Source organism: Pithys albifrons, chromosome 28, assembly GCF_047495875.1.
Source record: "Pithys albifrons albifrons isolate INPA30051 chromosome 28, PitAlb_v1, whole genome shotgun sequence".
Lineage (NCBI taxonomy): Eukaryota > Metazoa > Chordata > Aves > Passeriformes > Thamnophilidae > Pithys > Pithys albifrons.
The window spans coordinates 3,554,199-3,691,939 of NC_092485.1; the positions used below are offsets into that span (position 1 = coordinate 3,554,199).

The following is a 137,741-nucleotide window of genomic DNA, read 5'->3' on the forward strand; positions in this document are numbered from 1 at the left end:
CCAAGAGGCTGCAAAAAGCAGCTCTGACGAGCCCAATTTCTATTTATGAAGACAAAGTTATTTCAAAAAAGCTGTGTCAGAACTGCCAGCAGGGCAAAGGCACCTTTCAAACTTCAGTGTCTCTCTCCCAAAGGATGTTTTTACAGCCTTTAAGAAAGCAAATAAATAATAATTAAAAACTAACACTGTGACTCTCTTTGCCCTAATTCATGCACACTTAATTTATTTCCAAATAGTGGTGGCTGCTGAGGTGCCACAGGCGTGTTGCTCACCCTTGTAAAAACATCCCTGGTGCTGGGAGGCAGCACAGCCTCTCTGCTGAGTGTGGGGGAGGATTTTTTAGGATCACTAAGGTTGGAAAAGACCTCCGAGACCAGCGAGTCCAACACGTGACCCATCCCCACCTTGTCCCCCAGCACAGAGCACCAAGTGCCACATCCAGGCATTGCTTGGACACCTCCAGGGGTGGGGACTCCAAACCTCCTTGGGCAGCCCCTTCCACTGCTTGAAAAACATCTTCCACCAGCCCAGGTTGCTCCAAGTCCCATCCAACCTGGCCTTGGGCACTCCAGGGATGGGGCAGCCACAGACTCCCTGGGCAACCCGTGCCAGTGAATCCTCACGGGGAACAAATTCTTCCTAATCTCCAAGTTTCTCCTCTGCCATTTCACTGCCATTCCCCCGGTCCTGTCCGTGCCTGCCCGTGGAAACCGTCCCTGTCCCTGTCCTTTGGGAGCCCTTGGGACACTCATTGAGGTCCCCCTCCGTGTCCGGCCGGGCCCGCAGCGCCCCCTGCCGGCCCCACCGGGAATCCCGGGAATCCCAAACCAATGGAAAACGGGATGTGCGCTCAGGAACGGGCAAAGGGCAGCGACATCCCCCTGGGCACCCCCGGGGGCAAAGAAATGACACCAGACTCGCTCCCAGATTTCCAAAGGCCCCTTTTCCATGGATCCGCTGTCCCTGCTACGTGTCCGCATCCCGAACATCAGCAGGTTCCCTGAAATACAGGAGAGTTAAGGTTGGTGTGTTTGAGGGACTTTCTAAAGTTCTGAAGGTGTTTTCCTCTAGAGAAAAAGAACAGAAAGAAGATAAAGGGAAGGGAAGGAAGGGAAAGAGAAGGAAGGAAGAAAAAGAGAGAGAGAGAGAGAGAAAGAAGGAAAGAAAGGAAGGAAGAAAAAGAGAGAGAGAGAGAGAAAGAAGGAAAGAAATGAAGGAAAGAAGGAAAGAAAAGACAGAAGGAAAGACAGAAGGAAGGAAAGAAGGAAAGAAAGAAAGAAGGAAAGAAAGGAAAAGAAAGAAAAAAGAGAGAATGAAGGAGAAGGAAAAGGAAAAGAGAGAGAAAGAGAAAAAAGGAGGGAAGGAAGGAAGGAAGGAAGGAAGGAAGGAAGGAAGGAAGGAAGGAAGGAAGGAAGGAAGGAAGGAAGGAAGGAAGGAAGGAAGGAAGGAAGGAAGGAAGGAAGGAAGGAAGGAAGGAAGGAAGGAAGGAAGGAAGGAAGGAAGGAAGGAAGGAAGGAAGGAAGGAAGGAAGGAAGGAAGGAAGGAAGGAAGGAAGGAAGGAAGGAAGGAAGGAAGGAAGGAAGGAAGGAAGGAAGGAAGGAAGGAAGGAAGGAAGGAAGGAAGGAAGGAAGGAAGGAAGGAAGGAAGGAAGGAAGGAAGGAAGGAATGCATCTTCCAGACTGTTTTAGGATGTGATGCCTCCTTGGCTCCTGTTCCCTCTTCCCATCAGCCTCCTTCACCAACAGCCTCATCTCCAGCTTTCTAACCTTATTATTCCACCTTGAATCCTGCCCAGCTTCAGAGGCATCAAGCAGATGGTAGCCCAGAAAAATCACATGGCATTTGCCTTTTCCAAGCCATCTTGTTTCCAAATTTAGACCAGAAAGAAATCCAATCAGCCAAATCCAATTCTAGCTGGGCTGTAAGTCTGGAAAATGGCTTATGCAAAATACCTGACATCAACAGCTTGATGTAAATGTTGAGTTGAGTTTGGGAAGAGATCAGAGCCTTTATAACTATGGATTTAAAAATAGAACTCAGACTAAAGCACCCTGTGATTTCTTGACAAAAGATTACACAATTGGTAAGAGGAACAATTTTCCAGTGGGTTATGCCAGCTCTGACACAACTATATCCACTGTGTGCAGCACTTCCATCCCAGATCTGCCCAGGCCAGAGGAGATGGAAGCCTAAATTCCTCAAGGAATTTTGACCCTGGCAGGGTCAAAACAGGGACAATCTGCAGCACTGTCAGCTTTATTTTAAGCACCAATTTCAAATTCCATTGGGAAGTATTATTTTTTTAATCATGCTCTTACACTTTTTGCTGTCATCACATGAAAGTTAAACAGAAGAGACTCATTCCCTACTCTGCCCCTGCAAGAGCGTCGTCATCTCTGCCTTATCTCTGTCTTACCCAGCTCTTACACCAACCCCTCCCCTAAATTCAATACAGCAGCCTCACAGGCTGCAGTTTCAGTCAGATGCTCAGGTGCTCACACAGGTCTTCCCTTTTATGCTGAGTTAAAAAGAAATACCACAAACCAAAGAATTTTAATAAATATTTCTTTATTCAAGTCACGTGTTACAAAATTTCTACCAACAACTGTACAAGTGCTCAGTGCTGGGTGCCCTCTGCCCCCCCCCAGGAGAGGGGGCTGGTGGGAGACCACCAAAGAGCCCCTTCAGTGCCTGGGCTGAGCAGAATTTGCCAATTTAAAGCAGTTCATTAAACCAGCAAGATGCAACTCGAGTCACTAAACAGCCACTTAGAAGTTGTGCAAGAAGCAGAGTGTGTTACGTTGGTTGAGATGCTGAAATTCAAGGAATTTGAGGTTTGTATCCTCTAGTGAACACTTTTGTCCACAAGCTGGAAAATCAGTAAAAGCCAAGGTTGTCATCCAGGCTCTCAAGTCAGAAGTGAGATTTTTCTTTCAGATCTTTGGCTGATAAAATTATTGACTGGGAAAAGCTTTAACCAGCTGCCTTAGGGCAGCATAAACCAGGAGTCTAATCAGCTCTGATAGGTAAACACAGCACAAACTAGAGAGTATTTACAGAGAACTCTTAGAAAGGCTGTTGTCTTATCCTGAACACTTCCTCATGTTCCTGAATTTAAACACTGGTTGAACTGACAAGACCACAAACCAGCACACTAATCAACTAATGACAGATAGTACAGTCCTAATTAAAGGCCACAAGAAAGGGATTGTAAAGCTTTTCATATGACCTGGCCCACTGATCCCATGGGAAAATTAAAATAAAACAGGCAAACTCAGGTTATTTTCCTGGTGATTTTTTTCGTGTAAATGAACCAATAAATGCAATAAAGGCGACACAAAACATTAGCTCAACCCAAAATCTTTTTCCACATAAATATATGTAGAAATATAGGTTAGAACAGCAGAGCTCAGCCTGCAACCTGTGTAAATTCTGTAGTCTGTGGCTAACTTGAGTCCAGTGTAAAACCACTGTACTGCTTCAGTAACTCAGATTTTTTTTTTTGTTGCTTTTTCCATTCTTTTCAAGGCCAGGCTGGACAGGGCTTGGAGAAACCTGATCTAGTGAGTGGCATTCCTGCCCCTGGCAGGGGGGTTGGAACTGGATGAGTTTAAGATCCCTTCCAACCCAAATCATTCCATGATTTATGATTGTGTGGTCCTGCCAATAAAGCAGCACAAATTCTCTGATTGCAGAGACACTGCCAAGCAAAGCTCTGCTCTTCCCTTATCTGCTTCCACACAAAACTTTTCCCAGTGCAGAGAGTCCTGGAGCTCCTTGAGCTCATCCACCCTTCACAGGGCAGGAGAAGCTGTTCCAGAGTAATGATTCAGGAAGAACCAGGGGCTCAAAGGAGCCCAGTCACACTTGTGCCCTTCTATCCTCTAAATGGGTCTCTGAAGAGGAAAATTCCTGCTCTGCTCAGTGTTTAAAACTGCATTTATCCATCCCCTCAGAGACCCAGCTCTCTGAACAGGTAGAAGGAGCAGCCTCTGGTCCCCAGGAGGGAGATGAAGGAGTTACTGCTCCACCTGTCCAGCCCATACATTGTTTTCCCCAGCTCTGTGGGTTGTCTTGGCCACTGCTCAAATCCACTGCTCATTTTTGATAGTGATGTTTGGGTCTTTGGTAATTTGACATTATAGGCTACAAAATGCACAGAGACATCCTGGATGTCTCACTCCTGCCAGAGCCCCTCTGTCGGTGCCACTTGTGGTTTGATGAGTTGTATCTCTGAGTGATGCAAACACCAGGACCACTGCCTGGATTTCTTACCTGTCACCAGACCAAAACCCTGCTCAGGATCTGCCACAGGAAGCCACAAAAAGTTTGTTCCTTGGGGTGTAACCAAAAACCAGAGCTGGCAAACACAGTAATGTGTACACAGAAAGAGTTATTCATGGGCCAAAAATAGTCTCTGGGTACCAGCAGCACGTGGGTTTTAGATCAAGATATGGCTTCTTAAACCATTCAAGTTTTCATCTGGATGCTGAGATTGTATTATGAAGGAAAGTCCCTACCACCCTAGGGGAAAAGTCACACTTGGAGTCAGCATCGCACTGTCAGCCGCATCAGAACCGAACTTTCTCAAAACAAAGCACTCTTCCTCCTCTGCTCACTGATCCATCCCCCAGGGTTCACATCCATTTGCAACATCTTCATCACCCACTTGTCTTTCCTGGCTCCATCAATGAACTCGTCAAGAGACAACTGCCCTGTGGACATGAGGAGGAGACAAGATGGGGAGTCAAAACAGGAGAGATAAGACAAGAAGAAGGCAGGAAGCAAATACCATCTGTGCTTCAGATAATATGCTAATCAGAGCAGAACTGACTTCATTTCCCCACCTTTTCAGGCCAGGGAGCTGAAAGAGGAGCCCCCAGGCTGGGATCCCATGCACTCACCTGCCCCATCAGAACTCGAGACATGAAATGCCTTCGTAGCTCACTCAGGGTCCTCCAGGATTGCAAGTCTGACCCTGCAAGCCCCAGTTTGGAACCACTGTCTTTGTTCAGCCTATTTGTGCTGGGACTGGGACCTGCCCTGTGGCTACTGGGGGCTTTCAGAGGTTGAGATTTATGTGGCATCAAAATTCGGAGAGAATAGTGACTCTTCTGTATTTTATGTTAAAATAACAACGAAAATTATGTCACTCTGCTCCACCAAGTTACTTTTGATTCTATCAAACAGACCAGAACCAAACCCAGTGTGTCTATTATGAATAACACAGCAGTCCCCAGGGATTTCTGGATACCCACAATCAAAACCAGCCTGCCCAGCACAGGGAACCCTCATCAGACAGGAGTGCAACCTGTGCCACTGATCACTTACCATCCCCATTCTCATCCACTAACTGAAATATCCTGTCCACAACCTCCTCTGGTGTGAGCAGTGGAGTCCTGTCCTCCACATCCGACCAACACACCTTCTTCAGCTTGTAGATAGACTGAAAAGATGTTCACAAATTAAGAAAAGAACTGGAAAATGAAAAGCAGTGAACTCCATTATCATCCCAACCCTGTGAAGGTCTTTTTCAAAGGCTGTGGGTTTCACCTTTCTAGAGGGATCTGCCACTCAACAGCCTCAGATCTGGAGTGAAACCTCTGACCTTATGTCTACACACAGTGCAGATTTACCTCATTTCCTCTTTGAAGCTGCTGCCCTCCTATTTTCCTCACACATATTGGTCAGACCTCAGGGTTCCTTTGCAGAGAACAAAGCAAGAGTTTCACAGATGGGAAAATCATCTGACTTGACTAGGATTTTTTCCTAACATCCAAAGCCAGGCACAGCTGGACTTACCCAGCCCTCTCTCCCAGGGAACTTGTGTCCAAGCTGCAACATCAAGCCTGTATTAGCTCATATTTTGACCCACAGTTTCTGTTCCACTTTGCCAAGGGAGAGGGGCAGATTTTACCTACTCCTCCCATGACAACCACCTGTCCATTGTTAACTTTACTCCTTAGGCTGAAGGGGTTTGTCTAAAGTCTTCCCAGACAGGGGATTAGCAGTGGCCTAGCACAGTTCTGGGCAGTTCTTGGCTGACCTCAAAACTAAAATGGAATGTGCCCCAGACAGGCTGTCCTGATTCCCCCACACCTGGTGCTGCAGGTGTAACCTGCTCACACTTCCCAGCCAAAATATGCTTTCAATTCCTCATGTTTGCTTGATATTCCATTTCCCCTGAGATCCTAAAAAGTGTGGCAACCACTGACTGAGCCTCCCAAGTGCTGCTGTGCAAGGGGAGCAGCACCTGAGGTGCTCCAGCACAATCACCAAGGTATTCCCATCGAGTAATAGCACAGGTAGCCTGTGTCTGCCTGTCTGCTGAGCCCCAGGGGATGGTTCAGGGTGGACAAGACCTTTAAGATCATCCAGTCCAACTGCTAACCCAACACTGCCATGTTCACCACTAAACCCTGTCTCCAAGTGCCACATCTACGTGGCTTTTAACCAGGGATGGTGACTCTACCATTGCTCTGGGCAGCCTGTGCCAGGGCTGGAAAACACTGTCAGAGAATAACTTTTTTCTAATAACCAATCTAAACCTGTCCTGGTGCAACTTGAGGTGAATTCCTCCTGTTCTATCACTTTTTATTTGGGAGAAGAGACCAATTCCCACCTTGCTGATCAAATCAAGGAATCATTTAAATGCTTTTTCTCACACTGCCATACAATCACTAATTAAATCTAAGTGCAGACCACAATAGAAAGCCAGAAAGGAACCACTAAAAAAGGGATTGCTGCACTAATTTGTGCCTCTTGGTTTATTCTCACCAACTAAGACAGGAATCAGCCCCTGGAATGGGCATGGGTGAAACTCTCTTCCACTGGCCAGTGCAATGAATGTTGGTGTAAAGAGCTTGAAAGGAAAAGCAGAGCAGAGATACAGAATCTCCACAACAGCACCCAGAGGCTGCATTTTTGGACAGCAGCAGGGGCCAGGCTGCCCACAGTGGGTACACCAGAGCCCTCAGACACCCCATCAGGCTCCAAACCACTGAGCACAGAACCCTTTCACCAAGGTCAGGCACATTCCCTTCATCACCATCCCTGAAACCTGGTTATCACAAAGCCCATACACATCATTACATTGCCAAAGCACAGGGATTGCTGAAATAAGTGATTAAGCAATGCCTACTTACCTCAACAATTTCCAGCAGCTCAGGTTTATCTATGCAGCCATTCCCATCCTTGTCATATACTTTGAATGTCCACCTCAGCTTGTGCTCCAGTTTTCCTCTCAAAACAAGATTTAAGGCAGCTACATATTCCAGAAAATCAATGGTATTATCCTGTGGAAACAGAAAAGCAGCAGCTGGATAACACTTAACCCAGTGCAACTGATAGAAAACTGCTTTAAGAGTTCTAGAACACCTGGACTAAAGCTGGCAAAAAGGTAGGCCATGGGACAGCTCTTTATTTGGCTCTTTGAAGAAGGTTGGTGCCAGTTCAGGACCATCAGGAAGCACAGCCCTGCCCCTCTGCAGCAAGGCTGAGCTCCTGAGCAGTGGGACAGTGAGGAGCAAAGCAATCCTCCTGCAGTGCAATAGAGGGGGACACCTGCCAAAGTCCAGAAATGAGAGATTTAAATACCCCACAAACCCACAGATTATCTGGAATCATAGAATAGTTTGGGTTGGAAGGGATGTTAAAGCTCATTCTGTTCCACCCCCTGCCTTGGACAGGGACACCTTCCACTAGCCCAGGTTGCTCCAAGCCCTGTCCAACGTGGCCCTGAAGATGAGGATCAGTGCAGGAGACATTGGCTTTTTTGGGAAGGGGCTGCCACTCTCAATGACCTCACTCCTTCACCAACACCCAACCATTTCCCCTTCCTCCCACCTCCCCTTCTGGTTTCATCTTGGTTCAGCTGAGGAAGGCAATGACAATGCACATGTCACCCTTCTGGAGGAGGCAGCAAGAACACCCACGAGAAAGGATTTATAACAGGTGTTCATCCTCCTAAAACTTCACTCTGAATATGGCCCTCATGCAGATCAACACCCTCCCCAGGGCTCAGCCAGGCCCCCTTGGCACCTCACAGACCCCCCCCACCTTCAGCAAACCCCTGGGAGATCTGGGCTGTGTGACTCCCTCCCCACAGGGACCAAAATGCTCCACAGCCCCTGGGAGCAACAACTGCCTGTGCTGCCCTTCCAAGGCCAGAGAGCATGAAAAGACAACAGAGAAGTTCTTTCCATCTTCTTATTCTATTACTAATAATCCTTTAGGTTCTCAGATCCTGCCCAACTGATTATACACCATCAATATCTTCAAGCAAAAACATGAACCCAGGCCTGATTTAATGCTCTTAACACATGCAAATTGCAGCATCACTTAAAAACAGATTTTCAGTGTTGTTAGAAAAACTCCTATAAAGCAGGAATGGGACTTCATCCTTTGTGCACTGATTGTTCTGCACAGCTTTCAGAACAGAATTTGGGACCTGCATCTTTCTTTTCTTTTTTTTTTTTTTGCAGGAATGTGGGTTTTTCCAGCATCAAATTCTGAGACAAGTCTGACCTCCCCACATCTTCCATATTTTGTTTATCCTTTCTCACAAATTGACTTTTGTTGCCACCTCAGTGTGATTTTACCACTGGTTTGAAAAGGAGCTTAAAGGAAATCAGTTTATCAGAGATGACTGACTCCCCTTTCCCAGTATTGATACATGACAACAAACAGCCCCACACTTGGAATATGATCAAAAGATTCAGGAAAAGAGAACTGAACCATTTGGCAAACATTTCTTACCCATGTCTAGATGAGAAAAGCAACTTTATTCCATTATTTTAAGCACCTCAAATCTCCCAGGCCAGTACTATGAACATGAAGTATGCCTGAACTGTGACTGAACCAGAAAACCCACTTTCCCCACGTGCCTGGTGACAAATATGGCCAAGGGAATCCAACCCAGAATGCCCGAATTGTTCAGAATTCCTTTGCTTTTGGAAAGCAAAGCTAAAATCAATACTTTGTTATGTACCACCTGTATATATTAGACACACTTCCTCCAACATACAGCAAGCCTGAGTAGGACTTTCCTCCACTGTAATTCCCCATCTATCACAACAGGTAAATAATTTTTCCATGTAGGCACTTTGGATATTTGAGAATCTTTCAACAGTGCTGTCTCAAAATGTGACTGCCTAAAATTCAACCTTTTAATCCAGCCTTAGTCCCTTAAGGGGACATTCTGACCTTAATTTGGGTAGAGGTTTAAGGGAAGATAAATCCATCCCAGCCCATACACAGCAGTGCAGCCTGTGCTCCTCCTCCTGCATTAGTTTGTGAAGGGTGGGCACTGCACTGCAACACCTCCAAATTACAGAAAAATATATTTAAACTATTACAGAAATAACTGGAAAAACTCCTCACCACTTACCCCATTCTTATCAAAAGCTCTGAACATGTTTTCAACATACTCTGCTGCCTCCTGGTTATTCTGGACCCCGAAGAACCGCTTGAACTCGTGCATGAAGAGGGTCCCACTGGGACATTCAACCACAAATTTCTTGTACCATTCCTGCAGTTCAGCAACATCAATCTCTCCTTGCTCCCCTTCAGCATTGGCAAACTGCTGTCCCATCTTGCAGATTCAAAGACAGAAGGAAAGGGAGGAAAACTTTCCCAAAGTGCTTTGCTTGTAATGTCCTTTTGCTGCTGGTTCTTCGTTCTTTGTCTTCTCGCTGTCTTGTGCCTTTATTTGATGTCAAGTCTTGCCTTGTGATTTCACCTTGTTCTCTTGTGTTTGATTTTCTTCTTCCCCCTTCTCTCCTGAGTTCTCTCTGCCCCAGTTCCTGGTGCTCACTGGGTGATCTCAGAGTTGCTCCTCTGCACTAGAGCACCGTGGGATCAGGCACGTATAAAAATAACTAAGATCATTAGGAGATTCCCTCCTGTGAGCCCCAGAGACCTTCAGATGTTCTGAGCTCTGCCCTATTTATAAACAAACTCCAGGGGGTCAGAGCCTTTCTATACATTAATGCCTCCATGTCAAAGAATTTGGAGCTGAGGTTCCCTTTACACACAACACACTGTGCTGGAGATTTGCTCAGGGAAATAGAAGGGATTTTAAGGAAAGTAGTGATAGTTTTTTCAATTCTGGCTGGTGGAGGTGGCTCAAATGCTTTAGTGAGATGGGGCACAGGAACAAACAATAATTACAGACAGAAAAATCTTGAAAAAATAAGTACTTCCATGAAAAAACCTGCTAATGCATTAACTGAATTCCTGATATAGGCTGTACTCTATAATAAATGGTTGAAAGAACCACTAAAGACACAGAGATACAAACACACACATATTCCTATTCACAAGTCAGACTTCAAACTTTAAGTTGAAAATAACAAGAACAGTTTTTGCCCCTATTTTTAAAGAGTTTTCCTTATCCCTTTTCCTTCTCTATGCCTTTATCCATGGAAACACTCCTGTTCCCCCTTCCCTCTGAACGTTGCTGACTGCTTTGGATACAGATACAACACATGGCTCTACCCTCACCTCTGCCTGTTCAAACCCTCCTCTCTCTTTACACAACTCATTCCTTTCCTCACAGGAGCCACCAGCTTTCATCCACATCAGACCACTTGTTCTGAGTCCAACCATTATCTGTGTCAGCCTGAAAGGATGACCTGTAGCTATAAATGTGTCCAAGCCAGGCTGTTATCTTTATTAAGAGGATTGGAGCAGTATTAATAGGAAACAATAGACTCTCTTATTCTAATGCTAAGGCCCAGAAAGCTGCTCACTTTTTTTGATAGTTTCTTTTTTTTGGTTGTTTTTGTAAGAAAAGTCTCTCACAAGGAAGAATACTGGCTAAGAACCAGGCTAAAATTTGATATTGCAGAACAGTAGAGCAATTCATGCTGCACTGTAAGAGTGGGGTTTGCTCTGAGTCCACTCAGTCCTCTAAGGAATCCAGCAGTGGTATTGCAGATATATGTGTATACAGAATAGAATAGAATAGAATAGAATAGAATAGAATAGAATAGAATAGAATAGAATAGAATAGAATAATAAATAAATCAATCAATAAATAAACAAACAAACAAGCAAACAAACAAACAAACAAACAAATAAATAAAACATATATACACAAAGAGAAATTTGCAGGAGTATAGCACAACTTTACACTTTGACATTTTTACATTTAAGGGAACCCAGGCAGTGCATGGTTTCACCTAAGAGGAAAGCAAGAAGAGGATAGAGACAACACAGCAGCATGGAGAGGGATGGGAAGGGTCAGAGAAGTTGCCAGAGAAGTTAAGACTGTTCTGTTTTAATTAGAATATTTTATCTAATATCCTGTTTGTCTATCCTTGTGCCTAGAGGAGTGTAACACATTAATGAACTCAGTCCTTCCTTTTGAAAATTCTTCAGCCAAACTTCAGCCCCTGACTGAGATTTCTTTTCCACAGCAAAGCAGTTTGAGGTCTGGCTCATCCAAAAGATTATAGTAAATCCATCCCCCAGTGTTTGCCTCTTAACTAGACCTACTGGCAAGAAGTCTTTGGCAGCACCACCACAGTGCTGTTTATAAATTATTTGATATAATTTTTTGAGTCAGCCTGGCTCATCTCTGGTGAGGACATGGGTTGTCTCCGGGTCACAACCAGCTCCCAGGCCACAGAGGTGCTCCCAGGACAGGGATGGGGAGGGCTCCTCTCCCTTTTCCCAGCACACCTGGGCAGTTTGGGATGTGCTGCTGTGAAGCCTCTCACCATTTTGTGCTGCTCTCCTGCACAGAAGCTGCTGCTGGAATGTGAGTGCTGAGAGCACACAACAAGACTCCACATGCCCAGGACATTGTCTTGACTCATTGCATAGTTTTGTTTTGCCTTATGGGAACTTGGTGATCTGTTCCCAGGAGAGAAAATGGTTCCTCTTTGTTTTGATGACTGCAATCTTTTCCAGTGAGGAACAAAGGGCTGCGAGAGGCCTGGGTTACAAAGCCTAACTGCTATCGCATGTATCATGACATACAATCGTGTTGATAAAGGCAGTGATACTAATTTGGCACTAAAATAAAGGAAATCCTATAGCTCCTGGTATGAAAATTCCTCTGTGTGTGCTCTCATGGTGTGTGCTCTGCAGACTGCACTGAAAGAGCTGCTCTCTGAGCCAGCAGAATGTCACTTTGTGAGGGAGTTTATCAGCCAATGGATTTCTTAATTTGATTCGAAAAAAATTGTGCAGATAGAGGTAACTACAACAGAGAGAATTAAAAATAAAAATAATTATTTCCCAAAAACGCTGCAATGAAGAGGTTGGTGCTGTTTGGCTGCCTGAAGGGGTAGGATCAATGCTCTGTGTGTTGTGTCAGAATCAACACTTCGGATGATTAGTTACAAACAGGTAACATCTGATTACATGTCCTGCCTAATGAGTTATCCCAAGATTATCACCTCTACAGCTCCAAAGCTGTGGAGTTTCCCAACCAAGAGCATGGAAAAAGACAGCTGATTTCCCGACAGCTCCCTGCCCCAACGTGCTGCCACACGCTCCGGCAGAGGCTGGTAGAAACTCAGGAGGGAGAAAAAACCACCAAAGCCTGCAGAGGGCTGGGAAGACTCATTTGTTTGGCATCTGCTGCTGCTTGGGAAGGCAGTGGAGGCTGGAGCAGAGGCAGCAGGATGCTGGCAGGCACAGCTCCTGGCACGAGGGGACCAACTTTGATCAAACTGGAGGCAAAACGAGCCCCTTTTCCCAAGCTCATCTCCTGGTTTTTTGGCCACGTTGCTCCTTTATTTTAAATACTCCAGCCCCGAACTGTCTCAAGACCCCTCCTGTGGGTTGGGCATCTCAGGGGGGCCCAGAAAGAGCAGAACTCAGCCCAGGGCAGCTCCCACCACCGTCACAGACAGTCAGGGCACACAGGACGGGGAGCAGCATCACTGCTGGTGTCTATTCCCAAAGCTCCCCGAGCACAAACAAAGCAAACCCGAAGCATCCTTGAATGTGCCCGTTATTGCCAGGCAGGATGGAGGCGTGGACAGGAGGAATGCAGGGAGGATGAACGGCAGTTTTTGTGCTGACCCATCTGAGGAGAGATCAAAGATCCTTCATAGTTTGGCTGGGAGTTCAACCCACCATCTCCGTGTGTCTCTTCCCAGTTGCTCTCAAGATTGTCGGTGCCTTTGCAGGTTTTTATACAGCAGGAATAACAACAGGGTGGATGTATTATTACATTACATTCCAGGAGCAACTGTCCCTTAGTTTACATATTAAAGTTAAATACAACAATCCCTCACCCCTCAGTGCAGTGACACCCAACACAGAGAGTGCCTTGGAGTGCCACCCATTGTCTCCTATTTATTGGCAGAAAGATTGAATTATGTGCTGACAAACTCCTGGTAATGTTACCTCTGAGTGGCACTCTGTGTTGAATGAAGCCCGAGATATTTACCTTGCACTTGGCATCTTGCAAGGCAAACTTTCCAAGAAAAACGTTTTCTCTGTGTGTGAAGATTTCCAAAATCTTTGCACAGGTCCAAATTCTTGGCTCGGGCCTGAGCTGTGGATCTAAGTCAGACTTTCCAAAGTCAGGACTCAGCACTGTCTATAGTGATCATGATGGGAAGGAGAAGGGAAATTCCCAATTTTTTTCTGGTTCATTGAAACTGAATGGTAAAGCATTGTGTGATCCTTGAAACCAAGATTCACCACTGAGTCACAGTCCTCCACCTACAGGAGGAAAATAAATAAGATGTGAGGCTGGAGGGCGAGACACTGCAGAGGGACCAGGGGAGATGCTGCTGAGCCCCTTCCCAGGGATAGGTGTGATCCCAAGAACGGGGAGGCAGGTGGGAAAGAGGGATATTTTAATGCTTTTCAGAGAAAAAAAAACCCTGTGTGCTCGTGGCTTTGTATTAATCAGAGCTGGCTTTAGGTTTTGCCCAGTGCTATCAACTCTATATGGATCTATGTGGATCCACAGAGGACAAGAGGAAATGGCCCCAAGTTGTGCCAGGGGAGGTTTGGATTGGATAACAGGGAAAATTTCTTCACTGAAAGGATGGTCAAGCAAAGGAATGGGAAGCCGGAGAAGTGGTGGGGTCACAGTCCCTGAAGTGTTGAAGAAACACGTGGATGTGGTGCCAAGGGACATAGTTTAGTGGTGGACCTGGCAGTGCTGGGTTAATGGTTGGACTGGAGGGATCTTGGAGGGCTTTTTCAGCCTTAATGATTCAGTGATTCTATAACTTGGCAGAATATACTTTGAATAATAGCACTCCCCCCAACCCCCACCAGGAATGTTCTGTTTTCTTTCCAAATATTCAATTTAAAAGGGAAAAAATATCCAGTTTAAAAGGAAATTTTCTTTCCAAGATATCCCATCTAAATAAGAAATTTTCTTTCCTAGGTATCCAGTTTAAAAGGAAAAAATATACATCCCAGTTAAAAAGTAATTTTCTTTCCTAAATATTCAACTTAAAAGAAAATGCCCCATTTAAAAGATAATTTTCTTTCCTAAATATTCAATTCAAAAGGGAAAAAAGCTAACCAGTTTAAAAGGGAATTTTCTCTTCTAAATATTCAATTCAAAAGGAAAAAACCCACCCAATTTAAAAGGGGCTTTTCTTTCCTAAATATCCAACTTAAAAAAAATATTCCCCATTTAAAAGGAAATTTTACTTCCTAGATATTCCACTTAAAAAAACAAAAAAAAATCCCGTTTACAAGGAAATTTTTTCCCCCTGAACATCCCGTTTTGAGGGAAAGGCTACGCGCTGGAAGGCGGGGGGTGCGGATGCTGCGCTGGTGGCTCCGGGCGGGGTTCGGGGGGTCCTTGGCTGCGCTCCCCGGGGGCGGAGCGGGGCGGGGCGGGCGATGCGGCTGCGCCGGGCGCACCTGGGCAGGTGAGGCGGGGCGGGGCGGGCGCTGAGTGTGCGCGGCCGCCGCGCTCCCCGAGCCCACGCGCGGGCCCCGCGGGGCGGCCCCAGAGCCCCCGCGGGCGCGGAGCCGCTCCCCGACCGACTCACCGACCGACAGACGGACGGACGGACCGATCGGGTGAGCTGCGCTGAGCGGTGGCCGCGGGGATGCGACGGGACGGGACGGGACGGGACGGGCCGAGGGGATCCGCCCTTCGCGCAGCTCCGCGGACTGGCCCCGAGGGAACTTTGGGTGGGAAAAGCCACCGGGACGCGCGGGGGCTCCGTGGGAAAAGGATTCGCGGCTCGGGAGCGCCCCGATGCCGGCGGGACGGGCGGCGGTGCGGGGTGGGTTGCGGGGTTTGTGCGGGTCCGCGGGCAGCCGGCGGGGCAGAACCCGCGGAAAATGGCCATTTATTGCTCCTCGTCCATCTGCTCCGCGGGTTGGGCTGTACTAGCCCCGGGCTACGCCTTTCATGTCGGAGTAAAGCGAGGCCTAAACTTAGGGCAAGGGTGGTGTTTGCCCCCCACCCACTTCAACCCCAGCGGTTTTCGGAGCGCAACTTTTATCACCCTAACGGCCGACACTGTAACAACTCGTGCCCCTTCCAACATCATGGGCTTCCTGGCCGTGGCAGGGGGCTGCGGTTTCCAAATTGATGTGCAAGAACTGGGAATTTTAAGAGTTAATCATGTTTCAGTTGTGTTGGGGCGGGAGCACCGGTGGGTGGGAGAAGGAAGATATCCAGATCTCTGAAAAGTCGGAGCTCTGGGTTCCCGGTGTAGGGAGGTGATGAAGTGTCAGATGGAAATAACAGCTTATCTGGAGGAGTGCTTGGCTTTGGGAAAATGGATACAGATCCATGAAGTACAGGGTGATGTAATCAAACAGAGGTGATGAGCAAGGAATGGGGTCTGTGGTGCTGAACCCGGAGAAGACCCTTCCTTCTTCAGAGCCTGAATGGACGCGGTGGAGCAGGAACACTGAATATATTCGGGTGTGCAGGTGGACAGTGAAAACCTCTGTGCAGTAAAGCTGGGCCAGGCTTCGGGCCGCGTTTTTCTGGTGCCCTGTGTGTTTTTGGGCTGGCTGGCACCACTGCAGAGCCCCGAGAATCACCACGGCTGGCCGGGGCTGTCCCTGCCCTTGGTCACTCCTCTGCAGCCCTGGGGAAGTGGCTGCGGGATGTTTGCCCCTTCCTGAGGCTGCTTGAGTTGTTCTTGTTGGGGTGAATGTCTCCTATCCAAGGAGAAGTGTCAGACCTATTAAATAATATTTAGGGTACAGGGAATAATTACATCACTGACCCTGCATTAGCAGCACAGGGGTGTAATAATTATCCCCACACACCACCCAAACTGAGTGGGAATAAGGAGAACTGGACAGTCCCTGGGTATGTGCGCTGAGGAATCTTGGGTGAGGGCCAAGCCTCTCTTTGCAAATCCCGTGAATTGTGTGAAGGCATTCCCCAAGTCCCTGACGTTGTTGGACCCCACTGGATCGAAGTTGAAGGTTGTAGGAGGCTGACTCATCGTCTGAGCCGAGCAATGGGATTCAAGTTGATTTGCTCTCGGTTATTGTGTCAACAAGTCATTGGTGATAAAAGGTCATAAAGCTTTGTAATGTTGGGTATTGACAGACGCTGTCTGCGAGCCCGGGGGACAATCCAAGCCCAGCCCATGTGACCCGACTCATTTGGTGGGAGAAGGGCACTAATTTTCCTTCTTCTTCTGTGGGTTTGGATTTACTGCTGGCCTTGCAAATGTGTGTGTGTACACAGTGATTGTCATTAGAATCAGAAGGGACTGCTTGTAAAGTGAGGTGTAAAAACGATTGTGGAAACGAGTCTTAGGAAGGACTTTTTATTAAAATGTCACCTTTTTATTTTCCTTTCCAAGAGAAATCCATACCTGGTTTTGGTCTCAATTCCCAGGCCAGGATTAACCTGGACTTTGTGTCTTTTTTGTGTCTTTGCAAACACGCTGCTGCAAGTTTAATTCTGACGGCACCTCTGACATGGAGAACTAACACAGCAGAGTTTCAGGAGCACAGAATAATTTTGATGATTGCTTCCTGCACCTTTGCAGCTCCTGGGAAACACGCTGCTAATGTGCCCACACACTTTCAAACTATTATTTAAAGATGATTTGCAATTGAAGCTGAGTATTTTCTTTGTTTAACAGATAAACCGAGTTGTGTTTGGATTAATTTTGTGTGAGGGCTTGCATCTGAATGGCATCTACAGGTATTTGAACAAATAAAACCTGTTCCTGGACTAGTTCTTGGATAGGATTTTTTTAATCTTCTCCATCTCTGCTGCTAGACACATTTTGCAACTCCTGCAGCAATATTCAGGGTTTATGGCAAAGGTTTTATTTAACCTGTCACTGCTTTATTAATGGGAATATTTGCAGCTTCTCACTTCTATTTCAAGATGTACAAATTAATATGGGGGATGCACCTTCTAAGCACACGTGTGGTGTAGAAGTCCCCTCCTAAATTTCAAAGAAACTGAATGTTGCCTCGCCTTGCAGAGGGACAGGTTTTAATTTTGTTTGTTTGGCTTTGTTCTACACATGGAAAATATGTTGGTTGGCTCCAACTCTGGGCAGTGCAGGGCTACTTAAAGGAAAACATTAAGTAAACAGCACTCGATTTTTAGCAGGAGTGCAGGCAGACTTGCAGTTCATGTCCTTCTGGATAAACATCCTGGTTATTACAGGTCAGTGGTGTTTGCCAGTGATTATGCTGCATTCAGAGTGTTCATGAAAAAGTCATTTTATGACTTTCAGAGGAACGTCTGTGTGTGTGATAAAACAGCCCCTTCCTTCACCTCAGCTGGGCTAAAGCCTCTCCTTGAGCACGTGTGAGTTTTTCTCCTGCTCTGTGCAAGTCTGACAGGACTGAAGGAGCACGAGATCAGATCGGCCCCTTTGCTGAGGCTTTTGAAATTCTGCTGCCTGTTCTTGCTGTGGCTTGTTCGTGGCTTTATCTGCAGCTCAGGTTTGCTCAGGGCTCCCCCTCCACGCTCAGTGAACACAAATAACGCGCTCTGGAATATCGAACAGCGAGTTGTTGTCCTTGTAACACTTGTGGTCCCTGCTCAGTGATGTGTGTGTAACTCCTCCTGGCAGAGGAGTCATGCGGCTCAATCTGAATTAGGGGTGAAAAATAACAGCAATAATACAGCATTGTTTCATTAATATTTGAGGGTTTTTAAAAGCATTTGGGTGTTGCCTAACGTGTAGCAGTGGCATCCCTCGCAGAGCATGGCGCTGCACCCGCGGCGAGTGCGCCTGAAGCCCTGGCTGGTGGCCCAGGTGGACAGTGGGATGTACCCCGGGCTCATCTGGCTCAACCGGGAGGCGAAGCGCTTCCAGATCCCCTGGAAACACGCGACTCGGCACAGCCCCCAGCACGAGGAGGAGAACACCATCTTCAAGGTGAGGCAGGGCAGAGCTCTGAAACAGAGACACAGGGCTGGGTTGGTGGCCCAGGAGCTGCTTCCAGGCACATTTTGCCCTATTTATCTGACCTGAGAAAAGCCACTTTGTGCACCTGGATCCCACTTCGTGCACCTGGATGCCAAGCTTGGCACTGCCTGACGTGGTGTTGAGTTCCTTAACCCTTTCCAGCCACCAAAGGCCAGATGGTGTCTGAGCCATGGAATCTGGAAGATTCCTGCTCTTCATTTCATCTGCTCTGTTTGGGATGTGGCAGCTGCCTCGTTCTTGGCACCAAACCATTAAATGCTGTTACGTAAATCTTAAGAGGTCCACCACAAGCTCATCACAAGCACTCATTGCTGCTGCCCCTAATATTGTTATCTCAAAGGATTCATTATAATTCCCTGCACTCCTTTGAGGAATTTCTGGCCTCTGTCTTGGAGGGATCTTGGACTGATAGTCTGATTTTGGGGTGAGAGAGGAAGAGGACCAGCTGTTTGCCTGGGGCTGCTCTACCAATCCATTCTAACCAAGTCCATTCCTCCTGCCCAGGGTATGGCTCCCTGTCAAAAATGACTTCTGGGATTGATTCTGAGAGACAATGAAAAACTCTGTGCAATGTCCTGTACAATTTGTACTTTGCATGTTCAGAATTGCTAATGTTTTTTGAAATTTGGATTTACATTTTTTTCCCTCCCTTCTTTTAATGGGAAAAAACTCTTAAAGTGGGAATATCCATCCCGAGAGCTCTAGTTAAGGCTTCTGCAAGAGAAGGATTTTACAGGGAATTTGTTTGGAAGCTTGATTTGTGATAAAAGCTGCTCTGTGCAGAGGGCTGCACTGAGCTCAGTGTACTTTGTCCCCAGGCATGGGCCGTGGAAACAGGAAAGTACCAGGAAGGAGTGGATGAGCCAGACCCTGCAAAGTGGAAAGCCCAGCTCCGATGTGCCCTCAACAAAAGCCGGGAGTTTAATTTGATGTACGATGGCACCAAGGAGGTGCCCATGAATCCGATTAAAATTTATGAGGTGTGCGACATCCCGCAGTCCCAGGGATCAATCATTAATCCAGGTGAGGGCCCTGCTGACACAGGGCTGCTGACTGAGCAGGCATTTGGCCAACAATTCCTTTCCCTCTGTGCATTAACTCTCCAGCTGCCTCGGTGTGCAGCGAGGAGCAGCTGCCATGTGTAAGCCTGTACTTAAACCACGAGGACCTTGAGCCACACTTTAGTACCAGTACTAAAATTAATAAAGCTGCACATAGTTATGTGTTCTCTGCTAAACAGCCTGATACTGGCAATACTATATCTTACTTTATCCATATTTTATCCTTAGCTTTCTAGAATTATTTATTAAACTGAAAAAATAGCATGTTGTGCAGATCGTGTTGATTGGGATTTTAAACTTACATTTGAAAAATACACCAATAATTAGCCAATATTGTGCACAACCAATATGAAGATGATATTATTTTTTCAAGAAATGCATCACAGTGTTTGATGGTGATCATCCACCCACAAGAATGGGCTTGTTTTCAGGTTCCACTGGCTCAGCTCCGTGGGATGAAAAGGATAATGATCTTGATGATGAAGAGGAGGAAGAACTGAATCAATCTCAGCACGTCCCTATTCAAGAGACATTTCCATATCTTAATATCAATGGTTGGTAGGACAGACTAATGTATTACTGAAGTTATTTATTTGTAAATTACTGCATGCTTGAAACAAAATCTTGGTTTATTCAAGAACTGTTGCCTCTTTTTAGAGCCTCCAATGGCTCCAGGCAATGCAGAAAACTGCAGCCCTGAAGCTGTGTGGCCAAAGAATGAACCTCTGGATATGGAAATGCCCCCAACAGCTCTGCAGCACGACTTCTTCAGCAGCCCTGAGCTCTGGATCAGCTCTCTGCCAAGTATGTTTATGGGTTTGTAATAGTGCTTTTGCTGTTGTACTTTAAAAAACACCCAAATCCCAGAATTTTGACTTTTTTTCCTATGGCTGTTTGCTTGTTAGAAAGAAGTGTGTATAGTTTAAATATTCCTATGACTAGCATGGATTGCTACAGTGCAGAAACCCAACTAGGGGAGGGGGGGATTCTCCCCCTCTGGCCCCACAGGTGAGACCCCACCTGCAGAGCTGCTCCAGCTCTGGGTCCAACAGCACAGGAAGGACGTGGAGCTGTTGGAGAGAGTCCAGAGGAGGCACCAAGATGATCAGAGGATGGAGCAGCTCTGCTGGGAGGAAAGGCTGAGAGAATGTTTAGGCTGGTGAAGAGAAGGGTTTGGGCTGACCTAATTGCAGCCTTTCAGTACCTGAATTGAGCCTGCAAGAAACTTGGAGAGGGACTTTTAACAAGGACATGTAGTGACAAGACAAAGGGGAATGGCTTCAAACTCAGAGAGAGCAGGTTTAGATTAGATATTAGAAAGAAATTGTTCCCTGTGAGGGTGATGAGGCCCTGGCACAGGTTTTCCAGAGAAGCTGTGGCTGCCCCATCCGTGGAAGTGTCCCAGGCCAGGTTGGACAGGGCTTGGAGCGACCTGGGATATAGTGGAAGGTGTCCCTGCCCATGGCAGGGGGTGGGATGAGATGAGCTTTAAGGTCTCTTTCAACCCAAACCAGATGAGGATTTCTCTGATTCCCTGGTGTGTCTCTGATGCTGTACAGGCAGCAGTCCAAAAAGCCACGCTGACAGCTTCTCTCTCAGTGACAGATCTAGAAATCAAGTTTGAATATCGAGGGAAGGAGACTGGCCCGACAACGACTGTAAGCAACCCCCAGGGATGCAGACTTTTCTATGGAGAGCTGGGCCCTATGCCAGACCAGGAGGAGCTCTTTGGGCCCATCAGTTTGGAACAAGTGAAGTTTCCAGGAACAGAGCAAATCACCAATGAAAAGCAGAAGATCTTCACAAGTCGGCTGCTGGACGTTATGGACAGGGGACTGATCCTGGAGGTCAGTGGCCACGCCATCTACGCTGTCCGGCTCTGCCAGTGCAAGGTGTACTGGTCTGGGCCCTGTGCTCCCTCCTCCACCACACCAAACCTGATTGAGAGGCAGAAGAAAGTCAAACTCTTCTGTCTGGAAACATTCCTAAGTGGTAGGTAACTCTTGCTTTTGGAAAATTGCTTTGGATACTGGTCTGGGCATGTGGTGAAAAGGGTGGTCTGCATGGGGGGTTGGTTGGGGACACCATTTCCCTGACCTCACTGGACCATGGAGCAGATGTGTGGCAGAAGAAAGGGAATGTACACTCATTTAATGCTCTGAAAGACATTGGAGGGCCTTGCTTTTAGGAAAAGCTCTTTGGGTGCAAGAAATGATACGTAATTGTGTATGTGTAAGGGGTGGCAAGGACAGCGTGGTAGGTAAGACCTGGGATGATACAATGAGGTTGGCTGTGGTGTTTGTAACTGAAAGAGGACATTCCTGCAGTATTCTGCTTTTCTTCCTAGAGCTGATTGCCCATCAGAAAGGACAAATTGAGAAACAGCCACCATATGAGATCTACTTCTGTTTTGGAGAAGAATGGCCTGATGGAAAACCCAGGGAGAGGAAGCTGATTGTGGTGCAGGTAGGGGCTGAGGCTCCAACGTGACATGTACAAGGTGGTGTGAGGTGACAGGTTGGATTCAGTGATCTCAGAGGTCTTTTCCAGCCTAGTTGATTCTCTGATTCTGTGCCAGCGTTTTTGGGTTTGATGTGTTGTCTCTGGATCAATGCCTGTGGATACCAGAGACTGTTCTTTTCTGTTGTGGCTTCTGACACTCAGAAAACTCCTTTAAGGCTGGTGAGTTTTGGGAGAGCAGATACAAGTGTTACATATGCTGAATAGCATCAATGCTGAGTAGAATCAGTCTGAGTGCTCTTTAGGTTATTGTGGAAACCATCCCCTACATCCAGAGTCCTGCAAAATAACAGGGATATTCCATGTGCCTTTGGGATATCACAAAATAATAGGGGTATATTCTACATGCCATTGGGATATAACAAAATAACAGGGGTGTTCTGTGTGCCATTGGGATATAACAAAATAACAGGGGTATATTCTACATGCCATTGGGATATAACAAAATAACAGGGATATTCCATGTGCCATTGGGATATAACAAAATAACAGGGGTATATTCTACATGCCATTGGGCTATCAGAAAATAACAGGGGTGTTCTGTGTGCCATTGGGATATACCAAAATAACAGGGGTGTTCTGTGTGCCATTGGGATATACCAAAATAACAGGGGTGTTCTGTGTGCCATTGGGATACAACAAAATAACAGGGGTATATTTTACATGCCACTGGGTTATCAGAAAATAACAGGGGTGTTCTGTGTGCCATTGGGATATAACAACAGGGGTGTTCTGTGTGCCACTGGGCTACAACAAATGCCTTCTTATCAAACAGGTCATCCCAGTGGTGGCCCGGATGATCTATGAGATGTTTTCGGGTGACTTCACGCGCTCCTTCGACAGTGGCAGTGTGAGGCTGCAGATCTCCACCCCTGACATCAAGGACAACATCGTGGCCCACCTGAAGCAGCTGTACAGGCTCCTGCAGAACCACCAGGAGGGGTGGCCCATGCAGGGCCCTCCCCTGCACATGGCACAGCCGCTCCCGGCGCAGTGACAGGCGCTTGGCGTTGCCCCCGGGGTTGCCTTAGGTTGTACATATAGAAAAGTATTTCTTAACCAGTGCCTTTCCTCAATCTGAATAAATAAAATCTGTAAATCTGGTAATCCGATTCCATAATTTCAGCAGTCTGTGGTGCTTTTGTTTTGGAAGCCCTCAAACCAGAGGGGATTACAGGAATACTTCTGACTCCTTCATCCTTTTCAGTTATTTGCTTAAGCAACCCCTATGTATAAATCAGATTTTCAATTCTGTAATATTTTTTAATCTGCTATTGATACATTGTATATAAACACTTGATCATTAGAGGGAGAAAAAGAAAATAATCTGCTCTATTAAAACTGCCTGGAGAATAACACCTTGTCTAGTTTTTTTCTCTTTAACTGGGCTGTAAGAGTGAGCTTGAGAGGCTGATGCTTCATCCACTGTGGGGTTTTGTAGGGATCTATATAAATACCACAGAATTGTTAGGGTTGGAATGGACCTGTGGAGATCATATAGTCCGACTTCCCTGCCAAGCAGGATCACCTACTGCAGGTGACACAGGAATTTGTATTTTAAAAGAACATTTCTGCACACTTTAAGAAGCTACCAGGAGAAGAGAAGGCTCTTGGAAGTCCTTAAAATGCCTTTCAGTAGGTAAAGGGGGCTACAACAGAACTGCAGAGGGATTTTTTTTACCAGGGTATGGAGTGATAGGACAAGAAGGGGTGGTTTTAAACCGAAAGAGGGGAGCTTTAGATTGGGTATTAGGCAGAAATTCTTCCCTCAGCATAGTGGCACAGGTTGCCCAGAGATGCTGTGGCTGCTCCATCCCTGGAACTGCTCAAGGCCAGGTTGGACGGGGCTTGGAGCAACCTGGGATAGTGGGAGATGCGGGCACGGGAGTGGATGATGATTAAAGTCTCTTCCAACCCAAACTATTGTGTGAAGCTTTAAGCACACTCATACCACAGCTCAGCCGGGCCGTGTCCCCATCCTTTAGCTCCCCAAACTGAGGTTCTGCCGTCTCCGCCCGCTCCCAAACATCCTTTCCCTCGTCCACGGCGGACGCGGCTCCTCCCAGCGCCGGTGCTGCCCGGGAAGGTCGCACCTCCCGAGGATGTGCTTAGTTAGACCCGCCCCGGGAGCGGGGTCGTGCTTAGTTAGACCCTCCCCAATAGCGAGACCGTGCTTAGTTAGACCCTCCCCGATGGCGGGCCGTGCTAAGTTAGACCCGCCCCGGGAGCGGGGCTGTGCTTAGTTAGACCCTCCCCGATGGCGGGGCCGTGCTAAGTTATAGACTAGCCCAGACGGCGGGGCCGTGCTTAATTATAGACCCGCCCCGATGGCGGGCCGTGCTAAATTAGACTCGTCCCGGGAGCGGGGCTGTGCTTAGTTATAGACCCGCCCCGATGGCGGGGCCGTGCTAAGTTAGACCCGCCCCGGGAGCGGGGCTGTGCTTAGTTAGACCCGCCCCGGAACGGCGGGGGCTGGCGGTGGCTTTGCGGCCATGGCACCGGGGGTCACCCCTTTGTCGCCCCCGCTGCTGGTGGCGGCGGCTCGGGATGCGCTGGTCCCCGGGACCGGGATGAGGAGCAGGGCCGGGCGGCGGCGAGTCCCGGCGGCCCGAGCGCTGCATCTGGCCGGGGAGGTGCTGGCGGTGGCGGCGGGGCTGAAGCCGGCGCTGCTCTGCGAGTGCGGGGCGGCGGGGCCGGCCGAGCTGCGGCGGTACCTGCGCGCCCTGAGGGATGCGGGGCTGGCCCCGCGCCGCCTCCACGTGCTGGGCATGGAGGGCTCGGCGCTGCTCCTGCACCCGCGGCTGGCCCGGCAGAGGGTGGAGGGAATGCTCCGTGCCCACCCTGCGCCCTTCGTGGATGTGTCGGCGGGGCGGCGATGCCCGGCGCTCTGCGGGCCAGCGGAGGTTGAGGCTGTCAGGAGCCATCTCGCCTCCCTCCTGGACCACCTGCGGGATGCTGAGGCCACCGGCGCCGAGCCGGTGTCGTGCAGCGAGGTTGTCCTCAAAGACTGGAATCTGTGCACCGTGGTCGGGGTGCTGCTGGGGTACCCCGCGGTGTACACCTTCTGCGGGGAGGAGGGCGCCGAGAACTGCCTGGCACTGACGCCGCTGAGGGTGTTCACGGTCCACGCCTCCTGCCCCAGGATAAAGGACGGTCTCAGGGTGCAGATCTACTCCTTCAGCATCCCGGAGAGCCTCTGCACGGAGCTGAGGGCGGTGCTGGAGGCCTGGGATGAGGAGCTGAAGGAGGCGTTCAGCGCACAGAGTGACTTTGTGGATCTCTGCATTTCGAGCGAGGTCGTGTCTCTTCCAGCGGTTGCCTTGTAAAACACAACCAAACTCAGACTTTCTGGCCTTCCTCACTTGCATCAGGGACCGAGGCAAAAGATCCAGTTCCCTGTGTGCAATGCCCTCTCAGCCCTTGAGCACCACAGGTGCCACGTGAAGCATCTGTGAGTTTGCTTGTCTCCATGTGAACTGGTGCTCTAGGACACTGTGAGCTCATTTCTAGGCTGGTAATACCCACCACAAGCAGCACCTCAGACAGTAACAGCAACACATTGCTGTGTTTGATGGGTCTGGCAAAGATGCAAAGTCCTCATCAAAGCTGAGAGCTCAGCTTTGATTTATTTTTTTTTTCCCTTCAGGTCTCCCAAGCCATCCTTTCTTCTAGGAAAGTCACTTGACTTCTCTCAAGTCCTTTAATCTAGTTGGAAATGGCTTTAGGAGCCCTTTGGAAATCACAAGCTGAGGTGTGCAGCACATTGAAAGCGAGCGAGTCTGTTGTGTGCACACTTTAAGGACCAGAATTTTAAGACTGTTTTCCTTATATCCTCTTTTTTTTTTTTTTGAGAACAGGCTCAGCTCTATTTCCCTGCACACTGTACCTTCCATGGCACTGATGTGCTCAGCCTTGAGGTCGTTGTCCTGTCTCAGGGCATTGGCTTGTTGGTGGAGTGCAGCGTGTTCGCCCTGCAGGCTCTGCAGTGCCTGGCGCAGCTGCTCGGTCTGTGCATCTGCTCTCTGGGGACAGGAGACAACCATGGAATGGTTTAGGTTGGAAGGACCTTAAAGCTCATCTTGTTCCACCCCCTCCCACTTTTAATCCCCATCCAACCTGGCCTTGAACACTTCCAGGGATGGGGCAGCCACAGCATCTCTGCGTGACCCAGCGAAAAAGTGGATTCCTGTGTGGAGGCTGTTCCTGCAGGGAACCAACATTCCTGCAGGGAACCAACATACCTGCAGCTCACTTTGTAAGCTGTGGAAGCTGTCTTTGAGCTCTGTGTGGGCCATGGTCACCTTGGTCAGTTCAGCTTTCAGTGCAGTGTCGTGCTCTTTCCAGAAGGCAAGATCCTCTCTCATCGCTGCCAGGCTTCTCTAGGGAAGAAAGCAGGGACCCATGGGTGAACTGGGACCCACAGCCTGGTGGGATCATGCCAGGCTGCACTGGATGCCATCAGCTGGGACCCACAGTCTGGTGGGATCATGCCAGGCTGCCCTGGATGCCATCAGCTGGGCTGTGCTGAGGCTGGGACATCACTCCTCCAGCACCAGGAATATATATATATATATATATATATATATACATATACATATATATATACACACAATAACCTGTGTGGGGCTGATGCCATCTGATGGCCAGAGGGTCCCCTGTGGAACACAAATTCCCATGCTCCCAGCAGCATTGAGAACCTGCTAGTACTTGGGATAAGATTTACTTGTTCTTCTGCAAATACCAGTTATCCCATCAGCAAAGTGCTGCCTCTTGGGGAAAAATCTATTTTCATATAAAAGAACAACTCAGAAGAAGCATCTCTGGAGCCCTTGTGCCCTGGATGTCTGTGTGTGTGGCTTGTTGCTCCCTGTGTGGGCTGAGCAGGGAATGGGACAAAGGGATGGTGGTGAAGGAGAAGGGATTACAATTTAAGCTGACAAAGAGCTGTACATTTGCCCAGCTGTGAGCTGGTTTCAATAACTTGGTGTGCAGCTCATGCTGTGAGCACAGGTTGCATTAAGCTGCTTTGGGCTTTACTCAGTGGCTAAAAGACCACATTTTTCTCTCTTTGTTGCTAATGCTAAGCCTGCCATCACCTTTCCCCTGACATGTGTTTTCTTTGTGGCAGTTGGACTAAATTATAGCCAAGCCAGGTATCTCCTCACCTGAGAGTTTTGCAGCTGCTGCTCTGCTTGGAGTTTGTCCTCCAGCATCTTCTGAAGAGCCTCTTTTGCCTTCTGCTCATAAGTCTGCTTTTGGTCCTCCATCTCTATCAGGATCTTCTTCACACACTCCTTTGAGTAACTCTTTAAAGGAAGAAATAAATTGCTTGAAGGGTCTGACCTGACAGATTTCTAACCTTGTTAAACCTGAGCAATAGCAAAGGCAGAGTGTGTCAGTGCTGCTGCTAATTTGCTGTGAAGCATTGCTTCAACAAAGAGGAAAAACCCTTTCTGGGTATGTATCTAATCCAATTGATCTGGAAACTGAGACCTGACCCAATTACATGGTTTGGTATTTTGTTTTCATGCCTTTCTTCACCCCTGTGTGTTTCTCAGGGAATTAGACATTACCTGGGTGCAAGCCTGCAGCTGATTTTCAAGGGCCCTTAGTTTACACTTCAGTTTATCTTCATTCAGCTGACCCTGGGGAAAAACAATTGAACTGACATGTGAAATCAGGAAGTACACAATATGCCCCCAATGTTTCATTAGTTTGTGTTTTGATTCACTTAATCTGCAATATTGTGGCTAAATTGAGTCAAAGTCTCTTCAGCACTGAAGTTCAAGTCAGGCTTAATGATTTCCAAATAATGGGATAAGGGGAAATTAAAAGTTTTATGGATTGAAAAACTATGCTGAGGCAGTTTCACTGGTTACTGAGTGCAGTGAAAAGAGAAGAGTGAGAGGATTTGGAACCTGGATGGGTCCCTGAGCACAGCCCTGTTCCCTGGCTCGTGGTCCCTCCCTGCCTGAAGCTCCAGCTGGTGACAGTCCTGACTTGCTGGTTTCCTTAAAAAATAGGTTGGGTCTGCATTGCAACATCTTGCAGTTGGGCAGGGGGATAGAGGGCAATGGTGATGATTCATTTTCCTTGTAATCACCATCTCCTCTCAGTGTTAGTCAGACTGCTTGGCTTTGTGAAACCTGCATGCAAATGCAGATAACATTTCTAGCAAAGAGTTCACGTAGGCTGGTTTTCCACCACCAGTATCCTCTCCGCTTTCTGCTGTTTGAAGTCACATCTCTGAAAAGAAACTCCTTGATGTTGCAGGAAGAGCTGTTAGACCCAAGCAAAACCAGATTCCCTGGAGTCTTAGCACTGTTAAATTCACTCAGAAGTACATTTACAGTCCCAAAGACTAAATCTCTCCAGTTCAGTAGTTGGTACAAAGAACTAAAGGCTCTTAGAAAGTAGGTGGAATTTTGAAAAGCAATTTTAGATGTGAAATATTAGGCCTAGTTTTCCTCAGTGGTGAATCTTACTCTGGTGTCTGCAGAGGTTCACGTTGGAGGGTGCAGATGTTCCAGCTGTTGTGCCCAGATGTGACTGTGCTGTGTGCAAGGCTAATGGGCCCTTCCTGCACTTTGGAGAAGAAATGGAATCCCAGAATGGTTTGGGTTGAAGGGACATTAAAGATCATCTCATTCACCCCGCCCGTCATGGGCAGGGACACCTTCCACTATCCCAGGTTGCTCCAAGCCCTGTCCAACCTGGCCTGGGACACTCCCAGGGATGGGGCAGCCACAACTTCTCTGGGCAACCTGTGCCAGGGCCTGCCCACCCTCCCAGGGAGGAATTTCTGCCTAATATCCAATCTAACCCTTCACTCTGTCAGTGTGAGGCCATTCCCCCTTGTCCTGTCACTCCAGGCCCTTGTAAATAGTCTCTCTCCATCTTTCCTGTTGGCTTCTTCAGGTGCTGGAAGGCCACAAAGAGGTCACCCTGAAGCTTCTCTTCTCCAGACTGAACAATCCCAATTCTCTCAGCCTTTCCTCCCATCAGAGCTGCTCCATCCCTCTGATCAACTTGGTGACCTCCTCTGGACTCCCTCCAACAGGTCACTGTCCTTGTGCTGCCAAACTCCTGGGATGGAGCTGCAGCTTATAAATTGACAAAAGAATATTTGATAGGAAGATTTCCCTAAATGGAATAAGCACTCACCAGAAAAGTGATGTGAGCAAACCTTGGTCAAGCCCTTGTGTTGAAAATTAACTACATGAAAAGGGCTGGTTTAAAAAAAAAACAAACAAAAAACCAACCCCAAAACCAAACCCAAAACAACCCCTCAAATCCAACCAAACAAAACCACACACACAAATACAGCAGCAAAAAAACCCCAAGCCTACAGCCACCATGACCAAGAGAGCCCCAAGTCCCCTCCTGGAAGTCAGGCAGGGGAAAAAATTAGGGTTAATGTGCCCAAAATACACCCAGTCTTGCAAATTCTGTATTTTCTAGACCTCTGCAGCCCTATTCTTTCAGAGTCTCAGGTTACCTGAACAAACACCTCCAAATCCCAAACTCTTCTGCCTTTCTCTACTGCTGCCATTTAAGTGCCATGGAAGTATTTTAATCTGGTTTTGGCTGTATGTTTTGGTTGTCCTGTGGTTGGTGGATTCTCTGACACTGCTTCCCTTAGTAATTTTAGATGGCTGTTGGAAAGTTATAACAACAAATGCAGTTTCTGGAAAGCTTCCAGTTTGTTCAAGCACAACACTTGGGCTAGAAAAATAAGTCCATATAGTAACAGTGATGTGCTAGAAATGGCAAAGGGCTTAAACTCTGCAGAGCTGTGAGGTATTGCCAAAAATCAGGCTTAACTTCAGATGACAGAAAGGGGAAAAAATACATTAAAGTAGCAATTTTCTTCAAGAAGAGAATGGCTTAAAATTAATTACTCGTGTTAATCATAACTAAGACTCACTTCAGCTGGCAGAGTTTTTGAATCAACTGAGTTTTACAACAGATGGGGGATATAAGGCACAGACCTGGGGTGGGAAGATCTCTCTAACCTAGAAGTGGAATTGTGGGAGGGGGGAAGAACCAAATGCTTTATCCCTTCACTTTGACACCCTTCTACAGAGCATTCACTTATTCCATCAAGCCAGAAGCACCTCAGAAACCACTCTGTGGCCATTCCAAGAGTTACTTCCATATCATTCATGTGTAGTCATGCCTTCAAACCCCAGGATATTAAAAAAGATTAAAAAGCTGCTGCAACAAGCATTTGGGGTCTCACCTGGGCCTGGAAAAAGGCAGCCAACTATCAGTTCCCACAGCACAGTGTTGTGGTGTGGGACCTGTTCATCCCTCCCTTTGCCAGCACCTCCTGGAGAAGCCCCTCACCCTCCTGTGGCTCCTGGGAATGCCCTCCAAGCAGCAGCATCTGCTTCATTCCGCACCTCCTGGAGAAGCCCCTCACCCTCCTGTGGCTCCTGGAGAAGCCCCTCACCACCATGTGGCTCCTGGGAATGCCCTCCAAGCAGCAGCATCTGCTTCATTCCGCACCTCCTGGAGAAGCCCCTCACCCTCCTGTGGCTCCTGGAGAAGCCCCTCACCACCATGTGGCTCCTGGGAATGCCCTCCAAGCAGCAGCATCTACTTCATTTAGCACCTCCTGGAGAAGCCCCTCACCCTCCTGTGGCTCCTGGAGAAGCCCCTCACCCTCCTGTGGCTCCTGGGAATGCCCTCCAGGCAGCAGCATCTACTTCATTCAGCACCTCCTGGAGAAGCCCCTCACCCTCCTGTGGCTCCTGGAGAAGCCCCTCACCCTCCTGTGGCTCCTGGAGAAGCCCCTCACCCTCCTGTGGTTCCTGGAGAAGCCCCTCACCCTCATGTGGCTCCTGGGAATGCCCTCCAAGCAGCAGCATCTGCCCCCTTCACCCCCTGGCTCCAGGATCAAGTTGATTTTTAGGCTGATGAAAGGCTGGGTGGAAGAGGCAGCAGCAGCAGCAGCAAAGTCTCTTTGGCAGCAGAGACAACAGGCACAAAGAGCACCCACCTGTTTGAGGTTTCAAGGCTACTTCCTGCAGAGTGTGGCAGGGTGTTTTTTCCTGCTCATATTATATTTGAAGAAGCAAACGAAGGGGAAGTTTCTAACCACAGGATGTCTAACACGAGGGGTTTGTACCATCTCACCCAATCACTGGGTTTTCTGCCCCAACAGAACTTTCAACCACTTTTTTTTTTTTATGGCACAATGAACTATAAATTAATATTAATAATCCTATAGGAAAGTTTAATATATTATAGAAGATGCATCACCCTAATTTTGTGTCCTGATAGCAAAAAAAGGGCCCTGTTTCAATAGTGCCCTGAGGATTTTCTCTGAGCTGTGGGGAGATAGTTTGATGCAGGACCATGATTGAGCACCAACAGCCTTGGTGTTGGGGCTCTGACCTGTGTTTGGAGCCCAGAACACATCCCTGAAAAGAAAAAGGGTTGTGGTGTGTTGGGAGGATATCCCTGTTGTGTTTCCAGATTAAAAAACAGCCTGTCTTTCCCTCATCCAGCTCTTGGGTGCATCTAAAATTTTGTGAAAAAAAGAATCAAATTCAAAATATTTGAAACTTGTTTTGACTAGAAGAGAAAACTAAGTGGAAGGTGGTTGTTTGGGTTTCTTCCAGTTTTTTTCCCCACTTACACATGGCTGTTTGCTTTTATTTAAGAAAAAATGGGAAAGATAAACATAAAAAAAATCAAACCCTTCGAGAAGGAAAGATTTTTAGACTTCCTGTTGATCTGAAAGCAAAGCACAGTTTTGTAACAAGCTTTTGGAGCACTCTGGTACCTGCCAGGATTTTTCTGATGCTTCCAGCAGCGTGGAGAAAAGCTCCTGCAAAATCACCATCTTCTGCTTGAGCAGCAGCTCCCGGTGCAGGGCCTCCTGTGGGGAAGGGAGAGAGGGTCAGTGGGACCCCTGAGAGGGTGGGGACAGCCCAGAACCCCCTCCCAGCCCAGGGCTGGGCTTCCCCCACTCAGGGAGCTTCAGCTCTTTGAGTTCAATGCTTTATCTGTAGGCTTTATTTGCCATGTTAAAATTGGGTATGTGACACCCTTTCATACAACATTATTATTCTTGTTATTTGTTTATTTTTATTATTATTTTAAAATTATTGTTCTTGAGGAAAACCAGCTTTCCCAGTGGGTGCTGAGCACTGGTAGGTACTGACCTTCAGGTAGTTGGACAGCTGCACCATTTCCTGCAAGAGAAAAGGCAAATGGGCTCAGTTCATAAACTTTTTCTGAACTGGCTACAAAGTCCAAATATTTTTAAAATAGAGTTAACAGCCTGTGTTGGGTGAGGGAGAGCCTGCTGGAGTTAATTTGGTTGTTTTTTTCCCAGAGAAATGAAAATATTTTTACAGCAACTGACAGCATTGGAGTTGGGGCATTTTTGCTACAGAGTGGGTGACCTCAGGGCAGGTACTGAGTGGGAACAGCAGAAATCCATGGGATAGCAGTGCCTTTCCTATAGCAGGAGTGCTATAACTTTTGAAATTGGAGAGATTTAGTATCATTCAGTGTCCCAGTCAGAAATTCATGGAATTGTTTGGGTTAGAAGGAACCTTAAAGCTCATCCCATCCCACCCCCTGCCATGGGCAGGGACACCTTCCACCAGCCCAGGGTGCTCCAAGCCCTGTCCAACCTGGCCTTGGACACTCCCAGGGATGGGGCAGCCACAGCTTCTCTGGGCAACCTGTGCCAGGTCCTCACCATCCTTATAGTAAAGAATTTCTTCCCAATATCCCATCTAAATCTGCCCTCCTTTGGCTTAAAGCCACTTTAGAAACTGATTCCATTTACAGGAGTTCCAGGCTGGTCATTACCTGTGTTTTGCTCACCTTATTGAAAACTGCTATTCCACAGCTGAAATAAAAAAGACAGTGTGTCACTGAGGTGTGATGGGGGGTCTGCAGCCACCTGTGGTGCTGGACACCCACTGCCACCCCCACCCAAGCAGAGTTGTGTTTGTAGGGGAAAAGCTGAGGGGAAACATTTTGGGCTGGGGAAGCTGCTGCCCTGTGGGATCTGAATTCACAGCCCAGGGAGGGAGGACAGGACCCACTTACTCTGTCTGCTGGCTCGAGTCTTTCACTCCTTCTCTTGGATTTACAAAGGTCTGGGTTCCTGAGAAGGCAAAGTGAAAAGATGTGAGTGATCCTCCTGTCTGGAGGGCTGTGAACTTCTTTTAGGGTGTCCATCTCCACTCCCAGATGGCTCCCATTGCTCCTGAGATGAGCAGCAGTTTAAGCAGTGTCCAGTAACAACCCAACAGGGACAAGAGGCAAAGGAATGTCCTTATCTGATGGACAGAGAAGAAACCTGAACATCCCTCACCTACCTTGGGTGTTCACAGAGTCACCTTGCCCAGGAATGGCATCTGCTGGACTGCCAAGGGGGATGCTGAGGTGGGACTGTGCAGGGGGGAACGTGGGGCAGCTCCAGGAGTTCTGGAATGAGAGGGCAGCTTGAGTCAGTGTCTCTCCAAAACAGGCTGAGCAAAAGGTACTTGTGGTGACTGGGTGAAGAGCATCAAGGAGATGACAAATGCACAAGGATGTGCTGCTTTGGCTGCAGCAGCTCCAGAGCTTTGTGGAAAAGTGGGAGAAAACTTGCTGATTGCTGGGATGGGTGGAATGACAACACCACTACAGGTCAAGAAATCCCCTCAAAGTGTCTTGAGACCCTTTGGGGAAAGATGAGGACTTTGAGTGGCAGGGAAATGGGTCCTGGTTTGGGTCTCTGCTACCATTTGGCTGCCTTGGATCAGAGGTGCCAGTTCTGCCCTGGCTTTCCCCAGGGCTGGAGCCTTGCTATCTCTGTTCAGGCAAATAGGGAAGGCCCTGTACCTGGGCTGTGAGCATGTAAATGCTTGTTCCAGATTCCTGTGACTAAAACTGGTGAACCAAATGGCAGCAGGAGGTTGGTAATTGCTCTGCACAGTCTTGTGCTGTAAAGGGAGAGTTGGAGGGTGTGCCTGTGTAAGTCACCTCGTGTTTGACTGTCTGTGCTCACACAAGTCTGTGAAGCCCCAGGGATGAACTCAGCCTACCAGGGAATGGTTCACTTTACATGGATATGAGTTTGGAAGGAAATCTGTTGGGCTCAGACTGGGGTGCTGTGCAACTTTCCATAGATGCTGTTCATCTCAGCAAGCCCTCTGGGTTACTCTCAGCTGTGCAGCACAGGGGAGGCAACGAGTGCCAGAGAATCTCCTACTTCCTCCACCCTTCCTGCTAACAGCAAAGGTGAATGGAGGGAACCCAGGTGGTTTGAGCTCACTTATCAAGGGTAAAATCATTTGTATAAGTGGCAGCTGGGATGTGGGATTGGAGGAATGGCACAAAAACCTACGTGTGGTTCAGGGCTTGGAAAACAGGAGAGGAGCACTCAGGGAGGGAGGTGACATTGTACCTGACTGCTCTTTGTACAGAAGTACACAGTTTTGTGCACACAGTCTCACTTGGATTTGGCTCTTGATGTTTTAGTGGGTGTTGTGTGTGCATTGGTGGGTGCTAACCTGGAGCAGGCTGAGCTGTGCCCCAAGGGCAGGTGTTACCTGGAGCAGGACTGTTGGTCTCGGCTCCACCCGTGAGGAGGAGTCCGGAGGGATTTGCTCTTCGGGCTCCTGTCTCCAGAGTGTCCTTCCAGCATCACTTGCCAGGTTTCTCCTCCTCAGGAACTCCCTTTGCCGGGGGTTGTGGAGTGGCTGCTCTGCTCCCCTCGGGGGGCAGCGGCAGGTGGTCACGTTGTTCCTGCGCCGCAGCTTCTCCCTCGTCTCGTGCCGCCGCTCGCACTTCTCGTCGTAGCTCTCGCCCAAGCGCCGGCGCTGTGGCCGAGCCCACCTGGGCTGGCTGGTCATGCTGGGCTGTCTCTTCTCTGGGGTTCTCTCTCCTGCTGAAACTGAGGGGAAAGACACCATTTTGCTTGTTTTTTTGATTGTTTCTCAGGTTTAGTCAATGTGAGGTGTCAGTTCTGGAGTCCTCAACCAGTGGACTCCAGTTGTATGTGCTACAACTCCCTGTCAGGATGATGTAGCTGGGTGGCCTTGATCTCTTATCCCAGGCAACCAGCAGTAGGAGGAGAGGTCAATCTTAAGCTGTGCCAGGGGAGGTTTAGGTTGGGCATTAGAAAGAAGTTCTTTACCAAGAGAGTGATCAGACATTGGAATGGGCTGACCAGGAGGTGGTGGAGTCCGGAGGTGTTGAAGAAGAGACTGAATGTGGCACTCAGTGCCATGGTCTAGTAAACAAGGTGCTATTAGGTCAGAGGTTGATCTTGATCATCTCAGAGGTCTTTCCCAACCTAACTGATTCTGTAATTCCATGCCCATGAAGTCTAAAACACACCATGCTGGTTTTGCTCTGTCGGGTGGGTCCTGACCTGGATTTAGCCAAGCTTGGGCTTTCTTTCATTGCACATACAAGTGTAGTGACCCTTGGTTACTCTTTGGCAATAATTCATTGTTAAGCTGTGCTCAAGAGCTGGGGGTGCAGGCTTTTCCTTTGCCTTGGGCATGAACTTTGCCCCATTTCTGGGGAGTTTGTGGCCCAAACCAGGCAGTGGCATGCCCAAAGGAGGAGAGCCTCCATTCCAGTACTGTTGCACCATCTACTTTTGTGCACAGGGTGCAGGTATAGAACCTCCTCCCTCCTCATGCCTTCTCTGCACAGCTGCAGGTCACAGCTGTGTTGTTCCTTACTGGACTTTGGTGGTATTGAGTGTATTTGAGCCTTTGCCTCTGCATCACTTAACGAGAAAGCTGAGCAAGAACTACCCAAACTGCTCTTCCTTCCTCCACAGCAAAAGCTGTGTCCCCACTCTTGGCCCCCATCAAGAGTGACAGAGCTCATCATCCCTGTGCACATCCCATGAATGCTGCTCAGAGAGTCTCAGCCAGGGAGCTGCTGTGGCCATGCCTGGTATGAGGCTTTTTTCATATCTAGTAAATTTTGTTAATACCGGAAGGAGGAAATGTAGAGGGGGAAGAAATTTTAGTCTGAAAATCCAGGATAAATGTTCTTCAGTGTGAAACAAAAGCCACCAAACAAAACTTCCTTGGTCTCATTCTGACTCAAGCAATTAGGAAGTTATCGAGTCCAATGGAAAATAAAAATGGGAACAAGTAAGTCCCATTTACATGTGTAATAATTCCATGCTTCTGAGTCTGCATTAAAATCTGCCCCTAATTCCTTTTATTGGCCTTGTGTTAGCTGTGGAGTGCTCAAAGCTCATTCCTAGTGTCATCTTTCACTGTAGGGGCTTCCTTTGGAAGGAGCGTGGTGGTTTTGGGGTGGTTAACTCTTGCTCTGGACAGGGAAGGTTCCCACAAGCCCCAGCCAGGACACTGCTCCAGATGCTGAGCATTTTTAACTAATTTTGCTGAGTTTTAGACAAGACCCAACTGCATGTCCTGCTCAGTCTGCCCTCATTCATCTCTTCCCATCAGGAATAGCTCAGCCCCTCTCCCACCTGTTCTGCCTCTGGGTTGTCCAGCCCATCCTAGACCTGGAATAGCCTCAGTTAACCAAATATGCACTTTAAAACAAGGTAAAGCTTAAAGAAATACACTCCATTACTCACCTCGAGCTGAGTAAACTGTTGAGGCCTTCTTGACAAGCTAACACTCTATTTCCTCCTTCTGTCACCCCAAATTACCCTTTCTAATTAAACATGCCCTTCATCTGCGCTTTCCAAGCTGTTACACTTCTTGCTTCAAGGGAAACCAGAAAAAAAAAAGTGCTTCTTGCTGGTTCATGTTACAGCTTCCCAGTGCAAATTTTGTAGGGTGAAAAAAGAGGAAAAAAAGGTGCATGTTGCTGCCTTTCCCCTCCACTCCCCTCCGGTGCCCACCAGCCCTGGTGCTGTGGGCACTCTGGCACTTACCTGGTCTGAGGGGTCCCATCCTACCCCTCGACTGCTGTGCAGGGGCAGGGTGTTATCAGGCAGGAACACGCTCCAACTGCCATCTTCGTGCCAACCACCTCGTTTTCTGCTCTCACTCTCTTTTTCACTCTGTAAAACAGGAAACGTTGCAGCTGCAGCCGAGCCCCGGTTCCTGTCTCTGCTGTGGGACGCAGGGGCCCGGCTCCTGGGGCACTTGGGTTATCTTGGGAGCCCAAACTCTGCAGCTTCTCCCTGAGGAGAGTTTGCAGTTCTCTTCTGAGCCGTGTCCCTTTGCTGGTCTCCAGCATGCAGAGGTTGAGTGCTGGCTCATGGAACTGCTCGTGGCACTCGGTGACTGGGTTTCCCCAAGCTGCTTTGGGTAGAGAAATCCAGACTTAGGGAAGTACAGTAATGGTATTATTTTAAGGGCTTTTTGCAGGTTGGAAAGAGGTGGGGGGGGGGGAAAGTGTGTTTTGGCTGCTGAGGAGAGCTCAGGAATGGCAGAAATTCATTAAGGTCTTTAGAGAAGTGAAAGCTTCGTTAATGCAAATCGGGAGGAGGTCTGTTTAGCCAGCTGGGTGCTGATAAGGGCTCTGGGCCCTGATAAGGGCTCTGTGCTTGTGCATGTGGAAAAGGAACACAAGGAAACGTAGAGATCTCATAGTAACAGGTTTTATTTTTACAAATACCAACCTAGGAGGGATATATGGCAAAGAATTTCCTGGTTCAAAGACCCTCTTGTGGCTTTGGGTGGGTTGTGCTGCTTGGCCCAAGTCCCAGTTCTGGGCTGGGGCTCAACTCATGTCCTGTGGAACTGAGCACCTCTGCCTTGGTGGCTTTCCATGGGGGAACAGTTTCTGGAGGTTGAGCAGGACACTGGCAGAAGATCTTGCTGCAGGACTTTTCTGAAGTGCCTCTTGGTTAGAAAAAGCCAGTTATGAGAGTTCATTACTAAAAAAGACACTTGTGCTGTGTTACAGACTTCTGGAGTGTCCTGTCTTGGGCTGCTGAGATGTGCCCTGGAGGTGTGGAAAAGGACACCCGAGCAGCTGGATCAACACCCAAATCCCTCATGCCTGGCTGAAGGTGTCCTGGCACACTCTCTGTCCCAGGGACTACGTTCTTCTGAGGTTTTCCACGTTGTACCAGCTCCTGGTCATGGAGTCGAGGAATTCGGGGGCAATGTCCCGGAGGAGGACCACGGCGCTCACCACCCAGGGTGGGTAGTGCAGCTCCCGCTGGCGCAGCGCTCCAGCCTTGATGATCTCCAGGGCACACTCCTCCTTTGGCGCTGGTGTGCCCTGGATAACGTGGGAGACGGCTCGCACGGCACTCTCTGGAAAGGTGGGAGCACAGGGAGGAAAGGAGGGGTGTCAGATGGAGGGACTGCCACAGGCACCGTCAGCTCGGTCAGGGTGCCTGGAGCATTCTCAAACTCTGGGGATCAGACCTACTTGACAAGGCTTAGAACAGTTAAAATAACAATTTTAGCTACGTTCTTCCCATGCCTTTCCACCCCTTGAATGACGACAAGGGGGAATCTCCACCTCCCCTGCAAGGATAACAGAGTCAGAGGCCTCAGGCCATACTTTTTAAACAGTTGGAGTTTTGTTTCCACCGTTGCACAGACACCACAGCAGTGGTGGCAAAGCAGCCTGGATCCAGAAGGTGGGCCCAGCTTGGAAATGGTGCTGAGCTTACCTGTGTTGATGTAGCCCAGGATGCAGAGTGTGATGGAAACGTTGACCTTGTCCACGATGAATTCATGTCTCAAGGAGCTGAAAAATCCATCTAAGGCAAACTTGGTTGCAGAATAGGAAGCAGCAAATGGGGAGCCAGCTTTACCTGGGGCCGAGACAGAACTTGGGTTCGTGTCCTGGGCAGACATGAGGCTGCACAGCTCTGCCTTCCTCTTTCCCTTCAAGGAGCTACACTATTGTGATTCAGGCTGATGAAATAAGTTGTCATGAATGCTTGAGGGAAATAAACAAATGCAGGAATGTTTAAAATGTAACATATGCTGCGAAGTACCTTCTGTTGTGGGTGATACTGTTCTTATTTTCCTGCAGAGATACCCACACAGAGCAAATCATGTTTAATATGTGGCCGTGCATGTAAAATAACTTGTTGTACAACGTGTGAAGGTCATTATTGGGTGCAAAGTGACTAACAGGACAAAATATAAGCTATAAATCTCCTGGAGGACTTGAATTGTGCTTACAGGATCTAAGTCATGTGCTGACCCTCACTCCCAGCGCATGGCTCTCTGCCTTGTGGTCCTTATTCTGTCTTTTGGTGAAGAGTCACAGCAGGGATCCCTTTCAGGCAGAGGAAGGGATGTGGGCAGGGGGAGGCCTCTGGTGTGCTCACCTGCCATGGATGAAACCACTACAATGCTGCCATCGCTCTCCTTCAGCATGGGCAGGGCTGACGTGGTCATGGCCACATAGCTGATGAAATTGGTCTCCATGAGCTTTCGGACTTGCCCAACGTTCCCATTGAAGAAGTTGAAGCCAGAGTAGCCAATGTGATTTAGGATGAGCATATCGAGGCCACCTGCAAAGCAGAGCGTGTCTGCCACTGGCAACAGGCACCTCCAAAGAGAGCAGCTCCTTGGTGGCTGGGATGGTCCCAAAGTGTGGCATGGGATGTGCTGGGGAGTGAGGAGGGGCATTTCCACGTCACCTACCCCAGGAGGTCTCAGCCTCCTTCACCACCACCTCAGGGAAGGAGGGGTTCTCCATGGAGCCGCTGATGTAGCGGGCAGAGGCAGCACCCAGCTCCAGGCATCGCTCCACAACCTGTGGGAACAGTGACAATGGTGTTGGCATGGACTCACCTTCACGGAGTGCCCCATCCCAGGCTGTTGTCTTGGGGTGGATAAGTAGCACATCTCCCTGTCTTGCTGGAAACCCTCCTCCCTTTATGGGATGAGATGTTACTTGGAAAAATGTTTCTGTCTGCAGATTTGAGTGACAGCACATCTGAACCAAACATTTAGTATTTATAGATAGGAATATGATTGCTTAATGTTCGTATTTTGATTCTGTTTTATATAGGATGCAAAACCAGTTCAGAATTGGAGAAAGGGCAAGGGCTGATCAGACAAGGACTTGGGCAGACCTTGTCTGTGCTGTTGGAGGTCAGAATTCACAGCTGGAGGGTGTGGAGAAGGAAACATCATGCTGTCAGCATTGGAAATGCAATATTTGTAGTGGGGGGTCTGTGTTAGAACAGGCTCATGCTGGGGGTACACTGGGATGGATCTGTAGAGTATCTGGTATTCCTGTGTGGATATCTGCATCCAGCCCAGCACTCCCTGCTTGCCATTTACTTTCTGCAGCTTGGCCTCTGTCCGTGCCGTGAGCAGTAGGTGGGTCTCCATGCGTGCCAGGTGATAGGCCATCTGCTCCCCGATGCCACTGCTGGCTCCTGTCACGATCACCCGTTTCCCCCGGAGCATCTCTGGAGAGGACAGCGCTGAACTCAGAGCACGCACATCCCACCGTGTCCCTCCACACGTGGGCACTGTGGCTCTGCTCTGTCCCTGCCACCCCTCACGTTTGGGGGCAGGAGCTGCAGGCAGCAGCACATTCCCACTGCAGTGTGCACCCCTCGTCAGACCCCCACTGGAGACTGGTCCTTAATACTGGTTTGGGGGAGCACGTGTGAGGCTCGAGCTCAGCACCCAGCCTGGCCTGGGAACACCAATTGCTGACTAGTAAAAGGATTAAAGTGGAAAACTGCACATTTCCCAAATAAGTCACATACAGAGGTCAGACACTGTGTGTCCCAACAGAGTCAGTGAAATCCTGTGAGATTTTCCTGTGCTTTGACCCCTTGTATGGAAGTCTGCCTGCCCTCCCCTCCCAGCGCTCAGCCCTCCCATGCTTCATTTTCTCCAGCTGTGCTCCAAGAGGCCCTTCAAGTGCCCTGTGCTCCTCTGCATGGCACACACTGCCACTCTGGCAGCAGCCTGGCTGTGGGTGTAAAGCATTTTTCTGATGACTTACCTTCATTGAAACTCTGAGGTGCCGAATAAAAATAAAAGGCCAGTAGCCCTCCCAGCAAGGGGATGAAAATCTTCAGGAACAATCCCATCCCTCTGCAAAAGTACAGGGAGGAGTGAGACAAATCCTGTGGCTCTGAGCACGGGGAGTTGGAGGCGTCGGTAGGTTGCAAATGGAGCTGGGAAGTTTTAAGGTGGTTCTTATCTTACGCAAGTTTGCTGGTATCTCTTGGACCTTTTCATTACACTGCCAGTGATTTAGCAAACATTAACCTAATAAAAAGTGTGGCTTTGGACTTTAGGCTGTCCCTTTGCACCCTTGGCCTGCCAGGAGTTTCAGGTGTGCTTTTTGAGAGTGTTCAGCTTCTCCCTCCGTGGAGTGGTGGGTGTGTTGTTTGGTGACTGCCTTTGGGGATGGGACACCTGGGAATGGGGAGTGAATGGATTTAAATTGAAGGAGTGCAGATTTATATTGGGTATTAGAAAGAAATTTTTCCCTGTCAGGGTATTGAGGCCCTGGCACAGGTTGCCCAGAGAAGCTGTGGCTGCTCCATCCCTGGAAATGTTCCAGGTCAGGTTGGACAGGGCTTGGAGCAACCTGGTCTAGTGGAAGGTGTCCCTGCCCATGACAGGGGGATGGAACTACACTGTCTTCCAATGCAAACCATTCTGTGATTCTAAAATTCTATTAATTTAGCCATTCAGCTAACAAATAGGCTAAAGGACGTTTTATTCCCAAAATGAAATAATGGAAGATTATTGCCACGATTCAACCTCCCGGCAATAGCGAGGTCAGTGGAGCTGTGCCTGTTTATAGCACAGAGAAGTGATAAAACCCTCACGGCACACACAAAAACCTGCCCGGTTAGTACAATTTATTTAATAATTACTTTAATAATTAGGTTTTCCGCGGCCAGGGCCAGGGCCAGGCAGAGCTGCCACACCTCCCTCGCCCCTCCGGGTGCCGCCAGCGCATCACAAACCGAACCGTGGCGATCCCTGCCGGCAGCTCCGGTCGCCCGGCACAGGGAGGTGTTGCCCGGTCCGACCCACCCCGGTTCCCCGCGGCTCAGTGGGGCGGGCGGGGAGTCCCGGGGGTCGCGGGCAGGTGGTACCGGCTGCGCACCAGGTAGTCGAGGAGGTCGGCGGCGCAGTCCCGCAGCAGCAGCGGCAGCCGCGTGGAGCTGTATCGGTAGTAGAGCTCCCGCCGGCGGAGCGCGGCCCCTTTCAGGATCTCCAGCGCGCACTCGTCCCGCGGCGCAGGGCGCTCCCGCAGCACCTCCGCGGCAGCGCGGACTGCGCTCTCTGCGGGGCGAGGGTCAGAGTGCGCACACCCGCGGGGGGATGCGGGGACTGAGGGGGACACGGGAGGATGAAGGGAAAGTAGAAACCCCGAGGGGGACACGGGGGGATGAGGGCAGAGAGGGGACCACTAGTGGGACACTAAGGGATGAGGGGGGAGTAGGAACCCCGAGGGGGACAGAGAGGGGATGAGGGGAGAGCAGGGACAGAGAGGGGACACTGAGGGGAGAGAGGGGACAAAGAGGGGGACACTGAGGGAAGAGAGGGGACAAAGAGGGGGACATGGAGGGATGAGGGGCAAGTGGGGACCTCGAGGGGCACACAGAGGGATGAGGGAGAGTGGGGGAGCACATAGAGGGGATGAGGGGTACACAGAGGGGTAAGTGGGATGGCTGCAGAAGGCCATCTTGTTAACATGAAAAAAAATGGGCTTGCAAAATGTTTCCTAATATTGGACATCTCAGTGTGCATGTCAAAGTGTAAATAAATTGACAAGACTCAAATCTGCTGCCCTGCAGAACGTGCTGGGGTACATGAGCTTTGTGTCTTGGATGAGTCTGACACCAGCGTGTGGGATTTAATGGCACAGCTGGTCAAAAAGCAAACTGGGGTAATGGAGTTGTATCAGTACAAATTCCATTGAGGAAATGCAAAATACATACGTTGCATTCCCATTCCTCACTCCTGCATCAATAGGTGGGATTGATGAGAGGGAGGTGGCCAGCATTTGTATTAACTGGATGTTTGGCTGTGCCAGCCTGTAAATGGTGGCTGGTTTTATGTGGCATGGGGAAATAAGTTAGTTTTGAGACTGGTGGCAGAGAGGTGCTGGAGGAGGAGCAGCAGCAGAGGCGAAAGGGTGACTCGGTGGCAGAGGGGGCTGAGGGGCAGGATGAGAAGCTGGGAGGGTGATGCGCAGCCCCCGAGCAGTGGATCAAACAGCACAGCTCTTACCAGTGTCGATGAAGCCAAGGATGCAGAGTGTGATGGAAACATTAATGCTCTGGATGCTGAATTCCTGCCTTAGGGAGCTGAAAAATCCATCCAGGGCGAACTTGGTCGCAGAGTAGGGGACAGTAAATGGAAACCCGACTTTACCTGGACACAGAGTGAAGTTCTGTTATAGAACAGGAAGCTGCTCTGCCTGAACCTCTTTTTTGCCCTTCATCAGAGAGAATATTTTCCCCAAAGAGAGTTTACTGTTAGTGAAATGTCATCCTGACACCTGAATAGCAGTGTTACAAATATTCCTGTTGGCTTCAACTCTTTTAAGGTCTTAAGGCCAACAGCATGGCTCATGTTCCTGCTAAGGGTATAAGCAATGCACAGTAACCACAAAACCCTCAGTTGGGAGAGACAGTGCAAAGTTGAAACTCCTGTCCCTGGATCCTGAGCTAAGCTGATCACCAGAACACTGATCAGCACACCAGCTGTGGGGTTTAGTTGCAGAGCAACTAAAAGCAAGCTGGGGCAGTTGGGTTGTATCAGAGAATGAATTCCATCAAGAAAATTAAAAAATTATCTGGATTTGGGTGTTGGGGTTGGTTTTGGTGGGGGATTTTTTGAGTGTTAAGCAGTTATGGGTCCTTTAGGATGCCTGGTGTCTGTGTGCTACTTCTGGAAATCAGTCCATGGTGTTTCTTGGATGAATTCCATGTCGCCTACTTCACTCCCCACTCACCTGCCATGGATGAAACCACTACAATGCTGCCCTCACTCTCCTTCAGCATGGGCAGGGCTGATGTGGTCATGGCTACATAGCTGAGAAAGTTGATTTCCAGGAGCTTTCGTACGTGCTCAACATCTCCATCAAAAAAACCAAAGTATGATGCACCGACATGGTTAAGAATCAGCATGTCCAGGCCTCCTGCAGGGAGAAGAAAGGATGTTAGTGCTGGGTGTGGGGAGGGGGCTACAGCCAGCAAAACAGCCTTTCCTGGAAGCAGAATAAGTGTAATCAAAAGTAATCAGGTTTTTGGGTCAGAGCTGTGGCCTGTTATTTCTGGAGTAGGGATATATCCTGGATGGTGCTGCCAGTAAAAAATTTTTTGTGATTATTTTTTTTGTTCAAAACAGAAATACCACGGCACAAGGGAGATCACCCACATTTGCCTGTGGCCCTGGGAGGCAGAGGAAATGCTCCCCACGGGGCTGAAATAGTGCATTTCTGCAGCCCTGACCTGTGACCGCGATATTGGGGCTGCTGTGGGGCCACCGGACACTTCAGAGTGTGGGTGATGAAATGCAGGATTATGACACTGCAACAGGATGTCACGAGGGCACAGAGAGGGCAGTTCGGTTGGAGATGCCATGCTGCAGCCAGGCAGGGGGGCAGCGGGCAGAACCAGGCAGAAATTTCTCCCATCTCGCAGCATCTCTCTTACTTTTTTTGTGTGTGGCAAAGAGCCTGAGATGCTGCCGCTTGTGGAGAGCGGGTTGCAGACGTACCCAGCGAGGTGTGGGCCTCCCTCACCACGTGCTGGGCGAAGGCCATGTCCTCCATGGTGCCGCTGACGTACCGCGCCGAGGCTGCTCCCAGCTCCAGGCACCGCTCCACCACCTGCCACCAACACAGCCCGTCAGCAACGCCTCTCCCTGCCCCGCAAGCCTGGTGTGGTCACAAAAGTGGGTGTCTGTGCTCCCTGTGATGTGTCCCCACCTTAAAACAGCGGTTTGGGAGTGTGTTTGGAGCCTTCTAAGCTTCAAAGTGAACTTGGAAAATTATTCCTATACCCGAGGCGGTCTGGCTCTCTATTTGTGCTGGAATTGCCTGTGTGTGGGGAGAGCAGGAGCTTGGATATCACTGCAGTGGAATGAGGGTGTGTGTGTGCTGAGGCAGCCCATGTGTGTGTGGGGATGCATGTACAGGAGTTCAAATATTATAATATGTTCTGCAGGAGGTGTGGGTCTGCAAGAGAGGGATTTCTGTGCATGCAGGAGCTCCAGACAGCACAGGTGTGTCTACCTGTGAGTGTCAACATTCCCAGATGGGTTCTGTGCTGTGGAAATAATGAGTGTGGATATTCATGCATCGTGGATGGAGCTGTGATGTGAGAGTGTGCCCTGCTGTGAACATGCATGTGAGAGTGCCCATCTTGCCATTTACTTTTTGCAGCTTGGCCTCTGTCCGTGCTGTGATGAGGATGTGGGATCCCATCCGTGCCAGGTGATAAGCAATCTGCTCCCCAATTCCAGTGCTGGCTCCAGTGACAATCACCCGCTTCCCTTTCAGCATCTCTGGGGACCGAGGCACAGGCATTTAATTTATGTGAGTGCTGTTAGAAAAAAAAACCCTAAAACTGAAAAAAATCCTGTAATGCCTTTCAGAATAAGCAGTTAATTGGAAGGTAAATGAAGCTGTGAGTGCAAAGCCTCCAGCACCAGGACATCTCCTCCATCTCATGGAAAAAGCCGTGGAGACGCTGAAGCTCCTCATGGAGCAGCAACGCAGGGACAGCATTTGACTCTTTCAGCAGCTTTTTCCATGAATCAGAACACAATTTATCAACACCCCAACTATTCTGTAGTCAAAATAATCTCCTAAGTGAACACCCCAAACTTAAAAATTAACACTTAAAAGTCAGGTTTATAAACTCTGTTGCTAAACACTGGAAAATGGAGCGTTCAATGCCCTCTCCTCCTCAGCCCCTGCCTCACCTGCTCCCTCAGGAAGGATTTCTGCATATTCCTTGCTCAATTTGATTTCAAATCTTTGCTAAAACAGCTTTCTGATATCAGCAACCACACAAAGGCTCGGGCTTGGCTTGGTCAAAGCTCTGCATGGTTTCTATGCAAAACATCCAAATGTGGCTTTTCATAATTTTTCCTTAAAGACAGAGTCACTTTGGATACTTACCCGGTTTGAAATTCTCCCTCGCAGAATAAAACCAGAAGGCCAAAACCAATCCCAGCAAGGGAATGAGAATCTTTTGCAACCGACCCATCCCACTGTGGAGTGAGGAAATAAAGCATAAGAGAGAAAGAAGGAACAACCAAAAAAAAGCCAAAACAAAACACCCCTTTGCAGAGGGAATCCTTAAAAACCTGTTAGCGGCGGAGCTGCGACTTCCAAGGCTCTGGAAAATCCCGGGTGGCTGGATGAGCGAAGCAGAGCCCTTGGGTTGCTCCCTGCGGCTGGGCCTGGCCAGCAGAGCTGTTTGGGTCCTGCCCGGCTCTTTTCATATTTCCTGTCCTACGTTAAAATGCAGAATTTTGCACAACACCCTGGAAGAGGTGTGTCTTTGCTGAGCAGCATCAAGTTTCACTCGGAGAACATCAGAGGGAGCCCAGTGCAGGTGGTGAAACGTCGTCCCCGAGTCCTGCTGGCATTGTACATGGATGTGACCTGGGTCTGGCACCAGGACAGTGCCCAGGGACTGCTGTGCCATGGGGGGATACAGAGAGAGTGCCCCTGTGCTCCTCAGGGCATCACTGCTCTGTGCAGTGCTCTGTGCAGTGCTCTTCACTGCTCTGTGCAGTGATGATGTGCAGCAAGGGCCCAGCAGCACATCACACCCCAGAACAACCCCAAAAATGCTTTGCTGAGCCAGGGTTTAGTTTTTCATCTCAGTTTTTTACATCTAGGAGCAGATGAGGGAGCAGGGGCTGAACTGAACCCATCACCAGGGTGCAGCCAGCCCAGGTCCAAGAACATGTCCAGGCACAGGGACATTTGCAGTGAAATTCTAAATATATTTTCTGCACAGAAATAAAGGGCCTTGCTGCCATGGTTCCTGCTTTGAGTTTTGTAAAAGCTCAATTCTGGCTTGAAGTGAATATAACATTGAGGAAAACCCACTTAACACCCACTAACTCCCTGAGCCTCAGCAGCAGCAAAGTCAATGCCACGGGTCTTGTGCAATAAAGATAAAGCTTGTTCCAGCTTTGGTCTGGGACTGGGATCTTCACTGCAGAGTCCCAGCACCTGCTGTGGGACGAGGACACACTGTGGGAGCTCCATGTGCCCCTGGAACTGCCCTGCTGGGACAAGAACCTCATCTAATTTTTGCTGACAAGGTGGAAATCAGTCAAAGGCTGTGCTTGATGGTGATAGAGATCTTTTCCAACATAAATGATTCCATACTTTCTGTGATCTACAGGACAAGGGCTGTTCCATAGTATGATTTCCTGGGCACAGCTCTGTGGTTTTTCCTTTCAGATCAATCTAATGTCAGAAGGAATTATTTAATTCAATTCCTCTGCTCTTGCATCTTTAAAATAAAAATGCTTTAATTCAGTGGTGTACCTGGCAGGGCAGTGGAGCTCTCTGGCCTTGCTACTGCTTTACAGATGATTTTTTTTTCTTTTCTGTCCTTTTACTTCAGTCTCAACTTTCCCTCTGATAAAAAGCACTCAGCCCACACTTGGTCAGATAACACCAGTGAACTCACTCCGCCTTTTCCTTCCTCCTTTTGCTTTGAACTTGGGTCACAATCATGGGACAATCATTGCATTCCTTGCCTTGGAAAAAAAACAATGAAGTAATTAACCATATCTCAGCTGATCCTGTCTGTGCTGCCGGCAGAGAGAGAGGCTCTTTTTAGTTTATTACCAGCATCAGGATACTGCAGTAAAGCAATAACCAGCAACCTTTGTGCCTGACTGAGAAGGTATCATGCTCTTTGCTCTGCATCAGCACGAGGAGATGTGGGGATGGAGGCAGGGGGTGATCCTGGGACCAACACTCTGCTTGCCTTGGAGTGGTAGTGAGAGTTGTTGGGTTGGGTTTTAACAAAACAGCTGATAATAAAAGACTGAAATACTGAATATTTTGCACAAAACTTACACCAATGTTCTTTCATAATCAGTTTATGTGCAGTTTAGTGCATGGGAATGAAGCAGGGGGTGCCAGTGTGGTGCCCAGGAGGGCTGGGGACTGCAGCAGGAGCTGCAGGATCTGACCACACTTTGCTGCCCGTGTGGGTTTGCTCTTGGCTGCCCGTCCCCTTCCAGGGTGCTGCTGCTCCTCACTCCCACTCGCAGCTTTTTCTGGCCTTGTTTTCCTCTGTGCAACTTAAGAACTTGTTTTTAACTTTTTCCTGGGGGCGGGGAGTGAGGGAAGGGAGAGGAGGGCAGGGAAAGGCGATGACGGAGAAGGGTTTTCTGATCTCAGCTGGTCCAGACCTCGGCAGAGGAGAGCCCAGAGCTGTGCCTGGCCCTGATCCGGTGAGAGGGAGTCCTGCTGCTGCTGAACCAGCTTCACCCAAACATCCTGGATGTATTCCCCTGCTGCAGGTCCCGTCTGTGTCCATGTCTGTCTGGAGCTGGGGTTTTCAAGGGGTGATGCTCAGCGTGGTGCTGCCCTCTCTGAGCAGGGGAGTTTCTTCATTTAGTGCTCTGGGACCTCCGTGGAGGAAACAAATCTGTGAAGGAAACTTGTTCTGACAACAAACTGGGAGAGGGGAGCTTGGGGAGCCCCTGGAGGGAGCACGTTCCAGGGCAAGGCTGAGGCTCAGGCAGGTTTGTGCAGGCAGCTGAAAAACTCAAACACATTTGGCAGGAATTTGGATACTATTTCTTTTTTCCCTCTTTTGAGTGATATTTGGCTTTTTCAACCGATGGTCAAGTCTTGGTTAAATGCAGAGGATTTTTCTTTTTCTTTTTTTTTTCTTTCCCCTTTTGCTTTACTTTATCTCATAGACATTAAAACTGTATTTTTCACACCCAGGTCTCCCAGTGTCATTTACCACAGACACAGCTCTAAGCATGATCTTTACAGACAGGGCTATCATGTTATAAAGGGTTGTTATCAATATACTTACACTAAAGTGCATGTCACCATGATGCCATTGGGCCATGACAGATGCCTGTGGGCTTTGGCACAGCTCCATGTCACCTCACTGTGGCTCCTGGGCACATCCTGCAAACCCCATTGCTGTCACAGCTGCACCACTCCAGAAAAACGCACTCTCAGATCCCAAAGGAGACTTGGAGATGATTGTAGGATGGGTTTGGTTTGGTTTGACATCATATTTCTACACACTGTTGGTTTATAGAAAATACTGTGATGTTTAAGCCATTTCTAAGTGCTCAATTAATAGTTTTTTCCCTGTGTGACCAAATCAGGAATTGCTGCCTTGCTGTTTCATTGTTGGAACTGTGGCTGCTTTGAGTTTTGGCCGCTTTCCATGTTCCCAGTGCCCTTGGTGTTGGGTGGCTGAGGTTGATATGCTTATCTGCACCCCTAAATTTAGTCTGGCAGCTCCTGAAATATCCACCATCCAAACTACAAATAGGGATGAGGACTCTGTAAAGACATTCAACTCATGCCTTTGAAGTGGTTGACCTGTGAGAGGGGGTTGCTGGGTCTGAGTGGCCCACAGCTCCATATGATGGAGGTCTGGACAACAGCTCCAAGCTGAAATAAGATCTTTGAAGAAATGCTGCAGGATGGGTACAAACACACAAACATTCACCAGATCTCGTGCCAGCTCCAGTTTTCCTGAGAACTTCATGTACCAGGAAAATGTCACGTTTACAGGTTAGAGTAAACTACATTCAGACAAGTCTCAAAGAGAACAGCAGAAATCAACCTCTTGAAAACACAGCAATGTAATTCAGCCCCTGGGCAACGTGTGACTCTCCTCAAGAGTTTATCCCTCAGGATTTGGGTTTAACTTAGCCTTAAATGCTCTGTCTGCTTCTACACAGTAGAAGCCTGAGGTGTCCTCACTAGTTCTGTCTGTACATCTTATTCCCTCTGGTTACTCTCTGATATATCCCAGCTCTTATAATTAAAATATGTTTTTGCAATTCACCTGTGGGCTCTGGGAATGATTCTGTGTGCTCCACTGCTGGTGTGTGTGGATGCTGTTTGCTGTATTTGTGGCCCTTGTGTTGGCCAGGCTGTGCTGCCCTTTCTCTGGTGTAGGAATACAGACATGGTGGGGCTGGGAGACAGGCTGGGTTGGAGGGTTGTGCTGTGGTTTAAGGGTGGGGAAGTTTGCTGAAACTTTTTCATCTGCTGCATCTGGCAAGTCTCTCATTCATCATCATTACAGTGATGCTAAAGGGGTTACAAAACCTCCATGCACACTGAATTCATTGTGTGGCTTAAATAAGATGTTTTATGGCCATTGTGGTAAAGTCAGCTATTAATGACTGTCCAATTCAGTGCTCTGCAGAGAGCCAGTCCTGTCTAATGTCAGTGCAGTCCTCTGGGGAAGTGGTAACACCCAGGGATGACCTCCCAGGCTGCCCTTTCAGGGTCATGTGTGTCCAGTAACCACCTCTGAGCTTGCAGTACGTCAAGGGACAGGAGATTGCCATGGCAGGACATGCTTTGCCCGAGGTGGGTCCCGAGCTGCCGGCACAGGGGGCTGGTTTAGCTGTCTAATCCCGTTAGCTGCCTTAGGAGGAGCTATTTTGACTGCTCCACAAACCTCTTTGCTTTAAGCTCCTAAACCCTGTGACTGGATAACTGTGAAGAGGAGCTGTGGGCAGCAGGGCAGGGCACAGTGTGGTGAGGCCATGTCTGTGGTGTGAAGACAAACCCAGGTCCAAACCCCGAGCAGGTGGGAGTCAGCCTGGGTGGGCTCACCTCGTCACCTCTGGACTCACAAGCTGGGCTGCTTGAGACCAGCTCCACCTCATTTTAAAATTCCCCTTCTCAAAAGACCAGGATGAGACTCCCATACCTTGTAGTGTGGCACTAATCTTGGGAATTGATGTGGGATTAACAGTTTCCTTGGACAGAGATGTGATTGTCGTCTTGGTTTAATCTGAGTGTTTGACTCTGACAGTAACGCTGGAGAGATCAGACCTGGGAACCCTTTCATGCCTGATACAGCCACAGGCATCCAGGTCCCTGCTTTATCCATGCACCAAGTGTGCCACAGGGAATTCCAGGTCAGCCTTCCCTGTCCCTGAGACTGGGCTGCAGCCATAGAACCTCCTCAAAGCTGGAATTGGCAGGTAGAGGGAGGACGATGGACCCTCCTCAGGCCTCAGTTCTCATGTTCTCCCATGAAACTTCCATTGGTACCAGTGAGGGGTTGGATTGTTTAACCTTGCCAGAGACCAAAGGGTTGGCTGTGGACTAAACAAAGTACTTCTCAAAGGCCATTTTAGAGTGAACTTTAATTCTAATTGAGGAAAAGGTGTTTTAACCTTGATTGAAAACTTGAGCAGAGTTTTTGTGCAGAGACTGGGTAAAGACTCCTCTTCTGCAATGTGGTGCTGTTTTATTGTTTGGTTTTTTAAACAGAAATGTCAGCAAAATGAATTGTGGGTTATGCATTAGGAAATTATAAGAGTGAGTTTCAGCTGTGCTCTGCTGTCTTCAGATTCTGATCTTGTGCAGCTCTGGAAGGAGCCACACATTTGGCACTGGTGTCAGGCAGCATTTTTTCATTTTCTGTGATCCCCTGTTTGGATCAATTGTTTGGGGTTTTGCTAGAGAATGGCATATTCCTGATGTGCATATTCCATATTCTGTGCAAGGTGTGCAGCCTGCTCCTACCTCTGCCTTGCTGGTGTGTCTTAGAGCAGATAAAGAGGGATTTTCTGCCCCAGTCATGACTGACATGGACTGTTTCCCTGCCCTCCCTTCCAAAGTATGGTCAGGATCATTCAGCTCTGGCTGGCTGGAGGCTTTATTTGATTAACATGACATAGTCCTGAAAGCAACAGAGTCTTGCTAAGCCCCAGAAAGATTTTTAAATAGGTGAAAGTCCTCTGATTCTGGCAGTGCCCTGGGTAGAGCCTGAAGCTTGAAACTTTATTTCCACACCCTCCAGCCTGACTGTGCCACCTCCATGCTTCAGTTTTTCCATCTCTGACACCCCTGTAATACTGGAAGCTAATATTAATCTGCACAATTCCATGTCTGTGATGGGTTTGTGAAGGATCCCAGGAGAGGTAGAAGAGATTTTTAAAGTTTTTTTGCTGTGCAGCAGCTGTAGCCAGTTAGAGGACTGCCAAGGCAAGGATAAGGGTTTTATTTATTAATTTTTAAACAGTTCTGTGCACACATGGCCATGGCAGAGACATGAATCTGTGCCATCCAACCCAAATAACCCCCTGAAGTACAACCCCACCTCCAGCTTGGGGCGTGTTTGTCACCCATGTGACACAAATGCCACCTCCTCCCCAGTTGGCTCATTTTGGAAGGGAGAAACTGCCAGAAGTACAGACACACTGATCTCCTAGACCCTAGAACAGCCCCACTGGGGGAGCTTTATTGAGAGGCTGCAGGAAAATGTCACCCACACTTCTCTGGGTCCCCCCCAGCTGCCCCCTGAAAGGAGCTCCAGGAAAACCTATCTGCACATCAATAACAGAAAGCTTGGAAAATAAACGCAGCAAGAGAGCACTGGGGTACCATATAAAACATTTATTGATCTTGCAAAATGGTGTAAAACGCATCTGTAATAAAAATAAGAAACCATGCTGTGCATCTTGCACAGGTTTATACCAACAAAAGGTATTTTTTTCCCCCACTGCTGCACAGCAGCAAATAAAACTCTTCGCTTCTTCCAAGTGTCTCTCTCGCAGTCTCCTCCAGCCAAGGCTTCTCTCTCCGTGCTGGAACCACCACCAGGGAGGCAGGGGCAGCAGAGTCTGTGCTCGAGTGCTCAGCAGGGCAGCTCGGCGGGGCCCTACGACGCGTGTTGTCTGGTCACCAGGGCTCTCTGCACCGCCCCGGGCTTCTTGCTCTTTTCCAAGATCAAATCCTCCTGTTTCTGGGGGAGCCTTTGCTCTGGTGTCACAGCAGGTTTCTTCTCCTCCTCCTCCTCCTCTAGCCTCCCCTCGGAGCTGAAGGGGCTGCACACGGTCTCCACCAGCCCGATAACCACCCCAAAGAAAGCCAGCACGCTGCCCAGCATGTACAGCTTGACCATCTTCCTGTTGGGCTTCTGGCTGAGCATTTCTTTGGCGAAGGGGATCAGCTCATGCATGGTTTCCATTTCTATATTTTTTTTGCAGCAGGTTTAGATGTCAGTGCTACAAGAGAAGAGAGAAGGACATTAGTTAAACGCAGCTGCTGTAGCGCCGGAGCCCTCCGGGCAGCCCGAGCTCCCTGCAGACCCTCCCCAGCGCTGCTTTAAGAGGGGATTTTGGAGTTTTACTGAAGGTTCGCAGCTGGAAAACGCACCCACCGCGTGGCCGCAGGGCTGGGGGAGCTGCCCCCAGCGCAGAGCCTGAGTGGGGGGATCCAGGTGGGTCCCCCGCGTTTTGCACAGCAACCCCTCCATCCCACCCCATGGCAGTCCTGCATCCCACACCTCCATCCCACCCTATGGCAGTCCTGCATCCCACCCCTCTATCTCACCCCATGGCAGTCCCCCATTGCACTCCATTGCAGTCCTGCATCTCCATCGCAGTCCCCCATCCCACCTCATCGCAGTCCTGCATTGCAGTCCCCCATCCCACTCCATCCCACCCCATGGCACCCCCCCATGCCATCGCACCCCCTTACCCAGCGGCGGTGCTGCTGCAGGGCCAGGACGGGCCGGTGAGCGCTGCGGTGTTGGCTGCGGGGACGAGGCTGTTCGGGCTCCCCTCGGCAGCTGCTGCCGCACTCGCCGCCGCCGCCGCTTATATTGCCCGTGGGGCGGGCGGGGCCGGCCGGGGCGGGCACGGTGCCCCGAGCACGGGCCAGCACGGGCCGCCCCCCCGTCGCTTGGCAGCTCCTGCCCTTAATCCGGACAGACGGGGGGAAAAACCCCTCTTTCTCTCCCTTTCTTTCTTTTAGTTATTTTCCTTTTATTTTTTCCTCCTTTTTGCTTTTTTTTAATTCTATTTTTTCTTTTCTTTTTAATTTTACCTTCTTCTATTTCTCCTTCTATATCTCCTTCTCTTTCTCCTTCTATGTTTCCCTCTATATCATCTTCCTTTATATCATATCCCTCTATAGCACCTCCCTCTATAATTCCTTCTATATCTTCCTCTATATCATCTCCCTCTATAACTCGTTCTGTATGTCCTCCCTATATATCATCTCCCTCTATTCCTCCTTCCATTTCTCCTTCCACTTATTCTTTTTTTTTCTTTTACAAAACTTGGTGATATTCCCCCCACCCCATCCCCCCAAAAACCCCACAACAAATTACCCCAAGATATAATTCCAGCACCAGCTACTTATTGTCTGACTTGCTGTGCAGCTGTCTAACTACTTCTGCAATAAATATTTAATATGATAATAGATGTTTTATTGAGCTGGTGCTTGGGAGTGAGGGCAAAGGTCTGTATCCACAGCTCCTGAAATATGGCAGTGTTTGGATCTGGGGCTTGGGGCTGTGCACAGTCAATTCAGCAAAATGAATGTCCCTTGCTCTTTTTTCTTGCAGTGAAATGGGTTAAAATGCCATGGTAAAGGACAGCGAAGGTGTTACCCAGGCCAAGGTGTGAAGGTGTTTGTTAAAGGTTTCTATAGGTGGTTCATGCCAAAGGCCACCATTAGCAGGTGGCAGCTGCAGTGTGTGACAGCGCCTTAGTTCTTGGAAATAACAACTGGCATTTCCTAAGCTAGTGCAGGTCACATCAACCCGTTAAAACCCTGTTTGTCACTTTTCCTGCCCTTGATGCTGCAGCTCTGTAACACCCCGTTGTGTCACTCCTTGTGATTCAGCTGGAGGACGGTGCTGTTCCCATTTTGGGGAGAAGCAGGAGGCCCTGCTGTCACACTGGTTCCCTGGACTGCAGCCAGGGAGTGTTGCATCAAGAACTCACAGCTCGTTGCATCACCACCATCATCATCTGCTCCCACTGCAGGCTCCATCCGTGCTCATGCACTGCTCTGGCTGGAGAAATCATATATACTCCATACACATCTCAGCAGCTGCTGACCTTAGGGAGTTGCTAAAGCCATGAGAAGTTGTGGGGATTTACAGCTTCTGATTTCACAGGGCAGGTGATGGACACTGGACAGATTTCTGGCTGAGATGATGGGAATTGATCTGCCAGGGCAGTGTATAGAAATTAAAATGTGTGTGAGTTGATGTGAGAGCAGCAATTTTAGGGAGAAGTTGGTGTATGTGGAAAGAGGTGAAGCTCAGAGGGAGCTTTCAAAGGATGCTCTAAAGGAGGCTGAATCTCCTGGGGGGGCACCCAGGATTGTTTGTAAACCCTGGTGAGGTGCAGACCAAAGAGTGGGCAAGCACCCCCCAAAGCAAGCTGGAGCCAAAGGGGGCTTGTCCCCAAACCAGGGAGGGAAGGAGGGGAGTTCCTTTCCTCCCTGCCCCCAGTGCATGGAAAAGAGGGCCTGTGGCCTGTGGAATGTGGGTTTGATAACTCTGAGCTGGGTTTTATCTCAGCCCACGCAGGGGAAACCTCTCTGTGACGTGAATAACTTGTGATGTGAGTGGCTGGTGCCGTGTTTCCCCTTCCTGCTCCTGCAGCATCACTGGTGTCACGGCCCAGGCTGAGCACTGGATTGTCTCTTGAGTGTGAGAAAGGAGCAGAACAGAGCTCTGAGAAACATGGGAGCTGCTGGAGTGTGTGTTAGTCAGATCCTTTTTGTTGAAGGATTTAACACCTTCCTTTCTGCAAAACTGCCCTGTGAGGTGATACCACCCAAATTCGGCCCTAAACCCACAGAACTGGCTTATAAAGATTGGACTTGGTGATCTTCAGGTTCCCTTCCAGCCCAAACTGTTCTCTGATTCTACAGTTAAAACCAGCCTAAAGTCTTGCTTGTGCTGGGGTCACACTTCCAAACTAATTTGCAATCCTCCAGGTGAGGATCAAGCTGCTTTCCCTCCCCTTTTCCCCAGGTGCTGATGCCCCACACAACACTTGGTTCCCTGCCCGACCTGCCTCAAAAAGGGACACGCTCCTTGAATTTGGTGGTTTTCCCTTCCCCATCCCTGCTGAGCTGTGCCGTGGGGATGTTGGAGCAGTGAGTCAGCCCTCGCTCCTCACATCCCGCACGTCCCACGGAGGTTGGAGGCTTTCCCCCGCCCCTGCAGTGAGCTGGGGAAATGCTGCCCGTGAAAACTTGGGGGGTTTTTTGCAAGTTTTGAATGTGCTTAGGAAATTGAATTGCAAGACTGGCTGTAAAAGTTGCTAAAGACTTGTCTTTCCCTCCTCAGCGTCTGGGTTTTTTTTGCTTTAAATAAAAGGTCTTTATCTTCTCTGCCAACTTGGCAGCCAAGGTTGCAGCTGATTCCTGCATTCGGGCTGTGTTTTTTCTCTTCTGCAATGCTTAGGAAAATGATCATTGCAGAAAAGATAGCTGGAGGAGACAGCAATTAGACAGGGAAAGTTCAAGGTTAGCGTTCCTCAGTTGGCTTTTTAGGGGGTGAGTTGTGCTGTCTCCTCCCAGCCCCCAGCAATGAGAGGTGGGACCTGCCCTGGCCCTGCTCACCCCGAGAAGCAGCGACTGTGCTGCCCCAGTCCCCGAAACAAAGGTCAGTGTGAAGTGTTGGAACTGTGACATTTCACCTAAAAAAGTGTTTGGTGTTTGCTTTTTTTTTTCAAGGCAGGGTTTTATTTGCCTCCTGAACCTTGTGTTTGAAGGTCTCTTTTCCAGCCTGAGGACTAGAAAGGGTATTTTGATTCATTGAATACCAATGGAGATGTCCACGCAATCCCAAAGTGCTGGAGCTGTCAGGAGAGCACAGAGCTTGAGATAATTTTGATTATTAACCAAGCAGCTGATAATCATCTGTGGTAAACCCCTCTTACAGCAGCACTCAGATTGTATTGATCTAATTAAAAATATTTAATTCAATTCTGTTTCAAATTTCAGTAACTAAGTCTGTGCAAGCTCGTTGTGTGGACATTTAAATTGGATTAAGTGTGGATAAAAGGATTAATGATTAACACTAAATTAGACTAATTTTAGCTGTTCCGAATCTCATTGAGGAGAGTCTACACAAGGAGGTTGTCAGGTTTAATCACAACTTCGATTAAACCAGGCTTTGTGGCTGGGAGAGCTGCAGGAGTTTAACGTCATCTGGAGGAAGAGCTGTGCCTGAATTTCCAAGGCAGCGTAAGCACCCAAGGCTTAACCTAAATATTGCTGGGCAGGGGAGACGTGTGAGGGCTCAGAGGGGCTCAGGGAGATGATGCTCCACAGCCTGGCTCTGCTCACTGGCTTTGCACCTCTGAGCCCACCTGGAGCCACCAGCCTGGGAAAAGCTGCCTTGGGATTGCTCTGGAGGGTGCAGGTGATGCTGTGCTGCAGCTTTGGGGTGCCTCTGCCTCCAGCTGCCCAAATTTAACTCTCCTTCTGGCACAGCTCATTTTGCACGGGGATAACCTCGGTGATGCTCGTGGGGAATGGGAGCACCGGGAGCTCTGCCCTGGCTGTGGGTGGACATGCAGAGGAAAGGAGCAGTGAGCATTCCCAGCTCTGGAGAGGTTTCAGGTGGCTCAGCTCCTGTTTCAGCCGTGTCCCTTGGCTGTCACACAGCTCTGTGCTGGCACTGTGGCCACGTGCAGTTGCCCGTGCAGGGCAGGAGCACGGCAGGCACTGGTCACGCCGTGGGTACGTGCTGGGGACTCAGGGGGGAGGAGATGTGCCATGAAAGGGCCTGGGAGGTGCTGGAAGGGAAAGGCACCAGCCCCTGCTGCCAGAACATCCCCATATGAAGCTGCAAGAAATCTGCAGGATGGTTGATATGCTCAGGCACAAATGTACTGTAGGCGTTGCCACCCTGAAACACTTGAATGAAATAAGAGTATGAAAAGAAAAGGAAGCCCCAAAGCCCAGCAAGCCTGATTAAGGGTCTGTGCCTATTAAAAATGAATAAAATAATAAAATTTTGTGTTCATTTCCCACTGTATTGAAGCACTGTGTGTCTGCTTGGTGTGGGCAGAGAGGAGCCTTCCCAGGGGCTGTGACAGGCACAGAGGGAAGGTTGGTGTGGAGTCAGAGATGGCCACGTGGCTTGGCTGTGGTGACCTGGGAGATGTGGTGACCTGCTCTGCTGTGGTGTCTGGAGGAGTGAGAGCTGCCCTGGACAGGTCACAGAGGAACAGCCACAGGGGTTTGGGTGCTTGGTGCCTGACACTGCTGTGTGTTTTTGCACCAAGGTGCTCTTAGAGCCAGCCTGGCCATGTTATTTTGTCTCAACCCAAATTCTGAATCCCAATTTTATTTTTCTTCACTTAATATTATTCACCTTGGAGGAAGACATTCAAACACAATTAGTACAATGCTTTTGTGCAAGAATTGTGAGTCTGGGGGTCCACCTTGACCTAGTCCACACCAAGTGACACCTTGGCCTCAGTGGCCACTGGAAGTCCCTTCCCACCAGCCTGGGCCACTCTGGATTTTGCATTCGTGGAGGGGAACTCGAGACAAAATACCGAGCTGACCTTTGCCTCTTGGTGACATCTCCCAAAATGTGGCATAACATCATCTCAGTGGTCTTGGCTGCGGTGGAAAGGTGTGTTGCTTCATCTTCCACATGTCTGTGTGTGGGCAAGGGTCAGGCATTGCTGGACTTTGGCTGTGACGAGCCTGAGCTCCACAGGGTGGTCTGGGACGTGGGGCTGATGCACCAGCCAGGGAGGGCAGCAAAGATGGGACAGAATACTGTGTTTTACCTGAGCAGATCAAACCCTGTGCACAGCAAGGCCCTTGTTTGAATTCCAGCAAGTCAAACCCTGTGCACAGCAAGGCCCTTGTTTGAATTCCAGCAGCTGGGAGGAGGAACAAGCTGACAACCAGGAGCAGAAAATAGATGTCCTTTATTTCAGTCACACGTGCAGTGTCAAGGAGGATCCACAGCTCAATGAGGGCTCCTAAATAACCCATCAGTTCTATCTTCTGACCTTGATGTTGCAGGTGGAGGCAGGGTTGGTGTGCTGAGGGACTTGCTGGCTGTCAGCAGGGATACAGAGACCCCTTCAGTCCACTCTTTGCTCCAAATTCCTCCAGAGGGGAGCTGGGTGCTTTCCTAATGGGATATTTTCCCTTTTGGAAAACGGGAACATGACAAAAATAACAATATTCTTCCCCTGCAAGGACAATTTTATCAAGCTTCTGGTGGAAAGCAGGCGGGCAGCCTATCTCTGCCCCAGCTCTGCCAGGGGAGGGCTGTGCCAGGGGCTGGCAGCCACACACCCTCCAGCTCCATCTGGGGTCCTGTGCTGACCCAGCGTGGGGCAGGGCATGTGGAACTCCAATGGATGGGGAAAGGAGCTGTTGGGGAAAAAAGGGAAATCCAGTTTGAGGGCAAATACTGAGGTTTTGTGTGAGCTTTGATGTACAGCTGGTGCACAGCTCCTGAAGGAGCCTCTCCTGGCATTTAGGGGGACTGCTGTGCCCACCTCCCCTCCAGCATTTGGCTGGATGCAGGCAGCATGAGGCAGGTCCTGTGCTGCTGTGCCAGGGAGAACTGACCACATCTGGGATTCTAAGTCAGTGTCTTTCTTAGTTTTCACACTTGTACATTTACACTTAATTTGCTCCCATATTTACAAAGGGACAGTGAAAAGGATTAATTGTAATAGAACGTTGAAGAGTTTGTGACATGGTTGGTGTGAGGATCTTCACTTGGTAATAATGACTCTCTGGATTCATTCTGGAGAGAAAGCTGAGGTCAAATCTCACCAGGGGCTGCAGCTTCCTCATGAGGAACAGCTCCAATCTCTGCTCTGTGTGAGCAGGGACAGGACCCAGGGAATGGCTGGAGCCCTGTCAGGGCAGGATCAGGTTGGTTCTCAGGAAAAGGTCCTTCCCCCAGAGGGTGGTGGGCACTGAACAGGCTCCCCAGGGGAGTGGGCACGGCCCCAAGGCTGCCAGAGCTCCAGGAGTGTTTGGACAATGATTTTGGGGACAGGGTGGGATTGTTGGGGTGTCTGTGCAGGGCCAGGAGCTGGACTGGATGATTCTTGTGGGTCCCTTCCAGCTCAGGACATTCTGATTCCATGGCAGGACACAGCCCATGCCCCAGGGCTGCCAAGGGAGGCAGCAGCAGGATGGGTTGAAGGGTCGTTGCACTTTGGAACCAGCTCCCAGGGTCATATGAATTTAAACCAAAGTAGGTCAGCTGCATTTCGGTTCAAAGTCTTATTTGCCTTCAGAGCAGGTGCAGGGTTTTCAGAATGTTAATCGGGATTTCATTAGAAATTCTTGAACTGCTTTTAAAAGAAATGGTGATAATTAGCAAAGCTGGTGTTTTAAATCATTTATGCTGGAATAAGGAGGCTGTTTGATGGTCAGGTTTCAATTAAGGTGGGAAATAAAAATACTTGGTGAAGGAAAACCTGTTTTATTACTGATATCAGTAGTCGTGCAACTGAGAGAGTTGCCAAATGATTGCAACATGGAACAGCATCTCTTACCCCTGGGAAAGCCTTCCCAAGTTTCCCTCTTCTTGTGCAGCTTCAGTGCTTCCAGCTCCAGGTCCATGAAGGTTTGCAGGCATCTGGCAGGACACAGACAGATTCATGGACAGCACTAGAGGTTTTCTGCCAGCTCTGGGAAGTCAAGGACTGGAGGGGACTGGGACTTTGGAGTTTAACCTCCCCTGTGCCAAGTCTGCTCAGCATCACTAAGCAAATCATCCTTTTGCCTGATTTTTTCCATTTGAAAGAGCTTTCAGGAACTTTGTATCAGGCATTTGTTAATCCTTTAATGGAAAATGTAACAGCAGCATTAAGTATTGTTCAATTTTTGTATGCTTGAACTATAAATCCATCCTCAACTAGCATCCTTTTTCCTTAATGGAGGTTTTGCATTTCAAGGGATTAAGTGTTCTTTGTGCAGTGCTCTGCCCCTGATTTTCAGTTTCCTTTGTGTTCCTCTGAACTCCAGAGAAAGAGAGAAGTGAAAAACTAATCAAACACCATCATTCCAGACAGATCAGTGCTGACTAACTGGTATCACACCAGCTGAATCAAAAGCTGCTGATCTCAGATGGTGTCCTTGGGAAAGCTCCCAATGGAGTAAAGGAGTCATGTGCCTTTAGTCTGAACAGAGAGTAATGTCAGATGGGAGGAAGGAAAACAAAGCTACTCATGCAGGAGTCACATCCTTTTGCACCTTGGCTGCCACCACCCGAGTGCTGGGTACTGAGTTCACCCTGGGTGCAGCACCCTTGGTGCCTTCCTCCCCCACAGCTCCTCCTGCTCCATCCCTGATGCCAGAGCTTAGAAAGAGTGAGGGGAATCTCTCTGCTCAGGCTGCCTGTCCAGCTAAAGACCCTAATTCTAAAAGCAGAGGCTGAGCAGGTATTAGTCTGGTATTATTGCAGGGTGTGACCTTGTGACACTGATGTCCCCAGCTGGCAGGGCTGTTCTGCACCCTCACACATTTTCAGAAGGAGATTAGCTTTTAAATAGCTGGCTGTGATGCATTTCTGTTCCTGATGCTCTGTCTTCTTTCCACCTGAAACTTAAACCCTTGGTTGCTGCCAGTGTGGCATGGCCAGTGTCCTCTAAAGTGTGTCCCCATCATCACTGCTGTCACTAAGGTCTAGTGATGCCCCTTGCACAGGTGCAGGATCACCTGAGGTGGAGTTTTCTGCCTCTGACAAGCTGGGATGGAATAGAGAACCTGCCTGGCAGGTCACACTCGTGCACCACAGAGAAGGAGCTCCAATTATCCTGCTCACATGAGCATCGCTGGGCACAAGGAGGCAGCAGCTCCGTGGGGAGAGGGAGCTCCTCAGGAACTGGTGGTGATCTCCTCCTGAGGAAGATGCTTCCAGCAGAGCAATGTCCCCTAACGTCTGGGCAGGGTATGTCCCATGACTCAGAGCATGATTTCCTACAGGAGCTGATAGTATTTGTTTTCCAGGGAATGTCTTGCCCAGCCCTCTGAGGTTTGTGGGCTCTGACACAGCTCGGCACAGGTTAGCACAGGCTGAACTGAAGAAGCACTGGGAGTCCTGTGAGTATCTCCCTTTTCCTTCCCACTTATCACAGATTGTTCCAATGCTTATATTTTAATATTTTGTGGTTCATTTTTGCCATTAGCTCCTCTGTATCCAGCCAGTTCCACTGTCTTGATGTGTCTTGATCTGTAACATGGATTCACTCTCTGGTACTCAGGGCAACACTGGACATGGTCCCATGGCCAGAGAACAGTCTGGAGCAGCATTCCAGCCTCAATCTCCCAGGTCCCACTGGGGGCACAGAGCTGTGAGGGTCGCCCTACCCAAGCCACGTTACCTCTGAGCACCAACCAGCTCACAACTGACTTTTTTCTTTCCCACTTTTATTGATCTGCAGTAGTTAAACAGTAATTGCTTTTGTTCTTGTTTGAACTTGTGGAGCCTGAAATGCCAGGGGATGGTTCACCTTGCTTTGGCAAGTCTGGGGGAAGGAGGAAAGGATAGATCAAGGTATTTTGGATAGTTAAATCAAGCAGCCTGTGACTGAGGTACTGTTTTCCAGTCCTATCCTTGTTGATGTCACAGAATTGGATTGTCCTGAGCTTTACACTAATTTAGGGGTGGAGCATCACCTTTTCAGAGCTTATTAATGCTGAACTTTGCTGGCTCTGATGGGGTCAATAGGTGGTAACTACGGTCTTTCCAAGACTTCAGCCTCCTGGTTCACTACCAGTGCTTTAGGGCATGGCTTTAAATCAGGCAGTGAACGTTTGGCCAGGGACTTCCACATCCAGCATCACCAGCAGCCTTGTAGAAACCCAGACTGGTCAGACCTTCCTCTCCTTTGCCTTCTCTGACATTCACTCCGCTGGAGGAGGAAGTTCGATGGGATTTCTCACAGAGCCTGGGGTTGGTGGTAGCACTTCCCCACACGAGGCTCCACTGAGGGGTTTGGCTGCACAGGAACTGTGTCTGCAGCTCGTGGCACGTCTCATCTCCCCATTCCTCTTTCAAACATTCCACTGTTCCTTTTTGCCGCCAGCTGAGCTGGGGAGGAGGCTGCAGGAGCAGGAATGTGGTGTTACCACATTGCTGAGCAGGAGCTGGGCAGGGGCAGGCACACCCAGGCTGTGGCACACCTCAGCCAGGAGGAAACCGAGCCCAGCTTTCACAGACTGTAGCCTGGGGGTCAATATTTTATTTTTTTCCCCCAGCTCTGTGCATCCCCTTTCTCTGAGCTGCTGGTCCTCAGCTTGCACGTGTCTGTGGCGCTCAGCGTGGGCATGGGGAGGTAGGTGACACAACCAGCAAAGGAGCAGCAGGAGGGATCTGGAGTGGTCTCATGTGGTCTGCTGAGCCCCTGACCAGTATGGGAGAGGGCAGGATTTGGGGGTTATTTCAGGAAAGAAAGCGGAACAGGCTCCATGCAAGGTTTTTTGAGGATGAAAACCTGCAGTTTAGATGAAATGCAGTGTGTGAGTGGTGCTGGGGAGTACTGGCTGAGGGGTGGCTGGGTGTGTGAGCTGCTGAGTCGCCCTCACTGAACACTCTTCAGTTTAAACACATAAGTTAAAAGCTTGTTACTTTGCTGCCACATAAAAACAAAATAAAGTTCTGAACTGTTTCAATTAATATTTATGTAAAGCATCAGTGACCACTGAAGGGTGGTGAGTGCAAGAGAGCTCTGAATTAGATCTGAAGCAGAAGACAAGGGCTCCTCAACAGCTGGGCATGGAACTCAAACAAGAACCATCTTACTTAAAAATTGTAACTGACTCTTCACAGCTGGTGAGTTCACAGGATTGTGTTTAGTAGATAACTCTGGAGCTCCTCTTGGGTGATTTTGTGTCTTGAGGAGTTGTGGTGCTGCAGGCAGGAGTGGGGGGTCTGCCTGTACAGCCCAGTCAGTCCCTGTGCTTGAGGTCACCTTTGGGCTGACAGTCTGACATGTGCAGACACAGTGTGATTATAACTCATGTGGACATCCCAAATCAGGCTTTAAATGATCATGTTGAGGTGCTGATAATGGCACTGCCTTGTCCCCTCCATGCTAAACACAACATGCAAAACCCGTCCGAGAGGGTGGGTGAGCATTTGGGTGTATCACCCAATGCTGAGCTGAGCAGCGGCTCACGGGGAGCTGCTTTCAGGCTGGTTTGGTCCATGCCAACCCCAGGTGGGTTAAGGTGAACTTTCACTTGCTGGTGACCTTCAGAGCAGCTGGTCCACGCTGCCGTCACCCTCATCCCGAGTGAGTTACGAGCGCGCTGTGCCCCGTGTCGGAGCTGCCGGGAGTTATGTGCTCACAGGGTGTGTATGTCTGGGGATCCCTGAATCACTGCCTTTATCATTACTGCACCCACAGGCACCTTCTTTGCCAGGTGAGGCAGCTGCGTGTTAAAAGCCAGACAGGAGGGAGCCAGGGCTCAGAGGGCTCCCCTGGCTGCGGATCGGCTGCCGGGCGGAGCGGGGACAGGCAGCCCTCGCTGTGACACCGCGGGGACAAGGACGGTGCTCCTGCTCCCTCAGGGAGGAGGGCAGGTGAGGCTTCTGGCTGTTGTGGGTGGGCTGGCAGCTCTTCCTTCCCTGGGCTCTCCCACAGGGAAATACCCTATGGTAATTTTTATGGGTTTCTTCTTTACATAGAATGAGACTTTGGGCCACTGTGTGATGAATTTTGATCTGGAATTTATTCTGGAAATGCAGGCGAAGGGTGGGGCTGAGGAACAGAAAGTGCAATGTGCCTGGCTAGGGCTGTATGGGGGCATGTGTGAGTGCACACTTGTTAGAACATCCCTTCTAGGTGGGCATTCCGACCTGACATCGGCATCGGTCCCTGTTCACTGCGGGTTGGTGTGCCAGGGCTGTGGCTTCTCCATGTCCCTGGGGAGCTGGGCAGTCAGGAACCCCAGCTCTGCTGAGAGCAGGGAGCCTGCTGGTAGCTGTGGTTCACCTCACCAATAACACAAAGATCCAAAGATAGTGACTGGGGAAGAGGGGAATCTCACAGACTTTGGGAGAATCCTGTGTGTGCTTCATGAGTTGGATGAGAAACTGTTTCTTTGTACATTATAAACAAATACATTCTGACCATCTGATTTTCCTCTCCATAATTTGATTTTTCACAAATGTTACTCTGAGTGGATCAGTTAAAATTATCTCCCTCCAAACTGAGAAGGAAGGTGGAGGATGTGAACTAAGCTTTTGACTGGCATTTTCTGCTCATTTTCACTCACGCTGTGAATTCTTCCCCAGGTGTGCCTGTGGCTGAATGGAATCCCTCTGCCAGTTTTGGCCATGGGCATTATTTGTCCTGCTGGGTAAGGCTCACCATGCAGTGTTATTGAAAGGACACAGGGCAAGCTGACTAAATAGAAACATTGCTAATGTGAGCGTTGTATCAGTAGCAGTGCTGTGGCAGCAGTGGGGAGGCTGATGTTTGATAGCAGTGCTGGTGCTTGGCAAAAGGTGCTGCTCTCTGTCCTGAGCTGCAGGACTGGTTGGATGAACAGGGGACACCAACCAGGGCTGGTCAGTGTGATGGGCAGGGCTTTGAGCAGCCCAGACCCCGGGGTCACGGCAAAGAAGAGTGTGAGAAATGACTGCTAGTTCAAAACACTTTAAATGTGCCTTTTTCCTATTAAAAATAAAGGTAATTCAGGGGAAAAATACTTTTCTTCTCACTGGCATATGCATTGGGTAGGTTTGTCCAAGCATTACCTTGGAGTTGGTCTGTAGCAGGAAGCAGCAGACCGTTTTCTGATGTTAGTTGATGTCTCTGTGCCACCCTGACACAAACCCCAATCCTGTTTTCCCGCTGTTCCAGCTGCCCCACAGCTGCTGGGGGCACAGCAAGCCTGTTCCCACGGAGCCTGCTACCCCCCCTCTGGAGATCTGCTGCTGGGACGAGCCCACCACCTGAGAGCCTCCTCCACCTGCGGCCTCACCAAGCCTGAGACGTACTGCACACCCCATGGAGAGGTACCTGCACTGCTCCCCTCCTCCCTGAATGCTCCCAGACCTCCTGCAGGGATGCAAATGCCTCTATCCACCCTATCCTTTTGCAGAAATGTGATTAACCTGTCTCAGACCAGGCTGAATGGGGCTCTGAGCAAACTAGGCTACTGGAACTTGTCCCTGCCTATGGCAGGGGGGTGGAATGAGATGAGCTTTGAGGTCTCTTCCAAAACAAACCATGCTGGGATTTTGTGATTTGTCCCCTTCCAGCCATGCTGGGTCATTGCTCTGCCTGCAGCATCCCCTCAAGTGCTTCTCTACCACCCCCCTGGATGAAAAGAGGAGCTGAGCACAAGGGCAGTGGCAGGGAAAGGACAGCAAAGCTCTGTCATGAAGCACTGAATGCAGAACAGAAGCTTTTAAATCCAAAATATCCCAAACTCTCCTATCTCTGGGCATTTTAGTTATAAACTAAACTCGTATTTCACAAAATGGGAAGATTTCAGGTCTTTCACAAAGACTTGGAAAAGCTGCTGAGCTGAACAACTGTTTTCAATCATGCTGGTAGTGTGGGGGCAGGAGTCGTGCTGGGGGGATAAGGCTTCAGGCAGCTGCACATTCCCCAAAGCTGCCACCAAATCAGAGGAGGAGTGGAAGGAGAAATGTGCCTGAGCACAGAGCTGAAAACTGCAGGGGTGATATCCCTGGTGTGAGCACTTCCTAAAGCCTTTCCCTGTTAACTCCACAACTGCTGTGGGAGCAGCTCCAAAGGGAGCGAGTTCAGTGCAGGACAGGCAGAAAGGGGCTTGGAAGAGATGCTCCAGAGGAAAGCAAATGGCAACCCTCCAGCGAGGCTGTTTTCTGCAGTGAAATCCAGTGAATGAGTCAGCCTTCCTCTGCTTTTAATTCCCTTTCAAATTGAAGGCCAAGACGTGGCAGTTAAGTGGATTTGTGGTGGAGCCTGTGGTGTTCTCTGGTCTGGAGGGCTTTCCACTCCTCTATGGGCTCAGGGAAGAGGCAACTCCCAGGCCCAAATGGGTGTAAGCATCCAATCCCCCTGGATGCTGGGCTGGCTGCAGCATCTCTCCTCTGTCTGGTCCTTCCAGGCTGACAGTCACAGTCAGGCATTTCCTCCATTCAGGCTCCCACTCACTGTTTTTGGAGCTGTTTTGCTGCTCCCAGGGATCAGGGCTGTTTGTTCCCCTCCCAAGAAACCCCTGCTGGTTCCCATGGCTGCTGTGGCCCATGGACAGGGAAAAGGAATCAGTTCTTTCTGCTCTGACTTAACTACTTTTTGCTTCCCAATTGCTGTTTATAGAAGAAGAAACCTGTACATAAATGTGCCTCTGAAATCTGCACTTAACACTGATTTTTGACAGTGAATTTTACTTAAAGAGGAGACTTGGGGGGCTTGTCCTGGGGGCATGTATGGGAGTATTGCATGGGAAGCAAGTGTTGGGGAACTCTTGATTGAGCTGGTCATCCTAATACCAGCTGGACAGGGCTGGTTATTTCCTTTGCCTGACTTTGAGAGATCATTCTGAAGGACATCAGTTGTGATCATCTGCATCATTTTAAATCCTTGGAGACAGTGCCTCTGATGTCTGTGATACTCCTCAAGAAGAAAGGAACTGTTGGGTGCAGGATTAGTGAGTGAGGGTGGTACTGTGGGGGAGCAAGATTGCTGCAGTCTCTTCTAGTCTACAAATCCCTAAACTATTCAGTTTTCATAGTCCTTGTCCCTTGCCTTACAAGGACCAGGGTTTAAAGGGACATGGAACAACTGACACTGCTATGTTGAGTCGGATTCTCCAGTTCTACCTTTGGGAATGGGCTCTCAGCTTCCTTACATATATAGGATCCTTTCCTTTGTTGGAATAAAAGATGCAGAGTTATGCTAGCAAATTCCCTGATTTCTGTTCTGCAACTGTAATGGCCAGTTTGTGGAGTTTTGATTATACCAGCCCTTAACTTGGGGGGAGAAATCCCCATGGATTGAACATTTCCTAATTTTTCCCTCCCTTCCCCTACTTCCCTAATTTAAGCAAAACTTAATCCCCTGAACTCAATTTTCTTATTCCCATCCCATAAAAAGCAATCACTTTTAATTTATAGACTCTTGCAGCTCTTTTTTGGTTACAAGCCTTGCTCTTGGGTTTTTTTTGCCAAATAGGTACAAATTTGGAGGTGGTTTTGCAATCCCAGCAGAGGGCACGGGATGAGGGGTTGTTCTCCCTGGTGCCAGCTGGCCACTGCTGCCCGTCTGCTCCCCACTGGCCTCAGGGTCCTCTTTTGCAACCCTGGTGGGTCACTTATCAACTTCAGCCACTGCTCCATTGTCTGCTCCATCTGCAGATCCCTCTAACCTTTATACTTTGCTCTGCTATTGCTCCATTCCCTGGCTGGAGGCTCCGTCTAGTGAAATCCAGGAGGGACATTCAGCATTGCCATTTATAGCACAGTGGTGATTAGAGAAGTGATGGGGGGTGGAAACCAGGCAGGCCAATGATCTGGCTTGGACATCACTCTCTGCTTTGGACAGGGCTGGTGGAGTCAGCAAGGGAAGGAAAAGCAGGAGGGAAACTGAAAATAAAACAGGAAAATTAGTCTGCCTGAATTTGGAGTTGGAGACGTGAGGAGGAAAGACTCAACAGGAAAGACTTGATGAGAGGATTCTGTGGAAAGGCTCTGATGGACTGAGGTGTGATTCAAGGCTCAATTAACACATCTCCTTTGTATATATGTATGTACATAAATATATGATATATATGCAAATATGACTGTAAGCATAGCACTGTGTTAGGAGTACAGAGGAGCTCACATTGCCTGACTCCAGCCTAGGGAAGGCACAGTGTGGCTTTCACATGGACCAGCAAATCCCAAATCCCCTTGCCTGGCCTGGCCATTCCAACTGCCAGCACAAGGGCTGTGCATGCCTGTGGCTCCCTGCTCTGCTGCTGGAAACTGGGACCTGTCCCGTGCCAGACCCACCCCCAGCACTTCTCTGCAGGGAGAGTGGTCCTTCCCTCCAGGCTTGTGCAATGCTTTTGCTTAGTCATAGGCACAATTAGAAAGTAGCCACAGATTTTTCTGGTTGTTTTATTAATTTAGAATATCACCCCAAACACGCCACACATCCCTGTGAAATCTTTTCCCAAAGAACAGGCAGGAGAGGAGCAGAGCTGTGTGTCCCTGTGCTCGTGTTGCTGCATCTTACAGTGGAGCAGGCGTGTCTGTGTGACAACTACATCCTCACACCCCAGCCCTGGGAGATTTGAGATATTAATTGCTGCTGGCATAAGGACCAAGATTTTCAGCCTTCTCTTATCTGCTCTTTATGGGTATTTGGTGGATATGAAGGGTGGGAAGTCACCTTCATCACCCCTTGTGTCGTGATGGCACAGAGTCATCCAGGTGGGAAATTGAGAGGTACCAGAGAAGCCTGATCCCTACATGAGGCAGGGGGAGGAAATGTGAGCCTGTTGCAGCTCCTGGCATAGCTGATGGATGGTCACAGCTGCCTGGCAGGGTTGAGCTGCAGCTTCTCTGGTGCCTCAGCACCGACTCCTCTTTGGCTGCTTCCAAAAATACAGGCCAGTGTCTGTGAGAGAGAGGAAGTGCCAGACTAATGCTTGTGCCTGCTGTGCTGCTGCTGTCTGATGGTTACATCTGCTTTGCCCACCTGCATGAGTCAGTCAGGGAGGTGAGTGCCCAGCCAAAGCTTCCTGGGTGCTCCAGCAAGCCCTTGGCATGTTGGAACAGGGGAGAAGCAGCCTGGAAAGCTGTGCCTCCCAGCTCCCTTTCTTTCCAGACTCACATCGTCAGTCAGGCTTAAGTTTTTTACACAGAAAAATGCACCCTCAAAACCATGAAATAACTCTGATAGGACATGACCAAAGCAGGGCTTCCAGTTTTGGGGTTTCCCTCATCAATTCAGAGGTTTGCACTGAATAATTTGCATTCCCAACCTGTTGAAGGTGATACAGCAACCCCGTGTTGCTGCTCAGTGCTTGTCTCATTCAGGCATTCAGACACACCCTGCTCTTTTCTGCAGGGATATGTCCCTACCTGCAGTGGGTGTGCAGAAGAAAAAGCCTATTTTCCATTAGTTTTAGCTCCTCCCGTCTCTGTATCCTTTTTTTTTTGCCACATGACTGCAAACTGACACATATGCTGGGAGACATCACGTCATTCCCTTGCAGTGGAGTTGCAGAGGCAGCAGGACCCCAGCAAGGCCTGCAGGGTGGGGGCTAAGCTGGTGCAGTTTGGGCTCTGCAGACTTGTCATCCTGGCAGATTTTAGATCCAGTTCTGCTGGTGTGAGAACAGAAGGGGTGAGGAAAACAGGCACCCACGTGTTTGCTTTTCAGCAAGAGAAATGAACTTCATTTCCTTAAACCCCATTCCTGGGATGTTGGTCCAGCTTGTGTCTTCTCCCCCATCTCTGCTGTTGCCTCTTAATTTGGGGTCACTGAAAACCAAGCTGGGGGTCAGAGCCCTCTCTTTGTGTTTTGAGCATAACTTTGGAGCTCGTTTTCAGTATCATTTCCAACAGGCCAAGCAAGGATGTGACAATAATATTATGGATAACAGAATCAAGAGTACATGGTGGGATTTGGGGCTGTCCTGTGTAGGATCAGGACCTTGACTCGATGATCTTTGTGGGGCCCTTCCAACTCAGGAGGTTCTCTGATAAGTCTGTGTTTCAAAATGGAAGCCCAGTCTAGTTTGCAAATACCAGTTGCTCACTGGGAAGTTTAACCATGATGACCTAACCATGGGTAAGTTCCACTGCCTTTTCCCATGGAAAATGTATGGATTACTTCACAGGCACAAGCCCTACTCCATGAGCCTGGCATAGCCACACTGTGCAGCTAACAGGACATGAAAATGGGTTGAAAGTGAGACTTACATAACTTGGCTTTGCAGGTGCCTTTGCTCCCCAGGTGACTCCTTGTTGCTGCTCACCCTAGTTTTTAATAACCTTTAATCTCTTGGTATATGTATAAATTCCCACTGCTTTCCAGATTGTCCCAAAATAAACTTGGAATAGGAATTACTGTCCCTATAGAATATTCCTTGTGCAAGAGCACACAGGGCTCCCCTGTGGGAGGCTCCGTGCCAGGAGCACTGACACAGTGCTCTCCATGGCAGGCAGCTGAGTCAAATGGGGGACCACCGAGGTCCCCACAGCTGAGAAAGGTCTCTGTTTCATGTCTGGAGAGCAGCAGCTTCCCATTTTTGCTGATGAATAAGTTCAGGTTATTTTGGGTTGTGCTCCAGTGCCAGGAGGTTTTATTTCAAGAGCTCTCTACTCATATTAAAATGGCAGAGAGAGCTCATAAATTACTTTGGTCAGAGTCCATCAATGGAAAATCGTTTGAGGTTTGCTGCTCCTGCATGAGCAGGGGAGCAGGAAAGGCTGCTCAGGAGCTGCTTCACAAGGTCAGAGCAGGAGGAGAGCAGCAAAAACCTGCAGGGTGTCACACATGGGCATTTTTACCATAACTGGTGGGCTTTCCCCTCTCCATTTCTTTCTAAAACATCAGTCTGTTTATTCTCAATACTCTGCCTTTTTCTCTGACATGACTATGTTGTGAATTATTATTCAGAAGTCTGGAATGAATTTCCCTTAATCTCAGAACCTCCACAAACCATATTTTGGGTGACTCATGAGTAGCTTGGAGGCACAGAGAGCTGTTAATGCTTCCCATGCAAACCTACAACCTCTTTTACCTTCCTAACGTCCTTTCCAGCCCCCATCCCACACCTCCTCAGACACAGAGCAGTTCTCTGCCCGGTGCCTGGCAGGGAGGGAAGGACGTGCTGGAGAGTCAGGGATGCCCCAGGGGTTGATGACCCAGCTTAGACCCGACCTCTTCACTGTCACTCGTCACGTAGTCCCACAGCCCTTGGCTATTCCTGGTGGCATCTCCTGAGCCTGGTCAAAAAGGAGAGAGCAGGAGAAAGGTATGTACCTGGTAAATCTCCACTCAGCCCGGCTCTGGACTGTCATTTTTGGTAATTCCCTCTGTCCCGAGGACCTTTGAGACACAGCCCCGGTCGGGAAGAGCAAACCCTCCTGTTGTGCAATAAAGGGCTTTCACAATTTGCTTCGAGGACAGGGAAATGAATTTCGCTTCCAGTGTTAATTTCAGCCTTATTAAAAAGCTGAGAAAAATTAAAAAAATCAAAGAGGATTTTTGCCCCCAGCACAGCCCCTGGCTGCCCAGGGAGGGTCTGTCTCACACAGTTTCGGCTGCGTTTTTATTTAGCAGCGCATTTTAAGTGGGGCGGCAGCTGCACAGCAGCTCCTCGAGAGCATCCTGTCTCTGGCTGTGAGAATGATCTAATAAGTATGAACGAATCACTCCTGATGAATAATTTAGCCGAGATTAACCTTTCCCCTTGCAGAAAGCCTTCCCTTCCCCTTTGCTAAGCACAGCCACAACTGGTGTGAAGTTTAATCACTGCTGGCAATTGTTCTGTAGATTATTTCTGTGGATAATTCCTGCAGCTCCTGACAATTTGCTGCTGGTAATCATTATCTGAAATGAGTTCTTCTGCCTGGACCTGATTAAATTATTTGTGATTCTCACTGGCAGAGCCAGGAGGAGTTGGTAGAGCCAGGGAAATTGCATGATTATATATTTTGAATTCTCTGTTTGCTTACTTTTCGATATTGCCATAAATACTGTAGTTTGCCAACTCCTGTTCTGGGATATTTATAGACAGAGAACATAAAGATAGGGGAAAATATTATGGAAACAAACCAGTTTCTAGTGAAGATCTCTTCTCACCATCAACCCAGATAAGGAAAGGCTCCAGGGTCTGGGACAGAGCAGAGTCAGGTCTGGGCATTTTTAGGAATAAAACTCAGCCTAAGGTGTAATCTCACATCTGCCCCTTCTGCCCAACCACCTTGCTGGGTGTCAGCACCCCTGGGTGGCTTTGCAGCTGCTGTGGTACCAGTTGGTGTTTTCTGGTCAAGGCCATCCTCCTCCTTGTGTGGTTTTGTGGGAGAACAAACAAAAGGGTAATTCTGGACAAGGTTTGTCTTTAATGTGGCATAAGTTTAAAAAAAATAGTGAAAAAAAATTCTTCTGAAACCAAGTTCCTTTTGGTAGAAATAAGAGACTGGTTTGGCTAAGCCTGTTAGAGGAGTGAGGCAGTAGGTATAAACTATAATTTCATTTTTAAAGGGGAATTGAGTAATGCTGCTGCTGCTGTGACCCACTGGCTGCCACCTCCAGCTGCCCTTGTAGGCACAGGCCCCTCCTAACCCCAGCACAAGTTGTGTTTAGTGCTTTGGTTGGAATTGGTTCATTTGTTTTAAGTATCATATGGGAGATTTTAGCACAGAGGTGGCTATAAAGTGCTGGCTGTCACCCGATGCCCCTGTTCAGTCACTGAAAGGCGATGCCATCACTGGGGTCCCAAACATGCCTGAGCCTCTGGTGTCACTTAATGCCACTGCAGCTCTTGCAGCAGGGTATCTCATTGCCCTCCTTGTGCCAGCTGTGCCTGTGCCAGACACACTCCCCTCCTCTCCCCTGGACCCACTTTCCTCCCAGGATGAACTTTCTGAGCTCTCCTGCTCTGCCCCATCAAGACCAGCTCCTACCATCACTGGCAAACATTGTGCTCCCTCTTCCCAAACTCCTCAGGCTTTGGGATGTGTCAGGGTGTCACATGTGTCCCACTGCTTCATTTGGGAGTCTGCTTTACTGCTCAGGCCACTGCCAGCTTAGACTCACAGAATGGTTTGGATTGGGAGGGTCCTTAAAGATGATGTAGTTCCACCTCCCTGCCATGGGCAGGGACACCATCCCTTAGCCCAGGTTGCTCCAAGCCCTGTCCAACCTGGCCTGGAAGACTTTCCAGGTATGGGGCAGCCACAGCTTCTCTGGGCACTCTGTTTTTCACCAGGCTGGAGGGGCTGAGCACTTCCTTTCATGCCTTGAGTAGCAGCTTTCCCATTGCAGTGGCCTCTGCAGTCCCTGGCATTTGCTTCACTCCTAGTGCTTTGGATGGGACCTCCCCATGTTCCCCACGGGATGTTGCTGCAGGCTCTGGCATCATCTACTAATGTACCACCCCTCTGGGACCTGCCCTTCCCCACCTTGCCCTCACCTGTGTGTCTTGCTCCCATTGGTCCTTGCCCAACCTGCTCGCCCACCCCATGCTTGCCTCTCCCCTTGGCCAGTGTCCAGGCCTTCCCTGCTTCTCCTCTCTTGCTCAACCTCTTTCCTGCTGCTTTCTACTAATTTCTGAGCCTGCTCATGAGCTGCACGTACCCGTAACCCCCATGGTGGTGGCTGCACAGAGCGTTGCTTGGTTAGTCAGATTTGAGTATTTGTTTGCTCCCAGGGGACCACTTTCTCCAGTGCTACATCTGTGTTTGCTCCTTGAATTACTTGCTCAAGTGAAGGGCTGAACTTTGAGCCACTCGACTTCCCACCCCCTGACTTCTCACCCCCTGCGCTGTTTGCTCCCGCTCTGCTCCCAAGGGAGAGCTCAGGGAGGGCTGAAAGTCACCCAGAGCTTTTGGATGCAAGAGAAAGGCCTTTCTGTTCACCCAAACAGCCCTGCTTGGCTGTGTGGAAAAGGCAAACTGGTCCTGAAAAGCTGCAAAGAACTTTTTATCAAATGTTGGCATTGTGGAAAACAAGGTGGGGGGGTCTCTTTAAAAAAAGGCATTTTTGAGGGTTTGCCAATAATCTGTTTTAGTCAAAGGCATTTTGGTTTTAGTTTTTAGTCCATAAAACCACAAGTTGTGGTTTTTAGCAAAGTGTAAAGGGGAGCATTTGAGCCTTGTGTATTGTTAGTCTTGCTGATTGCAGCTCTTCAGATCTCTATAAACCAGTTTGCTGATTCCATTTGCTCCTCATGGAGCCCACACTGCTCTTGGGTTCCTCATCTCCGGGGTCTTTCCCTCCAGCCAAGTCTGGATTGTCACCTCCACCTGTCCTTTCTCTTCCAGTGGAGCATGAAATGCTGCAGGTGTGACTCTCGGCTGCCACACACCTACAATGGCCACAGGGTGGACAATGTCCTGTCCTCGGCCGGACACACACGTTGGTGGCAGTCCCAGAACGGTGAGTACCTTGGGGTCCCCCGGGACACCAACTCCAGGCAATAACTTGCATGAGAAGAGGAGAAGGTGTTGAATTCAGTAGATGGGAAGGAAAGAATGAAATAAATGACTTGGCTGAGGCAGCAAAGCAGTTTATTCTCCTGAAGTCCCACTGTGCCCCTCTGAAGCCTCCTCTCTGTGCCCGCAGGTGTCGAGCGCGTGTCTCTGCAGCTGGACCTGGACCAGACCTTCCAGCTGGGCAGCGTCGTTCTGCACTTCAGGGTCTGTGTTTGTGTTTGTGTGCAGCTTCTCTGCCTCAGAGGAGGTCTCAGGTGGCACTGGGTGGGCCTTGCTGGCTCTCTGTGGATGCAGGGATGTTGATTCACAGCTTCCTGCAGGACATTGCTCCTCCTTTCGCCCTGTTTTATTTATGGCTGTTCCCGTGAGAACTGGGAATTCCATTCCATTGGGAATGAAAAACAGGGTGGTGGGTTCTGATGCTGTGAATATCTGCCAAAAAGTCTCCTTGGTGCAAGGTGTGTGCTTTGTGGCTGTAGCAGGGCTGGCTGAGGTGGGGGGACCCCAGAAGTTCTTGGCAACCTGCAGGGTTAATCCAGCAGCCTGTGGAGACCTGAGCCTGGAGGGAGGAAGAGGAGGAAGATGGATAGGCATTCCTGGGGCACGATCCAGGTGTGTACCTGTTACAGATGTGCCTCTCTCCCTGCCCTGCAGTCACCACTCCCCGCTGCGATGCTGATCGAGCGCTCCACCGACTTCGGCAGGACCTGGCAGGTGTACCAGTACCTGGCCTCCGACTGCACCAGCACCTTCCCCCACATACCCCGGGGCTCCCCTGAGAGCTGGCAGGACACTCGGTGCCAGGCGCTGCAGGGGCACCCTATGCATGGGGGCACGGTAGGATTTGGGGAATTCTGTGGCTCTGGGTTTGGGGGAGGTGGCCTGGGCAATGCTGCAGGAAAACACAATGGCCTGGAGGTCTTTTACACCTCTGAATTACACCTGGTGAGGGATGGAGCCCATGGCCATCCAACAATGCTGAGGGGAGTCTTGGGAAGATTCCTGCTCCTTTGACAGGAAAGTCTGTGCTGCTTTGTAGCAGGTGAGGTGTTATGTTGGTCTTCCTGCAAAATCCTCTGCAGCTCTGATGTCTTCTCCCTGTGTTAAGTGACATTCTGCAGAGGCAGGTCCAGAGCACGTGCTGCTTGGAGCATGAGCAGAGAGCACCTTGAGTTTCATGGGTTTTAACCTCTTTTTTCCTTCTAAGGTGAAATTCAGTGTCCAGGACCTGGCATCTACTATCACCACCTCCTACAGCCAGGCTGCCAATAGTAAGTGTCCAGCCTCTTTTATCTCTGAGAAAGGGGGAGAGGAATGAGCCACCTGGTGGTTCTTCCCACACGTGATGGGAAGTGCTGAGCCAGTGTAACCCCCGGGGAGCAGGACCCTGAGCTGCACATCAGGCTGCTGCCTCGGTGCCTCTGCAGGGCCAAGAACAGCATTTGGTCTTTGCTGTTGGCTCTCCATGCCAGTTACTCCTTCTCTTGTTCTGAGCCCTCCTCATGAGTTGCAAAGTGCTTCTGCAGCCCCTGGGTACCTGCTGCCCCCTCACATCTGTCCCTGGTCCCCAACAGAGCTGGGGCCCTTCACCAACCTGCGCATCAACTTCACTGAGCTGCTGCACATCCCACGCCAGGGGTACCACTCGCCCAGCACCTTCTACGCCGTGACAGAGATGCGGGTGCTGGGCAGCTGCTTCTGCCATGGGCACGCTGATCGCTGTGCCCCTTCTGGAGAGCAGCACACCACGGTGAGCCTCGGGCAAAGCCAAGAGCCTAAACACAAGCTCCACAGTATGGGGCTCCACTACATGCTCCTTGGGAAACCTTGGCTGGCATGGCCAGAAATGGGATGTGGGAGACTTTTCTGTGGGCAGAGGCCGCTCATAATTGAGGGAAACAGTGCCCCCTGTTTTTCCTGCAGCAATGGAGTGGTGGCTGTGAGACAGCAGCCTGTGCTACCCCATGTTTTGTGATGGGATGAAAGTGGAGGGGTTTATAAGAAGCGACAAAGCTCAGTGTCTGTGGAAAGTCTTGGTCTGGGGGGAACTGCCCCTGCCAGCACTCAGCTGGGTGAGGGGCATGCAGGTGGTTCCAGGAGGATTTAGCAGTGCAGGCTGTAGGCTGTTGTGGGATTTTCTTGTCCCCAGCTCACAGCTGGGTTGCCCTCAGGTAGGTGGTAGGGGTGGTGGGAGCAAGCGAGGAGCAATCTGTCCCGGGTGCCGGGTGCTGGAGCTTCATCCCTGCACAGGGACTGGGGGCAGGAGAGGCCTCAGGAGGATGAGGCTCTGAACTGAGCTGCTGCCACCCAGGAGGGATGACACACCATCTCTGCAGCAGGTCCATGGTCACTGCGTGTGCCAGCACAACACCGCCGGTGCCCACTGCGAGCGCTGTGCCGACCTCTACAATGCCCGGCCCTGGGCGCCCGCCGAAGACAACGACCCCCACGAGTGCCAGAGTATGTCCAGTGCCTCTTCCTCTCCTAAACCCTCCCTAGCTGTGAACAGGAGTGAGCTCTGAGATCTTTTCCTGGCACACTTTGTGGGGCTGGATGGTAACAGGGGTGTCTCTGGCATGTTGGCACACTGGGCTTTGCTCTGGGCAATGCCACTCTTGGGCTGCACCAGTGCCCAGCGTGGCTGTCTGACTGGTGCCACAGGTCCTGGGGTGGTTAACGGGTGTCACCGTGTCACACAGGAGCCTTGGGCACCCTCTAGTGCCGCCACTGCTGCTGCTGGAGGGATTTGCACGGTGACGGCTCGAACTGAGCCGTTTCCTTGGGTGTTTTTAGGATGCAACTGCAATGGTCACTCAGCCTCGTGCCACTTTGACCCCGAGCTGTACCAGGCTAGTGGAGGGGTCAGTGGGGGTGTCTGTGATGACTGCCAGCACAACACTGAAGGCAACAACTGTGAGCGCTGCAAAAGCAACTATTTTCGCAACCAGCAGCGAGATCTCACCCATCCTGAAGCCTGTCTGCGTGAGTGCCCAGTTACACCCCCTATCCTCCCACAGCACCTTCCCCAGACCCCTGTCACCCCTCAGCTGTGATGTTGCCACCCTTCCCAGACCCCTGTCACCCCTCAGCTGTGATGACTCTTGCCCATTTCCAGCCTGTGAATGTGACCCGGATGGCACCGTGCCAGGCTCTGTCTGTGACCCGGTGACAGGGCGCTGTGTCTGCAAGGAGAACGTGCAGGGGGATCGCTGCCACCTCTGCAAACCAGGGTTCACCCAGCTGGCCAACCCCAACCCCTTGGGCTGCCGCGGTGAGTACCCCCTGAGACACCCCCTGCTTGCTCCCTCCCCACCTCTGTGCCCTCAGTGGCTCTGAAAGGGACCTGAGTCCTTCCCAGCTTTGCTTTGGGATTTTCAAGTGAAATTCCTGTTTTGTAAAGGCTTTTAAAACCTCGTAGCTCAGGTGTAAATTTGGCAGGAAGAACGGGAAAGCAGAGTTTGGAGTGTGTGTATCCCAAGTGCCTCCCTGGGCGTGCAGGGCTCAGGGAGCTGCAGGGGGGCAGGAGGTGGTGCCCTGGGGGGCTGCACACAGCAGAAAGGGGCTGTAGGGCAGCTCAGTGTTGTGTGTCCCACTGGCCTGGAGAGATGTTGAGGTCACTCAGGCTCTAATTCCTCCTGCAGCTCTTGAGGGGTTGTGTTTAGGGCAGGGCAGGTGCAGGTTCCATGAGTATGAAGGGAGGGACAGGAGAGCTCATCTCTGGGAGGCTGGAAGGTCCTTCTGTGGGTCTGCTCATGGGGATCTGGGCTAGTACTCTACACTCATTTTTAACATGCCAAACCCCTCCCTGTTTCAGGATGCACCTGCAACGCCCTGGGCACACGGCAGGACATGCCCTGTGATGATGAGACAGGGAGGTGTTTCTGCCTGCCCAACGTGGTGGGCAACGACTGCGACCAGTGCGCGGCCGAGCACTGGAACATGGGCAGCGGGCAGGGCTGCCAGCCCTGTGACTGCCACCCCCGCGGCTCCCGCAGCCCCCTCTGCAACCAGGTACTGCTCAGTCCACCCTGAGTGTCCTCAGAGCTGGCTCCACTTCCTGCAGCAATATTGGGTTTTGATTCCCTGTCTTTGCTCTTTTTCCCTTTCTCAACTCCACAAAAGCTTCTGTGAGGGGCTGCCATGTCCCTGCTGGGCAGCACCACACTGGGCATCTCTCAGGGCATCAAAACCACCTATTGGGTGGCTCCTTTGTCCCATCCCATCTCTGGGAGCTTTCACAAAAAAGACTTTGCATTCCCCAGTGCATCCCACTCTTATTTTCCTTTTCCCATTTCCTAGAAAACACATGACAGACTACTCAGGAAAATGAAAGAAGGTGGTAATTATCAAGGCAAGATTAAGTCATTTTAACAAGCCTGATATTTAGCAAGGAAGTCCTAATAAGACATCTTCACACAGCCAAGGGAAGTTAATTATCCTCATTTGTCAATGAAAAGCATGAGTGTCACTTCAGGCTTAAGAAGCAACTGGAAAAATTAAAGTCAAATGCAAAAAACCCCAAATGCATGACAAATTCTAAGAGCCAAAGATAAGTTCCAAATGAGCTCAGTGTGGGGAGGAGACCTGAGATGGCAAAGCAGCTGCTTGTGGGCGATTGCTTTGTTTTTGAAACAAAGCTTAACACTCTCCTTGAAGTGCTTGGTTGGCATCCCTGTGGCTCAGCCTGCAGCCCAGCATGGACATGTCCTGGGGCACAGGCCGAGCAGAGAAAATGGTCCTTGTGCTGGTTTTATCGAGTCAGAGCAGCTGAGGGAGAGCTTTCCCAGGAGGGTGCCCAGAGCTGGGTGTACCTGATGTGTTTCTGTGCCCTCAGTTCACAGGACAGTGTCCATGCAGAGAAGGCTTCACAGGACGGACATGCTCTGTCATGCAGGTGCAGGTGTGCCCAGACAGGCACTACAGAGATGCCCAGGGCAGGTGCACAGGTAGGAACCATCTGTTTTGGATTGGGTTGCTGTTTCCTACCACTGTTAAATCATGGATTATCTGGGAAAAAGAGCACCTGGCCCATGTCCTGACATCCATCCACATTCCCACGCGGTTTGCAGAGGGATTTTCTCTCTGGAACAGCCTCCCAGTTCCACCCCCATCTCCAGGTACCCACCAATCCCCTCCCAGCAGCCTTGGACAAGCTCCTGGGCCATGCCAGTCTGGCCCTGCAAGGGGTTGCCCCCTGACAAGCTCCTGGACTTGAGTACCCTTCCTGTTTCCCTGCCCCATTTGTCCCAGCTGCTGCAGGAGCTGATGGGTGGGGGTGGACTTCAGACTAGGTTGCCATCTCATTAACAGGGGCTGGTTTTACACAGGTATAATTTCCCCACCATCACCACATTTCAGTGGGTTTCATCTCTCTGTCTCTCTACCTTTCCACCTCCCAGAGTGCAACTGTGACTTCCAGGGCACAGAGCAGGTGGGATGTGACAAGACCACTGGCCAGTGCCTCTGCCGCCCGGGGGTCACGGGCCAGCGCTGTGACCAGTGCCAGCGGGGCCATTGCAGCACCTACCCTGAGTGCCAGCTGTGCCACCCCTGCTTCCAAACCTACGATGGGGACATCCAGCGCCTGCGCCTGCGCCAGGCTGGGCTCAGCAACTCCACATCGCGGCTTCCCATTGGGACTGGGGGGTCCCACCTCGGCCCCCGCCTGGCCCAGGCAGAGAGGAACGTGCAGCAGGCACAGGGCATCCTTGGCCACTCTTCTGTGACGCAGCAGAGCCTGGCCCAGGTGGGCAGCACACTCTCTGCCATCAGGTGAGGGACAGCGGGCATCCCTTATCCATCCTCCTCACCCAGGAGGAGGTGCTGGCATTTTTCTGTGTGCTCTCCCCATCCTGAGCTACTTGCACGTGTCCTGATTTGCTTCTGTACCTGAAATATCCTGCTCTGCTCACAAGGTGAGCAGGGGTGCAGCAGAGCAGCACTGCCACATGTGCCTGTCCTGTGCAAAATGTCACCAGGGCAGCAGGTGGGTGGGCAGGCTGTGGGTGGTTGGCATTCCCAGGGCACATCCAGCATGCTTGGTGGGAACAACTCTGGTGTGGAGGACTTGCAGCCCAGCCCTGCTCTCTGTCACCTTTGCAACCTTGCAAGGCCATGGCCTGTCCTTGGGCATCTCTGGGCTCAGAAGTGCCACTTTGCCAGTGCTGGCAGTGCCCCAGCACAGATGGCCCTGCTCAGCCCTGCTCTCTCTGCAGGTGCTTTGCTCTCCACTTGAACTCACATTTTGTACTTTTTCTCTCCCAGAGAGCAAGTCCGAGGCATAAATCCAGACTTTGGTCTCCTGGATGACACTGCCTCCCTCTCGAGGGAGCTGGAAGCCCTCAACAGCAGCTTGTTTATCACTGATGCCCAGTATCAGAGCAAGAAAACCCAGCTGGAAAGCAGCCTCAGCACAGATCTGTCAGGTACACAGCTACAGCTGTAATATCTCTTAATTTGCAGCTGTTAATTGACTTCAATGTGACTGTGCCTGGTGGTTTCCCACTGGCCATGGGAATGAGCTGCCAGTTTTGGAGCAGCACACAGGTCTCCCCTCCACAGCCTCTGTCCATGACCTGGCATTTCACACTTCTGGGCTATTTGCTCCAATCTTTTGGGGCTGGGCAGCTCGCTCTGTGTTCCTGTTCCCCACCAGCACAAGCTCCTCTGCTGGGGAGCAGTAGAAAGGAGTGACAGTGCTGGGACAGTGTCACCAAAGCCATGAGGCAGTTGAGATAATGAAGGTTGTGCACAGATGGAAGGGATGGAGGGTGGGGAAGAGAGCCAGGCGGCTGTCAGGCGCTTGGGAGAAGAGCTAATTAAGCCCTGTGACAGTGCTGGTGGTTGGCTGCCCTGTGACAGTGCTGGTGGTTGGCTGCCCTGTGACAGTGCTGGTGGTTGGCTGCCCTGAGATCCAGCTCCAGCTCGTGCTCCCTGAGTGAATCACTGCTGTCCCCTCCCCTGGCTGGAGATGTGCCAGCTGTGCTGAGTGGTCACTGTTGGGACAGGTTCACTCTGCACCTTTCCACATGTGCAGGGCTTAGAGGTCCATGTTCTGACCACCCTCCTTCCAGGCTGTGCTGGAAGGGAATGTTGGGGCTGCTCAGGGGCCAAGGAAAGGGCTCTGAAAACTGCCCTGCCTGGCAAAGCCCAGGGTCAGCACATGCATGTTGTCTTGCTTCAGTTTTCTTTTAATCTTTTAACCCCATCCCAGAGTTCAGCCCCTCAGGAGACCTCTAGGTCACTGAAGGAATGGCTGAAAGGTGTTTGGAAACAAAAGCAGCTTTTTGGTGATGCTTTAGTGGCTAAATATTGTGGCTGCATCCCTCTCCTCTCTGCACAGGGGAGAGTCAGTGCCTTCTCCGAAGTAGCTGTGCTGCATTTATGAGTCATTTGTGTCACTTATCGGTTTGATTCCTGCAGGAGCCTTCAAGACCATCCAGTCTGCTTACCAGACCTCCAGCAGTGCCAGCAGCCTGGTGGCTGGGGCCTCTGGGCTGCTGGCTGAGTCTCGGGAGAGCCGCAGGAGCACCGAGGGGCTGCAGGGTGGGCTCACAGGGACCACCTCCAGGCTGCTGACCCTCAGGGGTGACATGGCCTCAGCCCCCAACCTGACCCCTGTCATAAACAAGGTGAAGATGCAAAGTGGTTCTCTGAGCTCCCCACTGTGTTTGTCTGGTTTTCAGAGGGCTTGAAGTGCTCAGGAGGCAAAAGTCTCATCCTGCAGTTGTGTGTTTTTCCTCAAACAGCCCAGCACGGCAGGACAGACCTCTGTACAGAGAGACTCAGAAATGCCATCAACCTGCTGCTGTGGGCATCAGTGGAGAATTGGCCAAGCACCCCTTGCCTGGGGATCATTGATACCAAAACATTGCCCACCACTCCCTCCCAGCCATGTGCTTTACCCTCCAGGGACTCTCTGATGTGTCAGTTCTTGTATCTCAAAGACCCACTTAATTTCTGGATGAGGTTTCTCTTGTTTCTCCTTCACTGCTTTGTTATTGCCATGGAGATCCATTTCCATGTCTCCTAATGCATGGTTGCTGTGGAGACCACCAGCCCCCCCTCTCTGCTTTTCAGGGCACCAGGACATTCCTGAGCCACCAGCCTGGCTCTGGGTCTGCACGTGACCTGCTGCGGAATGTTTTTTGGGGGGGTAACTCCAGGAGGTGCCATGCAATTAAAACTGCTGGAGTCCAGACAGGAAGGACAGGGGATTCTCATCCAATTCTCTCTCCCAGAGCAAACCGTGCAGGTTGGACAGGGTGTTTTGCTGAGATGTTTGCTCCATGCAGACGTGCTGTTGCTCACTGTGAGCCACTGGGGTTTAGCTCCTGCTTTGCTCATGTTTCTGCTCCAGTTTGGGGCAGTGAGGTGATGCTGAGCTGGTGTTGCTGGCTCAGGTGTGGGCATTCAGCACAATAGCTCTGGCTGTCCTTCTCCAACACTGTCACAGTCTCCAGTCCTTTGGGCTGTGCCACATGTGTTGCCATGAGCCCCACTGGGGTGGGGTGGGGTGGCTCCATCCCTGTGCCCACAGAGAGCTCCTGCAGCACCAGCACAGTGATTTCCCAGCTGCTTTGGCGAAAGTCTGTCAAATCTTTGGCCCCTGTGACATGCTGGTTTCCTCCCCAAGGGCACTGAGGTCTCTCCAGGCAGGCGAGTGCCCTCCTGCCCAGCTGTTCTCTCCTCTCCAGGTGTGTGGTGGGTTGCGAGTGGAGATGTGCACACCTGGTCACTGCGAGGGGCTGCTGTGCCCACGGGACAACAGCTCTGCCTGCAGGGAGGGCCAGCCCTGCCGTGGCATCTTCCCACTGGCCAGTGGGGCTCTGGTTGCAGCTGGGGAAGCATCCAGGGAATTTGGCAGCCTGAGCACCCGGCTCCGGGAGACGGCACAACTGGTGAGTGTGGGCAGCGCTGTCTGCCCTCCCACTCGGACCCTCGGGGTCAAACAACAGAGCCAAGGGGCAGCTGTGGAGAGAGTGATAAATACCCCACATCAAACTCCATGTGAGACTTGGTCCCTTGGGAAGCTTCAGAAATTTTTGAGTGGGAGACTCCTTGGTGCATGTGTGGGTCCTGCCATCCCCAGCAAAGGAGCTGCAGACCTGAAGATGTGAGAGGCCCTAGAAATGTCACGAGGAAGCCTTTGGGATTAATATGGCAAAAGGGGTGGGAATGTGGAAAACTCTGATTCTGGAGGTGTATCTGCTCCAGCATTTGGTCCTCTCTGCTAGAGTTCTTGTGTTAGTGCTCTTGCAGCTTCTTTTTATGGCTTGCAAAGATAAAACGAGCCTTCAAACTAATTCAAAATCCATTTAAAAAGTGTTTTTAAAAGCTAAATGGTGCTGTCCCTCTTCAAGACCTTCCTTTGCAAATCCAACCCTCAGTCTTTAACATTTACAGTCCTTAAAACTTCTGGCACATAAAGAACAGGGAATGGCATCACTTCCAAGTGCCTTGCTCAGTTCCCTCAGAGCTGAGGCAGGACCGTGGGGTTCCAGATCAAGAAGAAATGGCTCCATTGTTGTTTGCAGATTAAAACAACAGAGGTGTCTTCAAGTCAGATCCAAAGCACCACTCGGCGCCTCGCGGAGCAGATGAGTGTGACGAGGACCCAGGTCGAGGCAGAGCTGCGGCGCATCCGGCAGCTCATCCAGCGAGTTCGAAACTTCTTGTCAGGTAGCTCTGCCACCTCTAGAGTCTGTGTGTGTGGTTTGTGCATGGAAATAACTAACTTTTACAGTGATAAAAGAATTGTTTGGATTGGAAAAGGCCTCCTTGATCGAGTCTGACCTGTGCCTGATCCTCACCTTTTCACCCAGAGCACTGAGTGCCACATCCAGTTGTTCTTTGGACACCTCCAGGGATGGGGACTCCCTGATGTCCAATCTGAACCTCCCCTGGCACAGCTTGAGGCCGTTCCCTCTCCTCCTGTCCCTGTGCTCTGGAGCAGAGCCTGACTCCCCTGGCTCCCTGTTCCTGGCAGGGATTGCAGAGAGAGAGAAGGTCCCCCTTGAGCCTCCTTTTCTCCAGGGTCAGTCCCCTTCAGCTCCCTCAACCCCTCCTGGTGTTCCAGACCCTTCCCCAGCTCCATTCCCTTCCCTGGACATGCTCCAGCCCCTCAATGTCTCTCTTGCCATGAGGGGCCCAGAACTGCACACAGAATTTGAAGTGTGGCTTCACTGGTGCTGAGTACAGGGGGACAATCTCTGCCCTGGTGATATTATTTATGTATGAGAGCACAGGAGAGGGAGGCAGCTGGTTGGCTCAGCCCAGTTAAGCTCTGGGATATCCAGTTTATCCAGGTATTTACAGAACAAAGGTAAAACATGTCCTCTAAGGCAGCAAGGTTGGCTGGGATGGTGCTGTTTGAAGAACAGAGAAATTGCAGCAGTACCCAAGTCTGTGGCCTTGTCAGCAATTGCAGTTTGGCCCATTGACTTGCTCAGGCTTAACTCTGCTGTTCAGATCAGGCCCAATTAATCCCAACCCTTATCTGTGTTGATTTGCTGGGATGTCACCCTGCCTGCTTCCCTACAGAGGCATTTGGGGACCACTTGTGAGGTCCATGGGGCAGGAGATACCACACAGCCCTGACCTTCTGTGCGTGGGGCTTCATGGAGAGATTTCCAACACACTCACAGGAACTGCCCTCAAATATCACCTCTAAAAAGGTGAACTTTGAGTTAGCAGAAGTGGAAAGCTGTGGAGGAGATGGTACTTTGTTTGAAGCAGCTCCCTCTGAGTCCTGCTCCCTGCCATCTCTGGGGCTGGAAAACAAACCTGTCCCCATGGCTGGTGCTCTCTCAGGATTTGCAGCCATCAGTGACCCCATGCAGGGATGTTTTCTGGCCACACTCACTGACCAGAGACAGACAGATGACCCTTCTCTGGAGCAGACTATTAATCAGATGAGAATTCCTTGTTGTCCTACAAACTGGTGGGATGACTTATTGTTTGCAGACAGATTGTAATAACATAATGAGCCTCATGAGCATTAGCTGAATAAGAAAATCAGGTCATTTGGTGCTGCCCGGTGTTAATGATGAGTGAAGATATTTCTGAGCTAATAGCTGAGCTAATGTCCCTTGGGCTCTGCCTGCTTCTGATGTATTAACTTTTATTTGTGAAATAAAGAAAGGCTTGTCTTGAAACACACCCTCATCTGCTCAGAGAGATCTGCCTGACTGCTCTGGGATTAGCCATGGTATTCTCATTGCCAAATTAAAGGTATCGTTGCAGTCCTTTCCTCAAAACTTCACTGGTGAATGGGAAGTACATTGAATTCAAGGAGATTAATGCAGGGTGGGTCCTGGCAGCTGCCTGAAGTGAGGAGGCTGCGTGTGAGAGCATGCACGGCTGGATGTCTGCCCTCCTCCTCCCTTGCCTCTGCACTCCCACCTTTCTCCTCTCCCATTCCTGATGCTGTCTGTCTGTTTGCTCTGCAGACAAGGACACAGATCCTGCCTCTATCCAGGAAATCAGTGAGTCAGTTCTGTCCCTGCATCTCCCCACGGATGCTGCTGCAGTTCAGAGAAAAATGAGTGAGATCCAAAAGCTGGCGACTCAGCTGCAGTGCCCCGAAGACATCCTTGCCCAGACAGCTGAGGACATTGCCAAGGCCAAGCAGCTTCAGCAGGAGGCAGAACAAGCCAGGTCTGTTGGGGTTCAAGGGCCTTTGGCAGCTGAGGGTCAACGCAGCTGGAGGGAACATGGTGGTCCTCAGCTGGATGGAAATCTCTCTCTGCCTGAGCTGTACTGACTTGCACAATCTGAAGTTTTAAGCCATGATATTCTGTGTCCATCCAGTGTCTAAAAGCATGAATCTGCAATCTCCCTAGGGCCCCAGTACAAATTAATCTGGCTGCCAAGAATAGATCCTGTTAGAGATACCAGAACAAGAAGGGTTTTACCCAAAGTAATGGAGGTTTTTCTCTTATCTCTGTTTTGGGAGATGACGGGTTGCCCTGGTATTACTTGATATTGGTGACCTACATCCTAATTGCACAAGAGAGCATGAGGAGATTAAATGGGCTATTTGTTTTCTGGGTGAAAGTTGTTAGGATTATTCCATGGTCCCTTAAAAAGTAATTACAGAATGTCCTTGCAAATTTGGAGCATCTACTTTGTCACGTGCTGACTTGCAGCGATATCCCAGCAGAAGGTTAGTGGGATAAGTATGTAAACTCCTTGACAGTGTCTGACACCTGCTTAACCTGCTGGAAGTGATGACACAGGGAAGTCTGGTTTTCTGTGGAGAGCTCTGTCACCCAGCCTGAATAGTCCCACTGTGAGCAGAAAAATATTCATTGAAATTGGTTCAATGGTTATAGGTTTCCCTTTGATGCTTTTTCATGCACCACTTACTAAACAAATGTTTCTGACTAGTTCGAAGGAAGATGTTTTTCTCCCCCTCTCAGTTTGTCTCCTCTGCTTGGGGTTATGAAGTGGAACTAACACTTCTCCCAAAAGGAAACCTGCAGGAGTCCAGACAGGTGGCTTTGTGGTTTTGGGGGAGAAAGATTGCAACCTTCTCAGCAGCAATCCCATCTTGCTTCTCGAGCTTCCTTATTTTACCCCTGCAATCTTGACTTGCAGTTACCTACACTCACTCCTGGCTGTTTCCCCACATTTTCCCAGGAACAGGGCAAATGCTGTGGAGGGCAACGTGGAAGAGGTGGTGAGGGATCTGCAGCGAGCAAACACGATGCTCCTGGAGGCCCAGGGAGCTCTCAGGGGCTCTGGCTCTTCCCTTCGCTTCATCCAGGAGCGCATTGATGAGGTGAGTGATGCCTCCCAGTAATGGTCCTGTGCCATGCTCAGCACTCCACGGGAAATGACAACTGTAGAGCCCTGACCCGAGGGGAGTGGGATGTGGGGAAGCTTTTGCTGTATAAATGTGCCTCTCCTGTGTGCTCCTCCAGACTCCAGCCATGGTCCCTGCTGGATCCTTGGCTGCACAGGGAGCAGTCCCCGTGTGCTGCACTGTGTCCATCACAGCTGGTTCCTGCACAGAGGAAAAATCATTGGGAGTGAGATTTGGATCCTTTTTAACTTTGCTTTTAGATCGAGGCTGTGCTTGGTCCAGCTGAGAAGAATGTGGCTGCCCTGGGGTCACAGCTGGATGGGCTGGCGGGGCGGCTCGAGCAGCTGCAGCGTGGGGCTGACCAGAACCGGCTGCGGGCCACGGACACACGGCACACGGCTGAGACGGCGGCAGAGCAGGCCAGGAGTGCCCAGCAGGTACCCCCTGGCATGTCACAGCTGGGCTCCCCTCCCCAGACAGCCCAGCCAGCTGTGTCTGTACATGAGGAGAAGGTTCAGCCCTGCTCAGGTCATGGCTTGTGTGCTGGTGTGTTGCTTCTTATTAACCAGCTGCAGTGTCCCACTGCTGAGGTTTTCCAGGATCTTTCTCAATCCTAATGCCCTTTGCTGGAAACTTATTTCTGCTGTATGTCCTGCCTGAGGCAGAGCAGCCCATTAAGCTGTCAGTCAGCCTTTGAGTGCATCACAAATGGACTTTTTTGGAGACTATAGTAGATCTTACTTGCATTTGTCTCTTCGGCTGATCCTGTGTACATTTGCAGTCCTGTTCATACAATCCCATCACTTACAGATTGAACACATTTGCATGACATCAGGGACAAAGCTCTAGTGCAGGATCCATTTAACATTGAAACGGGATTCAGCATTGGGAAAACCCCTTCTCCACAGCCTATTTGAGTGATCCTTCCTGCGCTGTTTATTTGCTTTTCCACAGGCTTTTGAACAAGTGAAGCAGATGTACTCTGAGCTGAAGGGCAGGATGGAGCAGAGCCCGGCGCTGGGAGAGCAGGGCAGCAGAGTGCAGAGCATCGGCCGGGAGGCACAGGCTCTGCTCGAGGACACTTTGGGCATCATGCTCAGGATGGAAAGTAAGACTCTTAGGAACTCAGTGTAATGAATCAGGCTCTGGGGAAGAGCTTTTGGACTCTCATGGTGTGAGGGAAAGAAATCAGAAGGAAGACAACATACTTTTGGCAGTGAGATGATGGAATTTGGGCTGCGTCTGGCCAGTAAATTTAGTGTTTTCCAGGGTGCCACCATGGAAGGGAATCCCTGCCTGCAGTGCCAGTGTGGGCCCATTTCCCTCCACACACTCACTGCCACTTTTAAGCACTCCAAACTAAGGGCTTTGCTGGGAGCAGTCACTCTGAGGGGTTGTTTTGAGGGGGAGAAGAGGGAATGGAGGATGTTGGTGCAGGAGGGAGGGGGAGGCTCAGCCCAACCATCACATAAATCCTTCCCTGCCCTCTCTCCTCAGCTTTAGAGACAGAAATTCAGGAGAGCAACAAGGCTTTGATGTCCAAGTCATCCAGACTGATGGGACTGGAGAAGCAGGTGGGAAGGATCCGGGATGCCATCAAAAAGCGAGTCGCCTACTACGAGAGCTGCTCCTGAGAGAGCCACCACACTCCAGAGGCACTGCCTGCCTCCTCTGCAGACACTGACTGCTGTATTTATTCCCATTTCCCAGCTGGAGTTCTCATGTGCCCAGTATCCCTATTTTTAGCAAATTAAATTTCTGTACCGCTGGAAAAGAGCTGCACTGAACCAAAGGAACAACCCCATGGAGAGGGTTGGATTGGCCGAAGCTGCCCAGTGGTTGGAGGAAAAGAGGGAGAGGCATCAATCTCGCCATGGCAAATAAACTCATCTCCAAGTTGTTTTTTCTAGAGGGGTTTATAAACCAAGAAATGCTTTTTCTTGTTTTAGCCAATTCAAGCTCAGTTTCACTTTTCAAATTAAAACCATCATGTGGGGTCTTAAAGCTTCATATCTATCTTGCAGTTTATCCTTCAGACTTGCTGTGGCTTCAGTACTTCCATCAGAGATCTCTCTTCAAATAACCAGATTGCAGAAATGAAGAATTTTATCTCCCTCTATACAACAAGTGAAATGTCTTGTTTGATTTTCTGTCACAATCTCCTTACTAACCATGTAAAGCTTTGCCAGAAAAACAGCAGTGGGAGCAGGTCTGTGGATCCACAGGGGATGCTTTAGGAGGGACTTGATAACCATTTCCACAACAGGTTTCCATGAATAACCAAGAGGCGCTTTACAAAACAAACCTCAGTTTTATTAAGCAAGTATTTATTGTGCAATTACAGACTTGGAAGCAGGGAATTCAGACCTTGCTGTGTTATTATCAGACAGATGGAGGTTTCTAGCAGGTTGTCTCTCCTTTTCTAGCTGCAGTGGGAGCTGAGCTGGGGGATGCTGAACTCCAGAGTGCCAAAGCCTGGGACTAACCAAACCTCAGGAGTGGGTGAAGATTGTAAAAATAACTGATCTGCCACTGAGTAAAGCTGTGCATGGCTTTGGTTTGAAGGGTTGATGTTGAGCATTGCTCTTATGCAGTGGACAACTAAAGAGGATACATAAAACAAAAGCCTGTAGCATGATGCCATATGGATAATATACACTGGAAATGCTAGCAGGAGCCTCAGCCTTTCCCATGCCTTCTCCCAGCTTTAATGATCCAGGAACACCCCCAGGTCACTGCAGTGATGGATTCCTGGGCCTCAGGTGCTGCTGTCCCCAGCTGGTCACTGCTCTGTGAGACGCTGCTGCAGGGGCACAGCCTCCTTTCCTGCTCTCACTGGTCATGTCTGGCTTGGAAGTGCAGAAAAGAGTAAAACAGCCCTTCTGTTTCTGCAAGAGAGAGAATTTCAGTTGAGGATTGAACTTTATTTCACTAGACTGCTGCCTGCAGAGTGTGCTGTTAATGAGCAGTAGCATGAGGGTTAGGAGCAGCTTAGATCCCTTTGTGTGCTTAGTTATAAAGGGTCATTACATGATTGATCATTGGAATGGACCTTTTTGGAGCCTGTAGTAGATCCGACTTGCATTTGTCTCTGCTGTCAATCCTTTGTACACTGCAGTCCTGACAATCTCATCATCATCAGTGGAGACTCACAGGAGATGAAAAGGAGGAGCTCACTTGATGTAGCTTTTGAGGAGAGCTCTGCCAGCAGGTGCTCACCTCTGGGGAATGTTCTTTAGTGCAGGATCTAATAGCAATGCTTCTTACTGCTCACATACAATGTGGTGCAAATGATAACAATTTATCCAAGCTATGGTCAAACAGGGTGAAACTTTCATTATTTTACTCTGCTCACCTACAAAATGAGCATCTCTGTGCTCTGCCCTCTGCTAATAAAGACACTTAGACCTTCCTGGACTAAATCTGGGAAAAGGAATGGCCCTTCAGAGACATCCTGCCTGTGCTCAGCCCTGGAGCAGCAGCCTCTTGCCAGCCCTTTGCTGATGGCCACAGCTGAGACCAAGCTGAAAAGCCCTAATCCCAGCTGGCAGAGCTGTTTGGGTCAGTGTGTTTCCCAGTGAGTAGTTTGGAATAATTGTAGAGTTTGATATGAGAAGAAAGCCCATGCTTGGCTTTGTCTCCCACGTTCCTGGACAACCCTGTTGTAATGTAGAAGGTGGATGCAGAGTCATTGGACTGGCCCTAATGGAAGCTGAGAGATGGTTCATTCCTTGAAAGGTGGTTTAGTTAAGGGCTTTGTTTGTTGCAAAAACCCCCAAGTTAATTTATTTCACGTACAATCACTTTCCTACTTGTGCCTTTCACCTTTTTTTTGGGCCCTAATGGGATTAATTGAAAGCAGCTGGTGATTGGATTGCAGAGCACTTACCACTGGTGATGTGGAGAGCCCAGCAGCTGCCTCCATCACATGATCAAACAAACTCCAGTCTGCCCAGTGCCACAGTGAGACGAGTGTTTGCTGGTTTTCATTGGAACAAAAACTTCTGTTTTGAAATGACTGGTTGGGAACGGAAGAATTGGAACAGCAAGAAGAAAAGAGAGGAACAGCAATATTTACAATCATTCTGCGGGGGGAATGGAAATTGTGTTGTTAATACACAGAATAGCAGAGCTGGGTGCGAGTCACTGCAGCAAAGGCAGGGTCTGGTCACTCAGCACCAGCTGAGAAATTGGCACCAGCAACTTTAAGCACTTGGGAACTTCAGTTTCTGGAGAACAAATGTGCTGCAGTCTGTGGCATGTGGCAACAGAGCCTTGGCTCAGAGGGAGCTGTGCCACACAGCCTGGGCACCTGTGCCCGTACAGAAGGCACTTGGCTGGGCACAGCTTCCAGCCAGCCAAAGCATTTGGTTATTCCTCCCTTTCCTCATTTCTCCCCTTCTACCTCCACCTGGCAACCCATGTGCCAGGCAGCTCCTTCCAAGAGATGGTTATTCCCATATAATTTGTTGGAAGTTACACCTAACAACTTGGATACCTACTGGGATTTTGAAGGCTTTTTAAGCAGCACTGGCTCGGAGCAGGATGTCTTTGCTTTCTCGTGCCCCACACAGGCTGGGCTGCAGCCACAGGAGGTTCTGCCTGGAGGGCTGTGGTTGTTGTCTGGCAGGACCAGGCTGCTGCCCGTGGGCACCGCTCCGTTCTCCGGGTGGCTTTCCAGCTTCTCCTCCCTCATTCCTGTGTCATGTTCCAGCTGAGTGGGAGGGTTTGCACAACCCTGCGTGGGGACCTGAGGGGGTGATGTGTCTTTGTCTTCACTCGGAGTTGCTGGCTGGGTGACCACCATGGGTGTGTTGGGTGTGGAGGCCTCTGAGACTGGTGTGGTGGGGAGGGAGTTTTCGGCCGCCGCGTGGCCGTTCATGTGGAGCTTCTTCATGTGGTGAACAACGGCTGCAGCGTTAAAGGCTTGCTGGGGAAGGAGACAAGACAACCCTGGTGAGCCCCTGGTGATGCCAGGCTGGGTGGGGCAGATGGACTGTCCCCCCAGGTGACAACTGTGCAGCACTGGATGGGTTAGCACTGTTTGCTCAACACGTGGGAAGAGGGATGTGAACGTTCCTGGCATAAACACGCTTTCCACTGAGTGCAAACTGCTGATGTTTTGAAGTTTACAACTGATGGCACATGAGGAGGTTGGGGAACAGCTGGAAATTACCCCACAGTGTGAAATGGAGACTACAACTGAACTGTGAATGTAGCTGTTTAAAATGCTGTTGTGCACATGGTTCCTATGGCATCCCTCTCCTCGGCTAAATTTGCTAAAATCCTTGATATAAAAACTGAAGTACCAATTTATCTTCAAGGCTGAAAGGAGGAAAAGCTGAATTTAAGCTCCCAGAAAGATCTGCTGATGGAGCACCAATTTCACTCCCTCGGTATAAAGGCAATAAGTGACAGGACAAGGAGTATTGGGTTCAGATTAAAGGAGAGGAAATTTAGGTTAGATATTGGGAAGAAATTTCCCCCTGTGAGGGTGGGCAGGCCCTGGCACAGGTTGCCCAGAGAGGCTGTGGCTGCCCCATCCCTGGGAGTGTCCAAGAGCAACACTTGGACACTGTTGCTCTTGTCCAGTGCAAGACAAGAGTGTTGCTGTGATGGAGTTGGAGCAACCTGGGCTGGTGGAAGGTGTCCCTGCCCATGGCAGGGGGCGAAAAGAGCTGATATTTAAGTTTCCTTCCAACTCAAACCATTCTATGATTTAAGATCCTTTCCTCCTCCCCTTTTCTTTCTCATTGAGGCCACTATAGCACAATGTTTGTGGTGAATCTACCAGTGCTATTTGCTGCAGGAAATACTCATCCAAACACCCAATAAACAGGAACTGCACAAAATTTACAATCTGAAGGATCCAATTGAGGAAGGTCCCAGTTTTTGGGTGCTTCCCCACACAGCTGAAGCCTTGCTTATTGCTGGATGACAGCAACTGGTATTTGTTAGGGAAATGGCTCTGGGCTCCCAACAGCAACAACTTACCCTCCATTTGCTCTTTGCAAAGTTCTTCTGAATCTGAGCGCTGACAGATGGGTAGATGTCACGGTGAAGGGCTGTGTTTCCATTAATCCTGCAGATGGGAAGAGAAGCACAAGGGCTCGTAGGCAGATGGCATTTGTAAGGCATTCCACACTCTGGAAGCAACTAAACTGCTTTGTATGTTCAATCAGCAATAATTAAACCCAAAGGAAAAACAGCAACAAAATGCAACGCAAACACTCACTTCAAAGCCTGGAAAGCTCGGGGTGGGATTTCGTCTTTGCCGCCGTTTATGGAGGCAAATCTGAACAAATTGCATCTTTAATTATTCATCATTTTCTTTCTTTGCTCACAAAAAGGGGCCAGGCAGAGGCAGATGGTGACGTGGGCAATGGGGTGGGGGAACACCCTGTTCTGAGCTACCATGGGGCAAAAGGAGAGAGACAACCCCCGTGGGCAGCACTCACCATGGGTGCCTCAGGGCTTCTTCACAGGTAAACCTCACAGCTGGGTTCTTCTCCAGCAAATGCCTGATGAAATCCTTGGCTGTTTGAGAAGAGGGGAGGAAAGCAGAGGAAAAAGGTTATTTTCTTCTTCCAAGACATGGTCCTAGTGGGATGGGGCAAAGACAGTAGATAAACCCCCCCGAGGTCAGCCCTGAGGAGAAGGTGTTCATTGTATTAGAGGGGGTTCAGGTTGGACATAAGGGAAAAATTCTTCACTGGAAAAGGCTGTCCAAGGAAGTGGTGGAGTCACCATCCCTGGAATTGTTCAAAAAACGAGCAGATGTGGCACTTTGGAATGTGGTTTAGTGGGCATGGTGGGGTTGGGTTGAAGTTGGACTTCATGATCTTGGAGGTCTTTTCAGACCTTAACAAGTCTATGATAACTCCATTAAAGGGAGATGTTTGTAGTGAAGGCTCCAGGTGAAAAAAATATAATGGGGATGTACGAAACTTCACACTTGAATTATGTGAACTGAGTTGAATTATTTAGCTAAAAAAACTACCTCTAAAAATCATAAAGTGCAAACTGAGGGGATTTAGGAGTTGCCTTAAAGAGCACTTATATCAGTCCCATTTTTAATCTTTTTTTTTTTTTTAAGCAGGAAGGATTGCAGTGTTTGTTATTAAATCCTAACAAACCCCCTGCTAGTTTTGTTTGTATGTATAAAAGATTGATGTTCCAAATATGCTGTGAAGATGCTGGGGCTGCAGTGAGCAGTGTGGGGGTGAGCTCCACAAGCAGGTTGGTCTGCTGGGAGGAGCCAGTGGTGGCTGACACTTGATGGGAAGGAAAGCAAGGGAGGAAAAGAAGAAAAAAAAGAATAGGAAAAAAGGGGGGAAAAACTCTGGAGTTCCCTCATCCTCATCCTTCCCAAGGCAAGCCCAGGGTGTTTTGGAGGTGAGTGGTGCAGGCTCACAGTCCCTAGGCTTGGGATTGAGCCTTGTGGGAAGGAACATGGAGCTTCCCAGTGCCAGAGCTCTACCTGACTCGGAGATATCGTCCCAAAACGGAGACTCAAACTCATAGTAGCCTTCCTTAATCTTTTCAAACAGCTTGGATTCAGTCTCTTCATAGAAAGGGGGGTACCCACAGAGCCTGGAACAGAGCAGAAAGCCAGAGGTCCTGCAGTGTCACCATCCACGTTGGCACAGGCTCCTCCAGCTCATGGAGGCAACATGAGTGAGGAGTGACAGAGGGGGCTTCTCCATCCATCCATCTGTCCCTCACTGCTGAGTGTATCAGTAGAGCTGCACAAAAGAGTTAAAAACTTCACTGCAGCAGCGAGAGGACAAAGCCACAGCTGGTACAGAGCTGAGTGGTGTGGGAGGAAACGAAACAAAAAGTACCAAGGAAGACTGAATGGTATTTGTAGGCAACTGGAGAAAAACAAAGCATAGGATGAGGCACATAATAGAGAAAATGTGATTCTTTTCATCTCCACTCCTGTACTTGATTACCCACATGCCTTTAATTTGTGTCTAGTGAACCTGTGCAGAGGAGGGAGCTGTGCTGCTGTGCCCACAGAATGGGAGGTCCAGCCTCGCCCCCGCTCATGCTGCTGCTCCACAGAGGTGGAGGAGCCACGGAGGAGCTGGAAACTCATGGCAGAACCAGTGGGATGCTGCTGGATGCTACTCACAGGATGTAAGTGATGACTCCAATGGACCAGCAGTCCACAGCTTTGCTGTATGGCTTCTGGGCGAGGACTTCAGGGGCTGCAGAACAGCAAAACCAAAGGGGAATTCTAAGCAATAATAAGTTATACAATACTGGGGAAAGCAGGAGCTCTTGTACACTTGGCCTCTGAGGTGCCAGCGCAGAGATCAGCTGCCAACAGCAGCATTCAGTGGCTAAATTGTTCAGTGCTATTTGTATCTATTTTATGCCATTAAATAGAAAGAACCACAGACAATCTCTGCCTGCATCCTGAGGTTTGGCCAGGGAGCTGTGGATCCAGGCAACTCAGTCTGGTGGGCATTACACAAAATCCCACTGCATTAAAATTATTTTTATAATTTTTCCATAAATATATATATCTCCTTGTCTTTGCATTTTTAAGCATTCTGAGCTTTTTCAGTCCCCACACTCAATACACTGTTTATAGGATCCATGCAGTGCATGTGTGAGCAACATGTTAACATAATTATGGGGTATTTTTTCTTTTCTTCTGGGCAATTTACTGCTCATGCACAACCTTTTTGCCAGAAAATCCACCAGCATGAGCCCATTCCTGACTCTTGGCTTACCCACATATCCTGGAGTCCCACAGGCTGTGGACATGATGCCATTCTGTTCCATTTTTGACAAGCCAAAGTCCGTGATCATGATTTTGGAGTTCTCTTCAGGAGTCAAGTAAAGGAGGTTTTCAGGCTGTGAACACAGAATGGTCAGAGGGTGAACTTTGTGGTAGGAAAAGGGCAAGGAAGAGCAGGTTGGCAGGCACAGCAGCTCTCTGAGGGCCAGGTCTCACCTTCAGGTCTCGGTGGACAATGCCATTCTCATGGAGGTATTTCACTGCTGTCAGCACCTGGTGGATCACCAAACTCGCGTCCTTCTCGGTGTAAACACCTCGCTCCAAAATCCGATCAAACAGCTCTCCCCCAGACACCCTGTGGAAAGGGCAGTTTAGAAAGGAAAAGACTGGAAGAAAATTTAAGCAAAAATTAGTCATCTACAGAGAAGTTGACTGTCTGGTCCTTTTACAACTCCACCCACAGCAGAACCATCCCTCGGGCAGCAGTTTTGGTGAGGCTGGTGGATGCTCCTGGGTGCAGTTGCAGGGTGCCAGGAAGGACTGCTGGAAACCAGGGGAATCTGGGCAAGTTCTAGTAGGACTGAGCCACAGGTACCCACTACACGAGTGGACAGAGGTTTTTGCTTCCTTCAGCTAAATTTGGAGTTTGCAGGAGCCAAGTGCTCAGAGCACTTTCTCTGCCGCTGACACGGTGCCCATTTTCATTTCTAGACACCCTGTGCAGCTTTAATTAGAAATACTTCTGTCTCTGCCCTGCTAAACTGTGATGAATTAATTTGCATAAATAGATCCAAAACATGGTTTAGAAACTTGCTGCTAAAATGAGGATGGGCCAAGACAGCATGAGAAGTGTCCAGGTTGGTTCCAACCATGCAGCCCTCGCCTTGGAGTGAGGGGTGTTTGGATGGTTCCTGTGAGGGCTTCAGTGAGCAGGTCCTGAAATAAGATACTTCACCCTGGTCCTGCCACTCTTCATCCTCTGTGGCCCGCAAAGAAATGGCTCTGCTGATACTTACAGCTGCATAACCAGGTAGAAGTGGGTTGTGCTCTCATAAATATCTTCTAAAGTCACGATGTTTTCATGCTTTATTCTGCAAAGATAAAGGTGGGTCAGAAACAAACCTGGCAAGGATAGAAGTGGCTTTGAAAGTGGAAAACCCAACAGTCATCTTGCTGTAATAACCAGTGGAAGTTCACTGGGGTGTTTTGTGGCTGATCTCCCTTCCTCTGCATGGTAGAGGACCACTGATGCCCCTGCCAATTCCTTTAAGAGTACCAGACACCAACAGTGGGGCACCAGACCCTTTGTTTTTAAGCATCTACATCAGGAGATTACTTTGGACTGCCAGAGCATCCATTCTGGTTCTCCTTTCCCTCTGTGCTGCTCTGCTTCCCTCATTTCTATTATGCTCCATCCCTGGGAGTGTTCCCAGCCAGGTTGGACAGGGCTTGGAGCACCCTGGGTTAGTGGGAGGTGTCCCTGCCCTGGGCAGGAGGTGGAATGACCTTTAAGGTCCCTTCCCATCCCAAGCCATTCTGGGATTCTGTGATTTCCTTCCCCAGATCTGAGGCAGAGTGGCTGTGCTGGGGTTACAAACCCAGGTAAGGAAGGAGAGAAGAAATTTTACTAATCTACTATTTCACAGTAAGACTTATACATTCTTTAAAAATCAATCCTAATTTCCTTATATTATTCTTGCTGTAGAGCCACACTTCTTTTGGGGGGTTGGACTAGATGATCTCCAGAGGTCCCTTCCAGCCTAACCTGTGATTCTGTGATCTTGGGAAAGGACATTTGTTCTGCTTTACAACATCACTCACTTTTTCAGCACTGCAATTTCATTTTCCAAGCTGCTGTCCCTTGTGAGAGGAGACTTCTTGATGCATTTCAGAGCAAAGAGCTTGCCAGTGCTTTTCTGCTTCACTAGGAAAACTTCTGAGAAGGCACCTCTGCAGAGAGGAAGAGAAGTTGTGTTTCAGTAGATGCTGTGAACTGGAAGGGAACTTAGAGAGAGAAGAAATAGCAAGAACAAATAGGGTAGCAACATAACTCCAAGTGGATGCTGATTATAAAGCTACAACTGTATCTCCAGCAGCCCCAAACTCAGGATATTCAAAGCAAGATTATGTAGATAATATGTAGATAAACTCCCCAGTTTTCTTTGTAGAGAAAAGGTTATTTTCCATAGTTCACCACAGAGCTGTGTTGAGGCAGTGGGCAAAAAAGACCCTGTGATGAAATTAAACCAGATTCTACAGGACTGTCTGTAAAGACACTGAAGTTTTACTCCTGCAGGTGCCAGGCTGGGGGTCAACTTCAGCTCTGGGGAGGCAGAGGGCACAGAGGGTTTTCAGCACGTCCATGGGCTCTCAGCTTGATGCTTTTCTAGGAACCTTTGCACTGGAATCCCCTGAGGCTGGAGGGAGTTTCCTGGGCTAAGCACAGGCTCAGGGAGGGGCTGTATCCACAACCTTCTGGAGAATGGAGCTGTCTGGAGCAGTTGGAGCAGCAGTTGGAGCTTGGCTGCTCACTGGGGTTAACCCCCTGGGGAAAGATCTCCACTGCCTCCACTCTAACGGGGCCAAATTCCATGATATAAATCATGTTTCTTCAAAATCCCACCTGTCTTTGGATATTCCTTCACTTTCCCTGGTCAGCACTGCCCTGAGGACTGAGGAAGCTGAGCTGCAGCAGGGACAGCCCTGTGATGCTGCTGTTTGGTGCATCCAACCCAACCCCCTGTGTGTCTAAAATGCAAAATAATGGGATAACCTCAGGCAGTATTTTAATTCAGCATCTAATGTGTTTTTCTTCCTGCAGAGCCTTCTAATACCTGTGTACCCTCAGTGACAGAGTGACAGTGGGTGTCTTGTACAGGACTGATCAGGGTTCAGCCCAGTGCAGCCCTGAGTAGGTATTTATAACAAGCCTAAAGCTCCCAATCCTGTTAAAGGTTTGTCTTTAGGGAGCTGAACACGTGGTTTGGGACAGTGACAGTGCATCCTTTGCCAGGTCAGTCCTCAATAATCCTCATCAAATGAGCAACAGATTAATTGCTGGCCATTAAGTGGAACTTGCCCCTGAATCTGCAAAGCCCTGCAGGGACTGGAGGGCAGAGAGAGGAAGGTGAGTGCTGTGGGAGCACCTTTGGGGGGGATGATGTTATAGCAAACCCAATAAACAAGGGCAGAAGTGCTGAGTCTCCTGTAATACAACAAGGAATGCAGCCCCCTGTGCAGACAGGCTGGCTGAGCAGGGCCCCTCTGGCACGTGGCTCTGTGCTAGGGAGTGTCAGTGATGAGGAGGAGGAGGAGATGAAGGCAGCTCCTGTCTTGACTGTGCTCTTCTCCTCCTCCTCCTGTAGTGATGCCAAAACAATGTGCAAGACCCTGAGTTCCTGGGCTGAGCCAGAACTTGTTCCTATCAAGGCAAAAAAACCCCAAACCACCCCCCAAAAAAACCCCATAGATTTTCAGGAAGCCCCCCCCAGAAAGTGAATTGGAATCTTGGTTTCCCTTAGGGACTTATATTCAATGGTCTTCTCTCTTTTGGTCCAAAAAGCAGGTGGTGTTGGGACCTTCATGTCATTTTACACATTTCTGCCTTTTTAGCCATATGAACTGTGCAGGCTGTTCCATGGATATTCCTTTCACATTCCTGAGAGCTCTTGGGGAGGAGGATGGGACATCCTTGTGGGGTCCCTAATGCAGCTGGGCATGCTGGTGGGAGGTGATAACAAGCCTTAAGATAGTTTCAGGTTCCAGATCTCAATTTCAATTCTTCATCAAGCTGAAGTAACGCATGTGGAAAATTCTCAATTTCTAAGGCTAAATTTTCCTATTAATGTGATAGTAGGAAATGAACAACCTACAAATCAGCTGCTGGGGCATCTGTTCTAAATATCTGTCCCAAACAGTTTATAATAATTATGTCCCTTATTAAAAAATGGTGAATCAACAAGTTGGCTAGGAGAGAACAAAGCTTTTTCTAACCTCATTCCTTTAGCAGAAGCTGCTGGATAATTTAATTAATTTCTGGGGCTGACAAGGGACATAATTTAAAATGTCACCCAACTCTGGAGTGGCTGTTTTTTCAGAGCTTTGTTGTGGGCTCTGAAGTCACAGAACATTTGTCCATGACAGAACTTGCTGGTGGAGGTAATTCAATTCCTCCTCCACCACCTTGGAAATGTTTTCTTGTCTCATCCACATGAATAGGCAAATTAAGCTGTTAATGCACAGGGAAGGATTGTACGACTGGAACATCCTTGTTTTTGTTTCATCCCCCAACTGAGTCAGGGTTTCTGAGATAAATTTATGACTTATTATTATAATTCCTCCCTTGGAGCCATCCCTTGACCTTCCAGAAACAGAAGCAGGAGGAAAAAGTTCCTCAGCTGAGGTTCCCTGCAGGCTTGGAGGGGATGGAGGGAAGGGCAGAGCGGAGTTGGAGCTGTGCCTTGGGCTGGTGGGAAAGGAGATGTTTTGGTGCTCCATGGGAAATGTGAGCCATGAATCAGAGCACCAGCAGGTCCCTGCAGCAGGATGGGGCACATGGAGATAGGGGGCTGCCCAGAGGGAGCTGCTTCCTTGTGGTATTGGCCAGTGCCAGGAAGGGAGTCACTGCCCTGGTACTTACGATCCCAGAGCCTCCATGAAAATGAAGGTTTTTCGGATGTTGCTCGTCTGCTTCTTCCAGGAGCTGCTGTCATCCTCTTCCTTGCGACCCATCTCCTCCAGAGTGAAAGCAGGGAGTGCTGCAAGGAAGGGCAGAAGAAGAGGAGCTGACTGACAAGGCTTGTGCTGGCATGAAGAACAGGCTGGGTTCGGGGTGCTGGGAATGGTGTTTGCTGGGCCAAGGCAGTCAGACTTTTCAAGTGAAATTTTGTGCTGCTCTTGTTGCTCACAACTTGCCCCATCCCTGGAAGTGTCCAAGGCCAGGCTGGACAGGGCTTGGAGCAACCTGGGCTAGTGGAAGGTGTCCCTGCCCAAGGCAGGGGTGGAACAGGATGATCTTTAAGGCCCCTTCCAACCCCAACCAGTCTGGGATTTGATGAACTGCTCGTGCTGACCATGTCCCTGATGTTGTGTCCTGCTCCAGGGGATGTGATACTGGATCAGCTGGGTAGGAGCTGGTGACCAAATGGTAATTCTCCCTTGTCACTGTACTCATTTAGAGCACGTTGGCAATTACAAATGTTTATACTGTGCTTCATATTTAGTGGTTAAAAAACCTTGCTGAACGGTTGCTAATTTTACCTAAAACATCCACAACTTGATGGCTTATGAGTTAGGTACAACTAGTGATGGAGGTGGATTATAGCTGAACTGTTTCATTGCTCAAATAATAAATAGTTCAAAGAAAACCTTTTGGTGATCTGTCTTGCACAGCTTGTGCTGCTGACATCTTTTGTTTTTGTTGACTGACGGATTGCATTTGCTCTGAGCCACAACCTTCCCCTTGCCTTTAGGTTGCAGGGCTGTGCCAAGGCCAAGGGGTGCCCTGGGAGGGGTGGTGGGAGCAGCCCACCAAAAATGCAGCTTTCTGGAGCCACTTCATCTCTGCAAGAGGTCGCTGAGTGAGTGTTATGATCACTGGAGGGTGTAACTGCAACAAACCTGGGTAGATTCAGCCCTGGGGCTCAGACTGATCCCCACACCCAAAACATGCCCTGCTGCTCGTGGCAGGGTGACCTTGGTGATGTCCCAGCCCCTGCCAGCCTCCCCCAGCTCTAAGCTCTTTAGAGCCAGGCCAGACAGCTCTGCTGGAACCCAGGGGGGCTGTGGGCATGGGGAGCCCAGGGACAGTCAGAGCTTGCACAAGGTCTGGGAGGTGTGAAATGTTACACAAACCTCTAAGCACCCCTAATAAGATCAGGGCTAATGACTGGAGGAACACTGGAAGGTGAGAAAGAAGCTCTGAGACTGGGAAAAAAAAACCATGTAAAAGTGGCTTGTTCACACTATGAGGATTTTAAAGAAATGCACTGAAAATATCCCAGGCAGGTGGGGTTTGGGAGCTGCCAGGGCATGGGCAACATCCCTTGGGAAGTGAAGCATCCCCTGGGACATGGAGCATCCCTTGGGACATGGAGCATCCCCTGGGACATGGAGCATCCCCTGGGACATGGAGCATCCCTTGGGACATGGAGCATCCCTTGGGACATGGAGCATACCCTGGGACGTGGAGCATCCCTTGGGACATGGAGCATCCCCTGGGACATGGAGCATCCCTTGGGACATGGAGCATCCCCTGGGACATGGAGCATCCCTTGGGACATGGAGCATCCCTTGGGACATGGAGCATACCCTGGGACGTGGAGCATCCCTTGGGACATGGAGCATCCCCTGGGACATGGAGCATCCCCTGGGACGTGGAGCATCCCTTGGGACATGGAGCATCCCCTGGGACGTGGAGCATCCCTTGGGACATGGAGCATCCCTTGGGACATGGAGCATACCCTGGGACGTGGAGCATCCCTTGGGACATGGAGCATCCCCTGGGACATGGAGCATCCCCTGGGACATGGAGCATCACAGTCCCAGAGCAGGAGGAGCTGCCCAAGGGCTGTAGGACACAGCTGAGCCTTCAGAAGACAAAGCACAAGCTTTCATGGATAAGAAAGTGTTTGGAAAAGGCAAAAATATTAAAGCAGAGAAAAAGCTGAAGGATCTTTTGTCATGACAGACAGCTTAGATATTGAATTCCTCCTGAACCTACTTTATCTCCTTAATTAGCACATTTTCAGGGTTTTCAGCTCCTTGACACAATTTTTAAAGGTTAATTTAACATTACTGAAAACAAAATTGACTCAATTGTAAACAGTTGAAGGCTTCAGTCCATAAAATCACCAAAGGCCACATGCACTCAGCCTTTACCTTCTGGTTTTTGATGCATGTGTAAATCCCAGAAATACAACTCCCCATAAAAACCAGCTGTATCTTGTTTGGAATCAGTGAAGGTCAAAAGTCCTTCACAAAAATGCTGATCAATTATTTAATCAGCCAATTATTTTGAGCCCCTAAGTGATGTTTTCTTTGCAGTCACCCACCCATCCCTATTCTACACATCTGGACTAGCACAAAAAGAGAATTTTCTCGCAGAGACCTTTAGCTGGTTGTGGAAGGTGAGTTTTACCCACTTCAAATAAATATCAAATGCATGATGGCAGTGTGGTGCTGAATGACAGGTACAATTGAGATGACCTCTCCATTTCTCTCACAGCCTACTGTCAAACAAAGAATATGAAGTCAAAAAAAGAAGACAAGCCAAGTAGGTCAGCCTTGCCCTGGGGACAAATGGCACTTTGGACTCTGATCCTGTGCAGCCCCTGCATGGAAACACATCCTGGTTGGCACAAGCTCTGTGGGGCAGCCCAGGAGGGGCACTGGAGAGAAACCCATCCTGGGGAGGCTGGACTGGGCAGAGGTGGCTGTGTCCCCTCTCTGGGAGGTGACACTGGGGCCATGGACAGTGGTGGCTTCTGTAAATTTGGTCCATTCAAGCCCAAGTGTCAAATTGGCTCAGTATTTGCCCATTTTAGCTCCATCCCCTCAGCACTGGGATGTTTAATTCCTCGTGAATTCAACAAGTTTCTTATTTTAAAAGGGGTTTTGGTTCTAAAGGAAGGTAGTCTCATGTTTTCTTTGGTCCCCTGTGAATCATCTGCTCATCTTATAGTTCCTCCTGCTGTCACTTGTGTGTGGCATTTGGTGTGCCAGGCTGGGCACGGGCTGGATGAACAGCTCTGACTCCCTCCACGTGGAGCTCATTTCCTGCTCTCTCAGTTTTTCTGTGCCATCATCAGCAAGTCATTTCCTGCCTCCCCTCGCCTTGCTGTGAGGAAGGAGAGTGAGGGCTGCTGTTTTGAGAGCAAAATAATAGAATATTTGAATTACCTGAAATGTAAAGCTGCATATGGTGGGTGGGGGGTGGAAGTGGAGGATGTTTAAGGTCCCTTCCAACCCAAACCATCCTGTGATTCCATTTGTGCTCAGGTGATGAACACTTCCCCACCTTCCTCTTTTTATTGGATCACATTCTTTTCAATATTTTCTCCCTTTTTGATACAAGGGAAAGTATTTGCAAAGGGGTTTGGGGCAGGACACAACAGCCTCTCAGCTGCTGAGATTATGGGATTAAGAGGCCTGTGACTTCCCTGATCCTCCAGGAGCTTGTCTTTGTCTCTTAGTGTGGTTAAGTCACCTGTTGCACCTCACAGAAGTTGGTGAGAATGTATTGATGCATTTCTTGTCTGGGGTTTGTTATTTATTCAACCTCTGGCCCAACGACCACAGAATCCCAGAATAGTTTGAGTTGGAAGGAAACTCAAAGCTCATCCAGTTCCACCCCCTGCCATGGGCAGGGACACCTTCCACTATTCCCAGGTTGCTCCAAGCTCTGTCCAACCTGGCCTTGGACACTCCCAGGGATGGGGCAGCCACAGTGCCAGGGCCTCCCCTTTCCTACACCTTTCTTGCTGCTGGAGAACAGCAAGTGGATAAATGGGGTTTAATGTATTTACTGACTCACCTGAAGAAACTTTACTATGCACAGGAGTAAAAATATGAGAACCAAAGTTGGGCAAATGGACTTTGTGCTGGGGCTGACAGGTTTTCCTGCCATGGGAGGTGTCCATCCTGCTCCTGCCCTTCCTCACTTGTCAGCTCCATCCTGACATCCACATGTGCCTTTCCCCTGGCTCGGGGGCATTGCAGCCCCAGCAGTGGGAGGCACACACAGAGTACACCCAACATGCACTTGAAATACACCTTATTTTAAAGCCCTGATCTAAAGAAGGATCTGTGTTCACCTTTTGGCAGAGCAAGCACACAAGTGTGTTAATGTTGCATAATAAGATTGAAAAGCTCATTAACTAATGCAGGTGAAGACCTTTTGAGCTGAAAATGAAGTACATAACATTGCTTTCATTTGTTTAGCTTCCCTCTTCCCCACCAGAACAAATTAAGCAGCATGCAGGGCTTCAATCTGATGAGTTTATGTATATAAATTAATAAACAGTTTTGATATTAATGCCTAACCTTTGGACTCTTGTACACCCTAAGCCAACAACTGTGACTGCTGCTCTTCTGTGTGAGATCCAGCACGACTCAACACTGCTCAGAGGGTAATGAATGTTATTATGACCTTGCTTAAGTATTTCCTGAAGAAAATTTGTTCTGCTTCCACAGTGGCAAATCCATCTGCAGCCAGACATTGCTCCTGAATGGATATACTGCATTAGCAGAATTATTGTAAGGCATGATTAATAGTCTCGTGACAAAGTTACATGTGGAGAGGGAAGAGACGCGCAGCTCTCATGGTTTGCCTTTAGAATTAGAAGTTTACAGGGGAAAAAAAAGGAGAATACAAACTCAAAAGGCTTTGATTTAAAAAAAAAATACACCACAACAAGCAATCTGCATGTCAATGAATGAAGTGCCAGGGCAGCCTCTGCGTTCAGGGACAAAAGAAGAAGAAAATGAAAACACGGCTCGCCATTAAAAACAAATCCACGTCAAAGCGCTTGCATTCATTCACCCCCCACACCAGCCATTCAAAAGCAGGGCTCGAACTTAGCAGTCCCTGACGAACACTTGCAAAATCTCCATTTTAATTACAAATATTGCAGATTTCCTTAAAACACTCCGGAAGGAAAATGCCAGAGGCAGCTTTCTATGAAATTACTAAATATAAGACGCGTGCTGGAGGATGCTCCCTGCACGGACAACTCCTCCAGCATCTCCCTGGCACAAGGCAAAATTCATCTTTGGAAAGGCAGCTTAGCAGGAACCCCACCTGCTTCAGGGCAAGGAAAAGCAAACGGCTCTAAGGAAAGAATATTTTGCTTACCCAAGTCTGCCCAAACAAAGCAACTCCTGTTGGCCGCCGCTCCCGCTCGGCTCCGTCTGCGGGGATTAGACCCGCTCAGGGGCTCACCGGGAGGAGGAGGAGGAGGAGGAGGAGGAGGAGGAGGAGGAGGAGGAGGAGGAGGAGGAGGAGGAGGAGGAGGAGGAGGAGGAGGAGGAGATGATGATGATGGAGCTGCCGAGATGGTAACCAAGCAGCACCTCACGGCGAGTGAAGCACCACGAGCACGAGCTGGTGGGTGTGCGAGCAGCGGGACCTGGGAATCCCAGCCCTTCCCGACGGGAATCTCTCCGGGAGAAATGGTGCGGCAGCAGCAGCAGCTCCTCGGCCGTGCCCGGCTTGGGATTGAAACAGCCCCCGGTGGAATGCAAATGTGATTTGCCTTCATCAAACAAATGACTTCTTGGTGCTTAATAAACCGTCCTGTTTTACTTGGGGGGATGTCGGGAGTTCTGTGGGGCCAGCGGGACAGGACTGGGATGAGCTTTCCCACCGGGATGCTCCAGCACTGGGAAGGTGACGCTCCTCTCCATTTTTTAATGAAAAATCATCACAACAGAGGTTAATCTCCATCCCCAGAGCTTTTGGGATGTTTTAACCCACACAATGGCTGGGTTTTGACTTTCAAACCCTCCCCTGTGTGTGTCTTCTCAAACACAGCACATATGAATATAGGAAATATTAATAATTCTTTGAATCTCTTCTGTAGTGTAGGATTTTTAGAGCTGGCAATAACAACTTTACTGACTGCCTTCTCAGTTGATTTACACTGCCATCTAGAATAATGCATGAAAAAAGTACACATCACTGCAAAGTTTAGTTTTATATCAGGAATAAATCAGCTCTGAGGCAATACTAGAAAATCACATTCTTTTCTGAATGTTTTTCTTCAGTATCTTAGTTCCAAGGCAAAGGCTGGTTGATATTCTTCTTTTCTTTTTTGGCCAGGCTCCAGTTCTGTGAACTCCACAGTGTCAGGGCTGTTGGTCAGAATTTCTGGATGTGGGTTTGAATGTGCAGGTTCCCTTTAGTGTTGAGTTTCAGTGGGATTTGCATTGATCCTGCCTTGAAACCCACTGTGTGCTGTCCCTCTGGAGTGAGGGGAGCCAGTCCCACTGCTGGTATCCAAACCCACAGTGACATGAGGGGGTTTATTAGGGGTAAATCTATGCCATCCATATAGATACGTGTCCTCTGTGTGTGTAGGTATAAACATGGACACCCATGTCAATCCATTCTGTGATTTTGGAACAGGCTGCCCAGGGAAGTGGTGGATTCCCCACCCCTGGAATAGTTAAAAAAACCCCAGTGGTTGTGGCACTTAGTGCTGTGGTTTGCCTGACAAGGTGATGTTCTGCCAAAGGTTGGACTTGATGATCTTGGAGGTCTTTCCCAACCTTAATGATTTTATGATTTTTGATTTCCTTAGTATTTTATTTTGCTTTCCCACAGGCTGTCAGCAGTCGTGTCCTAATCAGAAATTTAAAAGCCACAGTTTGATCTTGTGTGGTGAGATGACCCAAAAAGGACACCTGGGCCAGGGAGGGTTTTTTAGGATCAATTCAGCTGAAGGAACCAACGTTCCCACAGCAGAGCCAGGTACTGCCCACAGGCCCTGGTGAGGTGGCTGGGAATGTGCTTGGGCAAGGCAGAGGAGGGAAGCAACAAGTCCTTCATTGAAATGGGTTCATTATGATCTAATTCCAAACAGAGTGCCAACAAGGACCACAGGCTGGCATGGGCACATGAGCATCCATCCTCCCTGTGCCACCGTGCCTGACCCCAGGTCCTGTTTGCTTTTCATGGGGCACCACTTGCTGGCCTTGGTGGGGGCACAGAGCCAGGCTGGGTTCATTGCAGGGTGACTGAGGGGAAAGGAAATGAAAAATGACATGATTTGTGATCCTGTGGTTGCTTTGGAGAAGTTTAAGGCAGAGATAACGAGAACAAAAGGGAAGCACTGACTTCTCTCCAGTCTGTGGAGTTGAGTTGTGTTGAGGAGGAGGAGGCTGTGACAGAGCACTGGGTGCCCATGCCTTGCCTTGCTCTTGTAGAACTTGCTGTAAACATGTTATAAATCTTAGAGAAAGAGCATGACTGCAGCAGGGCAGTGCTGGGGGCGGCTGGCTGGGCGAGTAGGAAAACACTTGCCTGAAAAAAAAGGAAGGAGAGCAGAGCTCTTCACCATTAGAGAGCTGCAACACTCCCCACCTCACCAGAGTTCAGCTTGGCCTTCAGACACAGGCTGAGAAAAACACCAACAAGCAGCAGGAGCAAGAGGGAAAAGCTCCCCTGTGTGCTTTCTGTGGGAAGAATCGATGGAGACGGGGGCTCTTGACCTTGCCTGATGGAAATCTGGGACAGCAGCAATTCAGTTCAGGGACTTGTGCTGAGCTCTCCGTGGGCTCGAGTTAAAATAGCAGTTATTAACCAAAGGCACTCAGAGCGAGCAGCAATCCAGGTTTTAATGGCATGAATCAGAGTGAGGAGGTGTGATGGAAACAACAGCACAATGTGCACATCACAGCAAACCCTTGGCAGAGGTGTTTGGAAGGCACTGTTCTCTCCATCCCTGGGGAGAAGGAACCCAGAACACTTCTGGAAGGTTTGGCAAAGAATGAGAAAAGAAAATATTTCCTGAATATTAGAAAAAAGATGGAGAGTGACTTTTTGCACAGGCAGCTAATGGTAGGAAAAGGGGGAATGTTTTAAACTAAAAGAGGGGAGATTTAGGTTAGATATTGGGAGGAAATTTTTCCCTGTGAGGGTGGGCAGGCCCTGGCACAGGTTGCCCAGAGAGGCTGTGGCTGCCCCATCCCTGAGGTGTCCAAGGCCAGGTTGGACAGGGCTTGGAGCAACCTGGGCTGGTGGGAGGTGTCCCTGCCCACGGCAAGGGGATTGGAAATAGATGATCTTTAATATCTCTTCCAACCCAAGCCCCTCTGTGGTTCTGGGATTGCCAGTGAGAGGGCAAACAGGGCAGCAGGAGGCACGTGCACAGGGGAGTTTTCAAGCAGAGAAGTTTTGAGCTGTGACACCCTGAATGTAAATACTAACTCAGAAAGCAAAAAAAGAGCCAGTGTTGGTAATCTCTGGGTTTTCCAGGAGCCTGACTCATGGGATGTAAATCCTTGGGCCTGGCAGCAGCAGAAAGGCAATCCCAGGTGGCACTTTGGGACAGGGTTTGTTGGTGGACTTGGCAGTGATGGTTAAAGGTGGGACTCGATGTTCCCAAAAGTCTGTTCCAACCTAAAGCATTCTGTGATTCTACGACTCTGTGACAGGGGGTGGGACAGCCTCGTCACTGCCTTTGCTCAGCTGGAGCAGCCCAGAACTCGCAGGCTGGTGCCAGCAGAGAGCACTGCAGCACAGCCAATGGAACAGCCTGGCCCTTGGAGCAAAGGGAAGGCAAGAGGGAAAAGTCCGTATTTAAAGGAAAGGTATAAAAGTACGAGCAATGAAGCTGAGATTCAGACTGATTGGTCAAGGGAGGGTGTTATTCCAGGTGAACCCCTTGAAATAATGTGCAATTCAATAACACATTCCTCTCCAGGGACATCTGGAAGCATTATTTGCTTTTCTTTGTTGCCTTAAATCAGTGATGCTGTAAAGCCAGGACGATCCTTCATATATATTGTGATTGGGAGTGAATTGATGTGGATCCAGAGGCTGATTCTTTGAGTCCATATTGTCTCAATTGGAAAGAGTTGTTCTTTTTTCAGGCTTTATTTCTAAAAATCAAGTGGTTAAATTGGTAACTGAGTTACCCAAGGAACTGAGTGGCAGGTTTTGTGCATTCCTGTTAACCTGGTAATTATGGCCCTGGGAACTGTGTGGTAACCATTCCTTTTAAAACAACAGTCAGGTAATTAGCTCTTGATGGGCATGTACTGTTAATTAAGCTGCACAGCTTGATTATCTGTCCCTAAATAATTCCAGCTTGCACATCTCTTATACTGACATTGTTTTCATAGAAAACTCTCTTTCCAGGACACGTCCCAACCCACTATAAAAACAACAATCCCCAAATTTGCAACCACCCCATGACCTAAAGATAAAACTTAGAGGGTTTGGGATTGAATTTCTTCAACCTGCATCACATTTAATCTGGATTGCACAAGTCCACATGAGGTGTATTTGATCCTGCACCCAGATCCTTGGCCATCCTGCATTCCAGCCTCCCATTCCCAGTCCACACAGTTCCTGCCATACAGAGCATTTCCCACGCTCACACTCAGAGCTGTCTCATAGGAAGCAGCAGCCAATTAGGAACCTAAAAGAGCCTTTCATCAGCTTTTTGAAAAATTAAGTGCTGATTAGACAGGTTTGAATAGATGTTTACTTAAGGGGTTAATTATGCATCTTTAAAGAGTAAAACTTAATATTGTGCATCTGGGGAGGCTCAGGAAATCCTGGTGGACTGTGAGTGGTGCAGGGGAAGCCTCAGGAAGTTTATCCTCACTGTGACTGCTCATCTCTTTGGAGAACCACAGAGGGAGTGACCATCCCTTGCTGGAAGGGTGGAGAGAATGATGCAAAGCACAGGCAGGGACAGCCCAGGTCTGTGCTTGGCTTTATTTTCCATGTCCTTGCCACTGGAATGCTGTGATTGCATCAGGGGTTGCTCCCACCACCATCCTTGGACTTTGGGATACCCTGGAAACCTCATCTGGCACAGGGCCAGGGACCAGGCCCACTGTGGAAAAAGGGGCTCAGCATCCTCTAGAAGTCATCAGTGAAGTGCCTGTTCTAAATGGGAAACTGGACTCTTCCCTGCTCCGTAATCCCAATGGGAAGAAGTTTAAATATATCAGTTGTTATAGAAAAAAAAGGCAACAGGAGCAATAGGATTCAGAATTTCCAGAACTATTTTTTTCACACCATGTGATGGCTGTTAAAACCCAAACCTATTAAAGCATTTCCAGTAAAAGAAATCTTTCAGGATGCTGAAATCTGCCTGGAAGACTTTACCAAGAGCAATTTTTCTTTGTCTGCTTATTACTTGTGTGCAGTAAATAATCAAATAGATAAGGGTATTGTAGAATTTAGCTTAAGAAAGAATCCAATTATATTCTTCTGGGCTTGTTTCATACAGGATTATGTGTGTTTCTGCTCAGATTTTTTCCCTCTTGGGCCAGATAGCAGCTTCAAATCTCTATTTCTGTTTTATCTGTGATTACAGGCTCAGAAACATAAGGAAAAAACCCTCTTATAAGTGATACACCAACACTCTCTTCCTGATCTGTTCAGATTCCCTCTCCTCAGTCGGGGAGGTGGATGGAGACAGTCTTGCCCTGGGGTTCATTCCCTCCCCTGCTGCTGCAGGTCTCACAGCCAGTTGCATCCTGGCTTTATCCATGTCTGGGGAACACAGTAAAACATTGGGAAGGGCAGCTGAGAATAAGGAGAAGATGCTGAAAAACTGCATAGGTCACTTGTGAAGAATGACAGAATCATTAAGGTTGGAAAAGACCTCCAAGATCATCAAGTCCAACCTTCAACCAGATCCCACCATGCCCACTAAACCATACCACCAAGTGCCACATCTACTCCTTTTGTGACCACTTGCAGTGCCTGAGCTCTTTCAGTGCAGACATCTGTGGAAGTCACAGAGATTCACAGACTATTCTGAGTTGGAAGGGACCCACAAGGATCATCGAGTCCAACTCTTAAGTCAATGGCCCACACCGGGGATTGAACCCATGACCTTGGCATTATTACAACCAAGTCCTGCCAAAGCAGCTCCACATTTACACAGGAAAAACATCTCCAAGTCTGAACACAAATAAATCAGCAATAAACTGGTATCCTGGGTGCTTTTGTGTTATCTGGAGTTTGTAGGTGGTTTGGCTGTCAAATCCTCATTGCAAGGCTGAGGAATTCACACAGTGAAAACATTGACAAGCACTCTGGGCAGAGATCAGTGTTTAGGAGGTTGTTTTTCCTGGCACTCTCAGGTACAGGATGATGCCATTTCAGATATTCTTTATTTGAGTGATGTCTGCAGTGCAATTGCCACATAGACTGAATTACACTCTTGCTGCTTCTCTGGTGCTTCTCAGCAGGTTTTGTAGAATTTGGGACAAGGCCTGGAAGGAACATCCCTGGGGAAGATGGAGGGAGCACACAGAGCAGGACACCAGGGCTAATTTTTGCAGGAGTGTTTGTTTTGCTTTCTGAGTGATGACAAGTGAGCAAACAAGAGCTGAATTCCACATCTGCTCCAAAGACTTCTCTTACTCTCTGTAAGTAGCCAAAACATATCAGGAGTTGGTAAGACAACATGTCTGAGGGATTTGTGCTTTTTTTTCATCAGCTTGCTGAAAAGTGGAAGTGAGATGACAAAACATTTCATGAGCAGTCACAGAGTCCATCTCTCGGTGTGTGGGAGTACTGATAATAGATGGATTTGCCTGACATTGGAAACTGCACTTCACTTAGCCTGGCTTGGAGCTCTGCAACATTGTCCTCACATTTCCCACAAGACCTGGCTGACCATCAGCACTTGGAAATGTTCACTTTCCTCACCTACACATAAGATGAGCAGAGATATGGAGAAGAGAAGGTTGCATGGAGGCCTTGGAGCAGCATTGCAGAATCTGAAAGGGCTACAAGGAAGATGGAGATTCTACATGAAAAGCTGGACTGACAGGACAAGGGGGAATGGGTTCAAACTGAAAGAAAGCAAATTTAGGTTAGATATTGGGAATAAATTCTTCCCTGTGAGGGTGGGCAGACCCTGGCACAGGTTGCCCAGAGGAAGCTGTGGCTGCCCCATCCCTGGAAGTGTCCAAGGCCAGGTTGGACGGGGTTTGGAGCAACCTGGGCCAGTGGAAGGTGTCCCTGCCCATGGCAGGGGGTGGAACGAAGTTTACTGTCCCTTCCCACCCAAACCATTCTGTGACTTTATATGTTTAGTATCATGTCCTGAGGGGCTGTTACTCATAAGGGACCATTTACCCCAGTTTGGTGACACTGGGAGAGATTTTCACCTGCCTGGATCCTGCTCCATGTAATTACTCATAATATGTTTTCTGACCAGCAGAAAATAGCTGTGGGATGGCTGCTGGCAGCTCCCATGTCTGCTCTGACACAGGGAATATATCCAAACCTGCTGAAATCATCTTTTCCCTGCTCTGTGTAAAGAGATGGCAGTTATTTTATCCTCCCGGGTAAATGGACTCCCTTCCAGGTACTCTGTTGTCTCCAGACACACCATGGAGATCGTTACAGCAGCACTAAATCAAAACCACTCCTTGTCAGAAAGAGCCTTCCCACCTCCTTCCAGTGAAATGTGACAATGGACAGGGCACATAATGGTTTTCCTGCTCAGGTGACCTGTTGGTGCCTCTCAGCTGCTCTAAGTGGATGATTGAGGAGGTGTGATGATAAAGGATCTCTTTTTTAATTTCCCCCTCAAAACAAAAGCACCTTAGACTATAAGGCCAGAAGAGCTGAGTAAAGAAAGGGATTATTTATTATTAAGGTATAAAAGTGAGTCAAGCTACCCAGGTGGTGAAGGGCAACAAGGTGATTTTTAGGTGTATTTTTCCCACTCCCAAATATCCAGTTTTTTTAGTGCAATTGGCAACAAGACAGTTGTTTCCCTATAAGTGTCCAAGGTCAGGCTGGATGGGGATTGGGGCAACCTGGGCTACTGGAAGGTGTCCCTGCCCATGGCAAGGAGTGGAACAAGATGATCTTTAAGGTCCCTCCCAACCCAACCCAGTCTGGGATTCTGTGACAGAGTGATAAACAACCCCTAAAATCAGAGTGGTGCAGGTGTGGTCCTTACCCAGCCCTATGCCAAGGGGTTTTCATATGAGACCAGAATTCTGACAACACTTAAACTCAGCATGAAAGGCTGTGGGTTTCCAACATCTGAGCTTTATGTTGATGGGGTTTGTGCCAGAGCCACCTCCCTCCTCGTAAAACTGCACATCAGCTTTAAAATGCCAGACAAGAGACCACCTGCCTTTCTCCAATGTCCCCCCATTTCCCCCCATGTCCCCTAAATGTCCCCCAAATATCCCTCCCATGTCCCCCCTGTACCCCCCATGTCCCCCCATGTCCCCCCCATGTCCCCCCATGTCCCCCTTGTACCTCCCATGTCCCCCCATGTCCCTCCTGTACCCCCCATGTCCCCCCCGTACACCCCCATGCCCTCCCATTCCCTCCCATGCCCTCCCATGTCCCCCCTGTACCCCCCATGTCCCCCCATGTCCCCCCATGTCCCCCCCATGTCCCCCCATGTACCCCCATGTCCCCCCTGTACCCCCCATGTCCCCCCATGTCCCCCCCATGTTCCCCCATGCCCCCCTGTACCTCCCATGCCCCCCATGCCCCCCCCTGTACCTCCCATGTCCCCCCATGTCCCCCCATGTCCCCCCATGTCCCCCCTGTACCCCCATGTCCCCCCCTGTACCCCCCTGTATGAAAATTATTTACTGAGCACGTTTTTACCTTGTTCAGCACAAACCACCTCATATTTAATTTATGAAACCCAAAGGAACAATTCCTTCAGCACTGGGGGGCTCCATCCCAGGTGGGACACGGAATGTGGGGATTTACCATGTTCTGGTCCTGCTGAGCAGCTGCAGAAGGACACAGTTCATGTGTCATCCTTTTACCTGACCTTTAATTGCTGCCCTTTTCCCCTTTATTGTCTTTTTACTGTGTTTTGGATGTGACAGATGCAGTGATGATTGTCTGCAAACCTCCCTCTGGGTACCTCTTGTCTGGGGGATGCTGTTCTGCCTCTTCCCATGGGAATAGGAATTCCAGAGGGGCTGTGCATTCTGCTGCAGCAAGAGTAGCTGTTACAGTCCACAAACATCCTCTTGGTTTGCAAAATATTTACTCCTTGAGCAAAGGTTTGGCCACAGAAGGGGAGAGAGCAGAATATGGGAGAGTTTCCCAGGGTTCTTTGGGAATGGGATTCCAAGCTGCTGTTCAGCTTGCTGGGAGCAGGGACAGTGCACAGGCTGGGCTGGCACTGTGGGGTGTCCCTGCCCCTGTGCATCACATTTTGCCAATGTAATCGTGTTTATCAGCAGAAGTTCATTGGAACATTATTCATCTTGGAGGCTCAGTGTTTGTTTGCCCCCCTCTGTGTGCTGCAGAAAGCCACACTCCCTCTTGCCCTTAAGGAAAAATGAATTAAAAGAGAAGGAAGAGAAAATCAGACCATTTTCCTGAGGCCACAGAATTTCTCAGATATCCATTTCAAGGTGTTTATTACAGCCTTTCATCCCCTCCCCTGACTGTTGAGACTAAATTCCCTGCCTGGCAACAGATGGGATGCCAATTTATTCTTAGTAATTTGTTTGCTTTGATTGAACCCTTAAACACTATTCTGCTTTTAAGTCCTTGAATTACCTTGGGGGCTAACGAGGGAGGCTGAACCCTGCACAAGGAAATTCAGGGGAGAAAGTGCCTGTGATGAGGAACTATCCCATGAAAAGAATGTTTAGCTCCTCATCCAAAGGACCTGCCATGGGCAGGGACACCTCCCACCAGCCCAGGCTGCTCCAAGCCCTGTCCAACCTGGCCTTGGACACTCCCAGGGCTGGGGCAGCCACAGCTTCCCTGGGCACCTGTGCCAGGGCCTGCCCACCCTCCCAGGGAGGAATTTATTCCTAATATACCATCTGAACCTTCCCTCCTTCAGCTTAAGGCTTTTCTCTACAGTTGCTCTTATGAAAATTTAAATTAAACATATGATTACAATATTATGTTGTAATATTGCCCCCTGTTTTATGAATTTGTGAGAAGTTAAGCAGGGTAAGGGACAGAGGCTGGTGCTGGGAACAAGGCTGTGCCCGGGTGGGGTGAAATCCAACTCCTCTGAGCTGCTTCCCTGCCTTTGGCTCTCTGGAGAGGTTCATCCCCAAGCTCCAGGTATTCAGTTTTAGGCTCAGCAAAGCCCCATCCCATTCTCTCTCATCACCACAGTCCCTCTCCAGGCTGGGAGTGCACCTATGGATGCCCAAATCTGTGTAAAAATCCTCAGAGGACTTTTGAATATTTTCTGTAAGGAGCAGATCAGGGATCATTTCTTGGGCCAAGGTGTCTGCACTGTGTCAGCCACCACTGCAGAGGACAAACTCTGTCCCTTTTCTCCCTCTCAGAAGGTCTTCATGAAGCTCTGCCCATTTCCAGGAACCCTAAAAATCCTTGTGTTCATTCCAGCACAGACTTCTGTCCAAAATAGCACCTCACCCTCTTCTGGCCTGGCTGGAAAATGAAGAGTTTTTATTGAAAACATTTCCCTTCTGGTTTCTTTTCACCCATTTGTTCAGTTCTTTGCTAAAATTATCCTTTGAGTCATAGACAGCTGGTTTAGACCCCTCCTTTTGTTTTCCTCCCCTAAATGGCTTTTAATAATTAAGTGTAATGAAGAAGCTTTGATTGGATTCCTCACTCAGATGGTTAATTAGGTATATCTAAATAAGTTACAAAATGTATTCCTTTGGACTCAATTCCTTTTCCTTTATCCAAACTAAACCACACTGTTCTCCAGGGAGTTCTTGTTTGAGAACTGACTGAAGATAATTATTTCAGATAATTAAGATCACTAAGCAAAGTAATTTAATTTTCTTCCCTGCGTCTCCCTCCCTCCAAGAAATGTAAATGTCTATGGAGCACTGGATCAATAAAAAAATCCCTTTTCAAAGGTTAATTTGGGAGAGACCAGCATGAAGTGAAAGCCAGTAGAGATGTTTGGGAAAGTAATGACATTTCCAAGAGAATTGCTTTTCCCTGAGTTTGTTTTTGGGGTTGGTTTAGTGTTTGGGGGTTTTTTTTTGGTTTTTTTTTGTTTGTTTTTGTGGTTTTTTGTTTTGTTTTTTGGTGTTTTTTTTTTAATCTGTGTGGGGTTTTTTGTTGTTTCTTTTGGGTTTTTTTCTTTGTTTGGGGTGTTGGGTTTTGGGTTTTTTTTTCTTTTTTTTTCATTGTTCACCTTTGCCAAGGGCAGAGCAGGGACAAAGTTGTGAACCTCCATGGCTAAATTATTTTATTGCAATCAGCTGCTCTGGGCAGACCCAGCAGGTGAAGGAAATCAGGGGCAGAAATGGGAATTGTGTTGAAATAAGGAGGTTCATCAGTGCCACCTGTGGCAAACCTCATTTAGCAGGGCCTGAGAAAGGGAGTTCAGGCTTATGAAGGACTGCAAAGGCTGGACCAGAAAAGGTACTTCTTTTTCTACTTCTGTTTTCCTTCTTCTTTTTCTGCCTTTTTTTTTATTTTCCCTGAACATTTGTTTGCTGCACAAGTGGTTGGGGAAGTCTGGAAAAAATTTGCTTTATCTCCTTTGCTGGAGTGAATAGTCAGAGGAGGGAAGGTCTGTTTTGTTATTTTTTTTCCTCTGAATCCCAACAATTTTCATGTTTACCAATTTTCTGTGTGAAATTGGAGATTGGATGAAATGGGGAACTTTTCCCTTTTGTGTTTGATTTTGGGGCTCTGGGGTGGGGACCTGATTCCTAAAATTGCTTTATGTACCCAATGAAACTACAAAGCAATGAGGTTTGTCTTTGTTCAGTGAGATCCTGAGTTGTTCCAGTTTCTGCCACTTTAACCCATTTTTTGTTTTTCTTGTGTCTTTCAAGTGTTTCTCTTTGTCTTTGTTGTATCCTGTTGGTGTCCCAAGATGTTTGTGCAAATAGCTGGTGATTTTTATACAGGAAAAAAGCATCTTTTATAGTTCCCTTTCTCTGTAACTATGGCTCTCAAACTGCAAGAGGAGAAAGTGCTTAGTCTCTCATCAGTGCAGGGTGTCTGGGTACAGGCAAGCAAAAAATAGCAATACTAAGTCTTAAGCAGCTTTCAGGATTTAAACTTTATTCAATCCTCTATCCTGGGCTGTGCCTTAAGCTCAAACCTCATCTACAGCTGGGTCAGACCTTTCTGACCTGGTTAGTGTTGCTTGAATCCCCAATCTTGGGCTGTTTTGGGGGAGTTCAGTTGCTGCTGGGGCAGCTCTGCTCAGGTGGGTGGGAGAGGAGGGGCCACTGGGAGAGGAGATGGAGCTGCTTGGAGTGGAGAAACTTCTCAGAGCTGCAAAAATCTGCAAGAATGAGCTCGAGTAAAAATACTGGGGCTGTGTCTGTGTGTGAAATGCTCCTGGAAACCACTGGAGCTCTGGGAAAGCAGATTCCCTGCTCCTGTGTTTACCTTCAACTGCTTTGGCTTCTCCTCTCAGGCTCTACTGAAAGCAATTCCTGCTTTTAAGGTCGTTTGTTCTACAATGCGCACCTGGGAGAAGCAAAAGGTCTGGGGCATTTAAATGTGGCTTTGGAGAAAGGACAGATCCTGGGCAGAGTGTCCCAGGCTTTCAGGAGCACCTGAACTTGGGGTCAGGGGCAACTTTCCACAGCATATTCCCACCTGTGCATTTCCCAAAGGTGAATTTGGGGATTTTTTTAGCCCAAATCACTTTGCAGTGGCTGAATACTCTTATTAAAGCTTCCTGTGGTGTGTTCATTATAATTTCTGTTTTACAAGGGCCACTCAGCAAAAAGCCCAAACACTTCAGTGACCTGTCAGTGCTGGGCTTTGAAGCTGCTGTAGAGGTGAATACCAAAGATCTGGTGTCTTAATTAGTACAAGAGGTTACAGAGATGTTAATACCTGATCTTGCAGGGCTGACAGAAAGGATTAAAGGTTGTGGAATCAGATGGCTCTGAAATAGAGGGTTCTGTGCCTGGGTTTTTATCCTGAGCTCACATTAACAGGCTGTGGCTTCCCTTGCTTGGGTGAAGGTGCTTGTTGGACACACAGAGACCTGTGGCTGTGCTTGGGCCAGGGGTGGGAGCTGCCAGGAAGGTCTTAATTCCACCCAGCTTTGATGGTATCAAATTCTATCAGAAATACTTGAAATAACTCCTACACCTTGTGGCTATGAAATAGGATCTCTCAGTTCCTGTGGTTTCCCAGCAGCTTTGTGTGTGGTTGGGAAGCTTTGCAGGGTGCAGGCACAAAATGTGGCTCTTTCCAGTCCCTATTCCTGCAAAATCCTGGAGCCAGCAGGACCCTGGAGATGTGAATGCTGCCCACAGCACCTCCACAAGGTCCCCCAGGCACTTGTTTTTCCAGCCATGACAAACTAGAAGGTTGTTTCCTTGTTTCCACAGTGTTGGGATGCAGGAAGGAATCCTTGGGAATCCTGGGCTGGGTGCAGGGAGGTTACACCAGGGAAAGGCTCACTCCAACAGGTGTTTGTGGCAATTATGTCACAGTTTAACCCAAATCCTGCACAGCTACTCATGTGTTCAGTCTTTGTAGCACTCTGGAGTTATGGAATATCCTGGGCTGGAAGGGACCCCCAGGGATCATGAGGAGTCTGTGTCTCAGTGGGGTGTTGGAGCTCTTTGCCCCTGTTGTTTCCACAGTCCTTGCCCCAAAATGTTTGCAGCTTCAGACCCCAACTCTGCAGTGAGGTGGTTCTGGCTGAACCTTCCACGAGATGTGTGTGACAAGCAATACTCAACCTGTCCAAAGGTGCTAAAAATCTTGCTGCAATTAATTAACTTATTGTATTTTATGATGTTTGGTGTGCCTGCTTGGCACCCAGAGGATCTCAGATCTTTGATCCAGAGGGTGTGATTTATTGGGCAATTACACATCTCCACCCCATCACTCATGCTGGAAAGAGGCTCTGTGATCTCATCAGTCTGAGGGAACGTGACATGGAAGGACTTTTATCAAATGAAGGGGGGCTGATGGATGGACGAGGCAGGGCAGTATTGATTCAAGCCAATATATTATTTTCTGCATTAATATTGTGCAGACAGCAGCAAACAGAGACCCTGCACTGGTGTTAGTGCTTTTTCCCATGATGAAGGATTGCCCTTCTGTGAAGTTTCATTGGGATGAAGGATGATCTTTTGGGACATTAAATGATTTCTTAGGAAAAATGTTTGTTCTTTCACTATGCAAAGAAACAGGCAAAATGCACAATTGGTTTTTTTGTGCCATCAGGAAGAAAGAGTGTGAGGTGAATCCTCCTGGGAATGTGTGTGGGGGGAGTTTTCTGCATGTGCTGCTGTGTTTGGGGGATGGTTTAGAACCCTTGTTAAGCTATTTTCTAGCCTGAGTATGGGACACTCTGAGTCTGTGTGAGCTCAGCCTGTGATATTTGCTGTCCAGGAGCACCAAGCTGCAGCAGTTGTCCTGTTTTCCTGCATTAAAGAAGAGTGGCTCAGGCCATGCACTTGTAGATAAACATTGCTGCAGGTCTGAGATGGGTGGTGGTTCGAGAAAGGGGAGATCAGGAGAAGATTTTTTTAATCCTAACTTCGGTCACTCCTGTTGCTTTTCCTAAATCAGGGCCAGAACATGCATTACATACATGAGTTTTCCCCTTCTATCACTGTTTCTTTTGAATTTGAAGGTCATCCCTTGAGTTTAGCAGAGGCTTTTCTCTTGATGACTGATGTGTTCCCCTGCTATCTGTTCCACTGTGTAATACTGGATTTATTAATGTATCAACACAGTTCTGCCCATATTCATCAGGGCCAGATGGTGATAAGAAGGACTTCTGCTTTAAAAATTACCTTCCTCCTTTTCTTCCCTGGCCCCCACCAACAAAACAAAGGGAGAGGATTAATCTCAGACTAAAAGTCTTTGGGTTCTTGAGTGCCTCAGAAGTCATTAGTGAGATAATGAGGTAATGAGACTGAGGGAAGAGCCCTTGGCTTGAGCTGGCAGGAGAGAGGGTGAACCTCTGCAGCATTTTGGGGTTTGTTGGATGTGGCCCAGCATTGCACCATCAGCTGCTGGGGGGGATATCTGTGCTCTGCAGAGCCCTTGACTCTGGCACAGAAAACCCACCCCCACAGCAGAGATGGGAGAGCTCAGGGTGTCTCTGTGGACTTCTCATGGCTTGTATCCCTTGAGATGCCAAAACTGAGGCTGCGCCAGCTGAAGATGCTGTACCAGCCTGCACAAGTTGGAGAATTCTGAACCTGGGCCATAATGATGAACACTTCACAATTCAAGTGTCCCTATTTCCAATAATTAATGCTCTGGAGCTGGAAGGAGTTACTGCTGTTTGCTCCTGGTATCAAGCTCCAGTTGTCTCATGTTGACTTCTTGTGGCTTGTGTGTCCCCCAAAGGCCTGACCCCACCCAGGCTTGGAGAGCAGCAAGGTCTCCATGGGATGACTATTTTATTCTCTTATTTTGTTGTCTGAGCAGTGACAACTTTCACCTGAGTGGGATGTGAAGGTTGGTTTGTGTTTATTTGGATAAAAAAGGATGTGAAAAGTATCTCGGACCACTTGTCCTGTTTGTCCACCAGGGAATGGGACGGGGCAGGTTCTTCAGGGCCATCCCAGCCCAGTTGTTTTGCTCCAGGTTTTTCAGATTGAATCCTGTTACACCAAGCAAAGGATGGGTGTAGGATGGTTGTATTTTCCCTGGTCCCCACTGGAGGTCACTGGAACATTGTCTACCATTGTCCCTTTAGAACAAAGGAAATGCAAAACTGACATTTCACGAAATTAATGTTTTAAATTTTGAGAGATTTTTATCAGTTTCGTGTGCGCAAATAAATCTCCAAATTGCTCATAATCCCTGCGTGTAATAGGTATTTTATAAACACTTCTTATGCCCTGAGGAGACATCAACAGAGGCTTTATTTTACAAAAGTATGACTCAACTGCCTGGAATTTTGAGAAAAGCTCCTGTAATGGGTTCTCTGTGCCTCAGCTTTTTGTCATACGCTGATGGATGTGTCCTAAGTGCAAAAAACATGCTTTAAACCACCCCATGTTTACCAGGAGGAAACCTGAATGTTGCCATTGCCAGTCATGTTATTGCATACATGTTGTTATAAATGCTGGAAGGGAGATGAGTAGTTTGGTGTTCTGCACCAAACTGGTGTAATTATTATAATTAGTTCAGGTCATGGAGGCAAAAAATGACCTTTTTCTCCCTCTTTCCCTCTGTCCTGGTGCAGGCAGCTGTCCCTGCCCACTCAAATCTTTGGGAAGTCTGTCCTAGGTGGAGCCCTCAGCACTTGATGCAGGAGCAGATGATGAACTAACAGGATCTAATTATCAGTAATAAGAAAAGTTTGGCAACTCGTCACAGGCTTGTCAATGAAAACCAAAGCTGCTCCTCAACACATCTATCAAAGTGTGTGCAGTTGCTGTTAATGATAGACTGAATAATAATTAGTATTAACTAAAAGGATCCCTTTCTATTTCCCAGTGGTATTTAAAGCCAAGCACAGATTCCTGACTTTGGGTGATATCCAGTTTCCATATAGCACTGGGGTTTATATTTTAGTCTCTGTATGTAAAGAGCATTTGTGAGATGTATCAGCTTATGGCAAATTTGGTGCCATTTGCTGCAAGTGTTTGACTGTGCCAGTGCCAGCAGCTGATCAGATAGAGCAGGGCCTGGTCTCCCTGGAAAAAGTGTGGGAGGAGCTGGGGAATTCCACTTCAGATGTAGGTACTTCCTTCAAATCTGTTCCCACACACAGCTGATGGATCCAGAAACTCTGCTGGAGTGTTTCTGAGATGGATAGAGAGGGATTCAGGAAAAATCCCAGAGTGCAGCTCTCTCCACTGACATCTTCACTGGAGAAACACAATTTCATCAAATCAAAATCACAGAATGGTTTGGGTTGGAAGGGATATTAAAGCTCATCTTGTTCCACCCCCTACCATGTGCAGGGACACCTCCCACCAGCCCAGGTTGCTCCAAGCCATGTCCAACCTGGCCTTGGACACTTCCAGGTCTGGGGCAGCCACAGCTTCTCTGGGCACCCTGTGCCAGGGCCTTGCTGCCCTCAAAGTAAAGATCATTTTTTCCTAACATTCATTATAATTCTTTAATATCCAATCTAAACCTACTGCCCATGTAAAGCCATTCCCCCTTGGCTTGTCACTCCAGGCTCTTGTGAAGAGCTTCTCTCCATCTTGGAGTCTTCCTCCAGGCACAGGAATTTGAACTGCAGGGGAGTGCCTGGGTCTGGGGGGAGCAGAGAGCAAGGTCACTCCCAGCAGGTCCCTGGGCAGGTCTGGCACTGCTCCTTTTATTCTGATGCCATTCTCAAATACCTTGAGTAGAGTCTCTTGGGTAATGGATCTTTTGGGCTTCTATTGGGAAAAAGATGGGAAAGGGAAGCTCTTTTTGCAGTTCTGCTGTGGATTGCAGCTGAATCTGTGCTGCAGGTGCCAACCCTGCTGCCCTGGTGGGGTTCTGGAGGGGTCATGGCAGACAGAAAATGCTGGAATTGTTCTCATGGCCTGGCTGGAATATTTGTGTGCTTCAGATGTGCCCTCCAAGTGCAGAATTGAACTGAGTGAGGTAAAGTCTCAGCAGTGGCTCTTGGGTGCTCACCCTGCCCCTGCTCCTGCCTGGGGTACTGCTCCCTGAATCCTGGAGGCTCTGGAGCAGCTGCAGGACCTCCCTGAGGGAGCTCTGAGGCTCTTCACAATGAAAACACTCATGTTATAAAGACTTCAGGAAAGTAATGCTTGATTGTGTTTGGTGAGTAATTTTCTGAACCCAAATAATGGTTCATCTCCAATTGATGATGAATGCAGGGCCCTCAGTGCTGAACCACAGAGATTTGATTAAAATGATGAGGTGCTGGCTTGGAATAAGAATTCACTTGCCTATGAGCTCCCTGTTGTATGCAGAGAAATCCATGGTGGATTTTTGTTAACACAGAGTTTTTTTGTAGATTCAAACAGGGCAGGAGAAGTTACTGCTGAGTGTTAAATTCTAGAGATGAAGGTGCCCTTCTTTGAAGCTGTTGGCAAACGTGGGGGACAAGAAAGCTGGATTGATATGAGCTGCCAGGAATGTGTTATCCAAAAACATACTCAAAGCTCATCCCTTTATGTGTTCAAGAGGTTTAAAACAGCCTCATGGGATGTGGAAGTGTCTGAGCAAGTCTGGAGAGGAGGTTCCATCTGCACCAAACCTGAGCCTGGAGTGGGTCTGGAGCAGAACTTCTGCTTTTGCTTCATTTCAAAGCTTCTTAAATGTTTGAGCTGAAGCCCTGGAGCCCTAAGAAAGAAGATGCAAATAACTTGACTCTTTTCCCATGGAAGCAATTAAGGAACTGTGTTAATAAGAAATGAAGTTGTTTGTAAATTTTAATGGTTTAAAAGATGCCCCAGGGAAATCACAGACAAATAGGAGCTGTTTGGTGCAGACCCTTTCTAGCCAAGCCCCACCTCTGTGGTGGATGTGATCAATTAAAAGTTATCAGGAGAAAATGACACATTCCTTTAATTTAATGCCTTTAGCCAGAAGGATTTTTCAAATGGAATGATTCAGGCTGGGAGGGAGGGGAGTGACATCTTATTTTATTTCCTCCCTAGTTAAGAAAAAGGGAAACTATTCTGCACCTTACCAGGGGCTAGCTGGGAATTCAGGGAGGAAAAGCAGCAGGAATTGTGTAAATATTGGATGCCATGACCTAAAGTAGCTTTAACAGGGTGTTGGTAGCAAAAATTGTGTTTATTTCAGTGTCTGGTGAAGGTCTGACATTTGGGCTTCCCACTGACAGAGGGCAGGGTTAGATGGGATATCAGGAAAAAAATCTTCCCTGTGAGGCCCTGGCACAGAATGCCCAGGGAAGCTGTGCCTGCCCATCCCTTGAGGGGTGGCTTTAAAGTACCAGGGGCTGAGATTGGCCCTGTCCTACCATGTCTGTGCACCTCAGAGACAAAGAAACCCTCAAAGAAAACAAAACTCCCCCAAACAAACTGAAAAAACAAACTCCCTGAAAAGCAAACCAACTCCCCCAAACCAAACAAACAAGAAAAAAAAAAAACAAAGAAAACTTGGCACAAAATGTCAGCATTTATTTCTTCTTTCAATTCTGTCATCTAAAGCCAAGCTGACCACTTGGAGGCCCAGCTCCTGATTTCTCTCCTGTGAGGGCATCACTTCTGCTGTGGCTTGGAGGTGACCCTGCTGAGGGCCCTCCTGGAGCCCAAAGGGTGATGCCAACACGAGCTGTGGGTTCTGTCCTGCCCTGGTAGCTGAGGGAAGTGTCAATGTGACAGGAACAGAGATGTGATGGCCCAGAGCTGGTATTTGAGGCAGGTGAGGAACAGGGAGTGTGGCACCAACAGCTCCCCATAAGGCTGATTTATGAGGAGTTCATGGATCCACCTTTATTCCATGTAATGTGTCTACACATAGACAAAACTCAGCAGCCGACCCCAGTATTGCCCTGACACGTCCCTTCCAGCTGTTCATTCCTGTGATTATTGCAATTTGTTTCTCCTGGAACTCCTGTAAGGCATGACAAGACACCAAAGTTCTGGTGAGTTACACAAAGGGCTCCTTTGCATATTAAAGACTTTGTGTTGTCACTTGACTAAATTTGGGAGAAACATCTACCACTGGGAGCGTCATTAGAGCGAGATGAATTCCAGTGCTCATTATGGGGTGCTGTGACAAATAGGTGGAGGGAGGACTATAAAGTGGTGTGTGCTTTATTCCCCAAGCCTTGTCGAGGCTCATTTTCCTCCCTTCCATCTCCAGCACTCTCAATCCCTCGATAATAAATGCAGCTCGCATAGGAACAACCCCCCCGGACTGATTTCCTTCCACTGCAAGAAGTGATTTAAAAGAAGACGAAAAAAAGACATTGAATGTGTTCATTATTGATAATCTTAAAGATTTACTGCAGGCTTTCAGAAAAGCTACTGCCTTAAAGCAAACTGCTTTTATCTCCTTTTTGTTTGCTTAGTTGGCTTTTGTGGGTTTTGTGTCTTTTCCCTTCAGCAGCTCGTGTAGGTAGAAGCTTGAATTGGGTTTTTTTGTCGTTTTTTTTTTCCCTGAGGGGGAGTTTTTCAGCCCTTGCTGGCAGTGGGAAAGCTCGGTGGGAACTGCAGGAGGATTTGTCCTGCCAGGATTGGTGTGTGGGCTACATCACACCTGGCTTTAGGTACCTGTGGCCACTGGAAGCAGCAGGTTTTGCCCATATTGGGGCACATCTGTGTGTCTGGGTCTCTAGGAGAGACTTAAACTCCCACTCTTAGGCACAGGTCATCTTTAAAGCATTTTGAAATGGAAATTAATTGTAAATATTTTTTAGAAAACAAACAGAAACTCCCCACCTTGAAAAATAATGGAAAAATCTGCCCAGCAGCTGAACTGTTTCCTTCTGAGCCTGGTCCCTGTTCTTGCTCCCACTCCAGAGCACCTGGCTTGGGCTTGGGGTGAAAATGTTCTTCATACAGAACATAATTGCTTTAGAGCGTGAGGAAAAGCAATGGGAAGAACAAGGGGGAGTGGAATTCAGGTAATTCCCCACCTGCCCCTTTGTGTCAGCCCAAGGAAAGATGTCAACAAGGTCATTGGCACTGTGGTTTCTGCTGTGCTGCCTCCAGCCCCTCCTGGAGGGCACAGCAGCAGGTGGGCAGGGCAGGAGAGGGATGGCAGAGGGCAGCCAGGTGGGTACTGCCTGAGCCAAGGCCCAGCAAACCAGGGCAAGGGGCATCCATGCTAAAAAGCCCAAGAATAGTGAATTTCTCCCCTGGGTTTTGACCTTGCTTAGGGCACATCAAGGGGCACACCCTGTGCTCAGAGTCGTCGGATCCCAGCGATGCTCCAAGTACAAGGTATCGAGTGGGAGGCACAGACCAGATGTGCTCATTCACCTCTTCACCCTTTGGTCTCCAAAATCTCCAATTAAAGCCAAAAATAGATTCAGGAAGGAGCAGATGGCATTAGGAATCAGGAGGTGTGAATGACTTGTCACAGGGATATGATCTTGTTTCAGGAACTAACCTCTTGATGGGCCCTGTGAGAGCACCTGGAACTGCATCTTGAAAGACATTTGCTGCCAGGGCCAGACAAGGAGGTGGTACAGGACTGTCCCAGGGAGAGCAGATGGGTCACAAGCTCCATCTTGGTGTGGTTTTTCCAGAGTAATTTTGTTTATCAGAGAATCCCAGAATGGTTTGGGTTGGAAGGGATATTAAAGCTCATTCAGTTCTACCCCCTGCCATGGGCAGGGACACCTCCCACCAGCCCAGGCTGCTCCAAGCCCTGTCCAACCTGGCCTTGGACATTTCCAGGGATGGGGCAGCCACAGCCTCTCTGGGCACCCTGTGCCAGGGCCTGACCATCCTCACAGGGAAGAATTTCTTCCATATATCTAATCTGAATTCCCCTCTTTCAGTTTGAAGCCAATACTCCTTGTCCTGTCTCTCCAGTTCCTGACCAAGAGTCCCCCTCCCAGTTTCCTGTATGGATTTCCTGTATGGGTGACTTTAGGTTTGTGCTCCCAACAAATCCATGAAATTGAGAGAGCAGCAGGTGCTCAATAGCTTAAAAACTCAGCACCTCCAGCAGAAGCTTCTTCCCCTTTTCCCCTCTGTCTGGAGATGAGCAGCTCTGAACTGGAGAGTTTGTGATCAAACACAAACTCTCTGGATCTTAAATCCCAGAGTAAAAGGGGAAGCTTCAAACTGTTTTGTGCAGTGGGGAAGGACCCAAGTCCACCTGGGAACATCTGAGTTCAGGTGAGGTGGACAGATGGACACCCTCAAAGCAGAGCAGGAAACCTAACCCTGATGTTGGAGCAAGGACATAACTTTGCTGGCTGCTTGTCTGGGGACTCCAACTGTGTTGGATTTTCCCTTTTTGTGCTTCCCTTGGGAATTCAGTTCAGGATCTTGGGAGGAAAGTGCCATGTGCAGCATTTTGACACAGAAGATGTAATTGGCTGGTTGAACCCATGGATATTTAGAGGCCTGATGGCTAAAAAGTGTTTAAACTAAAGGTTGTATAACCTTTATAATGATACAGAGAATTTGGTGTGTTGACATTGTCTGAATCCAACAAGAATCTTTGTTCCAAAGTCCCTCTGGCTCAGGGTTTTCCTGCATATATGAATGGAAACCTATCAAATGTGGAAATTTGGAGCAAAAGCAGAACTGAATGAACTCTGGGGTTTTTTTTCCCTGAGCAGCTGGAAGGATCCAGCCCCATTTTCCTGGGCAGAAACTGGTCAATGTGTGCTCACATTCCCTGTTACCTCGAGTGCCTCTGCCTTCACATCGTGGCATTTGCTTCTGAAGCAAGAGATATTTCCCCAAGGTCCTGAGCATGTGTAGCTGTATTTCATCCTCATAGTTAATTCAACAAAGAATAGCAGAACACAGAGTATCAGAAAACATTTTCTCTGTGTTCAGAAAGCAAAACCATATGCACAAACCCTGTCATCAGTTCAGAGGCGTTTAATAACCTCCTACTTCACCAATCAGAATAATTAAACAGTCTCATTATTTTAAATATTCATCCAGTCCAGATTCCATGTTTGGCTTTCTTGGTCAATTTGGTTCTTGCTAATCTGGGGGAAGGAAAGAATGTTCTCTGGTGCTTAATTTGCATTAAAAACACTATAATTTGTAAGTAAATTGGAAAGCTTTTAAGTGAAGAGGGAACATCAGTGACTTGACAGTCAAAGCTCTCCTTTGTTTTTCAAGCATAATGTTCCAGAAAGATGCTCTTCCTTTCTTGGAATTACATGGAGGGAAGAATGAAGCCTTGTAATTGTTCATTAGGAGCCTGATGGAAGAAGCACCAGAAGAGAAAACAAACCCAGAGCGGGCAGTGTGGTACAAGAAAAGTGATTCTTGAAGTTCCTAAGTTGTTTAAGGGGAGTAAATTGTCCCAAGGGAAGTGTATTACAAGAAAAGTGATTTTTAAAGTTCCTACAATGTGACATAAAGAAAATATCTTCATTGGTTTGATTTTTAACAAGTGCCCCACAACCAGACTCTGCTTTTTATCCTTTTTTTGGTATGTGTTGAAATTTCTTAAAAAAACTCTTTATTATATTAAATATGTTGCTTCCTTTGTTGCTTCCACCTCTTTCTTTAGGGGGAGGAGAAGGGGAGAGGAGGGAGAAATGCAGCAGAGAAGCTGATTTCAATGCAAACCTATTGTTGATAATTGCAGTTTTAAAACCTTCTCAGCCTTCAGTGGAACAAAGATAAAAGAATAATGGCTGTGAATTATTAGCTGTTCCACTTACCTTCAAAATAGTTCTTACACTGTTGTGATACTTGAATATATTTATTTTTATACATCTTTTAGTTTCCTTTTTAAATGAGCTTCTGATTCCTGTGGTCTTAATTTTATTTAGGACCTCTGATAATTGTGGATCTGTATTATTGCTATGGATGTATGGGGCTAAAATCAATTAAAATCTCTCCTCTCTCCCATCCTCCCAAAGCAAGGAGACCCATTTGGCCATTTTTGTGTTCTTAGGCCCTCCTGGACAATGCAACAAATATTAATATAAAAATGAAGCAGTGTGGGAATTCAAGTGGGATAGTTTTGTGTTGCTTGGAGTCTCTGCCGTGGGGGTTTGCATAGGTGGGCTCAGTTCTGAACTGTCACTGAAATCCAAATCTGTGCCAGTTGTGGCAAATGCTCAGGGAGTACAGAAATAACTGGAGTGGGGGGCAGAGTTTTACATCCATTATGGGGGGGTTTGTGCATAGAAATGTCCTCCAGTTTTGGGGTGTAGGGAATCCAACACCAGGGATTCTCACCTTATGCCTTAGAGTCTGGATAAACCCCCAGAGCAGAGGTTGAGTCCTCATTTTTATTTGATTTAATTTTTATTTCTTGATTTTTTTTTAGAGATTTATTTTTTTAGAGATTTATTTTTTTTAGAGATTTATTTTTTTAGAGATTTATTTTTTTTAGAGATTTATTTTTTTTAGAGATTTATTTTTTTTGGAGATTTATTTTTTTTGGAGATTTATTTTTTTTTGAGAGATTTTTTTATTTTGAGAGATTTTTTTATTTTGAGAGATTTTTTTATTTTGAGAGATTTTTTTATTTTGAGAGATTTTTTTATTTTGAGAGATTTTTTTATTTTGAGAGATTTTTTTATTTTGAGAGATTTTTTTATTTTGAGAGATTTTTTTATTTTGAGAGATTTTTTTATTTTGAGAGATTTTTTTATTTCTTTTTTTGGAGCTTTTTTTATTTCTTTTTTGGAGCTTTTTTTATTTCTTTTTTGGAGCTTTTTTTATTTCTTTTTTGGAGCTTTTTTATTTCTTTTTTGGAGCTTTTTTATTTCTTTTTTGGAGCTTTTTTATTTCTTTTTTGGAGCTTTTTTATTTCTTTTTTGGAGCTTTTTTATTTCTTTTTTGGAGCTTTTTTATTTCTTTTTTGGAGCTTTTTTATTTCTTTTTTGGAGCTTTTTTTATTTCCTTTTTGGAGCTTTTTTTATTTCCTTTTTGGAGCTTTTTTTTTTCTTTTTTGGAGCTTTTTTTTTCTTTTTTGGAGCTTTTTTTTTTCTTTTTTGGAGCTTTTTTTTTCTTTTTTGGAGCTTTTTTTTTTCTTTTTTGGAGCTTTTTTTTTCTTTTTTGGAGCTTTTTTTTCTTTTTTGGAGCTTTTTTTTTCTTTTTTGGAGCTTTTTTTTTTCTTTTTTGGAGCTTTTTTTTTCTGTTTTGGAGCTTTTTTTTTCTTTTTTGGAGCTTTTTTTTTTCTTTTTTGGAGCTTTTTTTTTTCTTTTTTGGAGCTTTTTTTTTCTTTTTTGGAGCTTTTTTTTTCTTTTTTGGAGCTTTTTTTTTCTTTTTTGGAGCTTTTTTTTTCTTTTTTGGAGCTTTTTTTTTCTTTTTTGGAGCTTTTTTTTTCTTTTTTGGAGCTTTTTTTTTCTTTTTTGGAGCTTTTTTTTTCTTTTTTGGAGCTTTTTTAATTTCTTTTTAGAGGTTTTTTTTTTAGAGATTTAAAGGCAGCCATGAAAATTTCTCACAAGTAAAGGGAGAGGAGATTTGAATGGCAGTAAATAAATCTAAGACTCCTAAATATGCTTAAACCCTCAAAGCTCCAGGCTTTGCTTTCACCCAGGCTTAGTGTTAAACACCTTTCCCTCCCAGTCCTGGAGTCAGAGCAGGCAGGAGCTGTAAGTGATGGTTGTATTTCTGTGCTATGGCAAATGGAGCTGGATGTTTCCACCTGTCTGAATTCCTAATGGCTCAAGCATTTGCTAAAAGAGGGTCAATGTTTGGATGGGAAACTTTGTGATGTGAGGGATTTCTGCTGTGTCAGGTTGTGGGTGTAAAGCACAACATCCTTTTTATGCTAATTCTTGTCATGGTTATTCATGTCCCCTGGCGGTGTAAGACAATGTGACTCTCTAATGGGTAAAAGCAGCGAGAGTGTCTCTGAAATTAGGGAATGGCCACTGCTAATTCGGGGGGTGAGTCACGCAGGGACATTCTGGAAGCAGAAAAACCATGTTAAGAGAATGAACGAAGTGAGGTGGAGCACTGGGTTGTTCTGCAAGCTGTTGGTGTGGTGAAGCCAAGGAGCAGCTCCCAGTTACTCCAGGGAGTTGTTGCACAGGATATTTGGTGCTCTCTGGTTTGTGTGGAAATGATCTGGTCTCCCCTAAAAAGGGATGGTGGAGTTTTTCTGGCAGTTCAATATGAGAAGAAGGTAGTGCTGAACTTAGTGAGAGGAGCAGCAAAATTCCTGAGAATGACATTAAGGACAGAGACATATCATTAATGAGTTGTTAATGACATTAATGACTTGAGAATGACATTAAGGACAGAGTTAATAGCATGAAAGGAGCTCTGCCTTGCTCAGGTGGCTTTCACCTCTCGCTAAACCAGCAAAGAAAGGTGTGATCACCATCAGGGCAGCAGGAACAGACTGCCAATGTAGAGTAGGGAGGTGATTTATCCATGTGTGGAGCACAATCACCTCCTGAAGCCCCCCTGGTTCAGCTTGTTCTCTTCACCAAAGCTTTTCCCAGCCCTCTGGGTGGGTGGACTGGGCTGGGATGGCAGGAAAAGCTTTGGCTCATCACGGAGGGAGGACACCACACCCATAGAATCATAGAATCGATTGGGTTGGAAAAGACCTCCAAGATCACCGAGTCCAACCCTTGGTCCAGCTCCAGTCCCTTTACCAGATCATGGCACTCAGTGCCACGGCCAAGCTCAGTTGAAAAACCTCCAGGGATGGTGAATCCACCCCCTCTCTGGGCAGCCCATTCCAATCCCTGAGCACTCTCTCTGCAAAGAATTTCTACCTGATATCCAACTTCAATTTCCCCTGGCAGAGCTTGAGCCCATCGTGCCCCCTTGTCCTATTGCTGAGTGCCTGGGAGAAGAGACCAAGCCCCACCTGGCCAGAACTTCCCTTCAGGCAGTTCCAGACAGTGCTGAGGTCACCTCTGAGCCTCCTCTTCTCCAGGCTGAACACCCCCAGCTCCCTCAGCCTCTCCCCACAGCACTTGTGCTCCAGTCCCTTCTCCAGCCTCGTTGCTCTTCTCTGGACTTGCTCCAGCACCTCAATATCCTTTCTGAACTGAGGGGCCCAGAACTGAACACAACACTCACGGTGTGGCCTCCCCAAGGCAGAGTCCAGGGGAAGGGTCACTGCCCTGGGCCTGCTGGCCACGCTAGTTTGGATCCAGGCCAGGATCCCCTTGGCCTTCTTGGCCACCTGGGCACACTGTTGGCTCCTGTTGAGCTTCCTGTCCCTCAGTCCCCCCAGGTCCCTCTGCCTGGCTGCTCTCCAGCCACTCTGTGCCCAGCCTGGAGCGCTGCAGGGGGTTGTTGTGGCCAAAGGGCAGGACCTGCACTTGGCCTTGTTGAACTTCATCCCATTGGAATCAGCCCATCTCTCAAGTCTCTCCAGATCCCTGACTGGGAGCTGCTGCTGGCATATGTTATCCATGGCTGTTGAACACACACTTGATTCCAAGGACAAACACGGAGTTGTCAAGGATTTGATTGTTTTTCCTCTGCTGCCTGAGGAGTGTTAGGCCCTATTGTTTCTGACAATGCACCTCAATTAGGCCTTAAAAATAAAATTGGTACTACAAGCTCTGTGAAACTGGTGGATTCCTCCAAGGACTGAGCTGCTTGATTTAGGCTTAAGGATGATGTTTCTCCACAAGGGAGTCACCAGTCACAATAATTACATTGCTGTCTTCTCATAATATGATTTATTTAGATGTTGCCGGGTGAATTAATTCTCTCTAATTGCTGCTCTTCTCACTGTAAATCAAGGTTTCTTGCTTTCTGGAGAGTAGTGAACATGATCCTACACTGAAGTAATTAGTCCAATTAGAAGGGAAAGCAGATGTGGAAAACCAATTACTTTCAGGAATGTGTCTGCTCCTATGTAGCCCAAATGCTACTCAATCAAATTGCAATAGTTTAATAAAACATTGTTTTATTTCTAAACTCTATTCAGCGCTAAGAATACACCTGCTCTGGAGGAGAAGCCACTTTGGGGGGCTTTCTTCAGACTTCCTCCTGGTTTCCATAACTCCAGCGAGAGAACAAACTGGACAGCAAAAGCCCATCAGCATCCAGATCATGGCCTGATGCAGATAATTTAAAAGATTCTGTTAAAAAGGGAACACAAAAGCACAACAGTTGCTATGCTGGTGGTGTGAGATCCCACAATCCCTGCAAGATCCTTCTGGAAAGCTTTCAGTGGAGCTCATTGTACTGTGGAGCAAGTCAGACTGGCTTGACTCTCAGTGGGATTGCAGTGGTTGATGTTGGTGGAGAATTTAAACCTCTGAAGCTCAAGATGCTTCACAAAGTGAAATAAATCCAGAGGAGGAGAGATGCAGGTACCAGAGCAGGAGGCACCTGAAATAAATCCAGAGGAGCAGAGATGCAGGTACCAAACCAGGAGGCACCTGAAATAAATCCAGAGGAGCAGAGATGCAGGTACCAAACCAGGAGGCACCTGAAATAAATCCAGAGGAGCAGAGATGCAGGTACCAAACCAGGAGGCACCTGAAATAAATCCAGAGGGGGGAGAGATGCAGGTACCAAAGCAGGAGGTATCTGGTGTTCAGCAGAGGTTTGAAAGGAATTTGGGGGTTGACAAAGGTGGTGCAGGAGTTTGAAGATGAATTGTGCTGCTCAGCTGAGAGTCTCTGGTGAGAGAACTGAGCTTGGAAAGGTGTGAGGAGCAAGAGGAAAAGGGAGAGCACAGAAAATCCCAATGCATGCTGCAGAAGGGGGAATGTGAGCAAAACCTGGTGGTCTTTGCACACACAGAGTGCTCATTTGCCACTGCTCTGGGAGCTGAAGGAACTTGCACTCCCCAGCAGTGCTGCATGTGGGGCTGGAACACTCAAGTTCTGTGTGTATCAGCAGGAAGTTTTCCAATTTACAAGCAGCACCTTGAAGGTTCTCTCAGTCCCTTCTGCTCAGTGTAGTCGTGAGATCTTCACTTGTGCCCAGCCTGAAGCAGCCTAAGAACTTCCCTGCTTGTTTTTGGACAGAATGGCCACCAGACTGCAGCCAGCACTTGAATCACATTTAATCACAGCAGTTCTGCAAAGTTTTATTCTAACAAAGATTTCCACTAGACAGGCAGGAGCTTGTGGGGTTGGAAGAGGCGGTTCTGTGTTCCCATCCTGCCTCTCCCAGTCTGGAAACAGGATTCAGTTTACAAAGGATGCATTTTGTTTGGCACACAGAGGTAATCGATAAAACATCAAGAGCAGGACAGGAAGGGAACTGCTCAGCTCTTCTCCCTGTAATTAATTTTGCAGTGCTGTTCTCAGAGTGCCTGTCCCAGCCCTGTGCTAGGAGGGGTGTGGGCAGAGCCAACACAGCTCCTCTGTCACTGGGGGAGCCAAAAAACCCAGAATGGCCTCTCTGGGGTTTGTGCTTTAAGCTCTTCATTAAAATACCTTCAGAAGAGGTTCTGCATTGGAGCTTCACCCATCTATTTTCTTCTATCTGCTGCTCAGAAGACAAGTGTTCTCATAATTGGGCCATTAAAGGAGGTGTTGAAATGTTACTAATTGTCAAAGGCAATTAAGTGTAGCAACATATCACAGGTAAATTAACGAGACTCCAGGTGTTTTGAGCAAATTGCATCGATGTGGGTGTAAAACAAGCCCAGCCTCCTCTGCTAGTTGGCTGTACAGTGGTGGTGTGCTCTTTTTTGGGGTGTTTTAGAGGAGTGTGGTTGTTTATCAGCACCTGAGCTGGCTGGATTTGTAGGGACTCTGATCTCTATAGCCCTGACTTTGGAGATGCTTCAAATCCATGGCTCTCAGTTCTGGAAGATGTTCCCTTTCCTAGCCAGGCCTGTGTTTCTGGATTATTTCACATCTGCTCTGACCCACCAAGCAGAGATTGGGCCAGTTTGTTGCTTTTCCAGAGGAAGAGAAGCTTCAGAGGAGAGCCAGCTATGGAGGCAGAACCCACAACCAGTGTGGCAACAAATTTAGTTCTCTCTCCCAACATCTTTTGAAGTTGGCAATCCTTAATTCCTGGAGAGTTTTGGTGCCTCTGTCAGGGCTTTGACTCAGATGTGTGAGCTGGGTGTGAGGAGTGGCTTCAGTGGCAGGAAACCAGATCTTAAATCCACTGCAGCCTCTGCCCTGTGCTTTGCCATGGACATTGCTGCCTTTTCATCCCTCCTGCCCCTTTGCTTTACACATTTCAGTGCTCTGCCGCCTTTCTCTAACACTCTGCAGCCTTGTGGCACTTGGGGAGGTGGATTAGTGGTGAACATTGTGGTACTGGATCATAGAATCATAGAATGGATTGGGTTAGAAAAGACCTCCAAGATCACCGAGTCCAACCCTTGGTCCAGCTCCAGTCCCTTTACCAGATCATGGCACTCAGTGCCACGGCCAAGCTCAGTTTAAAAACCTCCAGGGATGGGGAATCCACCCCCTCTCTGGGCAGCCCATTCCAATCCCTGAGCACACGCTCTGTAAAGAATTTTTTTTCTGCTCTCCAACTTCAATTTCCCCTGGCAGAGCTTGAGCCCATCGTGCCCCCTTGTCCTGTTGCTGAGTGCCTGGGAGAAGAGACCAACCCCCACCTGGCCAGAACTTCCCTTCAGGGAGTTCCAGACAGTGCTGAGGTCACCTCTGAGCCTCCTCTTCTCCAGGCTAAACACCCCCAGCTCCCTCAGCCTCTCCCCACAGCACTTGTGCTCCAGTCCCTTCTCCAGCCTTGTTGCTCTTCTCTGGACTTGCTCCAGCACCTCAATATCCTTTCTGAACTGAGGGGCCCAGAACTGAACACAACACTCAAGGTGTGGCCTCCCCAAGGCAGAGTCCAGGGGAAGGGTCACTGCCCTGGGCCTGCTGGCCACGCTAGTTTGGATCCAGGCCAGGATCCCACTGGCCTTCTTGGCCACCTGGGCACACAGTTGGCTCCTGTTGAGCTTCCTGTCCCTCAGTCCCCCCAGGTCCCTTTCTGCCTGGCTGCTCTCCAGCCACTCTGTGCCCAGCCTGGAGCGCTACAGGGGGTTGTTGTGGCCAAAGTGCAGGACCTGCACTTGGCCTTATTGAACTTCATCCCATTGGAATCAGCCCATCTCTCAAGTCTCTCCAGATCCCTCTGCAGAGCCCTCCTGCCTTCCAGCAGGTTGACACTCCCTCCCAGCCTGGTGTCATCAGCAAATTTGCTGATGATGGACTCAATCCCCTCATCCAAATCATTGGATTGGTGGTTGAACTCGATTGGTTTTAGAGTTCCTTTCCAACCTTGGCAATTCTGTGACTGATTTTTTTTAGTGACTAACACATTTTGTAGATGTGGCTTTATTGGTAAAAATATTGTAAGGAAAAGCTGCACACATCCAGATTAGTCTCTGCTTATTTGTACCTCACGTGTGCTACATGGACAAGCTGTTGCAGCTCGAGTTTAAGTCTTGCATTCACTAAAATATTAATTTGTCTATAGAGAAGCATGAGAACAATAATCAGCAAGTTCCTGCAGACACTGCTCATCCCACACAGTGACAGTGCTGTTATTTCTGCTCCATGAGTAGCTATTTTCAGGAAGACCAGCAGTGCCCCAAAATCGCTGGCTGAGGATACTCAGAACTTTAACCTTGGAAACAAAAATCTTGGGCTTTATTTCTTGTTGCAATTTCACCAGCCAAATGTGGAGTTACTAAATAGAGTGGCCAGCAGCTGTGGCACTGCTGCCAAAGCCCGTGGCACAGTGCCCTCTCCCCGGGGATGTGAGCAGAGCCCACAAAGGGGTGGCACTGTCACATGGGCCCATAATTATCCCTCTTTGTTCCTTTGCTGCTGCCCCTGTATTAGATGCCCTCCCTGCACTGAGATCTGTGATTGTGTGTGTGTGCACACGCCTGGTGGAGGGTGGGTGAAACCCTAATTGTATATTATTAAAATATTATGATTTTTTCTCCCTTCCAAGCTGTGGCACCTCCCCAGTGTCTGGTGCAGCTGCTTTGACTGGCACTCACAAGGTTGTCCTTCAGGTGCTGCAGCAGAAATCTTTTGACACAGTGTCAGTAATTAAGTGTACAATTAAGAGAATG

General features: G+C 48.7%; 9 protein-coding genes across 15 annotated transcripts; 3 read left to right on the plus strand and 6 right to left on the minus strand.

Annotated features, from left to right (window-relative positions):
* Nucleotides 1-4,587: 4,587 nt before the first annotated feature.
* Nucleotides 4,588-9,592, minus strand: GUCA1B (guanylate cyclase activator 1B). The gene is made up of 4 exons (XM_071578663.1): nucleotides 9,389-9,592; nucleotides 7,146-7,295; nucleotides 5,332-5,446; nucleotides 4,588-4,715 (listed from the first exon to the last, which is right to left on the minus strand). Exons 1-4 carry the CDS (start codon nucleotides 9,590-9,592, stop codon nucleotides 4,588-4,590), a joined length of 597 nt encoding a protein of 198 aa, XP_071434764.1.
* Nucleotides 9,593-14,855: 5,263 nt separating this feature from the next.
* On the plus strand, nucleotides 14,856-23,308 carry IRF6 (interferon regulatory factor 6). 2 transcript variants are annotated; one of them, XM_071578917.1, is made up of 8 exons: nucleotides 14,856-15,015; nucleotides 18,129-18,320; nucleotides 19,190-19,394; nucleotides 19,864-19,986; nucleotides 20,090-20,236; nucleotides 21,032-21,424; nucleotides 21,780-21,898; nucleotides 22,728-23,308. In XM_071578917.1, the coding sequence occupies exons 2-8, from the start codon at nucleotides 18,147-18,149 to the stop codon at nucleotides 22,947-22,949; spliced, it is 1,383 nt and encodes a 460-aa protein (XP_071435018.1). In that variant the 5' UTR covers nucleotides 14,856-15,015; nucleotides 18,129-18,146; the 3' UTR covers nucleotides 22,950-23,308. The 2 variants fall into 2 exon arrangements, with proteins under 2 accessions (XP_071435018.1, XP_071435017.1); XM_071578916.1 differs by having other exon boundaries at nucleotides 18,144-18,320.
* Nucleotides 22,553-36,965, minus strand: TRAF3IP3 (TRAF3 interacting protein 3). Its single transcript, XM_071578918.1, has 11 exons — nucleotides 36,846-36,965; nucleotides 34,519-34,862; nucleotides 33,301-33,409; nucleotides 33,029-33,086; nucleotides 32,801-32,825; nucleotides 32,128-32,157; nucleotides 31,746-31,841; nucleotides 27,526-27,597; nucleotides 27,118-27,258; nucleotides 26,194-26,331; nucleotides 22,553-25,974 (listed from the first exon to the last, which is right to left on the minus strand). The coding sequence occupies exons 1-11, from the start codon at nucleotides 36,862-36,864 to the stop codon at nucleotides 25,630-25,632; spliced, it is 1,377 nt and encodes a 458-aa protein (XP_071435019.1). The 5' UTR covers nucleotides 36,865-36,965; the 3' UTR covers nucleotides 22,553-25,629.
* On the plus strand, nucleotides 24,414-26,563 carry C28H1orf74 (chromosome 28 C1orf74 homolog). The gene has a single exon (XM_071578921.1). It carries the CDS (start codon nucleotides 24,445-24,447, stop codon nucleotides 25,276-25,278), a length of 834 nt encoding a protein of 277 aa, XP_071435022.1. The 5' UTR covers nucleotides 24,414-24,444; the 3' UTR covers nucleotides 25,279-26,563.
* A 530-nt stretch (nucleotides 36,966-37,495) lies between the features above and the next one.
* Nucleotides 37,496-41,090, minus strand: HSD11B1 (hydroxysteroid 11-beta dehydrogenase 1). Its single transcript, XM_071578919.1, has 6 exons — nucleotides 40,859-41,090; nucleotides 40,180-40,310; nucleotides 39,535-39,646; nucleotides 39,216-39,401; nucleotides 38,547-38,690; nucleotides 37,496-38,181 (listed from the first exon to the last, which is right to left on the minus strand). Exons 1-6 carry the CDS (start codon nucleotides 40,944-40,946, stop codon nucleotides 37,961-37,963), a joined length of 882 nt encoding a protein of 293 aa, XP_071435020.1. The 5' UTR covers nucleotides 40,947-41,090; the 3' UTR covers nucleotides 37,496-37,960.
* Nucleotides 41,091-41,720: 630 nt separating this feature from the next.
* LOC139683444 (11-beta-hydroxysteroid dehydrogenase 1-like) lies at nucleotides 41,721-46,338 on the minus strand. The gene is given in 8 exon segments (XM_071578590.1): nucleotides 41,721-42,159; nucleotides 43,111-43,254; nucleotides 43,838-44,023; nucleotides 44,605-44,716; nucleotides 45,263-45,393; nucleotides 46,013-46,104; nucleotides 46,201-46,257; nucleotides 46,259-46,338. Coding segments are annotated over 8 exon segments (1,038 nt in total). The 3' UTR covers nucleotides 41,721-41,923.
* Nucleotides 46,339-52,474: 6,136 nt separating this feature from the next.
* On the minus strand, nucleotides 52,475-53,664 carry G0S2 (G0/G1 switch 2). The gene is made up of 2 exons (XM_071578647.1): nucleotides 53,576-53,664; nucleotides 52,475-53,100 (listed from the first exon to the last, which is right to left on the minus strand). Exon 2 carries the CDS (start codon nucleotides 53,061-53,063, stop codon nucleotides 52,755-52,757), a length of 309 nt encoding a protein of 102 aa, XP_071434748.1. The 5' UTR covers nucleotides 53,064-53,100; nucleotides 53,576-53,664; the 3' UTR covers nucleotides 52,475-52,754.
* An 8,105-nt stretch (nucleotides 53,665-61,769) lies between these two features.
* On the plus strand, nucleotides 61,770-89,819 carry LAMB3 (laminin subunit beta 3). Of its 6 annotated transcripts, none has more exons than XM_071578593.1 (25): nucleotides 61,929-61,945; nucleotides 63,535-63,677; nucleotides 64,255-64,430; nucleotides 65,145-65,209; nucleotides 65,716-65,870; nucleotides 74,829-74,943; nucleotides 75,130-75,203; nucleotides 75,654-75,836; nucleotides 76,207-76,270; nucleotides 76,574-76,749; nucleotides 77,336-77,459; nucleotides 77,793-77,981; nucleotides 78,115-78,270; nucleotides 78,814-79,010; nucleotides 79,834-79,945; nucleotides 80,399-80,771; nucleotides 81,264-81,424; nucleotides 82,422-82,630; nucleotides 83,696-83,899; nucleotides 84,536-84,680; nucleotides 86,450-86,657; nucleotides 87,642-87,783; nucleotides 88,068-88,244; nucleotides 88,762-88,915; nucleotides 89,305-89,819. In XM_071578593.1, the coding sequence occupies exons 4-25, from the start codon at nucleotides 65,161-65,163 to the stop codon at nucleotides 89,439-89,441; spliced, it is 3,504 nt and encodes a 1,167-aa protein (XP_071434694.1). In that variant the 5' UTR covers nucleotides 61,929-61,945; nucleotides 63,535-63,677; nucleotides 64,255-64,430; nucleotides 65,145-65,160; the 3' UTR covers nucleotides 89,442-89,819. The 6 variants fall into 6 exon arrangements, with proteins under 6 accessions (XP_071434697.1, XP_071434694.1, XP_071434693.1 ...); XM_071578592.1 differs by lacking the exon at nucleotides 61,929-61,945 and adding an exon at nucleotides 63,035-63,180; XM_071578598.1 differs by lacking the exon at nucleotides 61,929-61,945 and adding an exon at nucleotides 63,035-63,180 and having other exon boundaries at nucleotides 77,339-77,459.
* Nucleotides 89,820-90,104: 285 nt separating this feature from the next.
* On the minus strand, nucleotides 90,105-106,487 carry CAMK1G (calcium/calmodulin dependent protein kinase IG). The gene is made up of 13 exons (XM_071578599.1): nucleotides 106,413-106,487; nucleotides 101,199-101,316; nucleotides 98,381-98,509; nucleotides 97,576-97,650; nucleotides 96,776-96,914; nucleotides 96,552-96,675; nucleotides 95,945-96,020; nucleotides 95,288-95,400; nucleotides 94,266-94,344; nucleotides 93,802-93,889; nucleotides 92,310-92,737; nucleotides 91,697-91,825; nucleotides 90,105-90,695 (listed from the first exon to the last, which is right to left on the minus strand). The coding sequence occupies exons 2-12, from the start codon at nucleotides 101,288-101,290 to the stop codon at nucleotides 91,732-91,734; spliced, it is 1,437 nt and encodes a 478-aa protein (XP_071434700.1). The 5' UTR covers nucleotides 101,291-101,316; nucleotides 106,413-106,487; the 3' UTR covers nucleotides 90,105-90,695; nucleotides 91,697-91,731.
* Between the last annotated feature and the right edge of the window lie 31,254 nt (nucleotides 106,488-137,741).

Coding starts and splice junctions, on each gene's coding strand:
- GUCA1B (XM_071578663.1), bottom strand. CDS start 9,592: ATGGGACAGCAGTTTGCCAATGCTGAAGGGGAGCAAGGAGAGATTGAT. Junction 5,447..7,145: donor AGCTGCTGGAAATTGTTGAG/GTAAGTAGGCAT, acceptor ACATCTTTTCAG/TCTATCTACAAGCTGAAGAA. Junction 4,716..5,331: donor AGTGGATGAGAATGGGGATG/GTAAGTGATCAG, acceptor TCATGTCCACAG/GGCAGTTGTCTCTTGACGAG.
- IRF6 (XM_071578917.1), top strand. CDS start 18,147: ATGGCGCTGCACCCGCGGCGAGTGCGCCTGAAGCCCTGGCTGGTGGCC. Junction 18,321..19,189: donor AGGAGAACACCATCTTCAAG/GTGAGGCAGGGC, acceptor CTTTGTCCCCAG/GCATGGGCCGTGGAAACAGG. Junction 19,395..19,863: donor GGGATCAATCATTAATCCAG/GTGAGGGCCCTG, acceptor GCTTGTTTTCAG/GTTCCACTGGCTCAGCTCCG.
- C28H1orf74 (XM_071578921.1), top strand. CDS start 24,445: ATGGCACCGGGGGTCACCCCTTTGTCGCCCCCGCTGCTGGTGGCGGCG.
- TRAF3IP3 (XM_071578918.1), bottom strand. Junction 32,158..32,800: donor GAATAGCAGTTTTCAATAAG/GTGAGCAAAACA, acceptor TTTCTCTTGCAG/GAAATGGTGCAGCTGTCCAA. Junction 26,332..27,117: donor AGCAGCTGCAAAACTCTCAG/GTGAGGAGATAC, acceptor TTTCTTCCCTAG/AGAAGCCTGGCAGCGATGAG.
- HSD11B1 (XM_071578919.1), bottom strand. CDS start 40,946: ATGGGATTGTTCCTGAAGATTTTCATCCCCTTGCTGGGAGGGCTACTG. Junction 39,402..39,534: donor GGAGGCTGAGACCTCCTGGG/GTAGGTGACGTG, acceptor TCTGCTTTGCAG/GTGGCCTCGATATGCTCATC. Junction 38,691..39,215: donor AGTGGTTTCATCCATGGCAG/GTGAGCACACCA, acceptor TCTCGGCCCCAG/GTAAAGCTGGCTCCCCATTT.
- G0S2 (XM_071578647.1), bottom strand. CDS start 53,063: ATGGAAACCATGCATGAGCTGATCCCCTTCGCCAAAGAAATGCTCAGC.
- LAMB3 (XM_071578596.1), top strand. CDS start 65,161: ATGGAATCCCTCTGCCAGTTTTGGCCATGGGCATTATTTGTCCTGCTG. Junction 76,271..76,573: donor CTACAGCCAGGCTGCCAATA/GTAAGTGTCCAG, acceptor GGTCCCCAACAG/AGCTGGGGCCCTTCACCAAC. Junction 79,011..79,833: donor GCAGCCCCCTCTGCAACCAG/GTACTGCTCAGT, acceptor CTGTGCCCTCAG/TTCACAGGACAGTGTCCATG.
- CAMK1G (XM_071578599.1), bottom strand. CDS start 101,290: ATGGGTCGCAAGGAAGAGGATGACAGCAGCTCCTGGAAGAAGCAGACG. Junction 98,510..101,198: donor TTCATGGAGGCTCTGGGATC/GTAAGTACCAGG, acceptor TCCTCTCTGCAG/AGGTGCCTTCTCAGAAGTTT. Junction 96,021..96,551: donor TGGGACTCCAGGATATGTGG/GTAAGCCAAGAG, acceptor GCTGTTCTGCAG/CCCCTGAAGTCCTCGCCCAG.